Consider the following 144179-nt stretch of genomic DNA (forward strand, 5'->3'; position numbering starts at 1 on the left):
CATATCTTACTAACGTTCTCTTTATTCTTTGAATTTGTAGAACTCTTACAGACTGAACCACATTATTCTATTCTTAATTACAACCTATTCTAGATGATTTCGATCTGATTGTTGTACATATATGAGCATGCCTCACAAATAAAATAGAGTTTTTATAAGTGTTTTGCTTTCCTTTAATGCATTGTAGCATCTGCTTTTCTGAATGATGGGTAAGCCTGGAGAAAGATTTTAATTAGCTTGACAATTTACTCAGAAACTTTCAAGGTAAATGATAAGTCAGTTAATATTTATTTCAAATTATTCTTGTAAGAATAGCAAAATGTGATCTTGTATAATCGAGACAGATCTTCCTCATGTTGTTACCTTTGTTTGTGTAGTAAGATCGAATGCATGCATTCCTTATACGTTGGCCTGTTAGAATAGCCTGGAATCCAGTAAATAGATGAAAAATTGCGTTGCATCTGTTAAATAAGAGTTAATATATAATGATGATTCATACTGATGGTTTTTAATTTTAATGGCCTCAGCAATGATTTAAATACCCAAAGGAAACAGGTTTTATCAACACAAAGAGTTAGCTAACATGAAGAGTTAACCACTGCAATAACATACTACAACTGGAAAAGTGCTGTAGAAAATCTTTAGTGCAGTTTCCTCATAATATGTTGTATTATGTGAGTTTCCTATAATATTGGCAAATACGTGTGAAATTTTTATTTGGCCTTTATCACTGTACTTTTACTTATTTATTTTGTTATGCTTCTAATAAAATATTAAAATTTCTTTAAAAAGTAGCTCACTTTTTATGCTTTCTTGAAGGCAAATTTCATTCTATTCATTGTTGTTTTACTCAAATAACTCTTCAATGATAGAATCATCAATAAACTAAAGAATCATCAATAAACTAAGAGACTTTATGTTTCATAAATCATTAATTAATTTAATTTAAATTCATTTTTGTATGATGGGCCAAAAAGCCACATGTGTTGATTAAGGTTGAGCAAAATAGAGGGTGACTTGAAAGTTGAAGAAACATTTTCAGGGACGCTTTTGACCCCAAACACAACCCAGAAGGAGATAAATCCTTTGCTGTGGCTTTAAGTAGTGTGGCGCCTAAACAGCATGATAAATGTGCTGCCATTTACAGACGCCTCAATTAGAGCCAAGATATCTTAATGCACTCTTTGGCATCTCAGAGCACATATACTCTATATGAAGGACTTTTAGATTTATGGTGTGAAAGCAGCCTACCATATGGGCCACAGCTCTTTCTTATTTAGCACTTTTCCCCCGCATTTGTACAGACCTGCTCTTTTGTTTTGATCATTCCTTTCTTAACTATTTGTAGACCACATTTTTTTTCCTCAAAAAGTTTTAGTCTATTTTCTTCTCATTCTAATCTTCCAATATCTATTTGAAATAGAACATAAAAGGTATTTCCACCCTTTTCACTACTCATCATAGTGATTCTTACACGTGATATTGTCCCACTTAACACTGAGTGTAACTACTCACTCTTAAGTTTATTTTCAAGGGAGAGTGGGTTAGGAATGTGGGGAAACAGTTATGTGAAGTTTTTTTCTTACGTATTGGATTACACTTACTGTGTAGTAATTTTTTCTAAGGAAAATATTGCTTCAAGAAGAATCAAAATTGGATCACATAATTATTAATAATAACTTTTGATAACTACCAAATGTGTGATACCTATTTCAGTTCAATGACACTTTCAAATACCAAATGATTAAAACTCTAGAGATTATTTCAATATTGCACTGGAGTTTCAATGAGTTGAATCTGTTTATAATTTGATGTGGCAACCAATAATACTACATGCCAATCTCTATTAAATATTTTAGGTGTTAAAAATGTCATTAAGGCAGGAAAGCCAATTATTTCGATGATGTATGTATCTAAATGTTTTTGAAAGTTCTAACTGTTTTTAAAATGATTAAAATCATATTGAATTCAAGGTCGTTTTCCTTGAAGCTATCCATAATATGTTGAACTCATGTGGATTGGATTGGCTATCTCTTAAATTCAGATGGTCAGCATTCATTTAAATTTAACACATCAACATGATAGTTTGGAAAACCTCTTTGATGTGTGGGTTCACAAGTGCTCCTTGTATGACATTTTATGATTTCTCAAAGTTATATTTCTAATAAAAATTGCATTGGGAAATATTTTGCCATATTTATTAAGCCGTAAAATTCATGACCTCTTTGGAAGTAAAATATGAAATCAAATTTATGAAAATCACAGATGTAAGTAATATCACATAAGTAATTCAGTCTTATATTTGGTAATCTTAAATTTTATTCTTTCAATTATGTTGATATTTCATCACATCATAATAATTCTATATCTATATTTACTGTAATTTATTTTTATGTACATTATATGGTGTTAACTCTAGTGATAAAATCCAAATTATTACTTTAAAATGAGCATGCTGCCTGCAAAAAATAACTTAAGGAAACTGATTACACATTGTAAAATATTTTTGTAGATAAAACATAGAGTACCAAGTATTTTCATATAATACCAGTTATTTTAAGTCCCGTGTTTAACATACATTTAAAATACATTGTGTTTATTTGAACAGATATTCATGTTTGTTTGTAGAAGACAGTGTTTCACATTTTTTGAAGTAAATTAGGATATATGAATATTGCCACGCAATTTAAATATGGAAACCTCCTAGGTTTTAATTTTTCTCCAAGCCTTTTTACTTGTTCACACCTAAACTCAACAGCAATTCTTTTACAAACTCATTTTTATTTAGTTTTCCCAAATTATTCAATTGTTTTCAGTGAAATGACCTTTTTCTAAATATATTTAATCTGTTATGTATAAGATTAGAATAATAGGAATGAATAGAATAAGCAGATTTAAGGAAAACATAATTGATTTGGGAGCTAAAACTTAAATGGAGAGGGTAGCAGAGTGTGAGCAATCTAGCACAGAATGTGTTATAGAGTAAAAAAAAAAGAATTAAGCAAATTAGTTAAGTTGAGTTCCTTGAATTGAAAAAATATGAAGAGAGCCTCCATGAAATTGAAAAAAATATATATAAAGGACAAAATTAAAATGTTATTTTCCAAGAATAAATAATTAATGTTTTGGATAGTCTTTTTCAGATATAGACAGCTAATATTTATATATTGTATAGCTAATATTTATTGGGTTTATTCTGCCATGCAGTAGACAAATAATTTATCTTACTTAAATCTCAAGACAACTAGATACTGTTCAGGAATAGTGTAATTCAGTAGTAGTTGTAAACCATTCCAAAAATAGTTGAACTTGTTGTTGAATAATATTTATTCCCTAGAGCAAGTACACAATTGACAGGTATGAAAAATGTTTGCAGACCAGAATACTTCTTAGTAATCCTCGTATCTCTAAAACGGTCATTAAACTTAGACTTTACTAGATCAAGTAAAAAATATTTTTGTTTATATTGCAAGGATATATTTACATCATCATAAGATTACATCTGAAATTTATTAATATTAACAGTATAAGGAAAGATAATGACTTCAAGATGTCTGAGCTAATTAATAAAATTCTTATTAGAAAGAGTAAATATTAATGTAGAAAGTTGGAAACATAAAAAAGCATAATGAAGAAAAAGGGATACCCATAATCTCACTATTCAGTAATAATAATCATTACTATTTTGGTGTATAGTATCTTAGCCATTTTCCTGAGTGTGTGTGTGTGTGTGTGTGTGTGTGTGTGTGTGTGTGTGCGTATTTACAAAAGATGATTATCCCATGTAGACAGTTTTGTTACATCACAGTTACCACTGTTTAGTGTGGCAGGACGGCATGCTATTTAACGGCTCAAGCTCTGGAATCTGACTGCCTGATGGATGAAGTTCTGGTTCCATCTCTCACTAGCTGTGTGTCCTTGGCATGTCACAGGATCTCCTGAGCCTTAGACTCCTCATTGCCAACATGAGAATAATAGAATAATAGTAGTATCTAGTTTATAGATTTAAATGGGATAATCCCTGTATTTGATTTAAGAAATATTTTATTTTTTAATGGCAACTTAGTGAGCCATCATTTTTACATGCTCTATTTAAACAAAGACACTGTTGTTTCACAGAAAATGATTTTATATGATAGGGCAGAACATATACATGTTGATACTCTAATTTTCAAAAGACCGTGATTATTCATCTTTTGTTATAGTCGTTTACATAAGGTAATTAAATCATGAAATGAGGATCTTCACAGAAAACATAAAACAAATGTAACAACTGAAATATGAAAATGGTTTATGAAAATGGTTTATGAAAACGATTAAACTATAAATCCTCCATTACGTGATCTTACTTTCTTCTATGTTGCATTTATTCTTTTTAAAAGAATATATGATGCTTACTGTGACAAGAGATTATATCTTAAGTATATGTAATTGGAATGTCCAGAATGTGATCAACATTTTCCACTGGTTACTAAACTTGTGTCGATAAAAAATTTAACAAGTTAATGGGGCTTAAAATATTGTTTAAAATTGTCATTCCTGGTTTAACACAGTGGTTAATATTTTACTGACTTACATGTTTTTCCCGTTCACGCTTATTGAGTCCCCTAAATCCCACGATTCAAAGAAATTAATTAACTGAAAGAGTTCCTATTTGTAAACATGTCACTTCTGGGAATTAATATGTCTACAATAAAATTTATGCCTTTTTTAACACTGAGTAGTTAGTATTACTGCACAAAGTTGAGTCATACAAAACCCATTAAATTTTAACTGTCAGAATAATGTATTATAGAACCAGGAACTTCAGTTTTTCTCAAAGATCACCATGAAATCCCCTTGCTGGGTTATAGACTGAGTTTGCCAGCATCACAAAAAATGATGCTTTTTCAATTTCTTCTCCCTCTATATGATTGTAATTGAACATGTAGTTTCCAGAGGCATCTTTCTCTTTCCATTTTCATATCCTTCTGAATTTCTTCCATCCTGTGGGCCCATTGCTTCTTTCAAGTGTCCCTTTTCTCAAGCATTTTATAGAATAAGATCTGGAAGCCCCATTATAAAATATTGAAAACTTCAATTTCAATCATGCTGATTTAGAGTCAAGGGTCCAAACAATAGTCTTTCGTTTGTTTATAAAATTTTTGTTTTGGAAGGCTGATGTGGGATTACCAGATCAAAAATTTTGAGACTCTCAAAAGTAGTAATGGGCAGAGATGGGATCTCAGAAACCAAGAAGTTGATTACCAGCATGCCTCTATCTTTGATTAATCATATACTAAATTGTATGTCTCTTGAAAGCTGAGATATTTTATTTTTCTTTGTATTCCAATATGTTACCTGACCCTTAATATTAGCTTGATAAATATTTGTTGAATAAGATGAATAAGAAAATAAATTCATTTTCTGCTCCAATTTTCCCCTTGAATAAAGAGTCCTTTTGATATCTTTAAAAAATAGCATCCAGATTATATTTAAATTAATGTCATGAAAATCACCATTCCACAATTTGTCCATTCTGCCTCCAGATACTAGATCCTACTTCCTTCTTTATTATCTGGAAGATCTTGGTCAAAGGATTCAAATGCTTCAAGAGTCAACTGGCTTATGACTCAGCAATTTCCACTCTTAGGTATCTATCCAGAGAAATCCAAGATGCTAATTTGAAAACAATATACGCACCCCCTATGTTTATTGCAGTGCTATTTACAATATCCAAAACTTGGAAACAACCGAAATGCCCACTGGTAGACGACTGGATTAAGAAGCTGTGGCACATTTATACAATGGAGTATTACTCGGCTATAAAGAAGAAGGGAATCTTACCATTTGCAACGATATAGATGGACCTAGAGAATATTATGCTTAGTGAAATAAGTCAGTCGGAGAAAGACAAATACCATATGATCTCATTTATATGTGGAATCTAAAGAACTGAATAAATGAACAAAGTAAACAGACATAGTCTCAGAGATATAGAGGAAAAATTGATGGTTGCTAGAAGGGGGTGGGGTGGGGATGAGGGAGAAGGGGAAAGGATTAGACAGCGTAAACTGGTAACTACAATATTGCCACGGGGATACGAAAGACAGTTTGGGGAATATGATCAATAATGTTGTAAAGATTTCGTTGGGTGTCAGATGGGCACGTGTCTTATTAGGGAGACCACTTCATGGACGATGTAGATGCTTGACCACTGCACTGTACACCTGAAGCTGAAGCTGAATAATATTGTATGTCAACTATAGATTGGGGGTAGGGGCTTATCACTTTGTGAGGGGTGAAATGTCTAACTATTTCATTGTTTTGTGCACCTGAAACTAATAAAATAAAGAGTCAATTGGATTTTCTGTTCATTTATTATATGGGCATAATGCTTATTACAAGACTGTTAAGAGAATTAAATTATTTAATATATTGAAAAAATCTAGCAAAGTGTTGGGCTCACAGTTTTTGCTCAGTATATTGTAATTCAGTGTCAAATGGATTATCTTTTCTTTCACTCAATCAATTGCCTAAAACAAATGTTTTTTGTATTTGGATCATAAAACTCTTGTACAATTTATTTTTCCCATGGATCTTAAAAAAAGATTTTATATATATGCATAATCTTCAACTTTCTAGAACTAACAGGTGATTCTTAATCATACAATTTGGGTAATGAGATTTATTATCTTTCTGAAGAAATTTTTGGTGCCATATTAGTTCTTGTTCAAATCACCGTGTGATTTTCTTTCGTACACTTTTCAGTTTCATTTATTCTCTTAGATACATGACTTATTTCTTGTTTCCTTTTTTGTTTTTCTGGATTATAGCAGTAAATTTAAAAATATATATGTTTTTATTTTTAAGAAGCGACTCATGGACAGGAGTCTAAAATGTTTTCTTTTTAAAGTCCTTTTCATATTTAAATGAAAAATTCCCTGTACGTAGAATGCTATGTTAAATATATTTTCTAAGATATTTGATTTTTTTTCTCTCTGACATATAATGGTTCTAATGGGAAGTCTGGTGCTAATCTAATCCTCTTTCCTCTGTAGATTACTTTTTGTCTCCATGGGAAGAAATTTTATGGTTTTCGTTTTGTGTTTGGAATTGAAAAATTTCACAATTCTCTCTTTGAGCGTGTACCTCTTCATTTTTCCTGTAAATGAGGAGTCCTTCAATTTGAGTTTTTCGTTTGTTTGGTTTTTTTTTTTCCAGATTTGTTTTCTATTATCTCTGTGACTTTTTATATCCATCAATGTCTTCTTTCTTTCTGGTCCTCCAATAGGTATATGTCGGCCCTTGTGGGCATAACTGATTGGCATTTAAATTTTCTAATATTTTCCATTTCTTAGTGTTTTAAATTTTGTATTCTGGAAGATACCTTTGTGTTTATCTTTCAGATTGCTAATCCAGAATTGCCCATTTTGTTAAGTATTCTTACTTTTCAATTAATTTTGGAAAACATAATTTTAATTTCCAAAAATTCCTTTTTGTTCTTCTATTGTTGTTTTTTATGGTAACCCATTCTTGTTTTAGTCATGCAGCATCCCCTGATCTCTCTGAGGTTATTGACAGGGATTTCTAAAACTGCTTACATTTTTTACATTATCTCCATTTCTTCTCTAACTACTTGATTTTCTTTGAGGAGATTTTATAACTGGTGAATCTCAGTGTATCACTAATACTTAGGAAATTGCTGCTCAGCTGGTGAATCCCTTTGCCAGCAGGGTTTACTCTGCAGTTTTGTAGGTCTGTTGCCCTAAGGCCCTTTCTCATGCTGGAAGAGGCCTGATTGAGTCAGTCCTGTTGCCAGGCAGCCTCTCTTTAGATTAAAGGCAGGCTGGGCTGGCAGTGACCATAAGGGTGGGGTATTTGACTTCTTTTATTCTAGGCAGAACTGCTTCTTCTCTATTCCCAGCACCCAGCTCCATTGAACTGTTCCAGAGCCATCCACTGCCGTTTTCTGCCTCTATTCTCAGATACTGCAATCGCCATTGTGGGAACATTCAGGAAAATCTGCTCAAATTTCAGGTGAGATCCTCAACTGGGCAAAACACTATAGACAACTGCTCTGCACATACTGAGGAGGGGTTGTCAGCAGAATAACTCAGCAGTTCTGTAAATGAGCCTTTACTTAAATTCACTCCAGGCCACCTAGCGCTCTCTTCTGTTCTCTGTAATCCATAACTATAGATTTTGAGTCACTTGATTTTATTTTTACACCACTGAGAACACTTCCCATCACGTATAGCCTTCACCCATGCATATACTAAGATGTGATTTCTTCGATTTAGATTATACTTCTATATAACCTGATTTTCTTACTGTCTTCTAAAATTTTATTAACATTTGTTGTCTGCTCATGGCAGACAGTTTCACTTTTAGCATTCTTATGGGTTTATTTACTTATTTTCATAATATATCTTTACTCTTATTTGAATTGTATATTGGAAAAAGATTGTTCAGCATACTGTATTATAAAAGAAAATGGAGTATTTGATAAATATGATTTAGCTATAGACATGATTTCTGAATGTTAAAAACTGTATAGAAGTCAATTCTTTTGGCATAAAGAATTGTTAGTCAAAGACATTTTAATAAAAGCTAGGGGTGATTCCAACAGTGTGGACCAAGTTCAGGGAAATCAACTTAAGGTAGAATAACACCCTGGGGCTGGTAAAAATGGGGGGAAGGCTTACACCCCTAGCTTCAAAGGTCACTAAAGTGACAAGAGGAAAGAGTGGTTACTAGGATGAAGAAGAAAAACTGATGAAAGAGTTGCCTTACAGGAGCTGTGGCCTTTGATCAAAGGAGAGATTCAACCCACAGGAAAGAAATTAGGACATAGACGCTTCATCTCACTCTTCTCCCTTCTTCCAATCTGTTGTGGAGTCCTAGTAACTGATCCCATATGGTAGGCAGAAGGTGAGAGAGTTCACCGATGCCTTTTATACAGGTCAGCTTCCAAGGAGGCAGAGCAGCGTGGAGAAAGATGGAGAGTAGATCTGGACAAACAAGTGGGAAATATCCAGCAGGGCTCACCCTTCTGCATCCGATCTTGCACTTTGTTCAGATTAAATGTTATGTGCCTATCACAGGGGTCACACATATTCCCATTAGCCATGTTGGTGGCAATTCAATGATTTATCCACCTGAAACTTAAAACAGCAGGTATCACCAGTGTGCTCACATAAGGTAAGAAAGTGAGGGAGGAGGGGAGGTGAAAATAAACAAGTAATTAACATAATATTTTACTGCTGCGGTCCTCCTTTCTGATACTAATCAAGCCCTAATTTGGTATGTACAGCCACCTTTCTTCACTACTCAATACGTGTTTATTTTACCACTACCAGCACCTCAGCTGTATGCAGTTCTTTACCTGGTGAGATAATCTGGCATGATCTCAGTCCACGGTAGTCCTGTCTTTACTGTGTCACTATAGTTTCTATTGACCAGATTTCTTGGGAAAGGAAGTGCCAACAAGCGACCCAGTAAATCCCCTGAGCTCTACAGGTAGACCTCCGTGTCCCAACTGTGTAGCAGGAACTCAAATTTACCATTGTTATTGGGATCAAGGACTTCAGTCAATGTGAGCTCCTTCTCTATTAATGGGCTCAATGGTGTGAGGAGCCCTGAATGGCCAAGAGAAAAGTGTCAAGTTCTAAATAAATAGACCGTGACTGTGTTCCCCGCTGGAAGCATTTCTTCCTTAAGGAATACAACTCCAAACCCACATAACTTAAAGTTGTGGAGACTGGAAATAAAATTATTTAAGTGAGTTATTTTGGGAATAGAAGAAGAAGAAAATTACTTTTACCTCTATAGTTTAGTTCCCTTAGATCCCGTATTTTGGTTGTGAAAATGATGGCTCCATATAGTAGTCACTGATTTAAGTCATGTAACTTGTCTTGTAGGACAGAACTCCAACCTATGGATTGTTTTTTTCTGTTTGATGAGTGAACTGAGTCCTTAGTTGGCCATGACATTGTTGCAATAAGCCAGAAGCTCTTGGGTTATGGGCACATGGTAGATCAGTAAAATTTGTGGCTATGAGTCCATTGTTCCATCTCTTTCACTTAAAAATAGTTCTCCTTTTGGGAGATGATATTGTTTGGTATTTCATGGTGATGGACAAAGTTAATAATGAAGACCCTTTTGGGGAAGAGCAAAGTAGAAAAAAGAGTGGATCTATAGGAAAATATGGAACATAAGTAAAAATTACTGGTTGGAAAGAAGAAAGAGAAGGAGACAGAGAAGAAGAGGGAGAGGGAGACGAAGAGGGAGAGGAAGGAGGAAGATGAGGAAGAGAAGAAAGGAAGAGGAATGGAGATATGAATGGAAAATGGGGTAGGATACTGGATTAAAGAATGTCTGAAAAAAAATAATTTACTAGGGGGAAAAGCAGATAGGTTACCAGGAAGACCAATTCTTTCTTTTGACTTTGTTCTCTTAAACTTATCAGGCGAAAAAAAGACAATATGGATTCCAGTTAAAAAATTAGTCTTAATGGAGGAAAACTAATATTAGGTGAACTCTTCTGAACTAGAATATCATGGTGGTAACTCAAATTTAATGCAATAGTAATAGAGTCTTTGTAATCAGTTGTTCTCTTAGATTGTTGTGATTAAAGAAAGTAGTCCAAGAAGTTTTGCTCAACTAGCAAAAATATCTGTCACATTCAGTCAACTGAGTACCTACCATGTGCCATATACCACCCAAAGCACCAGGTATATGGGAATGAAAAACTCATGACCTGAAGAAGCCTGCAGTCTTAGTGGGTAAAGAGATATGCAAACCAACATATATAATACAAAATGAAATTTGCTATGTATATCTTCTAATGTGACCAAATAAAAAGTTGGCTCAGAGTGCCAGGATGGGAAGGGAGAGGGGTCAGGGTGAGTTCAGAGAAAGTTTCACAAACTATTTGACTCTTGAGTGGTGGGTGGGGGAGGTATTATCCCAATAAACAATAGAGGGAGAAAGATATTATAGGCGTAGATGAAAGCAAGTGCAATTATTGTGAAGTATGAAATATAGAGGCCAGTATTTCACTATGTGAGAAGTAAAGAAGCAGGGAACAAGGGTGGAGAGGAGGGAAGAGACAGGAAACTGATGTAAATTGTTTGTATTTCCTCTTTCATTATTCTATAAAATGACTAGTACCTAAACATTTTTAAACTCTCTATGCATGAGAATAAGACAAGCCACAGTAGAGTTTCTCTCTCATTACCTGTTCTAATAAGCAAAGAAAATTTGCATGTTGCAATAGTTATTAATTATGTTTATCATCAGAGATATGCTACTGAGAACCATTCACATCTTTGGAGCCCTAAAAATTGTGATAAATGAATCATTAAGTTTGCTACAAGTTTAATGGGATTATATTTCTAAATAATATAAATAGATGTGTTGCATATTTATTGCTGATTAAATAAGTTATTATTTCTCAAATGAATTTAAAACAATTACAAATATACAGAAAATACTGACATACCTAATATTAGATTGAGTTATTCTTTGTTAATCAGGACACCTGAAATAACATGTACAATAACAAAGATTTGCGGAAAAGAAAATTTGGAACACTGTATTTGAGGAAGAGAAAGCTGAGAACTCTGTATAAGAGTTTGAATCTCTTTCTTATTGATTTCTTTATCAAAATCCTTAATGATATATTGGTGTGGGCATGAAATCATGAGGGCAGTTTTAGTATTAGAAATGTCTAATACTATTGATGTTACAATTTACATATTTTATACTATGTGTTAAATCACAAATTATTGTACTTATGGTTATTTTTAATGCACTTGTTTTTAACTTTTAAACTAGAGTTACTCGTATAAGTAAATTTTAATTAATGTCTTGGCATAATTAATTTTCCACCTAACTTTTAAAAAGAGAGAAACACGCTTTTGTGATTAGAAAATAATTGGCTATGACAAAATCAACTAAGTAGTTAAAATTAAATAGTATTTGAAGTTCTTAATATTTGTATCAATGTATCTCTGGCATACCTAACTTATTCATCACATATATAACTTACCTATTATAAATTTTAGTTTTAATTAATAAATTATTAAGTTTAATGATACTTTCTGGCTTCTATATGTAAAATCATATTACATAGAAAAGTTGAACACTTGACAATCTACATGAAACACTTTATTAAGTTTTAAAGAATTCTGCAAGATTATTTCAAAACATCCACTCTTAGCTATTTTGTATCTCAAACATTTATGATCACTGAAGACAAAAATGTGTCATTTTTGGAGGGATATGTGAATATTGTCCTCAGTTTTTCACATTCTCATTACAAAAGAAAGTGATTAGTCTCTAGGGCTTGAAGATGGGACACTTAGCCATGCTTACATTCTTAAAGTAAGCTCAAGAACAAACAGTTCAAGAACACAGATGACATATTCCTAGATGTCTCTTGGCAAGGTTGCAGAAATGTTTTTAGCCACTGACATATGACTTCATTTTTATTTTTTCTAGCACCACTGGTGGCAAATATATGCCTACCTGGTTGTTGCTTCTTTCCTGTTTTGATTTTTTTACGTGTGAAAGTATATATTATACAGAGGGCAAGCTTTAATGGAAGGAAGGAAGGAAGGAAGGTAGGAAGGAAGGAAGGAAAGAAGACCCTGCCGCTTGAGGTTGCTGTTCTCTGCTTGGCGTGCTAGAGCCTGAACGGATAGAACTCAGCAACATTTTAATACACAGCACTTGTGTGCGTATTCACACACACACATACACACTCTCCCACAGATTTGTATGCATAGTTCATTAACTTCACTTTCAATGGCTGAGCAAAAACAAAGGAGGAGCAAACAGCATAACTATGAAATGAACATCAAGATTAATTCACAAGAAAAAGAATGATGTTTTTCTAACCAGTTCTCCATTCAACACCTTCAGAATTTGGATATATAATTTATGTAAGAAATTTCTGTTCTATTTCTGCTAATGTCTGGTGGTTGCTTTCTTTAGTGAAATTAACAGGGAAGCCGATATGACATTAGCTCGTTTTTATGAGGTTGTCTATACTGTTCCTTTCACTCTATACTATGTGTGTAACCCAATCCAGAATCCTTTCTGGAACAAGTTGAGATGTTTACTTTAAAAAGAAAAAGAAAAGTAGAAAGAAGGTTTCTCCAGAAAATATTTAACTATAATTTTTATCTTGGAAAAACGTATTATATAGTTTAAATATCCTCTTCTAATATATAGCAACATAGTATTACAGTTAGCAGAGTATTCATTCTCTATTGATAAGTTTTATCTACAAATGTTTGTATGTCCTATTAATATGCAAATAACATACCCCTAAAATTTATAATAATGGATCATTTTAAATTAAGTTCATGAATGCGTTCGTTTTATGGTTAAAATTACAAGTCTTTGGTCTATTTCTTCCCTAATTAGAAATTATTATGAAATATATCAGTTTCATGAAACCCCAAATAATATTAATTAAATAACCATACACATTAGCTGGGAAATACTCAGAACACTGGTGAGAGAAATATAGCTAAAATCAAATTAAGACATTTCCATTTAAAATTCTTTTGACATTCTGGATACTGCAATAATGTCAAGTTAAAACCTGAATATATTTCAATATCTTTAATAGTACTATAATGTAATAATAGAGTATAAGTAATATCAATGTAATTAATGGTAATTTAATGTAATATTTGCAATGACTGGTGAAAAAAAGAGACCTAAGAAATGACCTTCTCATATTCTTGCTGGGACCCTTTGAATTTCTACTCATTCTCAGGCCTGTCCGTTTGCTGCTCGTGTGTAATTTGCAAGTTCAATCTTAGTTTTATAGACACTTGTAAAGAGAGGCTTGACCAGATGGGTGAGAGGGAGTGTGTATGTATGATTGTGTGTGTGCATTATATTTTCTCATTGTATATGCTCTATTTTAGAGAAAGATAAGATAGTAAAAGGAGAACTGCTCTTCCCACTCCCATGTTGCTGCCTTATGGAATCATAGGAAGACTGGCAGCAATGAGAAGAAAAACTGGACGTGTTCCAGTGACTTCTGGAACGTTCAGCCTCAGTGCTCGCAGTTTCCAAGAGTGAAGCAAGGGCTTTCAGTGATATCTGGCAGGCCTTTGAAAAACTTATGTAACTTTTTTTTTTTCTCTGTTAAGCAAAACATTTTAATTGAGTTTATTGTCATTTATTGTGCGTGCAAGCTTTAGTAGTCACACAACACTTGGCTGCTAATTCTGCCCTGTGAATTGTATGAAACCATGCCATAGTGCATTGAGCGGTGTTCATCCACATTCAGTCTCAGGATATAAGAGATTCTGTCTCATAGGCGGGCAAAAGGAATACATATACCCCTACCACAGCACCTGGGATAAACCTTTACTTATTCTGATATAAATTGGACCTGGAGCCTAGCTCCCTAAGAAATAATCTGAGTATTTATTTTTAAAGGATCAACTTTTACAGCAACTACAAAGATCAAATAGAAGTCAAGGTCATGGTCACTAAAAAGTCGCTATTGTGACCAAAGTGTGGTTTGAAGATCATATGTGTTGTTTTCATACATTTTACATGTTTCACATAATGTAATTTATTTAAAAGACTAGTCAAAGTTATTTTCCTTTACAATTTCAGTAGCAATTGATTTAAGTTTGGAAGAATACCATTCTGTACATGAAATTATCCCAATTATCTTCAGTTATATTTTTTACATCTTATACATTTTATATATTTTATATTTTAAAATTTTGATAATGAATAAGTAGCAGATTAACTAATGTTTTGCTATTTCTAAATATGGCATTAAATATACAAATAAGAAAACTAATAAGAGCAAACAATGCATAGAATTTACTATGTGTTGGTTTATTTCTGAGATGATTTAACATATATACTAAGTTAGTTAATCTTCACAGCAATCATATGAGGAAGGCATGATTGTTTATCTATCTATAGTTTACACAGGAGTAGCTGAGGCTTCGAAATATTATGTAAATTTCCCAAGTTACACAGCTAATGAGCTGCAGAGCTGCAGTTCCAAGCCAGGTTGTCTGGCACCAGTATTCCTTAATGAGGGCTACAATGTCTCACTACAGGGTGAAGGTTAACAGAAAGCAGAGAATTCAATGCAAGTCCCTGGTAAAACAAAGCAAAACACATTAATATTGGTTTTGTCTAAATTTGGCCTTGGAATAATTTAATAGTTATGTAAAAAAAGAGTACACACTCAAGATTTATTCTGATGCTCTAAATATACAGGCAACATTAGCCAAGCATCACTAAATATATAGGAACATAAATTTAGAAAGCAAAACCCACCGGGAAATATTAGGCTGCTATTTGAAAAAGCTGGCTGATAACGTTTTAAAAGGTAGAAGTAAATTATGTGCTTTTTACATATTGGTTGATGAATGACTAAAACGGTCTAATTCGTAACTCTATACTAGTGTAGTTAGTTGAGTATATTTATTTTTGACTTTAAAAGTTGTTAAAACACAACATCAAGGGTTCGAAATGCCCTTGTCTACTAATGTTCATTCTTTTAAACTCTACTCCAGTCACCAACCAAAACTTAATTCACATTTTGTTTTGACAGAAAAATAAATAATTGCTAGTGGATAGGACTGCTGAGGTCCCTGCTCTCATAAAACCTACATTTTTTGAGGGAGGCAAACAACTAACTGTACAATTACGATGTGATTCATTGGGCTGGGGGAAATGGAACATACAGACAGACCTTAAACTGGCTCAGAGGAAGTGTGGATCAGACTAGCATGTGAGGGGGACTCCAGGGGTATGGATGGTTTTCCCTGCAGCTTTGAAAACGCCCCGAAGAATAGAGAACCAGGGTGTATCTGAAAATCTAAAGAAATTAAAGGGCAAGCCCCACAGTGCAATGGTAGGGAATTAGGGCTTTGGATTTAGACTTTTCTGAGTTCAAATCAGAACTTCCTCATTTTCAAACTGATATGACATTATGTGACTTCACCTTTCAAATTCTCAGCTTTTGAAACTAAAAAGAAATTAGTCCTATCTTGAAAATCTTCAGGGAGGATTAAAGGTGATTTGGTATGTAAAGCATTAAGGACAGTATTCAGTACGTAAGAAGCTCTTCATGAGTGCTCTCAAGTTCACTGTGGTTAGTCTGTAAAGAGCTGGTGGGAAGCTCCACGAGAGGGGAGGCTGGAGGATTCAGCCTAGAGTGGCAGAGTCGGCTTTGTGCAGAATCTGGGCTTTTCCAAAGAATAATGGGGAAAATCTGAAGGGCATTAAAATAAGAAGTTACACCATCAAATTTGCATTTTGAAAAATATTAATAGTGGGATGCAATACTATAAAAGTGAAAAATAATTTATTTTGTAAGGTATTATGAAGACAAGACTGAATAAAAAGAAATATGTGAATAGTGGCAGGAATAAGACCCAATACTCTTTAGAAATATACACCTTATATATTTTTTTTTTTATGTGTAGAAAAATCCTGGCAGCCAAATAGAGAACCACCTATACGCAGAGAATGTCTCTGGATCAAAAAACCATTACACAACAGGTTCATAATTATTAGAAAAAATGTATGGGCATTCCAGTTGTTGACGTATCCACATGTGCAGACAAATAAGTATCACATGCTTAGCAGATGGTCAGAAATTTTGATTACACTTAAATTCAGTATTGTAACATTTGTGATTTTTATGTACTTAGATGGTTGTTTCCTGTTACTTGTTATATATGTGATTGCATTCAATAATTGTTTGCTGAATCAATGTTTATGTGCAAATCACATTAATTTTATACTTATTGTCACATCTTATTGATTCCATTCATATGTTGCCTTACCACACAATGTAAAATTATATATTCCCTGTTGGATTGTTATTTTTAATCTTATATGTGGGATATGTATTCTATAAATATTGATGATATTGCAATTTGTATGTGCCCGCATCATATTTCTCTTGGTTGAAATTAGTACAGTTTCTCCCCCTTGAGAACAAATAACTGCCAGTATTTTTCAAAAGTATGGTCAGAGGACCAACTATGTAGGAGAAAAATCTAGGGAGGGGTAAGTCTTTATTACAATTGCAGATTCCTGAGCCGTAACCCAGATTTACTGAATCAAAATGTTCTTGGAACCTGCATTTAAAATATATATATATATTATTTAGGAGATTCTTATGTGAATTCAAGTTACAAAGCCTCTTCAAAATGTGTATGCAATTCTTTTCAGTTGAAGTGACTAGAGCTGAACCATCTCAGTGTGGTCATTTCTATAAGTATTACTTGACTGGTAAAACAATGTCTATGATAGAGTATCTTGATTTCTTCTATATTAATCAGAAAAATAATCTCATAAAGCATTGGAGAATAAGCTAGTGTTAGAGTCTGAATGTGTGTTACCCCATAATTCATATGTGGAAGCCCTAATGCCTAATGTGATAGTATTAGGAGGTAGGGTCTTTGGGGGTGAGTAGGTCATGAGGACAAAACCATCATGAATGGGATTAGTGCTCTTATAAAAGAGACTCCAAAGAACTCCCTTGGCCTTTCTGTCAAGTGAGGATACAACTAGAGGTCTGTCCTACAAGAGGGCCCCTCACCCAACCATTCAGACACCCTGATCTCAGACTTCCAGCCTCAAGAACTGTGAGATAAACTGGATTGTTTATAACCTACCCAGTCTGTGGTCTTTTGTTATAGCAAAACAGACAGCTTGTAACATGTACAATGATTAAATAACTTCCGAAAGGACAGAGAGATGATTATTTGAACATTATCATCTTGAAATGCATGCTCACATGATATATACTTGGCCCTATCTAACTTAATAGGTGTGTGTTTGATTTTTTTTAATGAATGACATAATATTTTCACGTGACCAAAGCTGGGTGGGAGAGGTAATTTTTAAAAATCAAGATTCAAAAGGATATACACTGACTAAAATATGATTGAATATATCACAATTAAACTTCAAATATAAAATCCCATCCTAGGACAAAACCATCCATTATATAAATCCAGGAAGTGTAAAGAGCTGGATTGAGGACAGTTTATTTGCAAAAGGCAGATGGCTTTTTAGTTGAATGCAAATTGCATATAAATCAATATTGTTAGTTGCCAAAAATGGTGAAATCGTTTTTACATTGTAATGTTTCAGCAACAACAAATGTAAGTATAAAATTAGTACATTTGTATACAATTTTAATTTTAATTGTTGCATATTCTCTTCCAGGCCTCGAGCACATATATACGTAATTCAAATAGTTTAATAATATACACATCATTGTTAAAATGTTGCTTTTTCTATCTGATATCATATCATAAAGCTAATGTGATCTTCATTAATTGTAGTATTATGCTGAAGGCAAGAAAAATGATAGCAGAGTCTTGTTCCATGCATGGCCCTGGCACACAGCACCACATCTGTAGATGAGCTCCCAGTGACATAGAGTCTGAAAACACTGGGCCAACTTCCTGTCAAGAAAAGAAGATTCTTAGGGAATCATACAATTTTTATGTACTTAAAGGCTGATTTCGTTTTTCTTGTTTGTCTCTAGAGAGCACAATTAGGATCAATTGAATTCAGTTCAACACGCTGTTATTGATCCTCTATTACATTCCAGGCACTGAGCTTGGAGTTTAAGGCTAAATGGACAAGGAAGATACAGTATCTGCCCTCTTAGGATCAAGTTGAGAAACACACATAAAAATCCTTGTCAACTCCTTTTAATGTTCTTGAGATGAATTTCCAAATTGCTCTTCTAAACAATTGCATCCAATTTGTCTTCCACCAGTATTATTTGAGAAAGCTATTTCAACACATTCTTATAGAAACATTGTGTATTAATTAACTTTTTTCTAGTTTTACATGGAAATGGTATATCATTCTTTTAATTTCCATTTTTATTAGTAGTGTGAAAATATTTTTCAAATATTTATTAATGATTATCTATGTGAATTAATTGATCATACTCTTTTCCTTCGAATTTATTGCAGAAAACTGTGAAAATTTTATATGTTAAGTGTAGTTATAATGTTTCTTAGTTTCTAATTATTAATAAAAGTTATTGAAGATTCCTTTAAAATAAACAGATTTTCAAACCAAAATATATTAACACGCTCTTTCTAAATTATCTGGAAAATAAAAGCAAGGACACATTTTTAAAAAATTAATAAAGAGAGAATTCTCTGGCTAGTTAGTAAAACAGCCATAACTCAGCGTAGAGCAATGAAACCAAATAAATAATTCAAAAACTAACTTTGTTACATATGAAAATTTTATTTGGAATAAGAGTGGTATTGGAAATCATTGGAGAAAAGGAAGGATTTTTTCATTAAGCATCACTGGGGAAACTGGTTGTCTATTTCAAACAAAAAAAACAATAATAATTTAGATCACCCCTTACATAATAAAAATGAATTCCAGATTGATTCAAGAATTAATTATTAAAATTCAACAAAAACTAATATAAAAAATGATCAATTCTTTGAATGAGAATGCATGTTCTGAATCAAAAGACAAAGACAAAATACTATGATAAAATCTGTTTTCACAATTTTTCCTCAAATATAAAATATTGATTTACCGAAAGAATACATGCAAGTCATAACGTAATGGGTCAAATATTTAACAATGCATGGAAGAAAATGACAATTTGAATAACTGTTTAAATTCTTGAATCACTGTGTGATTGGTAGTGATTTCATCAGTGTATTCCCATCTTCCTAGGAGAGAGCTGTTTTCCAACTTTAAATACAAATAAATCCAGTAACTTAACACATGTGAAAAGTTGTATGCAAGAGAGTGGATGGAATAAATGTATGGGAGAAAATGACAATTTACATATCTCTATTTAAATTCTTGAATCACTGTGTGATTTTTTTATTTCATCAGTGTATTCCTGTCTTCCTCAGAGAAAGCTGTTTTCCAGCTCTAAATACATACAAATAAGCCCAGCATCTTAGCACATTATTTTTTTATTTAAATGAGAAATCTGAGGCTAAGTACTATCCTTATGATCAGTGTCAAGCATTAGGAAGTGTGTCAACACATAGGTCTTTTTGACCCCAGAGACTTACCTCTGTGTTTGCTATTTTCTCATGAAATGGGCTAGACCACAACCAATTGGACACTAAGAGATGGCATGCAACTGTGTATTATGCACCAAACTAGGAGACCCTCCTCCTCCTCCTTTTCCTTTCTTCCCTTTGTCACCCCCATCCTCCATGAAACATAAGAATAATTTGGAAGAGAAAATTGTCGTGTCTTCTAAGCAGGAGATTCCCTCAAAGCCAAAATTTCCTTGAGCTATTTCATTGAATTCAACCTTTTGAAATAAAAATACTGTAGTTTTTGTGAGGAACGTGTTGTGCCAAAAGTAATGGAAAAACTGACTGTCATGGCTTAAACAAACAAAGATTTATTTTCCTCACATAACTGGAGGGAAGGAGCTATGGATTTGGTTCAGCTCTTCAACAATGCCATGGCCAGTGCCTCTCTCGTTCTCTTGGACACAGATGGCTGCTTTCAAGGAAAAACAAGGGAGAAGTAATGGTGACTTCAATGACTGTCGTCCCAATAGAAATAAAAAGTTTTCCCACAACGTCTCCACATATTTCTGTTGAGGTTTCATTGGTCAGAACTGGGTACTGTAGCAACAAGAGAGGCTGGGAAAATGGGGTATAGATTGCAATGTGACTCACACCAGTGTTTCTCAGTGGAAGTGTTTCTGTTGTTTGGCATAGGACAATTCTTCAGTGTGTTAGGTTGTTCCATGTCCTGCTCACCAAAAGTTAGTAGCTCTTCCCAGTCATTTTGAAAACCAAAAATACCTCCACAGTATTCTACCCACTCCCTAGGAGTGTGGAACTGTGCCATATGAAACTCACTAGAGTACATAAATTTTCATCTATCACCTAGGCCCCAAGCACTTTGCTAGCCTGAATCAAATAAGGATTTGTGAAAAAAGAAAAAGAAAAAAAAAAAACTATATATGGCAAAATTATCCACCACATGAATCATATTCACCAGATAATAAAGATTTTAAATTCAAGTTATTAAAATTGAAGTTATAGCATTTTAAAGCATTTTATATAGTTTAGATATTTAGTGTACTATGGAGCCCTCCCTTCATCTCATTTCTTTATCTTTCCACTTTCTTTCCCTTTCTTTCCTTTCCTGTTTTTACTTTTTTTCTACTATTTTTCTTCCTTCTTTGCTTTGCTTTCTTTCTTTTCTCTCTCTCTTTTTTCCCTTCCTTCTTTCTTTCCTTCCTCTTTGACTCCCTCCCTCCCTTCCTCCCTCCCTCCCTCCCTCCCTCCCTCCCTCCCTCTCTCTCTCTCTCTTTCTTTCTTTTTTCTTTTTTTCCTTCTTTTTTTTTTTGTAGAAAATTCACACAAATGTGATTTAAGTATTTGAAGGTAATGAAACATCAGATGGGTAACATACTTCAAAATATTTCTGGGGAAAAAAGTGACTTCTACTGTACTAGCAAGTTTTCTGTAGCTTTGTGATTGCTTCAAAATTAAAAAGTGTATTTTATAAAATGTATATTAAAATGCTTTAAATATTGATTGTTATGATGGTTGTTAAAAAGTCCTCGGATAGGTGGAGCACAGAGGACTTAGGACAGTAAAAATACTCTGTACGATGTAATAGTGATGCATACATATCATTATGCATTTATCAAACCCATAGAAGAATGAACCCTAATGTAAACTATGGACTTTGGGTGATGATGACATGTCAATAAAGGTTCATCAGTTATAACAAATGTACCACTGTGGTGGGGGTGGTTGATAATGAGGAAAGCTATGCATATGTAGGGGGCAGAGGGAATACAGGAAATCTCTGTATTTTCCCCTCAATTTTGCTGTGAACCATAAACTGCTCTAAAAAATAAAATCTTCATAAAAAATGTGCTTGGTATAGGAAAGTTGTATTAACTGGAATGCATGAGACATAGTGTTTTTATTAATTTGACTTAATGGTCAACCAAGTGAAAAATGAAAATTCCCTTCTCTTTCAATCTCCAGTTGGCATATTTCCAAATATATCAATATGCATCACTGCCTTCGGAAGTTGAGTAAAATGCACTTGCAATAAGTGTGTTTGATGATCTGTCTGCGTCATCGTCTGCCATCTATCAACGTCCTTTCTAAAGTCTTTCAGTGGAGATACTCAGGGTGGAACAGACTGAGTGAAATCTGTGATTTTGCAAAAAATATGCCTTCAAAAGTTGCTTTCAGGGATAAATTCTTGACATTGGCTATGGCAAGTGGAAAATATGGCGATAGTTGAAGGACTCAGAAAATCAGGTTTTCTTTTCAAAAGTGGTGTCCACATTTCCTCCCCATCTCAATTTGCTAAAACCTTCTGGCATTATAAGCATTAAGTCCTCTTCTAATTCCAGTGACGGAATATATAGGCCTTAGACTATTATGGTTTCTGTGCCTCAGGGTCTTGGTTGTAAAGTGAAAGCTGTGTTGATACTATGTATTTCACAGAGTTCTTATGTGGATCATGAGAACAAAGAATGTGGATGGAAAGAGCATTCATAAGAAGATTAGCTAAAGAAGATTAGTTGATGGAAATCACTGAAAGTAACTCTACTTTGTTTTCCCCATTGAGGACATCAGAATCTTGATTTTAAGGTCAGTCAGGATCCATCTAATATCTGAAAGGGATCTTTCTATAAAACTTGAAGAAAACAATGGAAATACTTTTTTTGGAATAACTGAACATACTCCACAGAATGAGAGCCTCATTTAGTTTTTACTGAATTCAAAATAAATGAATTATGGTTGTATAGAATAACATAAATCTAATATTCAATGGAGTTTTGAGTAAATTTCTTCTTTCTGTCCTTGGGTGAAACCCTTAAACAAGGAATCGCTAGGAAAAATGCATGAGCTCTCTTCTGGTTGAGCCTGGATGATTTTGTTACTTCCCCATCTGTGTTGTATTTCTCAGGGATTACACCAGTCTACACCGAACTGTCATGTTCTCCCGCCAGAGATATTAAAAATTACAGAACTATTTCTTGTTCTCTGTCTGCAATTGCTCAGTTTGATTTTAAGGTAACAAAGTCTATATTAATTATATTGTGATGGGAAAATTCGCTTTGCTTCTACTCTGACACACATTTACAATTAACCTGAGAAAGCATCAGATCCTCGCTTTGCTGAGGCTCTCCTGTTGCTCAATATCTCTCATTCATCGGAGGATCTGTGACCCTACAAATACCTGCACTATTTTGCACAGGTTCTTTGCTGTAATCTGGCCATGGGAAGAGTATTTTCATCCTTAAAGGCCAGGTGAAAATACATTTCACCCTGATGGAGTCATGCCACCCCCATCACACTCATGGCCATGCTTTTAAGGTATTTCCTAGGTTACCGTAGTGCAGAATTTAACTGCTACTTTTAAAAAAAAATAATCCATATTACGAAGGCACAGTTTCACATACACTAAGCCTTATTATTAAGTTCTTATAATATTATGGAGAATTTCATGGGAAAGGATAAGTAGAGCAGGACAGTATTAAATTCTGTCCAGGATTTAAGGCAGTGAGAATATGCAAGTCACTGTTATTACTGAATAACTAACATTTCTCATGCTGTCTGTTGGCACTGAACATGTTATGTTTTTAAGCATTTGAGTCACAAAGGCCATCATTATGAAGAGAGAGTTTTAAGATTACAAAATGACACGCTTCATATTTCCATGGTGCCTCACTGAATTTTTTGCTTATCACTCAGCCCTGTCACAAGGTGGTAGTCATCAGTGAATGATCACTTTCTCAATGAGGAAGTTTTATGCCATCCCCTCCCATCCCATCCTGCCCCCCAAAGAAAACATCCTCAGATACTAATGCCAATATTAATAAATTGCTTTAGAAAAGCAGAAGTTCTATGTAGATTTATAGTCATTGTTACATATTGAACAGCACACAATCTTTTTTGTTTTTCTTAAGACTTTATTGGGGAATATTGGGGAACAGTTTGTTTCTCCAGGGCCCATCAGCTTCAAGTCATTGTCCTTCAATCTAGTTGTGGAGGGCGCAGCTCAGCTCTAAGTCCTGTTGCCAATTTCAATCTTTAGCTGCAGGGGGCACAGCCCACCATCCCATGAGGGAGCTGAACCAACAATCTTGTTCTTAAGAGCTCATGCTCTGACCAACTGAGCCATCCGGCCGCCCCACAATCATTTTTCAAATTCAAGTTTTAAGAAAAGATAATATGAGCTTGAATGAATTCCATTGTGACTATTATAGTAATATAATGTCTGCAAAATTTACATGTTAAAATATTGAATTAAAGAAAGTAAGAGATTTTGTTTCATAGTTTATATAAATACTGATAAATCATAAAATGAGACAATTATTTTGAACAAACCGTTATAAAATGTTCTGTCCAGATTACATTTGTCATGTGGTAATAGATACTTGATTTGCAGGTACTGAACTGGAAAGCAATGTATTTGTCGTAGATACAAAAACCTGGAGGTGGGGCATCAGGGCTAGCATGGCAACGCTCGAAGCGATGCTGTCAGATACCTCTGCTCCTTCTAGTTTTCTGGTCAGCCCAGCTTAGCACATGGCCTATAATCTCAACCTTCTCTACCTCAGTGTATTTTGACTTTGTCCCCAGGGACTAGTGAAAGGCAAAAGGGCAAAGGCTGAAGGGTAACTGCCAACTGACTGCCTTTCTCACACTCAGTAACTGCCTTTCTCACACTCAGTAACTTCCTTTCAAATCTCATTGAAAGTAGCACGACACATGGCTACTCCAGTAGCATCAGATTCTGCCAAATTATATGGAACGGATATCCTTTCCTGTTTGGTAGTATAATGTCACAGACATATTGCATCTTCATTTCAGTAAAACATTTGATGAGCTCTCTTCTGATATTTTTGTCACAATCTTCAACATTACAACTTAGTGTTTTTATAATTTTTTGTGAACAAATTTTCCAATTATATTGGACTGATTTTAATTTTTGTGATAGCCAAGATTGGTTCCATCAGTTTCCCCACTACTCCTGAAACCATCTAGGACTTCCTAGATTAAAGTCAGCACTGGACTAGAATAAATGTTTAATCTAGTCTTAGTAGCTATTCATTTGAAGAATGAAGTACTGTCATATAGTGAACCCCAATAAAGTGTTTCTAGTTCGGTAGGCATCTTCCTGATGACATTTTAATATTCTAAGGCAATAATGCAGGAAGACAACTAATGATTCCAGCATTGAATCCTAGTGTAGGAAAGACTTTTAGCCACTTTCCCTCATGCATGGTCTACCTATACTCACTGACTTATTAGCAGCCCTCTCTCCCTATTGCAACCTCCCACCCAAGGAAAGAAATTAATCTGATTATTTAAACCCACAGATTCTGATTACACACACTTATTAATGGGCATTGCCGCTGGGTGTGCAACCACTGGTATGACTTCAAAGAGAGGAGCCCAGGCTCCAAGATTTCTCAGTTGTTTCCTTTTTTTTTATCACATTGCAAATTGGTAGGCAAAGTCAAGGATGCCTCTTAAATTTTGGTGGCCTTTCTCTGACTCTCATGCTGCGTCTGGGAGAGTAATACAGCCATATCTTTCTCTCTCATGCAGGTAGGTTCACCAGAGCCTACTGATCTTAATATTTAGAATTTAGAGGTCTTGGGGTGAGACAGGTATTTAGGGGGTTTCTTTCAGACTTAAAACCAAAGCCAAGGATTGAGATTCAAACAGAGGTCTTGGCCTAGCAACACTGTCACTAAGCTAGCTCAAGAGTAGAGGGCAATTTCAGTTCTTGTCCTTGGTTAGATTACATTATCTCATATAACTCAATATTGGTTCTCCTAGTTTTGGGCAGCTACTTGGCTATTCTTGGTGATGAGATATGTTGGTCTGGTGACTGTCATGAGGGCATAGTTAACTAAAACATATGCTTATAAATAATAAGTGTCTCCTCCATCATGTTGTTTATTTACAAAATATTTAGAGTAAGGTGAGAGAGGGAATGGGAATCAGGCAATCAAGAAGTCTAAAGGAGGCAAAGAAGAAGCACTTGTGAGGGAGAAACGGAATTCAAGCTTTCAATTAAGAATATGCTTTCAAATATATATTATATTAAATACATTATATAAAGGGCATGGAATATAATAATATATAATAAAATATTGTTATAACATATGACTTAAAGAAATCTTTGTATTGTTGGGCTGATCTTTTCTGTATGGGAGAGGTCAAAAGAATGGAAAATAGAGTTAGAAATACAAAGAAGGTATGAGAAAAAGTTTGTATAAGGATTAGCATGTTATAATTTCCCAGTTATTGAAATTAGGTCTACAGATTTAGCTCCAAGCTTTCTGGCAGGCAGAGAAAAATGAGATAAAAGATTAGTTTTAATTTCACATTGTACAGGCAGAGCAGCCATTTAGTTGTCCGTGTGACAACCATATCTAAGCGCTATTGTTTGTTCACTTAAAGTTTTCTCAACGAATGCTTTTGAGGTGCAATCTGAAGCCAGTTATACTTGTGTTCTCCCCTGGGTTTTATTCCCCTCTTTTATGAAGATTTCCCTGCACCCAGTGTTCACATCTCTGGGTATCATGGAAATGGGTTATGAGTTATAACCTGCCCCATCCTGCTGAAATTACAAATCCTGCCTATTGCTTTCCATCTTCAAATGCATGTCCTTGTGAATTGATAGTATTTCTGTTCCTTTTAGGGAACATTTTATATCTAAAATCTCTCTAGAGCTAGAAAACATAGCAAAAACCAATCTGGTCCTGGAATATACTACATTCTCCCAGGGGAGCAAGAAGAGGAGAGGAAAATATTGGCCAAAGCAAAACTCCATTGTCCTTGTCACAGACCAAAGAAAGCTATTTTGATTTACAGGTAGGTAGTTAGATTATCGGAATTCTAGGGCACCAGGAAGTGCCCCCAAATCCTTTTAGTTTTTGAATACTTCTGCTCAGTAGCTAAGGAAGGGTTTAGTTCTTTTTATTTACCTGATATCTCACTGGTGTTCTAATCACTAACAACTTAGTGTGACTATATTCTCTCCTGCCAGAGAATTTTCTCAGAAAATATCTTGGGTATAATCAGGGACAAATGACAAATTAAATATACTTCGGATTTGAAGAAGTTAGAAAAAGAGAGTTTAGAATTCAGTTTAGTGCCTGATGTTTGGACCCTTTATTACAGGACAGTTCTGCCAGGGGTATGATTAGTATCTGATTCAATGTCAGATGCATGAATAATGAAAACTGTTGGAATTACTTCATATCGCTTGTAAGGCCTGAGTTGTAAACAGATTTGGAAGTTTTGGGCCATGCCTAAACATTTCTAGATGTCCTTATAAAAACTATTTAAAAACAAAAAAAATAACTAGATGTACAGAAAACACAATTCTTTCCTAAAAACAAACAAACAAACAAACAAACAAAAAACTAGTGTTATATTACATTAATTTTATTTGATTTAAAAATTGCTCAGTCTAGCTTTCTGGTCAGGAACATCTAGTAAGTATAGTGAGTTACACATAGTAGATCCTGTGTGTGTGTGTGTGTGTGTGTGTGTGTGTGTGTGTGTGTGTGTGTGTATTTCAGTAAAAGTTTATTTATAAAAACAGGTAGGGCCCAGGGAGCATGGTTTGCTGACCTGTGATCTAGAGAAGTGGGAAAAGCTTGTGTGAAGGATGATGTTCTGAAAGATTTGGGTTTAAATTCCACTTACTGGTAGTATAACCCCAGGGAAGTCAATTAACATTTTTTAAAAATTTATTTACAGTTAGTGTACAATACTATATTCATTTCACATGTACAATATAGTGGTTCGACATTTACATGTCTTACATAGTCCTTTCCTATGAACTCAAAATAAAGATAGGCCTCCATATTTTTTTCTGTCTCCTTTAATAACAACTTATATGACAAAATATATCTTGTATGGAACATGGCTGACTATTGCAGTTCACAAAGAAAATTTTATTGAAATATTTAATTATTAGTAGGTTGCCTGTGTAATGCTTTCCAAATTATAGCATTATATGTGCATTGTAAATATTTGTTAAATACAGGCTTTAAAATAAGTAATATAGTCATCTGGCTTTTGTTAATAATTTTGATGAACACTGAAAGGAAGTAAAGTAAGATTTCACAAGTGCAAATGGTGTGCAATTTTGAGAGAAGGTAAGAAACATAATTGCTTTTTTCCTTTAGTAGGCCCACAGCCAAGCCACTGAGAGATGAACCCATGGGAGACAAATTACCTCATGCAGCTCATGTCCTCCTGGGACTTTCCCATAGTACCACTTGGCCAGTTCCTGGACAAGGTAATTTACCACATTTCTTAGTGTCCTGCTCCCAAAGGCACATTCATTTTTCCTTGTCAGAAGTAGGTTAAGGTCTGGAGTTTTGTGTTTATTATCATGAAGTATATTTTGGCTAGCAAAATAGGAGAAAAAGTTGTGTTTTCAGTAAATTCATCCATTACTTTGACTTCAGAGTTGTTAAATTGATACTACCTGAAGAAAATAACCAACTTCAAGTGAGAAGAATCTGAAATATGGTTATGCCATCAAAGGTTTACCTGTGACAAGAAATGAAAATCAAATCATCTAGGCGCTGCCAAGTAAAATGATAGTAAAAGATAAATATAATTTTAGAGTCATCATATAATGACATAATGGAATGGATATCCCTTTATTTAGGTTTGTTTTAATACCAACCAAACTGTTTTTCAAAGTCTGTGAATTTCATTAGTGGAAGGATGTAAGTAGACTGAAGGGCATTTATGGAAGATTGAAAAAGCTGGGATGGGGCTTGAAAAACTGATAGATACATATGGATATTTGGGAAAATATTGATCAAAAGCCTCTGAAATGTTAACCTCAATCAAAAAGAGAAATGAATAAAATTAGTTAAGAAATTTGGTTGTGAAGAAGGGAGGGAAAAATTAACTAGATAATATTTATTGATAAAATAAATTTTAAAGGTATAATCTATTTTAAATCATGTTCTGTCATAAATTTCTTAAAACTGGAAATATTTTAGAATATGAGAAACTTCACAAAATATTAATTATATATCACATCACCTTTTTTAGTATTAGAACTTTTTTTTTCCAGATTTACTCACTGTTTAGAAATATCATAACTACTTTTTTCTTCTAATTCATTATATGTATTTGAACTAAATATATCAAATCACAAATTTACAGAAGTGTTCACATTGTTGTAAAATAGAGAATTGGAATGGTATTATTATTATTTTTTCTGATATAACTACTTCATGATAGGTGCAATGATGTCTTCTTTCTTATTCCCCTGCTTTTTGCCTCACTGAATTATTCTTTCTTGTATTTCTGATGAAATTACATTCTCCTTTTAAATTATTGGATTATTATTATACCTGACTGTTCTGATTCATAGCAGAGATATGGCTGATTACAAAGAATCTCATAAAAGGGAAGTTACAATGGATTTTTGAGGTGCTAATGGCAGCTTCTGGAAAAACCACTAAGGGTATAGATGAGGTGGGGAAAATCATGAGTAAGGCAGGCTCTAGACTTATGACTTAGGTACATGTTTTAGAGATTATAATTCATGGGCAGAAAGGCAGTGAAATGCAAACGTTGGTCCTGATGGAGAAACAGAGAGGGAAGAAAGGACAGAAACAGAGAAAAAGCGCTCATGAATAATGATTCAAGGACAAATTAGAAAACAACAAATTTTGAATTTGAAGTAAAAATTCATTCATGTAATTTGAGCAAAATCAATCTAATAATTTGCTATTTTTAACTAGAATATTTACATTAAAATATTCTGTAATGATATGTTGAAACCCGTTTGTTTTCTTCAGTCAAGCAAATCTAGTAGTGCCTTAAAGGGACAAGAAATAAGGAGTGATACACTCAGAGAAGTGTATTTCCACTGAATTTGTATCTTGACCCTTCCAGGGTTCTATTACATTTCCTTCTAGTTTAAGACATTTACAACCACATGCTCCATGTTATTAAGAAGAGAGTATAGAAATATAAATATTTTCTCAACTCATTGGTGTAAGTGTATTTGTTGTTATTTACTCACCCTTTTGGCTTTTCTCACATTTGATTTAGTTTCAGAAAATTTATTTTAATATAAAACATGCCAAGTTATTCTTTGAATGGCATTTGGCAAAAAACTTGAATCGTGTTGAGTGTGGCACAGACCCATGCAGCAATCCATCCCTAAAGCAACAATCTCAGTTCTGGTCGTATGTCTTTCATGTCTTTTCCATTATAATAATGGAGCATTTTCCATCAAGCCATTCCCCAGCCACCATCCACCGGCTGCCATATTGATTTACTTTTGAAATGTAAATATAATTATGTCCCTTTCCTTCAAAAAGATTTTAAGTGATTGTTTGTAATCCAAAAGATAATAAAAAACTTAGATTGTCATACAGGGCTCTTTTGGCTACGACCCATACTCGTCTGCCTCCATTGCACTGTCTTGATTCTCTCTGCATTAGCTGTGCTGACAGAGTTGGCACCTCCCAAAGTCACCGTGTCATGCTTTCTTGGCTAGGACAGTTCTTTCCCCTTGCTATTCAGTGCACTCCTACTCTCCCTTCAAGTTCAAATGTTAAATTTCCTAATTTAATGAGAAATGCCATTAAGCACTCTGTTTTTTCTTCTCTGGAACCTTATATGTAACTATTAGAACACCAGTAATTATTGTTTTGAACTTTTTGTTAAAAAAAAAACCCACTTTCTCAAAGACATCTTTAATAATCACTTGTTTAAAAAAGAATGAATGAGAAACAAATAACTTCTTAGCAAACATCAGAGGAACATGACATCTTTTATTGCTGTCCTCCACCAAGCTACTAGAAACCTTAGCAATCACACACATAATTAATGTCCTCATATGGCCAGAAGTTCTAGCACCAGATCATTGTCCTACAATAGGAAGTTTTCTGAAGAACAGGTTATCTATGGTTGGTGCAGTTTAGTTTGAAAACATTTTAAAAAGTAATCTAACCCCTTTACTAGATACATCAAGCTCAGAGAGAAATGAAGCCCAGAGAGATGATAAAAGCTTCCAAGAATAACAGAAGAAATGAAAGTTGGGACAGAACTAAACCAAGCTATCCAGAGACCCAATCAGGTCATCTTTATAATAATAATAATAATTATATATATATATATATATATATATATATATATATATATATATATATATAATGAGATATATAGTATGCAAACAAAGAAAAAACACCCACAAATGGTATTTATTTTTATTCACTTTATTCATTTATTTGTTTATTTATAAATACTATTAAATTCCTACTATCGTTATGTTCAAGACACAACACTAGGTGCTATAGAAACAAAAACAAACAGTATATGGACTCTGCCCTTCAAGTATTCATGCTTCAGCTCTTCTCTGTCTCCCTTCTGTTTATCCCTCCTCTGTCCATAAGGAGGCGCTGTCAAATGCGCCTTCCGCTAGGTGCTCTGAGTGGTGGAGGGAAACAAGCACAGGGCTTGGGCATGCTTTCAGACGCTGCCTCTAAGCTCTGAGGCCTCACTGGACATTTCACCTTCTTGAGCTTTGGTTCATAGATCTAACTGGCAATAGTGGTCTCTCTCTACTCTGCCTGTCCACAAGCTCCTTTGAGAAGCAAATGACAGGCATACTGCATTTCAAGGTCATTGGCTTGAGAGGCAGGAGAGAAGGGTTTGACTCTCTGCTCTATTACTTTAGCTGTGTGGTCATATCTTGTCATGTTCATAGGGGCTTATATTATCCACCTGGTCTCTGTTAGGATTAGCACTATTGTTAAATAGGGATAAAGGTCTGACACTGAAGACAATATCAATTATTCACCCCAAACTTCTGTAGACACCTAAGGAATTATTTTTCTCAGACACATGCTATTTGAAGCCTGCCATTTATGAGATAACTGGCGAAGCCTCCTTAGCCTGTATACCAAAGGCACTAGGATTTCCTCTAATAATTTCACACCTTTGCTACAGACTTCAGCAAGGATGCTGGGTGCACAGCAATGACCAAGGAGTCTGAGGCTCTGTGAAATGAGGGCTACTCTGGAGTAAATTGTCATGTTCAAAAAATACAGAATGAGTCAGACCATGCCTAATTCCACAGGAAACAGATTAGTTGCAGCAGAAAACATGTGGAGTTAATTTGGTTAGTAAGGGACTATTAACATCTTGAATTCCACACTGAGACTCCTACCCGTGGAGCTTTTGGATGATTTACAGAACCCCATTATAGCTCTGTATAAATGTAGTGGGTACATTATAAAAGGACAAATCAAGGCTGGCTATTGTTACAGTGAATGCTTGTGTTTTGTATATACTCAAAACTTTAGTCAGCATAAGTAGACTGTACTGATAGGGAGCCTAGGGATTTTGAGGGAATTGAAACAAGAAGTGATATTTACATAACGTTCTTTTGAATACCATTTTGGCGACATTTTGAAATCTGATTTAGAATAATGTATACTTGGATTGAGTCAGAACAGTATGTTTCTACAACATGGAAGTCAGCAGTAGTTAGACTAAACGAATCTTTCATTAATTTAGGATCCCAATTGATTGGTTAATGTTTTGTCATTCAGAACTCAAATTTTGCTTTTTGTAATAATCCCTGAAAGTACTATAAATTTTCGTACTTAAGGAGATCCATGTCTTCATCATTTTTACTTTCTTTTTTGTTTGATGCAGGAAGAATTGAATTTGTTTCTGTCCAGTTCTCTCGCCCCCTTAAGCTTCTGTTTTATTCTGGTTTTTGCTTTGGACTTTTCTTTCTCTCCAGCCTTAGACAAAAGGATCCCTTCTTAGGTGCTATCTCTAGCATTGTTATTGTTTGCTTGCCTGTTAATTTGTTTGTTTTTAAGAGACTTCTGCTGAGGTTGTAAAATATTCCTTAAGGATACAATACTGGAACAGATTTAAAAATTAAAACTTTAGAGATAACCAAACTAGGAGCATTATACAGTAAATTAGCTGATCTCTAAAACTAATTACATAAAAAGAAAATTACCTAGTTTATTTTGCATTTTTCAAAGAGTTTTCTGCATATCTGAAGACCCTAGCATTCTTTTATGTAGATCCAAGGTAACAAAATCTTTTGCTGGAACTTTTTAAAAAACATATTTTTGGGGAATAGATTTTGCATTTGCAAAATGCTTCTTTGAAAACATTTTGAAATTAATTTTGTTATAATAAAAAATGTACCATTTTAAAGCATTGATCATATTATAAATTAATGTTTGTTTTTATGTTATTAAAGTTTAAAATATAAAGATCTTAGAAAAGTATACAGTATTTACATTGCATTATATAAGGGTATGTGTGTGTGTGTGTGTGTATATATATATATATATTATATATGGCTACTTATATATACACATACATAGAAATGATTTAGATATTCTCACAATTCAAAGTAAATAGTCTTAAATCTGCAATTATATCAACCTCAATAATCTTAGCTTTACTCTGAATTCTCACATCATATTTTAAAAATGGCTACTTTTTATGAGTGCTTATGAATTAGGCAATACACTGTGTCCTGTGTCCTCTGTCCTTCCCACATATTAACTCATTCATTCCTCACAAGAGTCCTAAGTTCAATGAATTATTATCCCTACTACTAAACCCAGGCTCAGGAACAAAGTAGCCAGGGTTATACAGCTCTTGAAAGGCAGAATAAGGATTACATTAATTCCTTGATCTTAACCACTACACTGGCCTTTTAAAAATTACATTAACTGTCTTACGTGAATCAAATGGATGCAATAGAAAACACTTTTAGGAACTCAAACAGACGAGCAATAAGCCCATATTGTTTACATCAATAATACATAATGTGTAGTAAAATATAACTTCCTCATTTTAAGCAAATGGTAGAATAATATTATTTCATGAAACAGAAAAATTGGATTGGGATTAATGATTTTACAGATGGAATCATTATTTGTATCTCTCAAGTAGCAATTAGGATCTAGGCAGAAAAATCAAACCTCGTTAGGTTAACTGACACAAGGACATGGTTAGAGGAACTGAGGGTGAGACCACCCAGAAATTAGCAAGAGCAGGAAGCTATAATAGGATTGGAAGGGCAGTGAGAACAGGTGGTGTTACAGGAGTCCAGAAATCATGGCTGACTCACAGCTGCTGGAATCATGACGAATGGGCTGTGGTCAGGGGTTGGAGCTACAGAGAAACCAACTACAACCAGAGCCACCAAAGAAACAGATAGATGAAGAAATACCGTGGTCTCTCCCTCCTGTAGCATTCTGATCATGATCATTGGTTTCAGCCTTCCAATGCAGATTCCGCCTGGAAGCTAAAGGGCAAGAGCGCCTTCAAAAAATGGGGTTTCCAATGCAGCAAAACCGAAGAAGGGTAGGCAACAGGTCGCAGAGAAGACAATTCAGCTATCCTTCCTCCTTGTCAACCCACCAAAATTAACCAGATGGTTTTGGATAAATCATTTAACTACTGTGAAATAGTTTCCTTATGTAGAAAATAAAAATATGACATGGTATTCCTGCCTCATAGGATGATTGAGAAAAGTAAATGCGATGGTGAGTATAAATTCTCCATTTATATAATAAGGCCCAATGAAAATATAAATATTTACTACATTTATATGCAACGAAGCATAAATATTTTTGCTGTATTCATAAATGAGCTGTAGCAACAATTTCTAATGCAAAGGTAAATATATACTAGAGGTAACTTACTAATCCATGTGATTGGGAAAAGCTTTTATTGCTGATTTTGTAGGAATTGTGGAAAGATACAATTATCTCTGATTAGTGTTGGAATTTGTTTGATATATTCATTTAAGTTTATGGACATGTAATCGCATGTATGTTAAAGTAATTAAACAAGGAGGTGATTAGACTGAAGTTATTGTAACGCTTTGGTAGCAAACAAATACCTAAGACAGAGCCAATGCACTGGAATCTACGAAATTGAAACTTAGAAAAATTAATTGTGGGGACAGAGTCCCAGAGGGCAGTTTCCAGGCTCTCTGCCTCATGTGGAAAGGTGCTGGCTCGGGTAGTAGATCGTCATCATCTGTAACTAGTTGGCCATCAGCTGTAACCAGTTAGCCATTGGTCCCTGATAAAACTGCCATGGCCGTGCTCAGCAAGCACGGATTGCAGTTAGCAAGGGGTTGGTTTGTTGGCAGAGAAGCGGACGGCGGATTGCTCACCATGTGGAAACTTCTTCCTGTATCTCCAACCCAGCCTCCAGCGAGACTATAGTGGTATGAACCCCTGATCCACAGTTCCATTGGTGTTCCTTTTTGGCCTCAGCATATCGTGTTCTTATGTGGGGAGCGGGACCAGAGACCCTGCATTACACCAGTCACAAAGAGCCAAATAGGATTTCCCAAATAAGGTAAATGCTTAAGCTACAGCCAATCAAATAATTTCCTTGCTTTGCTTCAGCTTCTTCTCTGTAAAAGACTTGCCCTTAACTCCTGTTAGTAGAGCACTCAGCTACCTTTGGTTTGGTGCTGGCTGGTTCAGATCGATATATACTCAAACTCTAAACTTCTTAATGTGCCTCAGTTTATCTTATATCATATATGTAAAGGAATATATATGATAAAAGATAAAGTAAAATATGTAATATACATTTTTTTACTTTGAGATCTAACATGATATGATGGTTTTATTTGATATAATACACTAATTTGATATTAATGTTTTGGGGGAGAAATTGTAATGACAGGTGAATTTTGATGTCCCAACTTGATTAAGTTAAACCATCTTTGATAACATCTGAATAACTGTAAAACTTTTTGAGTAATTTATACCGATACTATGCAGGCAACACTCCTAAATGTGTAAAAAATTGATAATGCCAATTTAGGATGTAATGAGAGCTTGAAATGCATTTAAATTTTTTTTATTAGTTTCATGTGTACAAAACACTTTAATAGCTAGATATTTATCATTTATGCCCCTCACAAAGTGATAACCTCCCTCCCCCAATCTACTACCCCTCTGACATTGCATACAGCCGTTATATTTCCACTGTCTCTATGCCTTATCTGTACTCTACTTCTTGTGAATATATGTGTGTGTGTATATATATGTATATATATATATATATATATATATATATATATATATATATATATGCATATGCTAAATAATAATGACTGTCAACTATAATTGCATATATATATATGCAATTATAGTTGACAGTCATTATTATTTAGCTTCTGCTTCAGGTGTACAGTGCAGTGATCAGGCATCTACACCATCCCTGAGGTGGTCTCCCTAATAAGACAAGTGTCCATTGGATACCCTACAAAATGTGAGGGGATTAAAAAGCATAATCGGTAACCACAAAATTGCCATGGGGATACAAAAGACAATTTGAGGAAATGCATTTTTTACAGAGTCACAAGACTTCCTAGTAATAACAAAATTTATCCACAATGAATTACAAATATTATTTGTCCTTATTTGAAATCAAATGTCATGAAGTAACTTTTCTCTTTTAAACATAGTTAAGTATATTTAAACAGAAAAAACACCTTTAAGCACTTTGAGCAAAACTCAGCTCAGAGTGCCCTTATAATGACTGATCTAGCACCAAAACCCTGACTCTTGTAGAATAGCTGAAATGTCAGGTTTTGTAGCTGACTCCAGCAGTAGCCAAAGAGATACTACAGTACATACAAGAGTTGTGTTGGCAGAACAAGTATGTTGGGGAGAGAAATTGCAGAGATGGGAAAGCCAGGTAAGGAGACCAAAACAAAAGGAGGAAATACGAGACGTTCAGGGATACTACCTATAACATCAGAGGAAAAAATGAGAGCAAGGTAAAGCATTCTTAGACAAAAACAATGAGAAGGAATTAGATAGCTCATTGAAAGATTGACAAGCGGGGAAAGAACCAAGGAAGATTAAGGATAGGGTGGAATCTTCCTGATGGCAGAAGCATTTATTATAGTGGTGACTGGGAGGAAAACAATTGACGTAAAGGAAGGAGAAATGAATGATGAGGAAAGTTTCTTCAAAGGAACTTAAAATAAGCAAACGTTTGCATGCAACCACCTTTGTACCTAAAATAGACTTATTTGTAGGGTTTATCTTCAGACAGGGGAATTTGGTGGTAATTTTTATGTCCTTCTTCATAGTTTATAGTTCATAGTTCAAAGTTTATTTGAAAACTTTTTTATAATGAATAAACATTACTTAACTAAGGTGAGAAACATTTACAAATTTTGAAGTTAATATATTATATATATATACATATATACATATATAATACACGTGTATAATATAGTGTAATTTAAAGTTACATATGCACTAAAAATGGCATCAAGTAGAACAAAGCATCCATCATAGTTATCTCTAATGTTGGGTGAATTTTCTTCTTTTAAGCTTTTTAAATAATGTTTAAAACATTTATTTTCTCCAAAGCCAACCAAAAGCATTACAGGTTTGTAAAAGAATGGGGTGCAATTCAAATAAAGGTATATCAGCATATTAAAATTGACCAAGTATTTTCACCGAGTCACTAATACACAATGAAAGATTAAAATCCTTACTCTAAGAAGTAGGTTTTTCTGAATAGTAGAACACGCCTTCTTTAGTCATGAAGGTTGCTGCATTATTACCACGTAGAAGAGTAGGCTTTTCTCAGACTAATTATCTCTCTTTTTATATGCATATATAAAATGTAAGTTTAAAAAATTCTCATTACTCAGAAATTAGCCCCTTTTCCTATGAGTAGTCACTCCCCATTCACCACACACTACATCTCCTGAATCATAGGCAACCATTAATCCCATTTCTATCTCTATAATGTCTATTCTAGGCATTTCATATAAATGAAATGATAAAATAATGTGGTCTTCTCTGACTGGCTACTTCCACTTGGTATGTTTTCAAAGTTCATCCATGTTGTAGCACGTATCCATCTATCAGTACTTTATTCCTTCGTATTGCTGAATAATCTTGTGGACATATCACATTTTCTTTACCCACTCATCAGTTGATGAATATTTGGGTCATTTCCACTTTTTGACTATTATGTATAATGCTACTATGTACCTTAGTACACAAGTTGTTGTATAAGAATGTATATCTGGATTCTCAATTCGTTTCTATTAATCTATTTGTTTATTCTTATGCCAGTACCACACTGTCTTGATTACTATAGCTTTGCAGTGAGTTTTAAAACTGAAAAGTGAACGTCCTTGAATTTTGTTCTAGTTTTTCAAGACTGTTTTGGCTTCTTGACTTTCCGTATGAATTTTAGGATGAGCTTGTCAATTTCTACAAAGAAGCCATTTGGGATTTTGATAGAGATTGTGTTGCATTTGTAGGCCAATTTGGAGAGTATTACCATTTTAAAAGTATTGTCTTCTGATCCATAAACATAAGTTGTCTTTCCAGTTATTTAGATTTTTCTTAGTTTCTTCAACAATGTTTAGTAGTTTTCAAAATATACATTTTTCATTTTTTCTGTTACATTTATTTCTAATTATTTTATTCTTTTTGATGTCATTAGAAATAAAAGTATTTTTGCAATTTCTTTTTTAATTATGCATTTCTGGTGTATATAAATATAATTGATTTTTGTACATTGATCTTTAAGTTATTTTATTAAGTTCATTCCTAAATATTTTATTATTTATGCGATTTTAGATAGAACTTTGTTAATTTCATTGTTTTGTTGTTCATTGCTAGTGTATAGAAATACAACTGATTTTTGTTTATCTTATGTAACCTTGCTGAACTCATTTCTTAGTTCTAATAGTTTTTGTTTGTTGTTTGTTTGCTTGTTTTCAGTGGATTCTTAAACATAAATTTTTAGGGAAGGAAGGATCATGCAGGCAGAAACTGCTAGCATATACCAATATCTATTTTCTTTTCTGTGTCTGGCTACATGCTTAAACTGGATTTTCCACTTCTTTAAACTAAGTGTGGCCAATAGGATGTGAGTAGAATTGATATATGCTATTTTCAGTTAAGATATAAATGTTTCCGACTCATCCCATAATACCCCTCCTTCCCTTGTCTACAACAAATGATTAAGATGCATTAAAACACTGAGGTCTGAAAAAAATGGCAGATGGTAGGAAGACACCAAACTCTAGACTAACTATATCACGTAATCCCTTGCATTTTGTTATGGACTGAATTGTAACCCCTCCAAATTGGATGTTGAAGCCCTAACCCTCAGGGTGACAGTATCTGGAGATAGGAAGTAATTAAGGTTAAATGAGGTCATCAGGATTGGATTCTAATCAGATAGGATTAGTGGCCTTACGGGAAGTAGAAGGGAGGGAGACCCCTTTCTCCCCTCTGCTAGGAGAGGACACAGAGAAAAGGGGGCAATCCATAAGCCAGAAAGCCAGCTCTCACCAGAACCCAAATCAGCCAGAAACTTGGTATTAGACTTGTAACCTCCAGAACTATGAGAAAATAAATTTCTGTGGCTTAAGTCATTCAGTCTGTCTTGGTCAGTTTGGACTGCAATAACTGAGGACCACACACTGGGTGAATTATAAACAACAAGTTTTTTTTTTTTTGCTTTTTTCTCACAGTTCTGGAGAATCTGAGATAAGGGTGTTAGCATCACCAGGTTCTGGTGAGAGCCCTCTTCTGGGTTGCAAGTTTCTTGTATCCTTCATGGTAGAAAGAGGGAGAGAGAGCACTGTGGGGTTCCTTGTCTGAGAATACTAATTTCATTCATGAGGACTCTACTTTCATGACCTATTTACTTCCCAAACACCCTACCTCCTATACCAATACATCGAGGGTTAGAATTTCAACACATGCATTTTGAGATGACACAAGCATTCTGTCCATTGCACAGTGTATTATACTTGTTATGGCAGCCCAAGATGACTACCGTGTGTCCCTGAAAATACGACCTAACCAGAAAATAAGCCCTAGCATGATTTTTCAGGATGACATCCCCTGAACATAAGCCCTAAGGCATCTTTTGGAGCAAAAATTAATACAAGACCCGGTCTTATTTTGGGGAGATACAGTAATACTGATTTGATACTGAGAAGTGGGTTTGCTGCTATAAGAAATGCCTAGAAACGTGAAAGTGTTTGGAACCTGGCAATGGGTAGCTGGAGAAGTTTTGAAGCACATACTAGAAAAAGCCTGGATTGCTGTGAACAGAATGTTGGTAGAAGTGTGGATGTTAAAGGCCATTCTTATGAGGTCTCAGACAAGGAGGAACGGTTTGTTAGAAATTACAGGAAGGGTGATTCTTGTTATAAATTGGCAAGTAACATGGCTGAATTGTGTTCTAGTGTTTTGTAGAAGGTAGAATTCGCAAGCAATGAAATTGGATATTTAGCAGAGGAGATTTCCCAGCACAGTGTTTAAGGTGCAGCTTGGATCTTCCTTATTGCCTGTAGTAAAATGTGAGAGGAGAGAGGTAAATTGAGGAGGAACTTGATAAGCAAAAAAGAATCAGAACGTGGAGATAGGAAAAATTCTCAGTCTATCCATATTCAAAAATGGAAAGCTTGCTCTGAAGAGCACAATCAGAGTGTGGCTGAATAACCATTTGATCATGTGTGTGACTGATGGGCTTAATCAACTCAGTAGAAGCCAGGAACAAAGATGTGTTATACCCAAAGAGCCACTGCCACCTGGAACTAAAGTGGATAAATAAACAAACAAACAAACAAACAAACAAATAAATAATGAAGGAATGTTGTCAGATTTCGCAGGTTCATAGCTGGAGATGGATTTTGCCTCAGGATGGTATATGGTATCATACCTTGAGTCTAACCTACACTTGATTTAGACGGGATTTTGGACTTTAGACTTTAGAATTGATACTGGAATGAGTTAAGACTTTTAGCACTGTTAAAGTGGAATGAATGTATTTTGCTTGTTAGAAGGCAATGAAGTTTGAGGGTCAGAGGTAGAATGCTATGGCATGATTTGTTTCCCCTCAAATTCATTTGTTAAAACCTGAGTTCACAATGTAATTGTAATTCACATTAAATGAGCTCATGAGTGGGAGCTCTAATCTAATAGGATTGATGGTCTTATAAGAAGAGGAAGAGACAAAGATCTTTCTCTTTTCACCATGTGAGGACACAGCAAGAAGGCAAGAAGTCACCAATCTGAAACCTAGGAAAAGAATGCTCACAAGAAACTGAATTAGTCAGACTCTTAACTTTGGATTTCTGAGTTCTAGAGCTTTGAAAAAAGAAATTTTTGTTTTTTTAAGCCATCCAATCTATGGTTCCTATTAAGGTAACCTAAGCTGACTAAGACATCCTTCCGTGGTTCTAACCTGCCTTGGATCATTACACGAACAGCCAAAAAATTATATTGTTTTAAGTAAGAATTGGAGTTGTTTGCTAAAGCAGTCAGACTGCTCTGACTAATATGGTAACAGATGAAAATATGTGAAAATATAATAATAATAAAAGGACACATGATCACTGCCAAGAACCCTAAGAAGCAACAGATTTACCACAGGACTTAAACACGCAGAATATTATCAGTCAGTTCTCTGACAACAGAGATAGTCATGTTACTTCACGTAACTCTTTGAGGAAAAAAAAATATTTTAACATATAAATTCCTCAAGAAGATTGTCTCCACCATGTGAGAAGCTGAACCAGATTTAGCAATTATGGGTACAGAAAAGTGCCAGCTTTGTGTGTTTTTTAATAGCTGTCAAAACAAAAAAAAAATCAGAGTAAACTATTAACAGAAGGACGTATCCTAGCAAGAATATTTCTGGGGAATAAAACAAAATCAGAAGAGAAACAATGAGCTGAGGCAGAGCACATAAATTCTTAAATTTGAGGTTCATGCCTGATAAGGAAAGTCCATTTAAACCATAGCTGCAGTCTTGAGTTGGAAATTTTGCTTTGTTTCTCAAGTAAAAGAATATGGTTTCAATAGTTTGTTTCAAAGAGAGGGACTATACATGCCATATTTGAGCCATTACATTTCTGTGGAAGTTTTCATGTTAACATTTTGTTAGAGAAAAACTCATTTTGTTTATTAGTCTTGATAGGCTAGGCTATACTGCAGTAACACATATGCCCCCATGTCTTAGTGGTTGTAGAAAGCCAAGTTTGATAGACAGACTAATGATATTCCGAGATGTCTATGTCCTAATTCCCAAAACCTGTGGAATATGTCACTATGGCACAAGGGAATTTGCAGATTTGATTGACTTATGACCTTAAGATGGGAGATTATCCCGGTCTCTCTGAATAGGCCCAATATAACCAGGGGGGTTCTTATAAGAGGGTCACAGGAGGGTCAGAGTCAGGAAGAGATGTGATGATGGAAGCAGAAGCTGGAATGATGTAGCCATGAGATAAAAACTATGATGGGCTCTAGAAGCTGTAAAAGGCAAGGGGCAGATTCTCCCTTAAAGTCTTCAGAAAGAATGCAGGTGGGCCAACATTTTAATTTTAATTCTCTGAGAACCATTGAGACTTTAGCCCTCCAGAACTGTTAGATAACAAATTTGTGTTTTGTTTTGTTTTAAAGAACTAAATTCATGGCAATTTGTTTTGGCAGCAATAGGAAACTAACACAGCAAATTTATTTGTATTAATATACAACACAAATGCAGGTCTGTTTTTTTTTTTCCTAGCAGTGATTCAGGAATTCTGAGTCACTTCCAGTCAGTATCTAAGCCAAATGAACAGATCCCTAGTTTGCAGCAGAAAGCAGGAGAGGACTGATAGACTCCATAGGACGTATTTATGAGTCAAAATTGCCTTATGTAAGTTTCTTCCACCTCTCACTGGCCAGAATTTAGTCAAATGGCACCAAACTAATTGTAAGAGAGTCTAGGAAACAAGTAGGTACACAGAAAGTGGAAACTAATCAATGAATACATAGAATTTTTCTACCAGAGTCATGTACAAGACACTTTCTTCTCAAAATCCTTCAATGATAGTCATGTATGTGTATATATATATATATATATATATATATATATATATATATATATATATATATAAAATTGTCTTTTGATATACTTTTTAAAAAAATTTTTCAGGTATACAAAACAATGTAATAGACATTTACACCTCTCACAAAGTGATAACCCCTAGCCCCCAATCTACTACCCCTCTGACATCGTATAAAGCTGTTACAATTCCATTGACTCTATTCCCTATGCTGTACTCCACATCCTGTGACTATATATATATATATATATATATATATATATATATACTTTAAATTATAGTTGACATTCATTGTTATTCAGCTTCAGCTTCAGGTGAACACTGCAGTGGTCAGGCATCTACACCGTCCATGAAGTGGTTTCCCTAATAAAACGTGACCATTTAACACCCAACAAAATCTTTACAATATTATTGATTACATTCTCCAAACTGTCTTTTGCATCCCTGTGTCAGTCTTGTGGTTTGTTACATATATTTTTAAATTTGATAGCTGATGCCAATAAGAACATTGTTCCTTTGGACAAAATTGGTATTTCCTCCCTAGGTTTTCACAGGACACTTTTTACACTTTCCTTTTACTTTTATCAAAGAATTATTGCAGAAAGGGTATATTTTATAGATATTTGCATAGAACACAGTAAATTCTTTAAATTGAATTGTATTGCTATTGATATGGTATGTATATTTAAATCAATTTATAGTTTTTAATCCAGAAAAAATTATTTAGTTATTCAGATTATTACCTCCTTTTTCTTTGTTTTTCTTTCTAAATCAGGATCACTTACATTTCTTAAAATCAATCTCTGTTCCCTTACCTTTTATATCACCTTTTGTCAATCAATCTTAGCCATGTTTTGGACTACATAGTTGTGTGAGAAGAAATGGCCATTTAAAGAAATAGTTACAGGACATAGAGTTTTTTGTTTTTTTTCCCCTACATATATTCATTACCTCAATAATCAATGTATTAGTGTTGAATTTATAGAAATATGACAAATGTACCCTGTGTTTTTCAAAGCTCTTTGGCCTGGAACCTTTATGAAAATCAGTCTCCAATAGCAGCTGAAGAGTTCCCATTTGAGTATGAACAGAACCCAATTTAAAATTCATTGTTACAATTTGAGAACCTTGTTCAATCTCCAGTTTTATTACGACATTTGTGGGTCTTTGGATTTCTTAAAACATGAAAGCAGATTGCTTGTTATTTTTTCTAATTATGATTTAATACAATTGGCAAATTATAAAAAGTCTTGATCAGCATATCTAAAATTAGGTGACCTTCTCCCACTAATTTTAATGAATGTCTCAAATTTTTCTCTGAAGCATGTGAATAAATATTGAAGCATGGTTTCAAAACAGAGTCATCTAACAATCACTTACTGAGAAGAATTTTATTTTTGACACATCCTGTTTTTTTTTCCATATGGTATATATTACAGAACTTGGAACTGGTATTATTAATACTTATTACCTCTCATAATTAAAGGGGCTATTTATATAATAAAAACATCAGGGTTTTAAAGAAAAAAGTTCTGAAGCAAATAAAGCAAAGTTTTAATAATCGTTGCAACTTTACCATAAAAAGAATTATTTTTCAGGATGACACAGTCAAAGCAAACATTTTCATAATCTTGTGAGTAACATCTATTCTCTTTTTATTCGTACGGATTGAATTATTTAGTCATTATGCTATCTATTACGTAATGATTTGTGATAATAAATGGCAGAACACAGGTTTAATCAGGTTTAATCATCTTAGAACTTTTAATAGCCCCAAATCCAATAAAATTGATTAAATTAATAGTTGAGCACAATAGTTTAAATTTGATCTGTGTTTTACATTTTTTCAAGCACTTACATATATCAATAAAATCATTTTATCTTTACAATTATCTTTATGAAGAAACAAAAAAAGGTGTTCATATTTCTATTTTACACAACAGCAAAATCTTGGCAAGAGTTAAGCAACCTAGCAAATATCATAAACGAGTTAGTTATACATGTGGGAGTAGAAGCACTTTTGTTTATTACAATAAATAAAATAAATCTCATTAGTCTTTGGCAGAAATATACATAGAGAAATATATAAAAACACATAAAGTAATTTTCTAAGCACATGTCAGTTCTACCATGGTTATCACCGAACAATATTCTCAATGTATTTAATCATTCTGATATTATTGTTACTTCCTCGTTTTAAGACGGAATCATCTTTCAACTGATCTCCTCATAACCAATATTTATATACAACAGCAAGAGGTTCAAATTAGCTCAGATTGAATTAAATGTTTTAGGTACCTGTATATTTAACTTTATAAGAAACTACCAAACTGTTTTTTCTACGTGGTTATATTCTTTTACATTCATATCAGCAGTGTATGAGAAATCCAGTTGTTTCACCATCTTACTCAGACTTGGTACTGTCAATCTGAAATTTTAGCCATTTTAGTAGGTTTTTAGTGTTATCTTATTTAAGTTTCAATTTGCATTTCCCAGATGAGTAATAATGTTAAGCATCTTTTCAGGTGCTCAGTTGTTCCTTGTATATTACCTTTTGTGATTTGTCTTAAAACCTTTTGCCCAGTTTTTAGAAACTGGGTTTGCTTTCCTATCATTGAATTTTAAAGACTTTCTACAATACAGATCAAATCTTAAATATATTTGGCTAATATTGAAAATATTTTATCCCAGGCTGTGACTTGACTTTTCATTTGTAATAGCATATAACAGAGAGAAAAGCTTTTTATTTTTGATTAAGTCTAATTTATCATTTTTGTTGTCTTCTTTTACGGTTTGTACTTTTTATGTCTTCCCTAAACAATCCATGCCTTAAATGATTTGACAAAAAAGAAAAACCTGCAAATATTATCAAACACTTAAATTGCCAAATACTTGAACCTGATTTATTTGTATAGATTAAAAGAAAACAAGACATGTAAAGTAGCAACAATTTAATTAGACAATAAATTCATCCTTTCCTTGTTTCTGCTCAAGTAAAAATGTTTTCATATAATTTGTATTACTATAAAGGCCTAATGTTTATTTATATGGGGAGTGTTTATTTTTCCAGTAAAGTGAACTTTTCCCTCTTTTCATATGTGCTATGAAGAACTTGAAGATTTCTTGAATGGTGAAAACATATTGGTGATTTTTAAATCAGTTCAGACTCAGACATTGTACTGTCTGCTGTGTGCATGCAAGCTAGTCCTCCAAAGGGAATGTGACAGTCAGTAGACAGCCACATCCAAGTCAGAATAATGCCAGGAAGACAACATGCTTCACGACTGTGCACATACAGACGCCTCTGATGGCTACTGAGCAGGATACTCAGTTGTAAATGCTTCAAGATTTTCATTCTTCATTAGAAAAGGATGGTAGTCATCCATATCCAGCAATAAAATTGTGCTTCCGTGGTATCTATCTTGTCCAAATCTCCAGACACTTGGCTACATTTCAGATATGTGAGTGTTTTTCTGAAGTGAGACCAACTCCAATTCTTTCCTGCTGAGGAGTGGTACAATGAATACAACTCCCTCTGAAATAATTAAAAATAACATTTCTTCAGTTATGCTGACTCCTCCCAGAGCACTTTTGTTTTTCTGTTTATTTGTTTTTGTAGAGAATAGTTGGACTACCAATATGGGAAATATTTATAAAACTGAAAATAATGTTTAACCACATTTCTATAAGTCAAAGGGAAATGAGTTTGCTAAGGGAATTTATTCTTACTGGTTTTGTCCTCTTCCGTGCATCAGAGAGGCAATGCATAGAAAGTTAAGGTCCCTCTTACCTCCAAGTGATGGGTAGAAATTTTATATGTGGAACCATATTGGATGGTTAGTATGAAATGTATTAGAAACTGGCATTTCCTAGGGGTATATGAATTTCACAATAATAATATTTTTGGGTGGCCATAGATTATCACATCAAACTGATGTTAAAGTTTGGCCTGTTTTTTACAAATAATTTTCTATAAATTTTTGGATCAACCATGGATTATGGGAGGACTTGAAGCAGGAATTTCATTGAAGTATCTAATGATTATTCTGGCTTAGCCAACAACTCACCTGGATTTAGATTGCTGGAAGAGGAAGACACTTTCTATATGAAGTGTTAAGGCCATATACTCGAAGTACAACATTTGTTTGCATAATAAAAGGTGGTCAGTAGTGGATCCATTCTGATTCCTGTGTTGCCTTATTGTTTCCCTTTTTTGTTGTTGTTGTTGTTGTTGCTATTGCCAAATGAAATCAGGATGTACTTTTTGTCATGGAGCCTGATTGTATCCCAGGGCATTCACACTGATGAAGAATGTTCTTCCTTTCCTGTCCAGAATCAAGAACCCACAGACAAAAAGCAGCTTTTAAAATTCTGCTCTAAATTTTCACTTTCAATAATTTCCTTTTTCACTCATAGATCACATGCACCACAGGGATTTTGCTCACTCTCTTTTTTCTGCCTTTAACCCTCCTATGAGCCTGAGCCATATAAGGAACTTACCAGCTTTGACCCTTGGATCTCGTGGCCCCTCTCAAGGAGGCATTTCTTTATCACCTTATCTTAAAAAGTCTCCTCCCCACCCCAATCAATCCATTGCTCTATAATCTGTTAACTTTTATATTTTTGAATTATGCATTTGTTTGTTTTCAGAAAGTGAAATTGTCTCCTAGGGAGCTGACTAGATGGGTCTGAACACCAGGAAAGAAACCTAAAATGTGAGTTGGGCTCAGAAAAGAAATAATGTCCAACATCCAAATGACACTTACATGAATAGTCATCCGTAAAGAAGACAGAGAAATCTGAGAGGATAAAGCAATATAATATAAACTTGTAGAATCCCCCCAAAGAGTCATTCACAGGGTGTTACATCATCTTAGAACATGCTGATCACACGAAGGTACTGTCAACCTTTAGGTAATTACCTTCCCTGGCTCAATGTCACTACCTCATCTCTTAGTATTGCTCTTATGATTGTATTTATCATGTTTGCCATCATTTTCCAAAAAATATTGCAGATTTCTCAATGTGAACACCATTTGTTCAGATACCAAACCCTTTTAGAATTATATGTTGCATTGTTGCCCTAACAGCAAAAATACACACAAGTATACAGGAAATTTTCTATTACTGATATTTTACCCTAGAGGTAAAATTTTGAAGGGCAAAATATTCTTGTATAAAAGTTCTAATTTTCATAAGAACATATATATACATTTGTTCATGAATTTAATAATAATAATAAGAAATTGTTGAAAGTGAATTACCTGAATCTAGTGGTGTCTTTTGAATATGTTCTATATTTATATCCTCCATGAAGTCAGTAAGAATCAATTTATTCTTTTATTTAATGAATTAGAATTTTGAAAATTTGATATTGAATAAAATGTTTATCATGATGAAACCAAAGGTGATAGCATTTTCTGCAACTCAAACTGAGCTGGTTTGGTTCTTGCCATAATCACTGACCTTCTTCCTTTGTTATTACATTCATGTTACAGCAGCAGTGATAGCCCCATATTTTAAGGGAAAGAAATTAATCTTAGAATCCCAAATGCAAATTTTGAAGTCAAATATCTTTGCATGGGCACTAAAACCACTTGGTAAATTAGATCTTAAAGCCTGTCATCAAAACTAACATTTCTATAACTTCTCAGAAATAAAATTGCAAATTATTTTTGGCTTTATGAAAGTTTTTGTGTGTGCTTATTACTAAAAATAAAGTTAGATTTAAGAGCTTGGGTTTCATTTTAAATGAGACTTAAACATAAGAAATACAATATCTTTACTAAACAGCTACAGAAACACAACCAGGCCATCACCATTAAATTAGTTTGAAAACTGGGTTTGAATTTATATATCGGGAAATCACAACTCATGGAAATAGTAACTATGCCAGGGTAAGCTGTGGCAGGTTTATGTTTCTCTCTCTCTCTTTCTTTTTTTTCCTCTTTCCACATAAACTTACACAGTAAGTACAAAGTAAAGGGCAGAAACATGGTAAATTAATAAAATTATATTAGAACATTCTTATGTGTTCATATCATAATAGGAAACTGTTTTGCTCCCTTGGAGCTTTAATCATGAATAATTTACTCCCTATGATGAGACTCCTTCATTTTTTTAATTGCCTATAGCAGAGTTTGATTGTAACTTTTCCATATGTTTTGTCTTTCTCTACATTTCATCTCATAGAAGTAATCAATATATCCTGAATGTTTGCATTCTGAGAATACTAATTTTGAAATGGAAATATGTTTAGTTAATCCTCTCAGCTCTGCTTAACCTGGGAGACAAAGAAACTTGAAACTTTCCAACTGTGATAACTTCTAGATCATTCTCTTCCAGACTTCTGAATGGACTCCAGGAAGAAGGGCCAAAGAGTTTCCTTGTGTTTTACATATCAGTATAATGAGCTTAGGTGATAAACTCTTTGGAAATACTTGAGGAGTCATTGTACCCACTGGATTTCCTAAGCATCCTGGCTTTGTAACATTCTTGGACAGTACATTTTCAATCCTGTGGATTTGTAGCACTGGCCAGTTAAGTCCATGATCATATTTTCTCCCTCGTTGTTGGAAAGACTGGAATGAGGTACACAATTAATGTGTACTTATCTGTTTTCTCCTAATATTGGAAGATGGTTGTAGAGTAATGTTAAGCTATTCACTGTCCATGGAGATTTGTGATTTTTAGAAAGTAGAATCATGGTTAACTAAGGCTTATTGTCCTGTAATTTATTTAAACTTACAAACATATTATTTAAGGATAGTTTGCATGCTTCATAGAATCAGTACCAATCCATTGGATAAAGGATGGCTTTATTCTCCATGCTTTCAAAAACAAAATAATGTTTATATATTCAGTCATAGCTAATTCTGAAAATGAATGGAAATCAAAATTCCAAAATATCAATGGTATTATATAGGTATATGTATATGTAATATCATATATGTATATATATTTATCATATGTATGGCATTAAAATTGTCTGAAATTAAAGAAATGCATTACATGTGTCCTGCTGCTGTTAGTAAATAGAAACGTGTCTTACTAGCATTTCCAGAACATTATAAAATGTGCCTGAATTTGTCCTCAGTTTTACAACATATGTCTTTTTGTTTTAGTTGTTTTTTCTGCATTCTCACCTACATATCTTCCAAAGCCGTTATAACAGTTTTGCATAATTGTATTTAAAGAACTGTAAAGGACTCCAGTGTTGAATAACTGCATAGAAACTTTAACTTGTACCTAAGGAAACACATTGAATAAAAACAATGAAAAAGTTTCTTTTTATATCCTCTCACAGGATAATTGGAAAGAAATTTTGTGTCATTATTACGTAAAGTTTAATGTTTACAATTTTTAACATCCATTGATTTTCCACTGTATTCATTAAATTCCATATGCTTTTAATGACTCAGCAGCTAGCTATGATATAATGCGTGCAAATTAAAAAAATCGTTTACTCCTTAAGTTGTGAAAGTCATTCATAGCTTCCAATTATACCACTCGCATCATTAACAGATAAAAATACACAAACACACTGCGTACTTTCCAAGCACTTGAACCCGTTTATTTTTTCATTAGTAAAATGCCAGTGTACATCATATCTGCCAACTCCCCATCTCTGGAAAATATCTGTGCTAGGCCAACCTCACCTCGCAAAACTTTAACAAGAAATTGCAGAACTTGGCTGCTTTGAAAGACGTCAGTGCTCTCCAGTGTCTTCTGTGGATTTTCTGCTTTTGACATTTTTCTTGAAGACAGAACACAGCTATAAATAATTACATTTCAAAACCATATTAGCAAATATTTAGTATGGTATTCATAACTTTCAGGAGATTGTCATATCTTACTATCAAATTATGGTTACAAGGGCCGCAAAAGAATTTAAAATCACATCTGATTTCTTGTAAGTAAAGGATATTAGAGGAGCAAACTATAAGAATTCCCCCCCGCCGTCGCATTTAAATGCCTGAAATCAGAGTAGCTGCTATCACCACCACAGGTCCAGAAGATCAAGGCACAGGATTTCTAAATAATGCAAGCAACGTAACAGGCTCTAATACCCTGTCCAGCTGAGATACTTTCGAAGGGAGATTTTTCAGTTTAACCATGAACTAAGGTAATCTGATCTTGACACCGTCAATATCATTCCTCCTAATGATATTAAGAGGTCTTTCTATTTCAATGCCTCCCAGATGCATATTTATGCTAAGGAGCACTGCTTTATTTAAACTAAGGATATTTACTTAGGAGAAGAGTTTCACCCACTTGCCTTAGTCCCCCTCCTCCTCAGGTAGTTTAGTGCTCAGGAATAAAATTCCTGTCTTAATTCATGAAATATCTTGATAGAAATAATCGTGCCTGACCCTCAAGCCCTTCAAAGGCTCTTTATTTTTTCATCATTAAAACTAAAACTCTCTCTCTCTCTCTCTCTCTCTCTCTCTCTCTCTATTTTGTAGGTAAAATTTACATAAGTATAAAGTCCTCCTGTTAAACTCCTGTGTTGCTAAAATATACTGACTTAGCAGCATAAAACTATACTCCCTCCAGGAAAAAAAAAAAAAAAAATTCTGAACAATCAATGATCCATTGCCCACACTTTTAGAAACACTGTGTTATTACTGGCTCTATAGAAATGTGTGCTTACGGTCTGGCAAACTTCATGCTTCTCTATTTCCACTTAGTAATAGAACCCCAAAGTATTAACCAGGATACATGTTCGCCCAGCTTAAGGTTATATTTACCCACCTCTCATCATATAGGTATGACCACATGACCAAGTTCTAGCTGGTGGCTTATAAATAGAAATGATGTGTGAAATTGAAGTGTCATGTCTTTAAAGATAGCTTCTTACTCTCTAATGTTTTCTTTACTCCTTCCTCCTGGTGGCAGGCCATCTTTGAAGAGGTCAACAAATACCATGCACTAAGGGAGTGACAGAACAACCAAAATAAAGAAACTATGATCCTTGGATGACCTAGGAACACCGATGGGTGTCTGAGGTACGTTAGGTTAGCATATATTCTAACTTACATAGTCAACCTTTTCAATTATGAAAAATTTCAAACTCGAAACATACAAAATATAATAAATATCCATGTATGTACCACCCAGAATTAACAAAATTAAGTCGCTATTAAATAAAATAGTACACTATAAATAATTTATTTTTTCCCTTCTTGGCCCGCAGCAAATTCCAAAAATATATTTAGTTTACTTAAATAAACCGGTGAGGCAATACGTACTTCATCTCTTAGAAATAACTGTTGTTTTTAATTTAGTGTATATCTTTCCCATTTGTGTTTTTGAAGTGTACTGCAAATGCATGAGTCCAAAAATTAGTATTTTGTTGCATTCAAAGTTTTATATGAAGAATATATTATCCACTGGATTGTACAACTTTCTTTTTTTTTCCCACCTACTATTGTGTTTAATTCATTTACTTTTATCATGCTTATGGATATATTTTGAACCTCTTTGCCATTCTTCTATTTGTGTGTGTTTTAACATGCCTTGATTTTCTTTGTTTTAACTAATCTTTCTGGCAATCTATTGATATGGTTGCGTTTTATTGTAGCATACATTTTTTCTTTACTGATTTGCAAGTTATACCTTCTATATCCATTCTTTCAGAGGTTACTTTAAAAACACATGCATTATTAATAAACTCCAAGACAAACACAAATTCTGTATTCTACTCTTGAATAATACGACAGTTAAAACAATTAATTATTTATTTTAGATATGCCTTATTTACTGTGTTTTTATAATTAATACTTATTTAGATTCATCCAAATGCTTCACTGATTTCTTTCTTTACCGATAATTCTGGTAGTCTACACCTTTCTAATTTAAATTCCCTTTTTGACTACGTATATGCTTTAGTACTTTTTTCAGGGGCCCAGTAGTAGTCCAAGTCCAGCCTCGGGAAGACAAGTAAAATGCTCAGTATGCAGTTTCTCCCCTAAAACACACACACACACACACACACACACACACACACACACACACACACACACGCCCCTATTAAAAGTACGATATTCCCTGTGTAGTATATAGCCTTTACCAATGTTTAAAATGGCCCTTGAAATAAAACATTTGCTAGGAAATCTAAATGACTAGTTTTCTTTATATAAATTTTTATTGAACAATCATAAGTCTTACGAAGAGGGTAAATTATAGAGGCTTGAATTCCTATGTAACAAATTCACTGTAAGTTATAAAAGAAACTGTTGTTAGGGTGTGTTTATAACAATAGAAGCATATCCCTAATAAAAGGTCAATGATGAAAGAATGGAGAAAGAAAGATTAAACAAATTAATTCAAAAGAACAGTTTTCTGTTTCTTATTTTCTTAAAGCAGGGGTGTCCAAACTTTTTTCAATGTTTTTTACCAAGCGCCAGATGCGGTAAAACACACAAACAGCTGGGCCACTCACTCAAGGTGAAGTACGTATTGCCTCACCTGGTTTTTTTAAGTAAACTAAATATATTTTTGGAATTTGCTGCAGGCCAATTAACAATGGATTGTGGGCCGCAGTTGGCCCGCGGGCCACAGTTTGAACACCCCTTGTCTTAAAGCATTGAACTAAAATAATATTAAACAGTAGTATGTAACCTAAATCTTCCACATGACAGTTTAATTTAATTTAATTCCTTTGACTACATCATAATTTCCTTTTTACATAAATTCTTTTTTCGAACTAAATCCCCACTCTACCTATGCCTGAAATGCAGAAATATGTGTCCTTGTGATGTCAAATTGATTATGTAGTTGTTTTTATTTAATTATTTATATCTTAAAGATCTTATTAATCTACTGCTTTGCTTTGAGTTGGATTGAAATTAATAAAGTTTCTAGTATAAATTATTCAAAAAATAACTTCCGCTTAGTGGCAGTCCATGCCATTTTCATCTTTATGATTGCAATCAAGAGAGAATAAGATTATATTCATAATTAGAATTAACAATATATTGTTGTAAATGAAAAAAACAAAAAAGGATAGCTTGTTCTCCAGGTGTCAATATCCACATTTTATAAAGCACATAGGTTGACCCATACTGTTATCTATGTCTGTTTGTATTATCAAGGCTGGTTAGTTCACTCATTTTTAAATTTATAAACATTCAAATCTTATTCCACCAAGGACTTTCAATTTCACCTTTCTTTAAATTAAATAACAGTTATCTAAGGCAGAAACCTGGGAATCATTCGACTCTGGTCAATAGGTGAGGTGCACTCTGGCATGCACATCAAAGCACGTCTGAAAAAAATAAATCTGATAGGGCCTGGACAGTATGCAGTATAATATGATTAACTGTATCATAGAATATTAAAATTTTTCATATGTGCCATGTCATGAAAAAAAAATTTATATTTTAAAATTTTCTATTAGCTGTTATTGTTTAAAAATATAAAAGAAAAGAACTTTATACATTAGTACATTAATAAAATGATGATTCTTTTATATTTATGTGTGTGTGTGTGTTTGTGTATGTGCGTGTGTGAGAGAGAGAGTTTTATTTTTCAATTTGTGGTAATTTATCCATGATATTTTTTATACGAAGTTAGAGCATGGTTAAGATACCATGTTTCCCCTATAATATAAGACCCGGTCTTATATAATATAATATACTATAAGACCGGGGTCTTATATTAATTTTTGCTACAAAAGACGCATTAGAGCTGATGGTTTGGCTAGGTCTTATTTTTGGGGAAACAGGGCAGAAAAGTACATGACTTATCACCATGGGGGAATGAACACTGGCTCTCAAACCTTTCTCATTTCTTGTCTTGATAACTATTTAGTAGAAACTGACAAAAATGATGCTCTGCCATGGAAACATAAACCTTTTTATCAGTTAAGACATATTTAGTTCTTAGAACAGGGAAGATGTAGAGATATCATGAAGAACTGCTTTCACTTGCTAAAAATAAAGATTTTCCTAAGAAATTCATCGTCATATTTATATCACTTTTAATTACTCCATGTCAGGAAAAAGGAAAAGGTCATTGCTGATACAGAAATAATGTATGTAAAAGTATACTGTAAAGAGCAACACAATTTTAAATTTTGAGGTATATTTTAGTTACCTTCCCACAAATACCTCTGACAAAGCAAGTAATCCATTTGAAGGGACTAGAATATTAATATAATCTTTCAGCAATGATTTGAGGCAGTTGACAACTTTGAAAGGAGATGAATTTACTAAAGAAAATTTCAGCAAATACATAATTTATACAGCTTCATTGTATTTCTCTCATTTCTTCTTTGTCTTTTTCCATATGTGTTAACATTTTGTATGACACTGTCCAAGTTGGTTAGTCCCTGAATGTATCAGTTCCTAATGATTAATAAAAGTTAAAAAAATAATCAAATATAGTTTGAGTTAAACTGCATTGTCCATGTAACAATAGAGTTTTTAGTATACTAGAACAGATGACAAAGATGTGTAAACTTTAAGAATATAAATAAAAGTACAGACGTTGAACACAAAGGAGGAGATTACTGACGGGAAGAGCATGAACTCTGGAGCCATAATTCCTCTGTTCAAATCCCAGATCTTCTATTTACTACTGTCTGGTACTTGGTAATTAAGCTCTACATGCCTCAGTTTCTTCCCCTGTAAGGAAAAAATTTTAAAGCACTGGATACTTCCCACATGGCGATCGCTGAAACCAGAAATATTGTATTTTTAGCCCTTAAAAGATGAATGAGAGAGGAGGAGGAGACACAGGTGGAGCAAAAGTGGTGGTAGTTAAATACATTCTGCCAGTGCATTTTTCTCCGACCCCAGATTACCCAGGAAAATCTGGAGTACTTTTTTTTTTTTCTTACAAGGAAAAAAAAATCTCTCTTAGAACGTTTTGGTGGTGGTTGTTTCAAAGTGGAAATAAATCAATGTAATAGGGAAATAGACAGCATAGGGACATTTATGTGGAACAGTATTTCTTGTTTTAACCTTCAAATATCAAATAAAGATGGATGAAGGAACATATTTTTTTAATTAGACATTCTCAGTCATATGGCAAAGATAGTACTATGTATTTATCATCCCATTTCCTTTTCCTGGACATAAAAAGATTACAATTCTCAGGTTCCCTTGAATATATGTTAGCATCATCTGACCACGTTCTGACCAATGGTGTATGAGAGATATAGACGATGTTTTCAGGCATAGATCTTAAAACAATCCCTCACGTGATGCTTTAATTCTCTTTTCCTACCCTATAGGAAGTGGCCTCCATAGGACTCTGGAGGCCACTTGCATCAAGTGCTATAACTATAAAATGGAAGCGGCCTGTTTCCTGAGTCACTGCTTGGAGAACTGCTGAATAAAGCTCAGAGACCCTCACACCCGTATTGGACTGTGACACAAACAAGAAATAAATTTTTATTACAGTAAGCCAGTGAGATGTTGAAAAATATTTTTATTGCAATATAGCTACCCTATTCTGATTGATACAGAAAATATAAAACAAAAACTGAAATATGTGGCAATAGTGAAGAGATCTGGGCAAATAGTGAAGACTCCAGTATTGGAGGCTAGAAAGATGATGATCAGTATTAAACAGTAAGGAAATACTTAGTAATACACGGATGATTAGTTACTTGAGGGGAAGTCTATAAAACTAGGAAACGTGGAAGGATAAAATGAAAGCATGAGTGTGTACAGTTATTATTGGCTGTACTTGACAAATTATTACAAGAGAAAGATAAGCTCAGAGATAAATTGGCAAGTTTCTGAGCATATAGGAAAGAAAACAAGGACAATAAGAGATTTTGCCCCTTGCAACATTAAATTTCAAACGGTGAGGGATGGGGTTAAAAAGACAGAATGACAAAGTCATGTTATGATTATCAGTTCGATAAACTCACAGAGAAACCTGTGGTGTTTAACACAACTCTCAATTGACTAGAGGAACTGAGGAAAAGAGAATTTAGGGGTGTTACCTTTGTACATATTGTAGCACTTAATCTTAAGTAAACACCATTCAGTTAAGAGATAGGCATGGTGTCAGGAACCAGGAAATTAATTAGTCTTGAGATTTAAATCAAGGAAAGAACTATGGATATGGTTCCTGGCATAGGGAACTGATTGGAAGTAAACAAAACAGAAGCCTACTCAGTTTTTGGCAGAAATACATTGCCAAAAAACAAACAAACAAACAAACAAACAAACAAACAAAAACCGACTGTTTAACACCAAAAAATAAGACTTCGGTTTTCATTATTAAGAGGAAAGCATCTCCTAAGGAATTCCCATTTCAGATACGGACAAGTAGATTCATGCGCAAGGAGTAACTTCCCAGAATGTGGAGTCTAGGAAGACAGGTTTAAAAGTTGTTTCCCCAGAGAAAGGAGGGAAAGGCCTAATCAAGAATCTCTCCCAGCTCCAGAGTAGATTACTTTCATTACAGCTGACCAGTGAGATTTCAGGATTTCTATCAACCAATGACTGCTGCCTGTCTACCATTTTTCTCACTTCTGATCGGAAGTGAGAAAGAGTTTACTGTGGACATTCTTTCCATATATCAGGCATGTGGGGAGAGGCAACTTGTCATTTCAGTTGACAAGTCATTGCATCTACAGGGGCCATATCCAGACCTATGAGAGACTATTACACATTCCTGATGATCCTGGTCATTAAATACATGAAATATTGTGATAGGACTGGATAGAACTGACTCCTTTGGGAGGTGGCAAATACGTTCAATACATGGAAATAATAAAATAGTTTGCTATTTTATTACTGCTAATGTCTGACCCCCCACAGGATGTGTCATTTGACTATCGTGTTTCCTACATTTTCACATTTAATAGTAAAAAGGAAAGTGGCATAAAAGAAAGTAACAGAATACACGTTCAATAGTTGGGACAGAAAGTGAGATTTTGTTTTACATTGACACTACTTGGGGGCTCCAACTCACTTGGTTCAAGTTTTGGGGCTCAGATATGTGTCAGGACAGAGTGGGTAAAAAGAGGCAGCAAAGTCGCAGGTCACAGACCTGCTACGGGTTGGCTGAGGACGTGCTCAGAAATCTAGTGCTTGCTCTCTATTGTATAATTAGGGAGTCTCCATGTTCCATATCTTAAAATATGAAACTGATGCAGACCCAAAGGTTTACAGGATGTAGTTATTTAGGAAAATTTCTGAGTCTGAGTCATTTGGTTGCTATCTTTTTATTATCTATTTCCCCCATTATTTTTCCTTCCTGATTTTCATTGTGCAGTCTTCCTTCAATTGCTTGGTTTTTGCTATCATTCTTATCATTTAAAATATTTAGCATTGAAAAATATTTCTTATAGTCAACTTTAATTAATCTGTTTGCAATATGCCACGTGAGTCCACAAATAGAATAAAAAATTCAAGAGGTTGAATTATACTGATTGAGAGAGATTTCCTTCTAACATTCATTCTGTAGATAAAAGGAAATTATTTAAGCCCACTTTTGAAAATAGGAGATATCAAACTCTTGCAAAACAATGTTTTTGTCAGCTAAGTGTAAGTGAATGAGGAACATATGGATTAAGTTTCCATCAAAAACACACACATTTATAAATTCAACAAAATTTGTCTGGCAAAAGTACTGTTTTTTTATTTTGCCAATATTAAAGTATTTGAAAACAATTTGAGTGTTTTTCTCAAGCATAAAAAGTCACAGGCTATTTATTATTTTACAAACTCAAACAAAAAAGGAAATTATAAAGTGACTTCTACAGAAATAATTACGTAAATAGGGTTGTAATCTTCATAGCCCCGTGGATTATTTCAAATCTAATTCCTTGAAGGGAAAGCACATCATGTTCTGAAAACTAGAAGCGTGTTGGAAAAGTCAGGAAAATATTAAGACTCCAAGATATGAAACTATGCTGCTTATTCGTAAATATAAAAAAGGCAGATTTTCTTTCAAATGATTTAAAATTATATTTCATAGTAATGTGAATCAGCATTTATTGACTGAATATAAGAAAATAAAATGTATTGTTTATTGTTGGTTTCAAAGAGTAATTACCCAATTTGACTTTAGGTCTTATAAAATTCAACAAAATTCTATTTTAACTTGATTGGAACTAGTGATAAAAATATAAGGTGATCCTATTAGTCAAGACTTTATGGTTTAATTGTAGAAAGCCAATTTAACCTAGCTTAGAGAAAAATATTTAAAAATGTTTTTAAAAGAAAAGAAGTGTGTTGGATTACATCAGCCCAGGTCACGGGCTGATTTTTGTCATGGCAGTGTCCAGGGGCTCACTTCCTGGCCCTTATTTCCCCTGTGTGTGTTGGCCTTTTTCTCAGGCAGTATTTCACAAAATGGCTGTGAAAAGCTCCAACTCCTAGGTTCCCAACATAATATCATCAGAGGAAAACAAACACCTCTTCTGCGACAGTTCTAGCAAAGAGCCTAAGATAGTGCAATGCTGCCATGTGATGTGTTTATCTCTTCAGACATGCTTCAGTCATCAGTGAAATCATAGCCACCTCTGGAAGAAGGAGCAGGATCAGAACCATCCAAACGAGATAGACTGAGGGTGGAGGCATTGGTTTCTCAGTAAATAGGGTTTATATCCCAAAAGAAATGAGAAGGGATACTGCACAGAGATCTGCAGTGACTCACAGGGAGGAGTATTTGATTTTCTTCCAGTGCTACCTACATCGTTGGCATTTTTCACTGTCCTAATGCACTGTACTATATCAGCTGTTCTTCTGAAATATGATAAAGCGGAATGATTTCATGTTCCTTGTCTGCTTAATTGCATTTTCCTTCAAAATGTCCTAGAGTGTTTAAATAAAACAGGGCTAGAAGAAGTGGACTCTTCACTGTTGGAATATTTTCTTAGATCCTTTTTGTTTTCCTTTAAGATTGATTAGTATTCTCTTCTCTCTTCTCTCCCCATCAATCTGTAGTGAGGCTGGAGTAGAAAGCTTGGCCCTGAGCCTCCTGCCTCAGAAAATTCAGGTCTGGGACTGACAGGCAGAGACATCAAAGAAGGAAGATACGAACATGGTGACTGATGCCAGTTTTACTTAGGCTTGAAGAGAAACCTCTCCATGAATTTCTTTTCTGAACTATTCTTCTAATATGAGTGATAAGATTCTCACAGCCAAGATCAGCCAGATGGGGTCAGCACGTGGGGAAAGGAGCCCAGGAAATAATCTGATCAGCCTTTAACATCTGTGAAATGAGTGGTAGAATCTCATGCTATGCAATAAGATAACAGAAAAATGACTGCATAGGATTTGGGACACAGCCCTGGTTAGTGGTAAAGTCTATTAGCTGTGTTTATCTTCCCCCACCACTTCTGTAATCAAAACAGGGCTGGTTGACGATTCTGAGATTATATTTGTCATTTTGTATCTTCTTTGATGACAGAAAGACTAGTCATAGAAGTTATCCTCTATGTGGTTTCACAAAGAAAAGAAGATCTCCATGGAATGAACTCTATATTTAGGGAGAGAGAGACAGAGAGAGAAAGATAGGAGGAGGAGGAGGAGGAGGAGGGGGAGGAGGAGGAGGGGGAGGAGGAGGGGGGGGAGAGAGAGAGAGGAGGAAGGAAGAGAAAAAAGGAAGATCGGGGTATATATTAACCATTCAATTTGCTTTGTGGCTTCTTAAACAACTTCAAAAAGAACAGCTTCCATGGAAGGAGAGAAATTAGGGATGATTAAAAAATAAATTGAAATCTAAATATTGTTTTCAGATATTTTTGTTATATTTTAAAAATTCTATTTGCGTAATATTCAGTAATTTCATCTTTTGTGCTGATATTACACCCCAATTTAATGAACGAGGCAAACAATGTCTTTGTTAGTGATACTTAATCCAAATATCCTGTTTATGTTTTCATTTGTGCCTCATAGAGTTAAGCAGTATTTCTGTAAGTACTATTTTATTTTATAAGTGACTCAGGAGGTATTTACTTTGCTTGAGCAGGTATATCATAGTAATATTTGTTAGTCATTAAATCATCAATTTCATCTTCATTTCATGAAAGTCTTGTTAGTAGAAATATATCAACACTGAAGCACTAAATTACTCAATAGTATAGCATTAATATTTCTTGATTAGTGTACAGATATTTATGGGGTAAACAATGACAGTCATATTTGCTAACATTTCTGCAACACTTTTTTTGTGTGATAGTCATTATTCTAAATATTTAAGATGTTTAAACACATTTACTTCTCAAGACAATATAATGAAGTAGTTATTATTATCCACGTTTTACCAGGAAGATAACTGAGCACAAAAAGGTTAGGTAATGGCTGAAGGTCTGGGAATTAAATAAAATCCCACCATTTTCTTTGCTATGTTTTATTTTTTAAAGCTGTTTTGAATATATATTAAAAGAATGCTTGAGTCTCTGAAATGAAACTTATTATTTAAACAATCTTTGTAATTAATGTATGTTAAGCAATCATATGACATAAAATATACTGAAATTGCTTTACAAATAACTTCTTAAAACTGAGAAAAAATGAGGTACAAAAAATAAATATTAAATATTTTCCAAATGTATACATGACTGTTTGTCAAACTTAGAATTATAACATCATTTGATTAAGAATCTGTAATCACTCAACAGACATTTATTAGGCATTTCCCTTCTGGCTGATTCTTTGTTTTCTCTAAAAGGAAAGGATAGCAGGCAATTAAGAGATAATTCAAAAACACACACATACAGAGTTTAGAATCTATTTTCTATTAAAACAAATCACTCATTATGAAGTTCTATCATTTTTTAGCTTTATTGAGGTATAATTGACAAAACTCTAAGATATTTAAACATCATTGTAATTTGATATTTGTACACATTGTAAAAGGATTCCCGCTATCTAGTTAATGAACATATTTTTCATTTGTTTGTTTATTTTTATATTTTTAGTAAGGAACTCTAACAATGTGTGTTTTCTTGAAACTTAACCACTTTACAATAAGTATATAATTCAAATATAATATGTAGTGGGTTTTTTTTAATTTAATATTATTATTTCCATGGACTTTACTTATTATTTATTATTGGAATATGGCTTTCCAAATCATACTCTTCAGAACAAAGTTCCTTCTGGAGCTGAAATAAATTCTCTGGTGCCAAAAGATATGCTCTCACAGCATGTTGCAATGTTCATCTTACTTCCAGATATTCATGTCATCCCTCCTTACACAGAACAGCCCCTAGAGAAGAACCATGTCAAGGATTTGAAAAGCATGTATCCAGGTCTGGTACTTTCTACCAATAGACTAACACAAATTGAAATGGATGCTCCAAACTTCCCTTTCTGCACCAAGGTTTTACAATTCTCTTTGTTTTAACTCCATAGTTAAAGTCTACACTATGCCTACGGTGTTTTCATCCCGTAATTTGTATCATCATTATGTCTGGGATTTGTCATTGTTACCCTCAAAAAGTCTGAGTTTAGCAGCTTAAATGCATCTAGACTTTCATTTTCTGGAATCACTTTTGTCATTTTAATCTGGAAGCTTATTGCATTGTACAAAATATAAAAGAGGCATAACCTACATACTTGGGGAAGACAAAATTAAAGATAGGAGATTAAGCCTGCCTCCGAAACATTTCATTAGTTTACTAAAAGTAATATATTAAAAACATATGAGCATAGAATTAACAGAAATCTGAGTACTGGATTCTAGCCACACTATCTTCTGGGGCATCTCATTTTGGGGGCAAGACAGCTAATATTTTACTGACAAGTTTTCCCTTTTATAAAATGGGAATTATAATCACTATTCACATTGGTATGGAAAAAATTATAAGCAATGGAAGAAGGATACCTGCCTTATAATAGGTTCCTAAATGTTCGCTTTCTTCCTTTTTATTTGCATTAGTAGAAAAAAGAAATATTATCCTAAAATAAAAATAATTTAACAAGTATGAAAACTCACTAGAGACGCTTGTATAGACTTCCATTTCCTCTATCAATCTAAATGATGCTTTGGCTTTTAATCACAACCACAGTCTTGCAGAACTCATACATATTATTGAAAAATGGGAAGTAGGCAATATGTAGGAAAAGAAAAAAAGAGTTGAAACCCTCAAGTCCACTGTATGTTGAAAGAACTTGAATTTAAAAGAAACATATTCACTGTAACATAAAATATAGTTTTGATATGATATGGTCCTATTCATATTAATCACTGATAAAGTATATGGCCTTGATCTGAATGTCAATAATATTCTCAATTTATTGTAGAAGAATCAACACAGATATTGACAAAATTTTGATACATTTTGTGTATATGTTCTTAATCTTTGGATTTACCCTTTAATATTCACAGTCTGCAAAATATTTTTCTGAAAAAACATTATAAAATATGTCTATATATCTTTATAAACATCAATTGTAGAAAATTTAAAGAAAAATTTAAAATATTACTTTGAAGAACTGTTGTTTTAATATTTTCTCAAACATGGAATACTAAATGATGAACAACTCATAATATTTCTATACTGATTATCTATTTAGCCTACATTACTAAATGTATAATTGTATTAAATACATTGTTTTTATACAAATAGTTCTCAGCTGCTTAATAATATGAACTTCTTTAAAAAAATAAATATTTATGTTGAAATATTTTTCCCCTACACTACTGATTTTGTGGGAAAATCTTCAAAAACATTATTAGGCTATGTCTATGCAAAAAGTACTTTGTGGTGAGAATCAAAACTTGCAGATATATCTTGGCAACTACAATATTCAAGGCATACAATTACTTAAGACATTTATTTTGGTATTTAATATCAGAAGAGATAACTAGAACAAAAACAATCTTCTTTCCCACTAATAATATCTATTCAATAACTGAAATTTACAGGCGAATAATTTTCCTCTGCTCAATATAACTGAGAATTTGTGAATCTCTTATTCTCTCTAAAGTGGAAGAAATCCTGAAAACTGATAAGAACCTCTAAAGAGTAGAAATTAATTTAATTATTTTGCTTGTAAAGATGGGAGTGTTGAAGACTGTAAAAAATGTGACATCACTCAGATTTAAGCAGTATCTTTGAAACACAAGTGCTATGTAACGGGTACCTAATGAAGAATGATTAAAAAATAAAATTGATTAGATTGCTGAATCCATATCAACTGTTATAATTTTTCTCCAAAAAGGAGAAAATCAATATGATTAAATTGTTAAAAATTCATTTCTGCATATAAGCATATACTTAATAATAGATTATCTGCTGAATACTTTACTCCTTCTGGTTTTAGCTAAAAAATAATTAATAATTTGTACAAGTTGCTATTTACAACCCAACCCCTATGAAGATTTCATAAGTTGCCATATTGAGTCAAGTTAATGGCTTGCATAACCAAATGTTTTGTTTCTGAATGACACCAAAGGACATTTTAATTAAGATGGGGAACAAAATTGGCTATATCACTTATCCCTGGAGAACCCTGTTTATATTCTTTCATCCAAATATGAATTCTCTCTTTAGTTTACAATTTCTTAAGCTAGTTACATAATTATGTAAAATATTTTTCATAACCTTGTGATTTTTCTGTAAAAAATACTTATGTATGCACACACACACACACACACACACACACACACACACACACGAGTTTTGACAATTAAGTTCATGAACTTGTTGCAACGATGTTGCTAACTTTTTCTGATATCATTATGAATTTGTACCAACTGGACAAAGAGTTAACTAAGTTTACTATTTAGAAGTGCTTGAAAAAGCTGTTTGAAAGTTAGACAACATGAACTTTCACCAACATTGCATCACAATGCACCAGCTCACACGGCACTGTCTGTGAGGGAGTTTTTAGCCAGTAAACAAATAACTGTATTGGAACACCCTCCCTACTCACCTGATCTGGCCCTCAATGACTTCTTTCTTTACCCGAAGATAAAGGAAATATTGAAAGGAAGACATTTTGATGACATTCAGGACATCAAGGATAATATGACGACAGCTCTAAAGGCCATTCCAGAAAAAGTTCCAAAATAGCTTTGAAGCGTGGACTAGGCACTGGTGTCAGTGCATAGCTTCCCGAGGGGAGTACTTTGAAGGTGACCGAAATGATATTCAGCAATGAGGTATGTAGCACTTTTTCTAGGGTGTGTTCACAACTTAGTTGTCAGACCTCGTATATATATATATATATATATATATATATATATATATATATATATATATATATATATATACAGGCTGGCTTGAGTTTTGCATGACTGACAATAATTTATATTAGCTTAACTTTTTCTTTTTTTAATTTTAGTTCCTTATTAGAGTTTCAATGGAGATTCTTGTAGCTCAACGGCTATCACACAGCAATTCCTACTAATTGAAAAGAAAAAAAGTTTGATTCTGTCTGAGTTCATTCAGGCTGCTATAACAAAACACCACAAACTGGGTAGCTTAGAAGCAACAGCAATTTAGTTGTGGAGGCTGGAAGTATGAGAAAATGATGCCAGCATGGTTAGGTGAGGGCTAAGCAGCTCTGTGGGAACCTTTTATAAGAGCATTAATCTCATTCATGGGAGCTCCACCCTCGTGACCTAATCACCTTCTGAAGGGTCTACCTCCTCACACCATCTTGGCCAAATGCATTAGGATTCCAGTATGTGAATTCTGGGGAGACACAACCATTCAGACTACAGTAGATAAATAGAGAGAGACACATAACTTTTTATATAGATGACAAGGGTGGGAAGAAGGAACTGACTCTTGAATGATGTGTTTAAGGATGAGTAGGGGATTGACCAGATAAATAAGGGTAGTAAAATCCAGCTGGAAAAAGCAATTTGAACAATGTCACAGAATCCAAGGTAGGCCCAGGAAAGCACTTTTTTTTTTTTTTTTTTTTTTAAGTGATTAGAATATAAGGATGTGTAACTGGAAATGTAAGCTAGATAATAAAGTTATTCAAATACTATATTTGCCAGTGTTGTTCAAACTTTTAAAATTGAGAATTGCATTTTAGTTTGTAACCCAGGATTCACATACATATGGCTATCTCTTTAGAGACATGCAGACTTTGCTTTGCATGCTCATTATGATTCTATGGGTCAGAATTCTGAGACAGGCCTCACTGGGCTAAAATCTAACCCCATCACTGGGTACTGGCGGTACTCTCTGGAAGTCCTGGAGGGTGAGGGAGAATCTCTTTCCTTGTCTTTTCCAGGTTCTAGAGACCACCTGCATTCCTTGGCTTATGGCACCTGCTTCCATCTTCAAAGTCATCAGTGGTGGTTCAAGCCCTTTTCATACTACTATCTCTCTGGTTCTGTGATGAAAGAAAACTAGGAAAGGTTTTGTGCTTATAAAGGCTCATATGATTAGATTGAGCCCACATAGATAATAAAATGCCTATCTTAGGTGTCTTATCCTTAATCACACCTGCAAAGTGCCTTTAGTCATGTAAGGTAATCTATTGATAAATTTTGGGAACTAGAACATGGCCATCAGTGGGGGGAAGGTCATTCAATCATTATTCAATCTAATATGGTCCTCATTCTGGTACTCTAAACTTCACATCAGTCCTACATGCAAACGTCATTCACTGAACCAAAGTTCCTCAAAAGTCTCACTCATTAACATATATATTAAGTGTCCAAAAATCTCATCAGCTCAAAAGTCCCAAAATATCATCATCTAAATGATCCAATTTAGCTATGGGTGAGACTCTGGGAATAATCTATCCTGGGACCCATTTTTTTCCCTTTTGTGAAGTTGTGAAAGTAAAAAAACCAAAAATCCCCAAAGCATATCATTTGTTCCTGAAATACAATGGTGGGACAGTCCTAGGATAACAGGTATAGTCCTTCTCAGTTTCCAGCTCCTGCTAGGCTCCTGGCTTCCTCCTCTGAATCATTCTTCCCTTTCCATGAAATATGACAGGTGTTTGCAGCTGAAGAGTTTTATCTGCTTGTTTCCTGCCAGTAGAATTTTATGGGTCCAACAGCTTCATACTTTATCGCTTTTACTCTGAACTGGCAGTGTTTCTTGTAGTATAAAATTTTCAAGGAACTTGTGGATCTCCCACATATGTCCCAGACATGTACTCCATTAGGTAAGAGACTCTTCCAGAGATATTTCTTAGATAGTTAGTTCTCTATTTTGGCTTCTGTTGAGATATCTGAGGGACAACACTCTTAAGTTTCCTAGATGTTCTCTGGAGTGATTGAGAGGATCTGAGTGTCCCACTCTCAGTTCATAGAGCTCTCCGTGTGACTGAGTATTCTCACCTTTTGATCCTTTCGAAGTATTGGAAAAAGGTTGTTACAACCACACCCTCAGCTTTTTCTTTATATCATACATTCCTGACAGTGTAGCTCTTAATTTCAACAACTTTTGCAATCTGGAAACGCTGAGAATTTCCCAAATCCTCCTCTTAGTTTCTTTTTGTTTAATATTCTTCTTTCAATTTATCTCCTTCTCCTTGCATTTTACTAAAAGCAGCAAAAAGAAACAAGGCTGCTTATTCATCCCTTTGCTCGGCAGTCTCCTCAGCTAAATATTCAATTTCATCACTTACAAGTTTGGCTTTTTACACAGCTGCAGGAGACTATTCTGCTAAGATTTCTGCCCCTACTTAATAAGGAACACCTTTCCTCTAGTTTTTGGTAATGTGTTGCTTGTTTCCTTCTGAACCCTCACCGACAACATCAATTATGTCCATAGTTCTATTAGCAGTTTGTTTGCAATGATTTAGGTATTTTTCTAAGGCAAGCTATGTTTTCTCTACCATGCTCTTCCCTTCCTTCTGAGTTTACTAGCAGAACCACTAACATTCACATTTCTACTAACAGCATGTTCAAAGCAACCTAGGGTTTTGGAACATGTGCCTCAAAATGGGTTTGGCCTTAGTTACTGCCCAATCCAAAGCCACTCTGAAGTCTTACTAGATATTTGTTAAAGCACCATCTCTCTGTTGTTGCCAAAAATAATTCCCACATTTGTAGTGGCTTTAAAATATATTATACAAACATAGTCTCTGACAGCCAGCAACATGCTCTTTGTAGTAATGCTTCCTATATAGAATGAAGGCTCTCTTTTTCCCTTAAGTTTCAGCTGATGCCACCTTCTTCTAAGGAATAGACACAACTGTGATTTTTCTCTCCTCAAAATTCATGTTTTGCTCATAGACTGCTGTGGGGACAGAGTCCCAGAGAGCAGTTTCCAGGCTCTTGACCTCACGTGGATAGGTGCAGGCTCAGGTAGTACATGGCCATCAGCTGTAACTAATCGACCATCAGCTGTAACCAGTTAGCTATTGGCCACTGATACAGCTGCCGTGGCTGAGCTAGCAAAGGCTGATTGCAGTTAGCAAGGGGTTTGTTGGTTGGCAGAGAAGTGGAAGGCGGATTACGGCTAGCAAGTGGGGTTAGCAAGCATGGATGGCAGATTGTGGATCATGTGGATCCTACTTTCTGTGTCTTGCCCAGCCCCAGCGAGAGTGGGGTGCAGGAAGACCCCTTGTTGGGGTACTGGCAGATGTTTGCTTTTGTGTCTCGACCAGCTGCCATCAAGAATATAGTGGTATGACGCCCCTATCTATGGCTCTGTTGGTGTTTCTTTTCGGCCTCACCGTATCCTGTGTTCTTGTGTGGGGAGCGGGAGCAGAGACCCCACATGACAACTGCACATTATTCAACACTACTTACTGTGTGTTCTAGTGTTTCATTATTTATCTTCACAATAAATGTCAACTTATCTTAAGACTACAATGAGCTGTTTGAAGACAGGAACTTCTGGCATTCCAGCATTTATTATAATGTTTTTATATGGTAGCCACTTTGATCACATTTGTGAATGATGATGCAAAGCATGATGGATAACAGGATAGTTAAAGAAGGAAAGTTTGGTTCCGGAAGTGAAACTTTTATAAAGCCAAAATATTTTAGTAACATTGAGAGACTATGCATGTTTCATGCAATAACATCATTATTCTGTAATTTATAAGTGTAGCTATCATTTCTAAAATGTTTTCATGTATAAATGCTTTTAATATACATCATCTCATTTGCTCTTCATACTTAAAAATACTCCTACATAAAAGAACAAAACAGAGTCACTTTAGATTCCACATGTGTTTGCCGACTTACGTAAGGTCAAGGAAGATGTTAGTAGCCAAACTGAAGCACAAACCCAAGACATATGATTCTAAAACCTGTGTTTTTCCCACTAGGCTATATATTCTTCTTTCTTGCAGCATTTAGAATAAATTGATAACTGATTCACATGCTATTTGTACAATTACATTACATTTCTTAAGAAATAAGATGGTACAAGAAGGAATAATTAATTTTAGAAGCCCCATTCTTGCTGTTACAGGTGGAAATATGGTAATATTGTATTTGTCAGAGAGAACAATTATTCTATTTGGAAAAGGGGTAACATCACTAACAGTTAAATCACTAAACCGACAGCACTGACAGTTTAAATTCCTTTTTCTAAACTATCAGAACATTGTGATAATTTATTATTACAATGCCTTAGGTTGAGTATTTTTTGAAGTTTTTTAAAAGCACATAATTGACAAATCGACCATAGGATGTGCCTAATGGATAGCAAGGGTAGTCCCAACACTTAGAAAGAAGTTGTGGTATTGAAAATTAAATTGGGGAAAATCAGTTATTAAATGGGTGACTAAGGCATCTTGGTTCATGTGCTTCATCATTACTTGAGAAGTGGCAGAGGGAAAAGGTTGACATTAAAGCGTACCAATCAGAATGCATTATCATGAAATGCTGAAAGCTAGGAATCAGAGAGGAAATAATTGATAATACCCATCCAAATACTTTATGTGCTTTAGAGAAACTCCCAATTTTTTTAACCTCAATAACAGAAGAGTCCTGCTAATGAGATTGAATATATATCAGGGTCTCATTATTTGGCCCTGTGATCAGTTGTAACCATGTGGGTAGTAAATCTCTCTCATGGATTCCATATTCCCCAAATCTTCTGATTAAAATGTAGGTTCCAATATATACTTCCCTTTTAATGAAATGTACTGGGTGGACCTAAGTCACCAATGCCAACCTCTTGAAGTTTTACCTCTTGGTAATTAATACATTCACACTGACTTCTATAAAATAACCTATCGTGAATTTTTTTGCTGAGTCAACTTATTGCCCACAAGGAACCGGAATTGTCTCTGGTTAACTTTTGCAGCTAAGATATTTCTTACAATCACACACAGAAACAAACCTAAGTGATGTGTGGGCTGGAGAACCAGATTCAGAAAATGATCAAGGGATTCCCAAATACTTCTGTTAGATTCTTCCTGGCACCACAAGTCTCTCAATGCTGCCAGCACTGCTGTGCTGAATAATTTCTTAACTGCTCATGGTGTTCTTAACTGCTCTGTGTTCCTCATTCCAGAGTCAAACATCTAGGCAGAAGCCTGTCAGGAGGTGAAGAGAGTATCTCAAAAGTAGGAAGTCTGTTTGGATGCTAAGCAGCCAAAAAATGACAATTGTCCATGAAACAAACGTAGAGCTTCCGCTATAGAGTGAGGGCAACTCTCAAGTGTCTGGACTTTTCTGAAAGTCTGGGGACCAACATTTTTTTCTTTTTTCATAAAACAATTAGTTCCCAGTGATGGGAAGGCTTCAAATATTATGTAGTCTGATACTTCTCCAGGCTTTCATTGAATATAGAAGGGTAATAACGACAAAGAATTTTCCTGAGATAGGCCATCTTATTTTATTTTTTTTTGGAGGTGATTGTCTAACAGACCCCTTTATGAGAAAAATATTTCTGGTACTGAGTTCTTATCCTTTAGTACTTCTTTTACCTGTTAGCGTTACAGAGGAAATAGATCCAATTATTCTAAACATACTCATTTCTTCTAAATTAAATATATGTGTGACTTTTTATCATTTTTCCAATTTAATTAGTCCAAGTTTGCTTAACAATTCTTCATATGACAGAGTCTTGACTTCTGCTTTTCCCTTTGGCACTCACACACACTCACACACACACACACACTCACTACCACAGGCACAGGTTCACACACACATACCACGATCCACACAAACACACCACCACCTACCACACACACACACACACACACACACACACACACACACACACACACGTATGATACTGAGAAATTAAAAATGTAAACTAGATAAGGCCTGGCAAGTGCATGGTGTGGAGGGTCTAGCATTCTATATGTTAGTATGCTGAGATTACTTAGGCTCTTTGGAGGTCACATACACTATTCACTCATATTGAGCTTTCCCCCACATTTGTTTTTAAAATGTTCTCTTGTGAAGTCCTGTGTCTCCTTTCATGGAATGATGTTTTTTATCTTAGTCCGTAATGTGGGTTAAACCTGTGATTTAGATTTTCAGCTTGGGTAATGGGCATGATTATTGGACCTGCAAACCAGCTTGGAGGCATTCTTTGCCCAAATGCTGTCATCCATAATTACGTTAAGCATACAATCCGGGGACATCCTTTAAAATCTCTATCGGATGATATTATGAAAGAATCTGATGGATACATATTGGAAACCAGATCCGTAATATTTGTGCAGGTGCTCTCAGCTAGTGGAGAGATCTCAGTATTCCTGAAAGGAGTTAAAATATATACGTTTCTTTCACACCCTAGTGGTCAGAGAACCTCCCTCAGAATCTGCATGATTTATTTGATATGAGAAATGGCACGGTTCTAGGTCTTTTTCTATTCAAATTCATTCATTCATGCTAAATCCTATCCCAAAGTCAATATTTTGTGGTTAGGAATAGGGTCATTTTGTCACCAAATTAAAATTTCTTTATCAAATACCAAACAGGAATGATGATTTTCTCTTAATTTAGGGGCAGGCAGATACTGTAAATAAAACAGAATTAAATTTGTGCATTTACTCTACCTCTAAAAGGAAATACTCTTATTTTTTGAAACCAGAGGACCTGTCATTCTATCTGTTTTATCCTGCTTTTGATAAAGACATAGTCCTCTACAGAGAAATATTTCTCTCGACTATAAAACTATTAAGTGTGATGATAAATGGCAATTGATACTCAGGTTTGGGATTGGAGATATTAGGGAATGCTGGGGACTGTGGTAAACAGAACAGTACTGTTTTTTTTTTTTTTTTTTTCTTGTTGGAGAGCCATTACATAGATCGAGCCAATTGTTGTCATGCAGGAGTCTAGTGTTGCCAGATCTTTTGATTTTTTTCAGGAGAAGCCAGAAATCTTTTTTTTTTTTTTTTTTACATGAAATTTCCCAGTTTTAAATGTTGGTAACATTTAAAAAAACAGCACAAGAGCCAAATAAAACATATCTATTGGCCAGGTTCAGCTTGCAAGTTGGCAGTTTGCAAACTCTATTCTAGAGACCTGGTGCTGGAGCCCAACACCAATAGTAACCTGTTCAGTAATTGTTGTTCCCTGGGGACCTGTGGCTCCTAACATAAATGGAATCTTGATACACCTTCCCTGGCAGACTGCCCTCATCCATCCAGATTCCAAAGGAGGTCGAGCCTATGAGACTCCCTGAGGGGCTCTCACCACATCACTTTATTAACTTTCCCACCGGACCATGAATTCCTTAAGAGCAGGCAAAGTCTTTGTCATAAGCAAAGTGTATGGTAACTGAGGCCTGTGAATTGCCTCAGTTAATTGCCATGAATAAGCCTCACTTTACCAACAATTCTATAATAGCATCTTCAACATTTCTTTCCTCATGGTCTAAGAAAGGACCCTCTCATTAACATTTACTTACTTTTTTTTTTTTTTTTTCGATTGATGAGAATGGGGAACTTTTCTATTTTCTTAAGAAGTTAAACATACAATTACTTTATGACTCAGTAATCCACTCGTGGTATTTACCCAGGAGAAATTAAGACAGAAAGCCTCTGTAATGATTATGATTATTATTATGATTATTATTAACTATTATTATATTGACGTAAAGAGTGAGAGATAATTTTTGGCCTTTTGGCCAACCAGTTCTTCTGACTAACTCTGAGACGAATGAATTCTTTTCTGTCAAAGGCGTAACATAGTGGAAAACAGAAATAAATTGATAAGATGTTTCAAGATCAGTTAATAGTTAGTGAGTATTTACTAAGTGCCCTAAAACTAAAGATGCAGAAGCAAGCCTTCATGATGTGAGGAACAAGTGTCTGATCAAAAAGCCGTGATGAATAAAGAATGAGTGTTTGTCAAAATTGACAAGAGGTGTCCACATAAAGGTCCCAGGACCCGATCCTCTGGGGTGGAAGGGCGTGTGAGCCCTCTCCGAAGTTGCATCCTGGGGCTGAGGCCACTGTCAAAGTGTCACAGCTGTGCCTCACTGGATCTCCTTTGAGGGTGCTCGAGAGACAGGCCAGAATGTGCACCCCTGTAATTCCCAGATTCTCAAATCTCTCGCTTCATGTCACTTTTTTAAATCCAGTGAGGACCTTGGACCAATATGCATTTTAAACTAACATTGAGAGAGGAAACTTAATGAATGCTAAAGAGTTACTTACATAGTATAAGCTTTTAGGAATTATAATTTTGGACTGGTGTCATTTCAGGAAAACAATTCTCAAGTTACTGTAATAGTAATAGCTGCTATTTATAAAGTGGGGCTATATATGTTAGCTATTATTCATGTGTTATTTTGTTGAATCCTCACACACACACAAAAAAGATCCAGGGATGATTATATGTGTTGGATGCTTTATATGTGTTACTATTTTACCATATATATATATATATATATATATATATATATATATATATATATATATATATAAACAGGTATTATTATTTTCCTTAACATTTGGGGAAAATAGAACTTAAAGAGGTTTTTTAAATATTTTACTTAAATTTACCTTCCTGGTTAAGTGACCAGGCCTGGATTTGAACCTTACCCTCATGAAAAGTCATGAGTTTTCCGTCACAGTAGAAGGTCTCTTATTGAAAATCTATAACAGTTTATAACAGTGGTTACTATTTGAGGAGCATTTCACCAGTCTCCAAATTGCCTCATAAAGTCATGTATAGATTAGGAATAATGTTGGCCACAAGTAACAGAAAAGCCTAACAGTGGATTCAACCATATTGTAATTTGGTTTTTGTCAGAAGTTAATTTGAGACAGAGAGTAACATCAGTTTTCATGGACAGTGTTTCTGAAAACATCACCTTAGGGGATGTGACGAAAGCAGGACTCTGGGTAGAGGGAGAGCTGGGTTGAGGTTTATTTGCAATAAGACCTCAACAGAGTTTGTGGGGAGCTCCAAGATGGATGGCTCTTCCGAGTTACCTTGTATTGAGGGAAGACACCCGGATCTTTACACCTCAGATAACCAGTCACCAGATACAGGCTTCCCCAGGAAGGGGCCATATCCTCAGTTGAGCAGGCATTCTTCAGCTGATATAATTCTGGAAGGGGGTTTGACAGCATCCATCAGCTCATAATCTTTCTAGAAGCTTAGAGAATAAATGCTGCAATCCTGAAAGGAGAGCTAGGCAGCCCAGCACTGCACTCCCCACAAACAAACATCCTGACTGTCTCTCATGTGACAAGAAGACTAGATATTAACAGCTGCCAAGGTTTGGGTTTAGCCATTCAATGATATCAGGACTTCTGCGTGTCTGTTTCTCTTGGTCTTTCTTTACGATTGAAAGATGGCCACTCCAATTCTAGGCATCGAGCTGAGAGTAAGGGAGAAGGGGTTGGTTCTGATAATCATGTTTCCCTTTATCAGGAAAGTGAAAGTCCTTCCCCCAGACTTACCTGTTCAATTCTTATAGTCCAGAATTGGTCTGAAGGCAAGGGACACTGGCAAGTTTAATAGCTCTCTAAAGGACATGTGAGTGTATTAATCGACTTAGATTAATTTTGTGAGGCTGGGAATTTGAGGTCTACTAATAAAGGAGAAGCAGAAAATGGATGTGTTGTAAACAACAACAAAAGGCCCCAGCATTTTTCCCACAGGCCGTTTTATTCTTAATTTGTAATCATGTAGATCCCTAAGAAGCATGTGCTTTGCAGCCATACACAGACTATATAAACATTTGGCTGAGGAGAGTGGGGAGATGAGGCTGGAAGAACAAATTGTACTCCCCTTAAATTAGTGCTTATCTCAACGCAATCCTGAGTCTGTAGAATACGATATAAGATGAAGAATCAAGTGAGGACAGAAAAAAATTGAGGATAATCACTGATTATGTGGGAATTCCAATAGGTTAAAAAAAAGAAAAACAAATCTAATTCTATCTAATAAGAACTAAACTGTGCTTTCATTTTTATCAATATCTGCTTGTACCATCAAAAACATTTAGCTTCGTATTAGCTATTTCTCAATGCGGATGTTTATTGGCATTGCTATTGGACAAGCGTACATCTGTGGTAAATTAGTTCAGTAAGGCTTGTAAATGGGGGTCATGGAGTCCTGGTAATTTAGGGCTTCAGGGACTTTGGAAATCATCTAATGCAAACTCATCACTTTACACACAGGAAACTGAGATCAGGAAGAGGCAAGTTGCCTCAAATAAATATAGGTATGAACTTTTGAAAAATCCCTTTTTGTTTTTTCTTCCCCATTAAACAACAGTTATATGTTTTTCTGGTCTTGAACTTCTCTGTGGGCAAATTTGAGCAGAGTATGGTTTTCGAGCGCATACACACACACACACACACACACACACACAAGTTGAAACAATTCATTCGTATTCAGGGAAAAGAATTGTAGATAGCTGAAGCAATTATCATAAGATTGAAGTTTACTTCATGAGCCAAAAAAATCAAACATTAGAAGTACCACCTTTAGACAAAGTAATTATTTAAAAATAATACTTGATGATTGTTACTTTATTCACAGAACAATTAACATGTTTCTGAATCAGCAAAATAAAACAGATATTTCAGCAAACATCTATTTAACTTGGTGATGTCCCAACAGCCCAAATCTAAACATAGATTTCAATGGCAAAAGTTTATTTAATGGGAAAACCTATCCAAAGAGAAACATTTGTTTCATCTGTAGTGGGGAAATATCCATCTGCTATTAGGTTGGTACAGAAAGCCAAGAGTTTTGCAAAAATTTCCACTGGCTGGTTGTTGCTTATGATCCAAGTGAAGGAACTGTTTGAAAAAAAAAATCGATGGGGATAGGTCAATCATTTTTTTAAAATGCTACTTTGGCAAAAATGTACATGGGGATTGGGTATCAATAAGTGAGTAACATTTTTCTGTTATTGGATGTGCTACATTGGGGAGTATAAATAGTTCCAGCATGATTGAATTGGCACAGGTGAATAGTGTAATCTAAACAATAAAATCATTTGCAATAGTGACTGTTGTTAGACGGACTCTTAAGATGTGTGATGCTTTTTCAGATTCATTTTTAGCTTATATTAATTAACAAACCACCCAAATTATTACTTTGCTTTTGTAGTCATTGTTTTAAAAATATGTATTCATTCTGATTAAAGTTTACATGATAAAAGTTGACATTTAAGAGGGGACTTTGGAGAAATTGTGGGTTAAACTTGCTCATTTTACAAAGGAACCAAGGCCAGATGGGTTAAATGACTTTTTGTCAAGGTTACAGAGCTAGTTAATGATAAAATTCCAGAGTTTTTCATCATATGGCATTAGTCTATAAAAAAAGACAGGCTCCCTCAGTCTCTACTGTCTTAACATTGTATATAAAATTAGACTATTCATTGAAGTATTAGGGCTTGTTTTTTAGAAACAGACTAAGGAATAATTATTAAAATTAACATTTATGAGAGGAAACAGAAATGCTACAACATGTAGAAGTTTGGTGTACTTATATCAGAGGAGCAAGTAACATATTTCAATGAACATGAAACACATTTTAATAGTTGAATTTCATATTGCCCATTTTGAAATATCAAGGCATTTCAATATATATACAGAGGGTGCCAAAAACTGTATACACGTTTTAAGAAAGAAACAAACGGTATTTAAATTGTAATACAACTAATGATACTAGCATTCATTTAATTAACACCATCTTTTGAGTGAGCGTCATACTACTCACTGCTACTGTAATTCAATTCAACTTCGAAAAGTCATACATAGATAACCTCTCTTAAAATGTGTACGTTTTTTCGGCACCCCCCGGGTATATTGTATATCAGACATACACCAAATCTTCAGGGAAAGAAAGACTACACAGGGGATCTAAAATCTGAATAAGACAAATTTTGCATACAATCGGTAGCACTTTGAAACAAAATGCAATTCAGTGATATGCAAAGATTTCTTGGGACTTCTGATAAAAAATGATGTATAATTAAAATTGGTGCATGATTAAGCATATAGTTGAATTATGTTTTATTAAAGTCATTTTAATATTCTGGCTCTTAGAAATTCAAATTGTGTTTCCTCCCTGTAACTACAGTTAGAAGTAGATTAGTCATAACAGTAATTAACTATTAATTCAAGTAAACTTGTTCTTTTCTCTTAAAATTGACAAGTAGAATTTGTTTTCAATCATAAAGTCATCATAGGCATCTTCTATTTCTTTGACTTAGGCATTTTCACTATAGGATATTTGTGATATTTGTTGTTAATAATAATCAATTATTATTTTATGGTGAAATATAAGGTAGGCTCTAGCCAATCTTGAAAAATAGGAAACATTAGCACCAAAATTATTTTAAATACACCATTTCATGATTTTTATCTAACTGATAGATAGAACTTTACGTAGTCACTGATTACAAAATAATAACTCCTCTAATCAAAAGAGAATTAAAAAGTTTTATTTATTATAATTTTCCTGCCTCTTGCCCTTCTCACCAAATTAGACAAAGTTTGGTGTGATTGATTTTTCTTCTGAGATAGAAGCTTAAAGAAACAAATAACCTTCCAATTGTAAATAATCACAATCCTAAAAATACACCTTCAAGTCAAATAAAACTGAGGTTTTCCAAGTTCAGAATATCAGTGTTTGAAAGAAGAATTCTTAGGATTAATCATAAATTTCTGGCTAGACAACAAATAATATTGTTGTGGGCATATATGTAATTATCATTTTTTCCCTTAGTGCAATCCAGTAATATGCACTCCTGAAATTGCATTTTTTTCCTTTTTTTCATTATAAAACAATTAAATCAAAACATTCTCATGTGATTCTCTGTTCTTTTCTGTTCAATCCCTCCCCTGATCATGTGTTTCACAGTGACATGAAGGATTATAATGGGGGGTAGGGGAGCTGCTTGTGTGTTACATTCCTTATGATTAGTCTCTGCTATCAGTTACATTAAGACACAGACATCTCAAACACCCACTCCTGTCATTAAAATAAATCCTTTTATGTTAAAATAGTTACAAGTTAATTATCTGATATTATAGTTAAAGCCTTGAGATTATTTTATCAAGGGTTACTCATTGAAACCGATGTTGCAAAAGACTTGAAGGGTAGCGGATAGTTCAAGAGCAACCGACCATGTGACAAATCCTGTGCCAACATCAAAGCAGGCCTAGATGTTAGATGGCTGCCACTTGGAAAATAGCGTCCAAGTTCTCTGCATACACCACCCAAAGACAAGTAAAGCAATAAAAACATGGAAAGGCAACAACAACAAAAGAAGCTGAATTAGTGTACCCGTTATGATTCACATGCCTGAAATGATTTATTTAAAAAGAACATGTAAATGCATTTCCATTGACGATCTTAAGATTCATTTTCAAAATTACTTGTTCATTGTAAGAACAACTTCTACACACTGTGTGTTTATACATTATTTTTTAGTACTATTCAGGGAAGTTACTCATTTTTGACCTTTCAGTAACTATTTTAAGAATCACTGGATTTACATTTCTCTGAAGAGATAAAATAATTAAAAATGGCTCTGTACTGTGAAGTTCTAGCCATGGAATAAAAGCTATGGGAATGATTTATCCCATATAAACAGATAATCTGGTAACTTCCTATAAAACAACTTAGATTCAAACATGGATGTGTGAAATCATTTATTCAACACCCTGGTGTATTTATGCTCTGTGCTTTCTATCTTTGTAGTCCTGGTAAAATTCAGACGCTGTTGGATGTTGCTGTTGAAATAACATGGCCACATCAGAGTAAAACAACGACAACACAACACTAACATGGAACTAATAAAATACCTATTTGTTGACAGAAATTTATGGTATCTTTAGTTTCATGGTTTTATTCTTGCTTTTTGGCTCACATTTCTTCTTAACTCTCCCTTTAAAAATCTTGCAAATTGATGGACGATAAGATTAAAAATATAAAGAAGAAAAAGTGAAGAGAAATGAGAGGAAGGAGAATAAATCCTAAGGTAAGCTTCACACTGTAAAATAAATTGAAAATTAAAAGTATGGAGGAAAATAACATTGCTATGCAAATCAGGGCAAAAGTTAATTAAATAGCCCCCTCCCCCCCCCCCCACACACACACATACTGTTCACTGTTGGTGCAGTATTCACTGGGGAAGACTCATGGGTTGCTCATTTATTCCAGACACACAAGGTCTGGCAGGGCAGGAAAGGCATGATATCGGTCCCTGGGAGATGAGTCCTGACCTTACGACTGTGATGCTTCTAAGCTGCCAGATTTCAGAAGAGCCTGCCCTCTCCAATAGTCATCTGACAGGACAGAAACTTTGCTCCATTGTACCTTGCCTAGCCTGTCCCCTGGCACGATCAGGCTTAGGATCCGTGCTTTTCAGATGACAGAACTGACGGACCGAATCATTAGGTTGATGCAAAAGTAATCGCGGTTTAAAAGGTTAAAAATAATTGCAAAAACCGCTGTTACTTTTGCACCAACCTAACACAATGCTGAAATTAGTTTACACGGAGCTTTGTGGGACTGCAATATATTTTTCCTGACAGACCATGGAAATGACTCAGTTTTGGGCAAGTCAAACGTTACCTATCAAACACTAATAACAATTATTCAACGTGAATATGGAGATTATCAATTATACACGATATTTCAGATAAATAATCATCCTGTAAAGTCTCTGTGTCTCTTATCATTTCACTGAATTAGTAATGGATCTATTTATTGCTATCTGGCTAATGTTTCTGGAAGGTATTAGTAAAGTAGCCTGACTTGTCATTTTTCCACTTACCATGTCCTTTGAATTCACGTGCTATTTTTTTTATTGTTAAGGCATAATTGTCATACAACATGTAATAGTTTTAAGTGTACAACACCTGTGTTTGATACAGGTGTACAACACCTGTATTTGGTACATGTTATTTGATACCTGCATCTATTGCAAAATCATTACCGTGATAGTTCAGGTAATATCCATCACCACACATGGTTATTTTTTTGTTTGTTTGTGATGAGCACTTTTAACATCTATTCTCTTACCATATTCAGTGTGCTTTTAATAGTCATCTGCCAAAGCTTTTATTCAGTGTGCCAGCTCTTATGCTTTGCATCTTTCCTGATAAAGGAGGGCTAACAATAACAGTTTGCCCCTTTTTTTGACCTCTTCAAAATTCAGTAAAAAAGTATTGATTGTAAACCCGGCGGCATTTTTATTTTATAAGACACGATTAATTCCTAGTCTAATAGATTCCAGTGGGAGAAAGTAACACTGGGACATCCTACTTAGTAATTTAAACTTGAAGAAAAATATCATTACCACAAATAGTATTTTCTTCACAAAAGGTTGCCAAGACCAAGTCAGTATTTCATCAGGTTAAAGAGTGGCCAGGACACAAGATTCTAGTTCAATTTTTTAAAAAATGACTGAACCTCATGGATTTCATTGTAAAATAATTTATTTAAATATGATGTAGACGTGCAAAACTGGATACCCTACAGTTCTAGTATACAGGAATTACACTGAAATTTCCAGGTTGACCAACAGAGAAGTAATAAGGAGGGAGAGGGAGGGAGGGACGGAGGGAAAAAGAGGGAGAGAGAGAGAGAGAGAGAGAGAGAGAGGAGAAATAATAGTATTATTTAGAAATAAGGGGAAATAAAGATGATAAATGTGAATGACCTCTATAAAGTCATGGGGTCCCACAGAAACAAGAAAAGACTGAATTTAAGAATTGTCAATAATTTAACCTCACTCATATCTAGTTATCTAGTGCTTCTTCTATTAAAGCAAAATACACCAATAATTTGAATTTCACTGTATTAATTTGTTTAATATAATTAACTTTATGCCTTAAAAAAGTATTTTCTAACCTTCAATTTATATATATATATATATATATATATATATATATATATATATATATATATATATATATTCTGGATTATTAAAAATTTGAGCCCATTCTTCAAATTATAATGTCAAAATATGTTTAATAGAAATACATACGTGTCATCTCAAATTTATGTTATTTAATTTTTATGTAAAATGCTCCGCAGACCATAGCAAATCATCTTAAAACTCAGTGTTTCAAAAAATAGGCATTCATTGAGTTCACTGTAGGTCAATTATTTGGTCTGGGTTCTGCTGGGAGAATCCTCTTATCTGTATTTCCTCACATGTAAGGGTGTTGGCTGGCTGGTAGATTATCTATGAATAAATTATCTAGACTGCCTGGGAAAAGGTAACAACATGTCCCTCTCCCATACATGCGACATTGTAAATTAAAGAAGTTTTCTTGTTAGGGCAGAGACTTAATGAGCAAACGCAGTCAAACGGAAGTATAAGAGCAAAAATGCACACATGCTTGGCAAACTTCAGCATGCAGCACAGTGACTATTTTACCGTTGCCAAACACAATCACATGACTCACCCCAGAATCAAATTGGAAGGGCATTATAAAGATATAGTTCAAAGAGCATGCATGAGGGGGGTGTCATTAATTGGGGTTGTTGATGCAACCAATCTGCTACAAACAGCTTGTGTACTTAATATTATTTTCCTTTCTATATATACCTTTTTCTCTAAGTCACCAACCTCTACTCAATGGCCCCTCTGTTGAAATACATTTTCAAAAATTATTTCTCATTAAGTTTATTGGAGTACAATTTACATATAATAACATTCACCTACTTTGAGTGTATAGTGTGGGAGTTTAGAAAAGTCCATTCATGTAACTACCACCCCAATCAAGTTAGAACATTTCCATCAATTCCAAAAAAAATCATTCACGACTCTACAGTAAAAGAACAATGCCCTAGATCAGGAAATTTTGATATAATCTTTTTTCCTTTTAAATAGACTTCGTTTTTAGAGAAGTTCTAGGTTCACAAAAAATTGAGCAGAAAGTATGAAGAGTTGCTATATCCTTCTTGCCCTCACACAGGCACTGATCTCCATTATCAACATCCCCATCATCGTGCTATGTTTGCCGCAATTGATGAAAATTGATGAACCTACCTTGATCATCACCCAGACTTTACATTAGGTTCGCTCTTGGCATTGGGCATTCTGTAGGTTTTGACAAATGTATAATGAGATGTACCCGTCATCATTGTACCATACATAGTTGTTTCACTGCCCTAAAAATCCTCTGTGCCCCACCTCTTCATTCCTCTGTCCCCACAGAACCCTGGAAACCACTGAAGTTTTTTACTGTCACTATAGTTTTACGTTTTCCTGAATGTCATGTAGTTCAAATCATACAATTTGTAGACTTTACAGATTGGCATCTTTTACTTAGTAATATGCATTTAAGATTCCCCCAAGTCATTTAATGGCTTCATAGCTCATTTCTTTTTTGCACAGTTTATTTACCATAGTTTATTTATCTACCTACGGAAGGGCATCTCGGGTACATCCAAGTTTTGGCAGTTATGAATAAAGCTGCTATAAACATTGTATACAGGTTTTTGTGTGTACTTGATATTTTTATTGCTAAATATTAGTTTTTCTGTTCTAGATATGTCATTAATTTTGTGTGCTTTTGTTTGTGTCTGACTCTTTCTCAGCATAGTGTTTTGAGATTCATCCACAAATCAGTTGCAAGTATCACCAGTTTGTTCTTTTTATAGTTGAGTAATATTCCATTGTATGAATATATGAAATATATACAATTTGTTTATTTCTTCAGCTGATGATAGACATTTGGTTGTTTCCAGTTTGGGAATATTATGAGTAAAGATGCTATAAATATTTTTGTACAGGTCTTACACTTTGGATGCATTTTATTTCTCTTAAGTAAATGCCTCAGAATGGCATTACTGAGTCGGATGGTATGTGTATTTTTAATTATTAAAAACTGTCAAACTGTTTTTCAAAATGAATGTTCCATTTTTCACTTCCAACAGAAATACATAAAATTTCCAGTTGCTAAACATCCTCTCCAACAGAAAGGACTTATGATCTACTGACTTATAGTTGATCTTTTAAAAATTTAGGCATTCTATTTGCTTATGGTATGTGTATGGCATCTTTTGGTGATTTTTTTAAAAACTCAACTTTACTACAGTATAATTTACATACAACATGCATCATGTTGAGTGTCATTTGATGTATTTTACTACATGTACGTATAGTATAATTACCACAATCAAAAAATAAAATATTTTTATCTTTCCCAATGTTCATTTGTTTTCTTTTGCAATAAAGATTCCCCATTCTTTAACCCAGACAACTGTTTATCTCACTTCAGCCACTGAAGATTGGTTTTGACTGTTCTAGATGTCATCTAAGTAGGATCATTTAATATACTTGTATGCTTTTTATTGCTTTTTTGTATCTAGCTCCCTTTGTTCAACATAATATTTTTGAGCTTTATCTATGTCATTTTGAGCATCAGTAATCCATTCCTTTTTATTTCCAACTAAGATTAATTGCATGATTGTGTACAATTTCTTTTTCCAAGTAGTTGTTGATTTTATATTTCCACTAGCACTGTATGACAGTTCCCATTGCTCTATAGTCTCCCTAACACTTGATTTTGTTAGTCTTTTTATTTTAAGCCACTTTGGTATTTGTGCAGTGATATCTCACTGTAGTTCTAATTTCTGTATGACCAGTGACATTGTGAATCTTTACATCTATTTATTGACCTCTGCGTATTTTCTTTGTGAAATATCTATTCAAATATTTTTCCCAATTTTTAAACTGCATTATTTGCCTTCTTATTATTAATTTATGAGTTCTTTATACATTATCTTTCTGTGTTTATTTCACAAGTAAAATTTCAGACTATATAATATAATTTATAGTAAAAACTAAACAAGATGAAACATACATAGAAAATAAAATAGTGAGATTAACGTGCCTGCGTTTCCTTTTTTAAATTTTCCATTGTTAATAATGACCATGTGGAATTAAAAAAAAAAAAGAAGACATTGCTCAAAAGAAAACACAATTGAAGATTTTTAGATTTCTTTAGCTTTATTGAGTTATAACTGATATACAAAAAATTGCATACTTTTTTTATATCTATGTCTCTCTATATACATATACACACATATATGTATATGTATATATATATATATATATATATATATATATATATATATATATATATATATAAAATGGGGTGCCAAAAATGTATACAAGTGGACACATTGGTCAACAATACTAAAACAGTAGTTTTCCATAATCAGAAGGTCTGGATGCTGATGGTAACCACTTTGAGCACCTCTAGTAATTGCAGAAGTCAAACATGAACTGTATTCATCTTTTGTTATTGGTATATATTGAGTATTAGAATTTTAATAGTTTTTTTCTTTTTTAAAATGTGTGTACAGTTTTGTGGTACCCTGTGTGTGTGTGTGTGTGTGTGTGTGTGTGTGTGTGTGTGTGTATTGATGAGTTTGGACATATGCATACATCTGTGATACAAACACCACAATCAACTTACTAACCATATCTATCACCTTCATAAATTAATACAAGATCTGTCCTCTTGACCTATGAGTATTTTAAAATGCACAAGACCATATTGTTAACTATAGGAGTGATGCTTACAGTACATCTCTAGAACTTGTCTTGCATAACAGAAAGTTTATACAGATTGAAAAACAATTCCCCATTTCCCCTTTCCCCAGCCCCTGAGAACCATCATTATACTCTGCATCTATGAGTTTGACTATTCTAGATTCTTAATATAAATGGAATTATGCAGTATTTGTATAATAATCCTTCTGTGTCTGGATTATTTTACTTAGTATAACATCCTCAAGGTACATCCATATTGTAGCAAATGACAAGATTTGTATATCAACTATGTATCCTGTAATCCTGTTAAATTTACTTATGAGCTGCAGGAGATAATTAGTAGATTATTTAGGATCTTTTATGTACACACTTATCATTTGCACATAAATTTGTATCGCATTCATTAATTGATTGGTTGAGTGAATTTTACCTTATTCCACTGGCCAGTTCTTTTAGGGAAGTGCTGAGTAACATGGTAAGAATGGACATCATTGCTTTCTTCCTGATTTTAAGCATGAAGTCAGTCTTTCATCATTAAGTATGATGTTACCTGTAGTTCTTTTTTTTTCTTTTGTAAATTAACTTCTTTATCAAGTTGACAAAATTATCTTCTCTTGTTGACTATCAATACTACTGGTCTTCACAGACAGCTTGCATTTTTCATATTTGTTTCTATTTTAACTTGTTTCTCTATTGGTTTCACGTGAGGTTTCTCACATAATTGCAGTCAGATAGTGCCTGTGGTGGAAGTCATGGAAGCCTCAATCGGAATGCCTAAACAACTTTGCATCTCTGCCTCATTGCACGATCTTATGGGATTTCCACATAGTTTCTCCAGGTGGGTAATGGGATACCTTGCAATGGTGGCTCAGGGTTCCCAAGAGCTCAAATTTAGAAATGAACAGCCCTTTTATAATGTATAGTTCCAGAACCGGCTCATCATTCTTTGTGGGCAAGGACTACACAACAGTTCAAATCCTGGGAGGCTGGTTCGTGGGGACCACGTTCGATACCAACCTTCTAGTAGTGTACATTTAGTTAATAGCATCTAAGTGCTTTTCTTAGATATTTTTGTAATGCTAATTTTAGATACCATTATTCAAATATGATCTAACAGCTCAAGATTGTAGCTCATAGTTAACTTTTCTACTTGTGTACATCCCACTGCTTTTTCTGACGTACTTAAAAGTAAATTACGGAAGATATGACAGCATAGCTCTGTGCTCTTACTAAATTCCGTTTTATATTGTGGGGACAGAACCCCAAAAAGCAGTTTCCAGGCTCTCGGCCTCACATAGAAAGGAGTTGGCTCAGGTAGTAAATGGCCATCAACTATGATTGGATGGCCATCAGCTGTGGCTAGTTGGCCATCAGCTGTAACCAGTGAGCCATTGGCCACTAATATAACTGCCGTGGCTACACTAGCAGGAAAAATGGGGGCTAACAAGAAGATAGTGGCTGGGCTAGCAAGAGCGGATTGCAGAGAGACGGATGCCTCCAGCGAGAATATAGTGAGCTAGCAAGAGCGGATTGCAGAAAGGCAGATGCCGCCAGCAAGAATATAGTGGTATGACTCCCCCATCTATGGCTCCGTGGGTGTTCCTTTTGGGCCTCACCATATCCTGCGTTCTTATGTGGGGAGCGGGACTAGAGACCCCGCAGGCTGCCCTGCATGACATATATATTGACATAAAATACTAAAACTATAATGATAAACCACTAGAAAAAATATCTGAAACAAATGTAAAATTAATTCACTTATATAAAAATCTACATGAATTTGAAAGATAAATACTAAGTTCCAAACAAAAATAAAAGAAAGACTGGATGAATTAATAAAAAATATTCAAGAGTTAATATGAGTGGATAATACCATGACTAAGATAGAAAAATATGTTTAATTTTTAAATAATGTGATGTTTATAAAAATTGAACAAACCAACTGACAAAAAAGACAAGTAAAATTTCTAAAGCAAAATTCTGGACTTAGCCTTGTGCTGCAGAAGCTTTCTGCAGGTGTTTGCTTTTAGGAAATCTGTGTAAAACAAACACAATGTGTCACCAAAGGAACGATTCCTAAGTATATAACTGATTTTATTGAAATAAATACAAGAAAATTGGATAGATAAACAAGCTAATATAATTGATGAATATCATATTTGGAGAAGTAAAATTTGCTACAGAATGTTGTAACTAAAGTCATCTCTTGATTATTTAAAGATGATTATTTAATTGTGACTTAGTTGGCCTGGGCCCATATTCACCACTCCATCTTTTAGCCCTTGCTATTCTGTTCAGATTCTCAGTGCTCCATTTTATTATGTTTTCTCTTCCCTTCTCTGGACATCCACATCGGACATTGGCAAGCACAAGTCATAACTCTCCAACAAAGTCTTCTTTGAGTATGTCAATCCATAGTCAGCTCTCTCTTCTTCCTGCTGTAGTAACTGTCAGCTGTATCAATCACCTTGGACTATCACTCCTCTTGTATTGTCCTTTCATTGTGATTTTACTACTGAAATTTTATCACTGAGATTCTTAACACCTGTATGACTAGATCAAGCCTTATATCTATTGTCTTCTACTTCAAACGTAAATAAATATTTTAAGACTAAATATTCATTAAATTAAACAGCATCCAATCTAAGCTTTAAAAAATTTCTGTTACTACAATTTTGATATATTTTTACTGACTTCTCAATTAAAAGTCAGTAATGCAAAAAATCATTTGCAGGAGATCCGAGATGGTGGAGTAGGTAAACGCTGTGCCTGTCTCCTTCTGTGAATGTATTAAAATCACAACTAAATTATAGGACAATCACCCTGGAGAACCATCTGAAGTCTAGCTGAACAGAAGTTTTGTAACTAAGGATATAAAGAAGAAGCCACACAGAGACTTGTAGGAGCTGTGGGATGTTAGAACAGGCCAGACCCCCACCTGCAAGTGGCAGCTGAGAACTGGGAGAAATATATTGTCCATGGACTTTCCCCTTTTCCAGAGGAATGACTGACCCCATCCCTACACCAGACTCTTCAGCCCAGAGTACCAGTGCTGTGAAGAGGAGCCCTACCCAACATGTGTCTGTGAAAAATAGAGTTGAATGGAGATTCTGACCATTCGAGTGGGATAGGAAGGCTACGGGAAACTCAGACATCCCCTTAAATGACCTGTGCACAGACTCATTCCCTCACAGGCACTTACTCTGGGCTCTGGTGGAAGGACAGTGACTCAGGGAACATTGAAGATATACAGGGAGTGACTGAGTAGTGTGGCTTCAGGGTGAGGAAAGGAGTGACAGTTGCCATTTTCACTGTGTGAGGTCCTCTTTCTATGCAGCCATCAGGTCAGAGCCATTTTCTTGTGTTGAGCCCTCCCCCCACAGACATGGCCAAATATGAATCTGAATTGGTCTGGTGAGCTCCACTTGCTCCACTCTAGTAACTCTCTGAGAAGCTGCCAGTCACAGGCACTGGGTGACCTGGGCCTGCATCAGAGCCCCTCCTAAGAAGCCCCAGAACCAACATACTTGGGGGTTGACTTCAGACGACAGCAGAGCACGACCCAATCAGCCTCACAAATGGCACTCACAAAGGGCGGTCTCAACAGGCATATGAGTCTGCTGGGGCAAATCCCAAGTAGTGGGGTAAGCCCTATGCACAGCAGCCTGTAAGCTGTGGACATGGCAAAACTCCATAGGCAGTCAGCCTGAGGGTCAATCCCACCAAATGATGTTCCGAAAGCACTCAAGACTCAACTATAAGAGCAGGGCACACACAACCCACACAAAGGACACCCCTGGAGCATCTGGCACAGGTGACCAGTGAGAATGTACCAGGGCCGCACAAGACACCTACTACTTAAGGCCACTGGGCCAACATTACATAGGGCTACATCCAGAGGAGTAGCAGATCTACAGAGTAATAGAAACAAAAACAGAGAGGTAGCCAAAATGGGGAAATAAAGAAGAACGGCCCAAATGAAAGAACAAGAGAAAACTCTAGAAGTAGAACTAAATGAAATGGAGGCAAGTGATCTACCAGATACAAAACTCAAAACAGTGTTTATAAGGATGCACAAGGAACTTAGAATGTCAACAAAGAGATAGCAAGCATTAAAAAGGACATAGAAACCATAAAAAAAAAGACAAGTCAAAAATAAATAATACAATAACTAAAATGAAGAATTCACTAGAAGGAATCACTAGCAGACTAGAAGCAGAGGATCGAATCAATGATTGGGAAAACAAGATAACAGGAAACACCCAAGCAGAATGGGAAAAGGAAAAAAAGAATAAAAGACAAGTAAATGAAGATAGTTTAAGAGACTTCTGGGACAACATCAACCATGACAACATTTGCGTCATAGGGGTTTCAGGAGGAGAAGAGAGAAACAAGGAATTGAGAACCTATTTGAAGAAATAATGACTGAAAACTGTCCTAATGTAATATTGCTTGGCCAGGGAAGAGAATGGGTCCTTGCCATCTGTGGTGCCATGGATGGGCGTGGAGTGTATTGTATTGAGTGGAGTATGTCAGACAGAGAAAGACAGATGCAATGTAATTTTGCTTATATATGAAATCTAAAGAAAAAAAATAAACAAACAAAACAGAAACAAAGTCTTAGATACAGAAAACATTTTGATGGTTGCCAGATGGGAAGGAGGTTAAAGTGAGGGGAAAGGGGAAGGGATTAAGTAGTACAAACTGGTAGTTACAAAATAGTCATGGGTATATAAAGTAAAGCATAGGGAATATAGTCAATGATATGGTAATAACTATGTTTGGTGCAAGGTGGGTACTAGACTAGTTAGGGGGATCATTTCTTTAATTATATAAATGTCTAACCATTATGCTATACACCTGGAATTAATATAAAATAATACTGAATGTCAATTTTAATTGAAAATTTTTAAAAAGGGGGGAAAAGGTGAAGGGGAATAACAGGTTCAAATTTCCAGATATGAAACAAATAAGTCATGGGGATGTAACATACAGCGTAGGGAATATAGTCAGTAATATTGTGCTAGCATAGTACAGTGTCAGATGGTGCTTGACTTACCACGGTGACCACTCTTTATATAAATGTTGAATAACTATGGTGTACACCTGAAACGAACATATATTTTGTTAGCTATGTTTTTTTATAAAATTCTTAAAAACATAAAAAAGGAAAAATCACATGTACAGGATAGGGAATATAGTTAATGATATCATAATAACTATGTACAGTGACAGATGGTTACTAGACTTATCCTGGTGATCACTTTGTAAACTATGTAAATGTCTAATCACTATGTTGTACACCGGAAACTAATATAATATAATTTTAAAATAAATAAAAAATAAATTTAATTAAAAAATAATTTGCGAAATAATTTGAAAATGTAATGTAATACTCTGATCTTCAAAGATTCAGATACTGGAGAATATACATGCACACACACACAAACACATGCACACACGTGCCACATCGCAGAATCTTTACAGTGAACAACATTGAAATGCTCTGTGTATCACTTACCCGAACCATAGGCTGTGTTCATTTTAAACTACCTTCTATAAAATGTACTGTGTTTAAATAATCATCAAAACAATAACATTTACTAATAGTTCTTAAAAACTCTGTCCCACTTGGCATCACTGTATCATTCAATTCTACAAAGTCCATACATTTAGAGGTTGAACTGGAGAGAGCCCTTACCTGACCTAGGCTTAACCGATTGCTTTGGGAGAGCAGGGAGTGTGACTGAGCATGACTGTATCCTTAGCAGTTAGCAGAAACTGAATGAGTACTATAGCAAACTGCAGGAACCAACCATCAGCTGCATTCATGGACCTGTTTGGGTATTTGTACACATTATTAAATCATTTTTCTCCACAATCTTCATACATTGTGACTTTCATTATAACTCAACAAATCGGTAAAATCTTTCTGGAAAAACCAAACAAAATGACTTCATTTTGATCACTTATGCAAAGAATTTCTTTCGACTTCAACTAACTTTTATCTTTGAGTGAAAAAATGAAAAATGAAACACCCCTACTAAAACACAAACATTCTTATTAACAATAAATTTTTCTTCAGAAAAATATAAGGAGGTGAGGCCAAAAATGTGAAGACCCCAAGTGAAGCAGAAAACACTTATAAGGCAAATAAACAGCTACGTTTTAACTTATGGCTATAACAAGCAGTTACATTTTGTGGCAGAGCAATGTCAAACCTACACAATCATGATCGTTTAATGATTCTAGAAGCAACTAAGAAGGTCAAAAAAGAAAATTGATGGCAAAGAGTAATGATTTGAATTTCAGTGACGAGATAGTTGCAGTACCTTACGTTTGGGCCACGTGAATAGAAACACCCAATAAAAACAAAATTTGGTTCACATGAAGCCAGAAAATTAGCATTATTAAATGTGGCTTTCCTCTTACTACAGAAAATTATTATTTGCTGTTGACCACTAACCTCCATTAGGACCTACAACTTATTATTCACCAGTAACCTGTGCTGAGTTTAAGTGTTGTCCTAGAAGGAAAAATCTGCAGTGTGTACTAACAAGTCTCTTTGGTTTCTGAGGGTGGTCAAACATTGTTGATTATGTGGTGGTAGGGTGTGTGTGTGTGTGTGTGTGTGTGTGTGTGTGTGTGTGTGTGTGTGTGTGTGTGTCTATGTGTGTGTGTATGATATGCTTTAACCAGACTTTTAAAATATTGTTTTTGGGGGAAATTCAGATTTGGGGGAATACAATATTTTTAAATATACGTTTAATCATGTCTTAGATAAATGCAGAGAGTAAGGAGTCTTCAAAATGTTGGCCTCTTTGGTTCTTCTCTCCCCTCCCTCCCACTGTATTGTTCTGAAACTCAGAGCATTTTAACCTTTCAATTTGATCTTATTTTCTTTTGAATGGATAGCATTGTACAGGTAAGCCATAAATTGCATTATTGCACACTGATTACTTTTTTAAAGCATGGTAGGAACTAGTTATTGCAAGAACTATTATTTATCCTAATTGATCCCAGCTGAGCTTGGAAGGGAGTCTGGCCCGAGAGCCTTCAAAGACTTGCCAAAAGACTGTCAGATTTGATAACTCACACCGCTCTGAACTTGGCTCAGAGAGGTCAGTTGCAGAGCGAACACTAAGCTCTCCCCGATATCCAAGCCTGCTGAAAAATGCAGATACACTGCCAGCTGAGTAAAGTCACTACGTTTTTAACTTTGTTTTAAGAGGCTCATGTGTTCTTGGAACTGGGCATGGGCTGCTTAGCAATGAGAAGATGTTCCCATGTGGAGCTACAGAGCAGATGTGACTGTCCTGTGTGCTGGGAGACATCTGTTTTTGTTAAAACACGGTTTATGCCTTGGCCTAAAGATTTAGGATGACCTGGAAATATAACAAACCCTTAAATTACGCTTCTTTGATTGGAATAACTGAATGCATCCATGAATTTGTGTATTACTGTTTTATATTACATTAATCTGTTTTACATAAAATTCCTCATTTATAGATTATACACATATAGTTGTTGTTTTATGTTATCAAAGCTCCAGCTGAATGATCTTTCCAGTTAATTTATAATGTTAAGTTGTAAGCACCACGAAGGAAAGAAAACAATATTTGTTTCTTCACTGTTGCAGCTTCTTTGCCTAACACAATCCCTGGGCTCATGATGAGCCCTCAAGAAGTATTTGTAGGACAAATGAATAAAGAAACAATTGTATGAATTCAGAAACTGGAAAATCGGCAATCTACTTGAAAGGTGTTTTTTTTTCCTCTTAGGTCAATAAACTTCTTCAATTGACAGGTGTGTTAACTAACCTTAATGTGGTAATCATTTTACAATATATACCATTATGTTATGCGCCTTAAACTGACACACTGTTACATGTCAATTATAACTCAATAAAGCAGGGAACAAATGAATACAATTTTAAAGAAATAAATAAGCTTCATCACTGGAGCCACTTTTAAAGAAAATTTGTGAGAAATATATCATGTAAATCATATGTTTCCAGCAGTCTATTCAAATTGTACCTACAGCTTTTTGAAATTTCATATTATTCATTGAGAAATTTTTAGTTGCTTGATATTCAGAAGGAAATTTTACATTGAAAGTGTCTCTTTTTTATTAGATCGATAGCTAGAACTTTAAATGTTATTCAGGTACAATTAATGTGCCACATTTGTGTAGTGTGTGGGTTAGTGGAGAAATTTGAGGAAGAAGAAGTGAGAATGAGGGCACATAGAGAGATGTTTACCAAAGATAAGTGTTACATTAGTATTCAGCTTCACCGTTTGGCTAGGATTGTCCACGAAGATAGAAAATGTCAGTTCTCTAGTGGATGGTCATGAAGGATTGAGTAAGTGATGAAAAATGTGACAAGAACGAGCTATCTCTAAATATCCATATTCCCATTTTCCCATGGCAATGAAAATTTTAGCTCAAGAAATACTCAAATTAAAGAATCTATTTCAAGCCTCCTTCATGTCGGTGTGGCCATGCAACTAACTTCGACGTATTGGGATTTAAGGGAAAGTCATTGGTTCACCTTCCTGGTAATGTCCTTAGAGGAAAGAGAGTGCCATCCACTTTCATCTTTCCTCTTCTCTTTATTATTCCTCTAATAAATCCTGAAGGTGAGTACGGCATCCTGGGAAGTAATAGAGTGCCACCCGCTTGGGTTCCTTTTGACTTTGTAGAATGGAGCTGTCAGATAGCTGCTTGGAATTTTACAAGAGAACAATAAAGCTTTATCACATTTAATTCATTCATGTTTGGGTTAAGGCTCATTCTCAAACTCAAATCCAAACTAATACAAAAAGAAAGAAAGCACAGTGAGCTATGACATTTTTATAGCTTTAGTTTAACCTATCTGACAGCTCCATTCTGCAAAGTCAAAAGGAACCCAAGTTCCCTCTAGTGGGTGGCACTCTATTACTTCCTACGATGCTGTATCGACCTTCAGGATTTATTAGAGACCACTGAGAAGAGGAAAGTTGGAAGTGGATGGCACTCTCTTTCCTCTAAGGACACTACCAGGAAGGTGAACCCACGACTTTGCCTTAAGTCCCAATATGTCTAAGTTAGTTGCATGGCCACACCGACATGAAGGAGGCTTGAAATACATTCTTGTATGAGTATTTCTCAAGCTAAAATTTTTTATTCCCATGGAAAAATGGGAGTTGGAGAGTTAGAGATAGCTAGTTTTTGTCATATTTTTCATCACTTACTCAATCCTTTGTGACTATCTACTTAGAGAAATGACATTTTCTAACTTTAAGGTCAACTCTAGTCAAATGGTGAAGCTGAATACTAATGTAACACTTATCTTTGGTAAACATCTCTCTTATTATTTTGTGCCCTCATTGTGATTTCTTCCTCAAATTTCTCCACTTACTGACACATTACATTACACAAATATGGCACATTGATTGTACCTGAACTATATTCTAAGCTCTATCCTCCTGCCCCCATCCTCAGATAAATTAAAACAAACAGATTAAAAAAAACAAAACACTTAACTTATCCTTTAATTGACTAAGGATGATGTACTCTGTTGGGTGATAATAGGTGGAAGCAGGTTAATCTCTTTTAAAAAAAAATTATTTCAAATTCCTTAAAGTCAAATGGTAAAGCTAACAGCAGAAACTCAGACACTATATTACACAAGTGGCAGAGAGTTTTCCATTAGAAATCATTTTTGCCTTTCTTCAATTACACCATGAAATGGATGTGTAAAACAAGTCCTGGCTGATAATCCTTTCCAGTGTTATCAGGAACTATTCATTTTATTTTGGACTAAATTTTCTAGTTCTCCTCTCATACAAGACTTGGGCAGAACTCTGACATCCACCTTACCCCTGGAAGAGGAGGCACACCTACATGGTGAAACCTGTGGATGGTTACTGCTATTCATCCCTGTCCTTTCCCAGTGGGGAGGTGCCCTTTCTCCATGGACATGTGGATGGAACTCTGAATTCCACCCTTCCCCTGTAGTAGTGAGGGGGTGTTTCGCCTTCTCCCTAACCATGCTGAGGGGACTGTGGAGAAGAGTCCCGTCACCTGAGTAACATAAAAGTTGGGGAGACCAGGCTCACTGCAGGGGATTTATAAAGTAAATTGATATTTGGTCAATAGACCACAAAGGTGAGCCAGAATATGCATTTTGAACCTAAACAGTTGATCACCAGCTTAAATAAAAGATATATCCAGGAAACTTAGTCTTATAAAATAATACTCAAATTTTCCAAAATAAAGTCCAAAGTTACTCAACATGCCAAACACTAGACACATTTCAAATGAGAAAAGACAATCAAGGGATCTTAGCACCAAGACGCTACACATGTTAGAATTATTGGACAAGGATTTTAAAGAAGAAATCATAAAATGTTTCAAATAGTAATTTTGTATACAGTTAAAAATGAAAACACAGACAATTCAATAAAGAAATAGATGCTATAAAAAGGCAAATAAAAATTTTGGAACTGAAAAATACACAATAATCAAAATAAAAATTTAACATGATGGCCTCAATAGAACAGTGGAAATGGCAGAGAAACGAATCAGTAATTTTGAAGCTACATTAGTAGAAATGATCTAATCTGAGCACAGAAAAAAACAAAATGACAACAAAAAGTAAATTGAAACTTAGGGACTTCAGACAATAAGAGAATATCTAACATTTGAATCACTAGAGTCGCAGAATGAGAGGAAAAATAATGTGAAGCTGAAAATTTATTTGAAGAAATAATGACTGAAAACATCCCAGACTTGGTGAAAGACAAATTCTACAGATTAAAGAAAGTGAATGAACTCCAAAAAGGATAAACTCAAAGAACTATATGTCGAAACGTACCATAGCCAAACCTATGAAAACTGAAATAGAAATTTTATTAATCATTAGTTTTATTTGGCCAGAAATCATGCTAGAAAGGCTATCATATAGTATTTAGTATGCTAGAATTCCAGCAGAAATACAAAATCAAAAGCAGCCTGCTTACACAACACATAGCAACTGGAAAAGCTTTATTTCGGGTTTTGTTGGTTTATGTTTGATCTAGCTGAACAGGGGACTCAATGAACAAAAAAAGTAATTCTTTTATTTTTAAAATCAGTTTGCTATCACAATTTTTTTGTATTTGCTTTATTTCTAAGAAATATTACCTTTATATTTCATACTTCAGTTTTACTCATTCTTGTTCATCTTGTTTCTTCAAATGTTATAAATATTACTTTTCTTTAAAATCCAAAACTCCTTCAACACTCTGGATTCAATTAATCCACATATTTTAATACTGGAGCTGTTGTCCTATCTTTATAATATTAATAATAGGAAATTTTTTACAAACTGTGGATCACTTTATCAGAAATATGTGTTCCTTTTTCAAACATATTTCAATTCATTAATACTAAAGATTGACAAACAATAAAACTAGGCATGATTTTTTTTTGAAATAAGATGATGAGTAAATGATGAATATCAAAGAAACAAAAAAACTTGAGACTTAATCAGTATGAATTTTAGAATTAAAAAAATTGTTTATAATAATTACCAAAAATAACCACACACTATATCAAAGGATTAGGTTTTATCCATTTTAACAGCTCTTTTTAATCCAATAGGTGTCTTCTTCTGGATTGAGAAATCTGAGTTAAAATGAAACATGTATCCTATTTTATATTATGTGTTCTCTTGAAGACATACAGAATGAAAATTTCAACATATGTTTGCACGTTTGTGTATTCATCAGTATCCTGTTTTCATCCAGTAAATCTAATAGCCCAAAATAACCCTATGATTTTAGTGTGTTTAAGAGAAAATATTTCCAGTTTTTACACGTATGACAACTTTCACATAGTCTGTTACCTATACTGTATTACCTATACTGTAATTTTTAGGGAGGTATATTCATTTCTATTCATTTGTTAACACTGTATGTTTTGATTACCTATTCCATGCCCAATGTGATTATGTTTTACATAATCTTGATTAACATGATGCATTCAATTAGAAAAGTGTAGGTATGAGGACTCCTTTTCTTAGCCATATTTTGTGCAAGAATTTCTTTCACATCTTTTCTGTAATTGAAAGTGAGTTTTCTCTGATAGCTAAAATTCTCACTACCTTTCTGATGGAGACAACCCCCCCCCCCCTTTTTTTATACCCAAGTAAAGGAGAAGTGCCAGAGATCAGTAACTCATGGCCATCATTTCAACAACAATTATTTCACCATTCTCAATTTTTGTAATTTTTGTCATAACAGGTAGTCTCTCCATCATGACAGTCACCAACTTATATCCTCCTAACATTTTCATCTATTGAGTACTTGCTCCACGATTTTTCTCTCCACTCTAGTCTGAGAATCAGATTTCAACCTCAAAGATTATCTAAGTAGATGATCATTTAAGAAGGATCATCTAAGAATGACCCTTCTAGAACTCTGGTTCAGAGTCCCTCAATCCTTATAAAACCAATGTCTCTTTGTTTTATTTGTTACCTACAAACATAAATGTAACCTTGATTGAAATCATCACATATCTGTTTCATCTCACTCTATAATTTTTGAATGTTGAAATTTCTCCTTGAAAATGAAGAATTACAAGAAAAGTAGTTCTTCTTAACATGCTTCATCTCTCCCACTCCCATAACCTGAGTAAGCCTGTTCTTTTTAAATCTTAATTCTAACTTCTACTACTACTTTATTCTCCAAATTCAAAGTCTACTTCTGATTTAACTTTCTTTCATTGCCAGAAAGGAAGCCAAAGGCAGCCATATTATCCACCACACATTGTCTTCAGGGCACTGGTATTTAGGAAACAACACTATTTAGGAGACAATCCTTTATTGCATGGACTGTTTAGTGTTTCTACATCTACTCTCCAAATTGCAGTTGTTGATTTAAAAATTAAAAAAAAAAACACAACAACAACAAATAAACGAAACTGTGCTGACCATATCCAGTTCAAGTTAGTGTTATTTTCATCATTCCTCACTACCTTTTTGTTTTTTAAATCATTATTATGTTCCTTTCAGCAGGTGTCCCAAATTCACTCAACTGCCAACTCCCCTATTCCCAGAGAAGCAAATTTCCTTCATCCTTAAGAATAGTGAAATCATATGACAAGAATTATTTTACCTCCATTGATCCATTCCATAAACATATATTGAGAAATTTGGTATGTGCCAGGTGCTAGAGATAGAAGAATATTAAACCAGGGTTCATTTATGACAAAGTTCATTTCTGGAATGAGAAACACATAAACAGTGATTTTAATTTAGTATGTTAAAGGTTACATCTGTGGTTCTTCTTTCTCTCTTTTCTAACCATACCCCTCCTCCGCTTTTTTATTATTCATCTACCTTTTGGTTCTCTCTTCTTTCCAGTGTTTGCTCCTTAAGCAGCGCATATATGTCATTGCCACACAAATGCTTGGCTATTTTGATTCACTCCTTATAAGGGCTTTCCTCCACCACTGTGTCCATTTTTTTTCCCAATCTACAAATATTATCAAGTATTAATTTGAAAGTTGTCTTCCTTGGATTTAATTATTTCTTGTCAATGTAAATATAATTTTCTCCACTCAGTATAATTTCATCATACCTTTAAAATATAGCTTCTATGTCCACCGCTTACTGAAGTTTGCTTTATAACTTTCCAATTCAGTTATCTTTATTCATTCTTTATCTGGCCAGAATATCTAACTTTCTGAAATTCTTTTCAACTCTTCTTTCAGTGATTGCTCCTAGAAGGAAAATTTACTCATCTTTCACACATTAGTTTTAGTATTTCTCTACTATGAAAATGTCTAACACTTCCAGCCTCTCAAAATTAATATGTCTAATTTCACTTACTGATTGATCATATGGCCGTCACAATTTATTCATAATTGTTTACATATTAGGAAAAAGCAATAGTATCAGCAAAGAAACGGAGAAGTAAGTTTTCAGACAATAATAAATCACCGAGTGTGATACATTTGAGTTACAAGATGTGAAAAGTGAACCTGGAAATTTAAGATAAGTGGTCAGTTACTGCTGAACTGTGAAGGTCCTCAAAAGCCTTCTGAGCTCTAATCCCATTAGCAGTTCTACACATTGAAGACACCAGCCCCATTCCTTATTTGACTTTTGGCAGAATATTTTTGGAAGATGCAAGGGTGGTCTGGACAGAGTTAATTGATCTAATGCTAAAGAAGCAGTTTGTGAGATACTTGATACTTGTAATAAATTTGCTATTTACTTCATTCTGATGCTTATTAAGATTTATTTGATGCTAATGCAATTTTCCAGTAACATTGAGCTGGATCGTCTAACATATTTATCTCTCCCCTATATAATATATACATCCTTAGATAGCTGGAACCAATTTTAATAGTCTTCAGAACTTTGTGCATGTATGGCTGCCACTAAGTGAAACTAATTTGATGCGAACAGTTTAATGTCAGGATTGACAGTGAATCCCCTGAAGCTTTATCCATAGGAAATCTGGATTGTGGAGATTGCTTCCCTATGGACTATTTCTCTAGGGGCAGATGAAAAAAAAATATCAATGTCTGATATTGTAACATGTAAACAGAAACACATAGCATTCTAAACAGACACATAACATATGCTTAGCGGGAATTTCAGTTACTTCATCATTAATTAAGCACTAGCTTTATTGAAAGATAATCAACACTCATTTTGTTTTCCGTATGTTAAAACATTTTAGAGCAGAGTTTTTTTAGACCAGGTTGAAAGTGATCTTTCCATACCCTATACCACAAATTTGATTATTAACCTAATTGGGGGAAGAGTTAAGATTATGGAAGTTATTTGCTGTCTTCAATTACATAAATAAATCTGCTGATGCCAAAGGAAATACCCTATTCTACTAAAATGGTCTTTTGAGTAGGGGGAAGCTTTAATATAATTACATACAATTGGATTTTTAAAATTTTAAATCAACCTTGACTACCACATGTCTGGACAACAGTCTACCCTGTATTCTGAATCACGAAAGACTGTTTGGGAAGAAAAATGAAAGTTTATCCTGGCAAAATTAGCAAAATAAAGCCATAAGATGTTCTCAGATGATGTCAGTATAAAGCTATTAAGTTTAAATTACCCTCATTTTAGCAATATCCTTTGGGAATGGGAATAAAGGGGGTCACAGGGATTCCCTTAGGAGGCTCTGAGCTGAGCTATCAGGACCTGAAATAAATACAGGTTTGGGGATATTATAAAATATGCCATGGCTTCTGTAACAATGTAAATAGTAGCATTTTTTTTTTTTATTGGGGACTGATAACAGCAGAGTTTACTTGAGTTTAAGTCTTAAAAAGTTCCATCTGTATTTTATATTGTCAAGAATTCTTTTTAAGGTTCTAAACTATCTCACAAATCACAGAAACAAACAAACAAACAAAAGAAAACAAAGCAAAAAAAAAAAAAGAAAGAAAGAAAGAAAGAAAGAAAGAAAGAAAGAAAGAAAGAAAGAGAATATGATCCAGTAGCTTCCACCACCAGAAACGTTCTTATACTGCTTGATTTAACGTACTCAGCTATTACTAAAATCTAACCCTCAGTTTATATGTAAAGTTCCATAAACATATAATATTAAGGCAAATGTTTCTGGGAAAAATGTATTGAAGATTAACAATTCCAAGTGCTATCTAGGATGTGGAGCAACGTGAAATTTCATATATTGCTTCTGAGACTATAAAAGATCTGACAATTAAGTTCACGAACTTGCCCCTGTGTGCTTACATTGACAGCATTGTACAAACAGCTCAGTAAGGTTTCATAAGCTTCGCATATCAGTGTCTCACAGTTGTGTTTGTGTCATTGTGTGGTGGTGTCTTGTTGAGTGGTGTTCATTATTGTTGTTACATGTTTTTGTGTCCCATTGTGAGAATGTCTGAACTTGAATTAGAGCAATGAACAAACATTAAATTTCTTACTAAACTTGGCAAGAGTGGAAGTGAAGTCAGGGACATGTTAGTCCAAGTTTATGGGGATAATGCCATGAAGAAAATGACAGTGTACAAATGGATTAAACGTTTTCTGAGAGGAGAGAACATATTACTGATGAAGAGAGGTCAGGACGGCCAGAAACAAGGAGAACTGATGAAAACATTGCAAAAATTCATCGAATTGTGTGTCAAAATCATCGGCTTACTGGGAGAAGTATAGCAAACCAAGTAAACATTGATAGAGAAACAGTTAGGAAAATCTTAATGGAAAATCTTGACGTGAGAAAGGTGTGTGCAAAAATGGTCCCGAAGGAGCAAAGGAGAGTCAAAGTTTACCAAAATCTCTTGGAGAGGCAAGATGATGTTTTGGCCATGTTATCACTGGTGATGAAACGTAGGTGTACCAGTATGACCCTGAAACAAAGCACCAAAGTACGCAATGGAAATCAGCCAATGTTCTACTACCAAACAAGTTCCATCAGTCCAAATCAAGAGTGAAAACGATGTTGCTAACATTTTTTGATATCAGAGGGATTATTCTTTATGAATTTGTACCAATTGGACAAACAATTAACCAGGTTTACTATTTGGAAGTGCTGAAAAGGCTGCGTGAAAAAGTTAGACAAAAACTACCTGAGCTTTTTGCCAACAATTCATGGCTCTTGCATCACGACAATGCACCAGGCACACGGCACTGTCTGTGAGGTAGTTTTTAGCCAGTAAACAAATAACTGTATTGGAATACCCTCCCTACTCGCCTGACCTGGACCACAATTACTTCTTTCTTTACCTGAAGATAAAGGAAATAGTGAAAGGAAGACATTTGGATGACATTCAGGACATCAAGGGTAATTACAACTCTGATGGCCATTCCAGAAAAAGAGTTCCAAAATTGCTTTGAAGGGTGGACTAGGCACTGGCATCGGTGCATAGCTTCCCAAGGGTAGTACTTTGAAGGTGAATGTAGTGATATTCAGCAATGAGTTATGTAGCAGTTTGTCTAGGATGAGTTCGTGAACTTAATTATCAGAATTCATAAAGTGGAGTAACTATCTTTGAAAGATTTATCCATTTCTTATAAACATACACCTATCCTACAACCATGTAATTTCACTCCTGGATATTTACCCAAGAGAAATGTAAATATATATCCACAAAAAATTTGAACAAGAATGTGCATGGTAACATCATGCAAAATAGCCAGAATGGTAATAATACAAATGTTTATCAACAGGAGAGTTATTAAACAGATTGTAGTATAATGACCCATATTTAAAGGAATGAAGTACTGATGCTTATAACAGCATAGAAGAATCTCATAAGCATTGTGCTGAGAAGAAGACCATCACAAAAGAGGACGTACAGTGTGATTCCATTTATACAACATTTTATAGTAGATTAGTGGTGTCTTGGTGCTGTGGGTGACAGAGTAGGGATGAATGCAAAGTTTTATTGTGTATTAGGTAAAATAGTATATACATTTGTCAAAATACATAAACTATGTAGTTAAACTGTCCATTTTATAACGTGTAAATAATGTATACTATGTATATAATGTACATAAATTGATTTATAATATTAAGGAATTAATTAATACTATAACACATCAATAATGCTAATAAGCAAACCCTTATGAAATGGGTTCAGTTAGGAGAACAAGAACAAATACAGAGAATGGTGAAGTTCCCTGTGTAAATGATAATTCAGAAGAAAATATCTACACAAACACCAAATACATAAAAAAAGTAAATCTTTATAGGACACATAAGACCTGTACCAAAAAAAAAAAAAAAAAAAAAAAAAGAATTGTAGAATATATATATAATTTTAGAAAATTGAAATATTTTGTTTAAGCAATTAATTGAAAATCTTAAATATTGTATCCCATTTTCCCCCTAGATTGATTTATACCTTTGTGGTAGACAAGCAGCTAGGACATGAGGATTTTAGTGCAACAGCTGCAAAGAACAGATTCTGCCAAGAAGAGAAATGAGCTTGGAAAAGGATCTCTAGCTTCAGATGAGAACACAGCTTGCCATCACCTTGACTTCAGCCTGAACAGACGGCCCAACCACAGTGTGCTGGACTTCTGACCTTCAGAACTATGAACCGCTAAGTTTCTGGTAATAAATTACACAGCAATAGAAAACTAATGCAACATTTAAATATTTCCAGTCAGAATCCTGAGGGAACATTTTTAATCTTAACATGATAAGGCTAGTAATGTGAAAGGATGAACTTTTGTTGTTTTGTTTTTTTAAGTTATGAACACATGAAAAACATGTTCAAATAAAAAATAAGTGCACCCTCTGGTGAATACACTATGTGATATATAGATGATGTATTACAGAATTGTACACCTGAAACCCAGGTAAGCTTACTAACCATTGTCACCCCAATAAACTTTAATTTAAAAAATATAAGTGCATCTTCAGATCCTGTAGCTATAACTAAATGTATTTTATTGTCTCAGGAATTTATAGGTGTATTGTGGAAAACATTAGAAAGCCCATAGACAACTTCTATTTTTCTAAAGTCTTAATGTATGATTTAAAAATAATCAAATCCATGAGACAGACATTTTTCACTAAAAAAAAATGTGATTGAAAAATTACTTAGAAAAAAAAAATTAGATCCTAACTATGCAAAGATAAATTACAGTTGGATTACATATTTACAACCACAATATTTAAACCACAATAATCTAAGAGAAAATAAGTATAGAATGTGCAATGACTTTCTATATGTAAAATAATGCAAGAAAACAAAGCTTTCTATATGACAAAAACATTAGCAAAATTAAAAAACAAAGAAAAATAAAAACATTTGCAAGGAATATATCTTTAGTATAAAAGGAGCTCTAAGAAATCATTGAGTTTTCTGTCTGATTTATTTCGCTTAGCATAATAATCTCAAGATGCATCCTGGTTGTTCCAAATGACAGTATTGCATCTTTTCTTATGGCCGAATAGTATTCCATTATTTACATGTAACACATCTTCTTTATCCAATTAACCCTCATAGGATACTTCGGTTGTTTCCACATGATTTCTCTCATTTGTGGGATATAAAACTGAAAGGAACAAATGAACAAGACAAACAAACAAACAAAAACTCATGGACACAGACAACAGTTTAGTGGTTACTAGAGGGAAAGGAAGAGTGGAGACATAAGAAGGTAAATATATGGTGATGGAAAGAGATTTGACTTTGAGTGGTGAATATGCAATGCAATATATATGTATTACACATTTATATATATATATATATATATATATATATATATATATATATATATATATATATATGATGTATTATAGAATTGTACACTTGAGACCTATATAATTTTATTAACCAGTGTTACCCCAATAAATTTAATGAAAAAAAGAAATCATTGAAATAAATGGAAAAATGTTGATGGACAGAGTAGAGTTCTAAGAGCAGTAGTAATAGAAATGTTTAGAAGAATGTTAATAAAATAAACTAAATCAAATATACTAGTTTTCATTTATGAATTGGTAAACAATTTTAAAAGTAATAATGCTGAGATCGGTACATTGCATGCAACTTGAATTGAGTGTTAAAATGTTTATTTCCTTTGATAAGTAATTTATCTTCTAGGAAACCTATCATAAGAAAATAAGCAGAATTATGGAAATTTACTTATCCACATAACACTTATACTAATAAGATACTAGAAAGAATCTAAACATTTCATAGTAGGGAAACTGGACTAATAAGTTATGGTATAACTACATGGCAGAATCTTCTATTAACTTTAATATATTTGAGGAAAAAAATTAATTACATGGGAAAAAATTTACATAGTTTGTTAAGTAACAAAGTAAGATATAAAACTGTATGTATTTGGCAACTATATCCAAACAAAAATAACTGGAAGGAAATGCTCCACATATGAATAATCATTTCATAATTTAAAGAATATAGGATTTTTATTTTAAAAGTTTTCTTCTTTAGAGTTTCCTTTCTTTCCTAAGTTTTCTACAGAAAAACACTTATTGACTTTTTAATAGGTAACAGATCTACATAAATTACTGTTTTAGGTGTTGCCTGTACCCTTGCTACTAAGAGTGTGATGTGGTCCATCAACATGGGTATCACCAAGGAGCTTTTCAGACATTCAATGCCTCCGGGAGGGAGGGGGTTGCTATTTAAAAAGGAGATGGTCTCCAGCAATCATGTTGAGATTTGTCTGTGGTCAAAGAAGCTATTTTTTCCCTTACTTCTTAACATTGCTCAATGTTCATTGGTTTCTTTCATGCATTTTACTTTAATATCTTTGTGTCTTAATTATTCCCATGTCTGAAGAGAGCAAAACACTTTTTTAAGAAAAAAATATGAGTATTTTGTCCTTGGCTTTTACATAAAAGTAGTCTTTGTGTAAGTCTCTTACAATACATTTTTTTATTAACAATGTTGATCATGTTATTAATGGGACTAATATTGTAGAAAATGATTTTGTTTTAAATGGAAATATAAAATATTGTCTTCATAGGCCCATATGCAGTTAATTTAGCAAGGAGTTAAATGAAATGTCATATTCTCCAAAACTTCATTTTCTGAATTGCAAAACAATTTCAAAAGTAGAAGGGCTCCATTAATTACTTATTACTAAGAATACATAATTTGATCTCTGTGTTAGAATTTATGACTTAAATTTTCCACTAATTTGCTGTGTCCTTGGTTTTTACAGAAGGATGTTAAAATGAATTAATTTAATGTCATTGACCATAATGTTATGCAATTTAACATCAATACAATTTCTCAAAATAAATTATTTTTTGTTAGGAAAAAAAAAAAGTCTGCATACATGAGGTTTCTACTTCTTTTTATGAAACTATGACCATTGTTGAAGATAATAATTGTTGTGTATTAAAATGTACTTTATTTTATGGTTTTTTAACTCAGCTAATTCAGTACTAAAAGCCCAATAATTGACTTATTCTGGATGACTTGTATACATACCTTTCTTCATCTCTGTGCCTTTTGATATTTTTAAAAATCAGAATCACTGTCTTGGCTGAAGAGGTCCCCCGTAAGGAGCAAGGAGTCCCAGCACCTCACCACACTCCCCAGCCCAGGGCTCCAGTGATGGGAAGAGAAGTCCTCATAAATTTTGGCTTGAAAAACCAGTGGAGACTGTGTTTGAGTGAGGCAGACAGCAGCTGTAGTCCCAGGCATTACCCTTAAAGGGCCTGCACACAGACTTGCTCACTGACAGCTCACTCACTCTGAGCTCCAATGCTGAGGCAACAGCTTGAAAGGTGCTGTTACATACAGAGAGGAATTGAATTGTCTGTCCTCAGGGAAAGGGCTAAAGATGCAGTTTTCTCCCAGATAGAAATGCTGGCAGAAGCCACTGTGCTTTTGCTGAGCCCTCTCCACACCCAGCGTGCAGATGCAGGCAGGCACCATTTCTGAATATCCACTGACCTGTTTGTTCCACTCTGGTGGTTCCCGGAGACCCTGCCTCACCCAACTTATAGGCCCAACCAAGCTGCTTCCAGAGGCTTTTCCATGCAAATGGCCTCTCTTGGCTCATGCTGCAGAATTTCCTAAAATCTCTCAAAAGTTCACAAACCTCAGACAAACAGCATCTGGCCTGGGTGTGCCCTATACCTCTTCCTTTTTCTTTTCTTTTTCTTTTTTTTCCAGGACTTTATTAGGGAACAGTGTGTACTTCCAGGGCTTTTTCCAAGTCAAGTTGTTGTCCTTTCGATCTTAGTTGTGGAGGGAGCAGCTCAGCTCCAGGTCCAGTTGCCGTTGTCAGTTGCAGGGGGCGCAGCCCACCATCCCTTGTGGGAGTCGAGGCATCGAACTGGCAACCTTGTGGTTGAGACCCCGTGCTCCAACCAACTGAGCCATCGGGAGCTCAGCGGCAGCTCAGGTCAAGGTGCCGTGTTCAATCTTAGTTGCAGGGGCCGGAGCCCACCATCCCTTGCAGGAGTCTAGGAATCAAACTGGCAACCTTGTGGTTGACAGTTCACTGGACCATGTGGGAATCAAACTGGCAGCCTTCAGAGTTAGGAGCATGGAGTTCCAACCACCTGAGCCACCAGGCTGTCCTCCCCTGTACCTATTCTTAAGTGACCCCAAGACCAGCACTAGCAGCCGCCAGCATTGGTTCACAGCTTACCCTCTCACAGTAACCTCCAAGCCAAGTACTAGTGGCAGCCATCTGCAGATCACTTTGTAGCTAATACCAAGTGGCCCTAGGCAGGGGGCAGGGCACAGGCAGTGGCTAACCTTAGCCTGCAACAGAGCCCCTGCCAAGAGGCCCCAGAAGCAACACACCCAGTGGCCAGCTTCGTACCACACCAGAGTACTACCCAACCATCTCCATAAATGACACATCCATAGGGCTGACCAGGCAGTCACCATAATCCTGCCTAAACAAATCCTGCTCTGTGAGGTCAACTTCACAGAACAGCTCCTCCACTGTAGTTATGGCCTGTCCTGACAAACAATTAGCCTGAGGGTCAATCTTTTCCACTGATGTACAAATAGCAACAAGGCCCAACTATAACAGGAGGTCACACAAAACCCACACAAGGGAAAAACCTGGAGCGCCCAGCTAAGGGCCAAGGATACTGCACCACTGGGTCTCACAAGACACCTACTACATAAGGCCACTCTACTAAGACTGGGAGACATAGCAACTCTCCCTAATACATTGAAACAAAAAACAGGGAAGCAGCCAAAATAGAGGCATAAACAAATATGTCCCAAATGAAAGAACAAAACAAAACTTCATAAAAGGAACTAAACAAAATTTAGACAAGCAATCAACCCGACTCAGAGTTAAAAACACTGTTCAGTGGTCTCAGTGAAAACTTTAGCAAAGAGATAGGAAACATGAAAATGGAAATAAAAAACATAAAAAGGAACTAGTCAGAAATAAAGAATACAATAACTGAAATAAAGAATACTTTAGAGGGAATTTACAGTAGATTAAATGAAGCAGAGGATCAAATCAGCAATTTAAAAATAAGGAATCAGAAAATACCCAATCAGAACATCAAAAAAGAAAAAATAATATCCCCAAATGAGGATAGTTTAGGAGGCCTCTGGGACAACATCAAGTGTACAAACATTCACATCATAGAGGTACCAGAAGGAGAAGACACAGAGAAATAATGGAAAACTTCCCTAACCTGGTGAAGGAAATAAGCATACAAGCCAAGGAAGTGCACAGAGTCCACAACAAGATAAACCCAAAGAGGCCCACACCAAGACACATCATAATTAAAATGCCAAAGCTTAAAGACAAAAGGAGAATCTTAAAAGCAGCAAGAGAAAAGTAGTTAGTTACCTACCAGGGAACTCCCATAAGACTATCAGCTGATTTCTCAACAGAAATTTTGCTGGCCAGAAAGGATTGGCACATGGAATATTCAAAGTGAGAAAAGTCAAGGACCTACAACCAATACTACTCAAACCAGCAAAGCTATCATTCAGACTCAAAGGACAGATAAAGAGTTTCCCAGACAAGAAAAAGCTAAAGGAGTTCATCACCACCAAACCATTATTACAAGAAATGTTAAAGGGATTTCTTGAAGAAGAAGAAAAAATTAAAAAAATATAAATAATAAAATGGTAATAATTACATCTGTCAACAGTTACTTTAAATGTAAATACTCCAATCAAAAGACATAGTGTGGCTGAAGGGATAAGAAAACAAGATCCTTACATATGCTGCCTACAAGAGACTCACTTCAGATTAAAAGACACATACAGACTAAATTTAAAGAGATGGAAAAATATATTTCAAGCAAAGTTTGAAAAGTTTTAGTTTTTAAAACAAAGACAATAACAAGAGACAAAGAAAGACCTAATGATCCCACTTCAGGATATATCCAAAGAAACCCAAAACACGACTTCAAGGGGACATGTGCATCCGTATGTTCATTACAGCTTTATTTACACTAGCCAAGATATGGCAGCAAACTGGGTGTTCATCAATGGATTAATGGATAAATAGGAGGTGGTACATATATAAAATGGAGTATTACTCAGCCATAAAAATGAATGAAATCTTGCCATGTGCAACAATATGCATGACCCCTGTGAGGGTATTGTGCTGAGTGGTGTACGTCAGGTAGAGAAAGACAAATGCCATATGATTTCACTGATATGTGGAATGTAAATGACAAAATCAATGAAGAAACAAAACAGAAACAAGCTCATAGATATAGAAAACATTTTGATGGTGGCCAGATGGGAGGAGGGGTGGAAGGATGGGAGAAAAACGGGAAGGGATTAAGAAGTATAAATTGCTAGTTACAAAATAGTCATGGGGATGTAAAGTATAGCATAGAGAATATGTCAATAATATTGTAATAACTATGTATGGCATCAAATGGGTACTAAATTCATTAGAGTGATCATTTGTAAGATATATGAATGTCTAATCATCACATTGGACACCTGAAGCTGTTTCATACAATGAAACATTGTATGTCAACTGTAACTTAAAAAGAAAAAAATTAAAATTTTTCAAAAAATCATTGTGGGGGCAGAGCCCCAGAAAGTAGTTTCCAGGCTCTCGGCCTCACATAGACAGGTGCTGGCTCAGGTAGTAAATGGCCAACTGTGATTGCATGGCCATCAGCTGTGGCTAGTTGGCCGTCAGCTGTAACCAGTGAACCATTGGCCACAATATAACTGCTGTGGCTACGCTAGCAGAAAGAGAGAAGAAAATGGGGGCTAGCAAGAAGATGGTGGCTGGCCTGGCAAGCGCGGATTGCAGTTAGGATGGCTGGTTGCGGACAGTGTGGATCCAGCCTCCAGTGAGAGTATAGTGCCGCCGGCGAGAATATACTAAGTATGACTCCCCTATCTATGGCTCCTTGTGTGTTCCTTTTTGGCCTCACCATATCCTGCATTCTTGTATGGGGAGCGGGAGTAGAGACCTCGCAGGCCTGCCTGCACGACAATCATTTATATTCTTCTATTCTGAATTTGTATCCTTATAGTCAAGACTGAGAAATTTTATTTCTTTTATAGTTATTCAAAACATATTGAAAGATTACAGAAACTTGCAATGTTTTCAAATTTTGGTCAGTATACTCAGACGTCTGTAGTTCATGTCTGTTCTTAGACTTGGTTTTTATTCAAGTATTTTGTTGTGTTGCTAGAAATATTGAGGCAATATGATTTCAATTGAAGGGTTTAGTCAAAAGCACAGAAATTCTTCAGCAGGAAGCTAGATTAAGTTCTCAATTAGAAGCCTGACTTCATCTTCAGCCACCGCTGATCTATCATTCATTCATATTCTATCTTTCTATCATCTATCTATCATCTATCTATCTGTCTGTCTGTCTGTCTGTCTGTCTGTCTATCTATCTATCATTTATCTAACTTATCGTCATCATCAACCTATCTTCACAAAGTACCTCATTTGCTATATAGCAGGAAAGTCATTGCATTCTGCAGAGAGAAATTATGTGCATGACAATAGCATACACTTCAGTTCACTTGAAATAAAAACATTGAGACTGATATTATGGCAAGGACACCAGATCTGTCTGTAAGGAGTATTTGTTGGAAATTGGGACTGGGATATGCTCATGCATAATAATGAATTTCTAACGGATACACTAATATTTCACTTTTTACTGAAATAAAAGGAACGTTTTGTATTGCTTTGTGAATGAATATATTTAGTATAAGCTGTAGAACACAGAATACATACTAGCAAGATGAGGATTATATTTGGACCAGATGGAATTTCTGGGTGGTCTTCAAAGTGAAGCCCAGTATAAGATCCATTGCAGCAAGGTAAACTCAGGAGTTCATAAAAGCCATGGATCAATGTTATATGGTCCATATTATGCTGAGAAAAAAAAAAAACCTTAAGATTTTTGTAGAGATATCTAATGCAAGTGTGTTTATTTGGCATGCAAAAGCCGTTTCTAAGATCACTGAATGGACTATTTTAAATATTTCAGACTATGAATTTAGTCTAATTAGGTTTAAAACTTGGAATAAAATCAACTTCAATTTGTATGAAAATCCAGTTTCCAAATCTAAGAATAAACTAGATGCTATATATCAGATTTATTCTTAGTTCTCTAAGAAAAGGCAGCAAAAATTCTTGCAACACTTTTTAAACAGATTTGCTCTATGCCTTTTCTCTTTAATACAACTTTTATAAGCTGATATTCATATGTAAGTAAAAATATGTGCAATCCTCATAGAAAATTTATAAGTATAAACTCATACCATAACCTTTTAATTTAAAGGATGTCTTAGTAAGGATATCAGTTTTGTGTATAAATGCTATTTGTGAAAATGTTTCAAACTATGAATAAGAGTGTCTAACACAGTGGCATATTGAGTTTTTTGGCTAAAATGCTCATTTCAATTGGCATTATCAGAAGACTTCTTGATGAGAAGATAAGGATGCTATTCAAATGCAGTTATAAAGTTTATTCTCCATTATTTACAACATGTACACATTAGACAGAGTTATAGCTAATATTTTGCAGATATAACTGTAGTTTCATAAACATTATTATTGAGAAGTAGAATGGAGTCTTTCGATCCCAAATTCCTGCTGTTTTCACCAAACTATAGGTTGTACTCTCAGGATCCTCTCACATTGGTGCAGTTCATTGAGAAATCAAAGTAATTTTCAATTTAATATCTTTCCCTGATTAATTTGCAAAAGAACTTCCAGTTTCAGACTGACTGGCAGCACCATTTTTTCTCAAGTTATCTGCTATAAAGTTATGCTGTTGCATTTTCACATATAAAATACATGATAATATTGTGGTATGTCTGTATTCAGTAACTGAACTTGAGTTACTCAAGTGTTTTTGAATGCTTTGTACTATGACTAATGTAAAGATAAGCCATTGGCTTTTGTCGGTTATATGCTTGTCAATACTTATTCTTTGTTTTAAAATTGTACAATACCTTCAGAGCTCCTGAAACTGCAAGATTTAGAGGGACAATAATCAAAATTATAATCTTACCATTTTTAATTGGATCGAACTTTTGGAAATTATTTTAATAATGACTTTAATTATAATTTAATAATGACTTTGCAGAAAAAATGTTTGAGATAATATTAGCTATACTCCTAAAAATCTTGACCCAACACATGATGAATGCTGTGTTAATGCCATATTGTTAATTTATGGTCTCTGCAAAGCAATCCACATTTTACAAGATGTGCTTTAAATTTCTGTGTTAGTACATTTCACTGCCAGTATATTTATTCTGTAGGATACGTTTCATTGCATATTTTATTTCTTAAATATATTATGCATAATGTACACAAGTGGAATAATGTAAGTGATCTGTCAGGACAGAAAGTCATTTTATCATCATCAACTAATCTAGGATGTCTGATTCATCATGCCAAAAACGTTCTGCCCGACAGGAGCTACTAGACCAAGCAGAATTTAAGGAGAACTAATTAGCTCCAGGATGAATCTATTAAATGTTGTCAAGTTATCAAAAGTCTGTCATTCTCCATGCATTTGTGCTGCTTATTCCATATTCCATTTTTGCCAAGAAACCTCGTCAGTATGAATTAACTTTTATACAATAACTTCAATAAAGACTTTGAAAAATGTAGTTATATAAAACAGACCGTTTAAACAAGCTCCCACCTTACGACATGATTCTTAATACAAATAACAGTATGAAATAGTTGGTCTTAAGCAAAAGTAGAGCAATTTACCAGTGAAACCACACTTATTTCACTTAGCTCATGGTGAATAGTTTAGTTCAGCTGAAACTAAAAACGTTTGGAAGCACATATACACAGAAAAGCAATGTTCATTAACAATGAAACAGTTCATTTTGAATATATTTTATTACTTTTTTCTATCTTAATCTTGAAATGGACCTAACCCACCAATTTAGGGCACAAAGTAAATACAATTTTAATATGTGTTTTAAAAAAATGAATTTGAGTAAACCCTTTATTTTTCATTCATAAAATATCTGTATTGAAACAAATATGGAAAAATTCATATCCAGCTATTAATTGTTTGCCTATGAGGACAGAAGTGACATTTTATGGAAGAGAAAAAGTTAAGGGGATTTCTGCGTCTTTTTTCTGGACATTTGTAATTGTTTGCTATTTTTAAGAAAGATAACATATTTATGTGTTACATAGTAATTTAATTACATGGTATTTTAAAACAATGAAAGTTAAATATAAAAATTACATCTTGCATTGACCTCTCACTGAGAAACCTCATCTATTAAACTGGGACAGAGCATTGTAATGAAAAACGGAATAATCTGGGTAGCTGCCATGGAAAATCCATCCTTGCTTTAATTCTTCGCAATGATGTGCTGGTGAATGAGGTGGTATTAGGGAAGAATCCCTGACTAGTGCTATTTGCTGAGTTTTGTGGTGTAATTATTACTGACATGATCAATTTCAAGCTACCAACATGAGATTGAATGTAAAAGTCAAAAGAATTGTACAGTGGCATATTTATAATAGACACAAGTAACCTCAAGAACATAGAAAATAATATTTAGTAAACATAATATTTAGTAAACATCACACTAGGAAGTGATGTTTTATATTCGTTACTTTTTTGTAGTAAAATTTACTTAGTTCTAAGTTTACATAATTTAATAATGCATTTAACAACCGACTTGCAAAATTTCTAGAAATGTAATAGCTTTTGTAAGCCAGTACCGGTGGCCTTCAGCACACTGTGGGTCCTTTGTCTCTTTGCCCCCCTTGGTGGCCATATTCCCTCAAGGGTCCATTTATCAGTCAGAGTTAGCACCCTGGCCCTGAGTTAGGCAGGAAACCAAACCAATCATACAAAAATGTATGGGTCAAGGCAGAAGGGGATTTATATTTTTCTCATCTAATTACTATCAATTGGATCTTTTGATGGCAGGAAAATCAAAAGTATAAATACTTCAAAATCATATGGTCATCATTAGCTGGGGAAAAGATTCATTATCTATCTATCTATCTATCTATCTATCTATCTATCTATCTATCTATCTATCATCTATCATCCGTCATCTATCTATCATCAACTATCATCTATCTACCAATTTATCTATCTAAAAATGTTGTTGATGTTGTTTTGTGTTGTCCTAGTTTGTTTTGTCTATCTGATCCTGTGTTCAGTCTGGAAAATCCAAACTAAACTTTTGAAACATGATGGAGACGTTAGCAGGTGATCTTCAGCTTACTGTGGGTTTTCTTTCAGAGCAGCATGCAAAGTGCAGGGGTTTTGCATCCAAGCGGGCTGTTTGGCAGCCTGCATGCTCCAAAAAGAAGACCATGTGAATTCATAAGAGTAGACAGATGTACCTGAGGCTTGTTTTTGGCCTAACAACGTCTGCTCAGAATTCTCTCAAATCTAATAAATACATGTCTTTTCTGTTTTGTTCTGAATGCAATCATTTTCCTTATAGAATTGTGCATTGAGATATTTGGGTCTAGATATAGTCCCTTTAAATGATTTAATCTATGTAATGGTATACATCAACCTTAAAAATGTGGTTGACTCAGCAGCATTTAATCAAGATTTCCATTAGTGTAGAAAAGTATCAGTAATATCATCAATGTGCATTGATATAAATCTTACTTTTTAAAAAAAGGATTTATCCATTCCAAAGTAAACTACATAGAATACATACAAATTATATATATAATATATAATATACTATATTGTATATTGTATAATATACTATATAATATAATATATATACTGTACTATACAATATTGTATATTATATATAACATGTATATATTATATATAACATATAATTTATTATAGAGAACTGTGGCAGTTACCTTCCTTTTCATTCATATTATTCTCTGCCCAGAGAGAGAATGCAAAGCATCAAAGGGCGAGAGTCATAAAAAATAACTCCTCTAAGCACAAAGTGGGGAATTCCATCCCTCTGTGTTTCTAGTTTAGGAGAGACATGAGAAAGGACATGACCAGCAAGAGAAAATGTGGGTTTGGGGAACTTCTGTGCTTTTGTTTTTTATACGATGTCCAAAATTTAACATGTCGACACTCCTGGGCAACTTGCTTGGCTCCATTCCTTTGCATATGAAATTATGAAATTATAAAAATATGGATTCTCATCTTTTTTTCCTAGTGAGAAGAGTTGGTCAAAGAGGTCCTTTAGAGAAATTTGTTTCCTCATCTCTTCAAGAAATCTGTGATATGATTCAAAGGTGACTTGTTTTTTCTACCATTATCATAGAAACGAAGATTAGAATGACCAAATTTGGAGACATTTTTAAGTGCTTGTTCGTTATACTGCAATTGAAGTCAGAGTAGATTGAATATTTTTCTAAGAAGAGTTTAACTTTGTTCATAGTAAAATGACAAACTAACCCTCCAAATTAAAAACTAAAGAAAAAAAAAGCTGCAAAGTAGTCCATTCTTTCTTTAATTATGAATCAATAAGTCCAGATATTAGTATTATTTCTGCCAGACCATAGACTTCGATGCTGGATTCAAAAGTATTGGTATAAACCAGTGGCTCTTGAACTTCATCAGGCATCAGAGTGACACAGGTGCTGGGCTCCAGTTCCAGCATTGCTGTTAGGTACATTTGCGAATGAGAATCTGCATTCCTAACTGACTCCTACATGATGCTGATGTTGCTGGATTGCAGGTCACAAGTTGAGAACCACAGCAGGGAACATTACCTTATATTGAAGAGAAATATGACCACATGATATAAAATTATAAGAAAACGCATGGACATGAAAATTGCCAGATTCAGAATAGTGTGTGTATATTGGAGAAGCTGATGTGGGAGGAGCACAGGAAACATGCAACTATGTTAGAAGAAAATATTTCCAACAATTAAACAGAGTGGGTAGATGGATATTTGCTGTATCACTGTCCATAGCTTTTGTATGTCTTGAACATTTCATAGTTCACTGTTTTTAAAAGAGAAAAAAAAGTTGTAATTACTACGTTAAGTTTTAAATTACTAAATTTGTATAAAGCGAAGTGCTACTGATCGTGTATATTCGATTTGACAAAATATATGGAACTGCTAGCTTTTATATTTCTTTATGTCTTATTTTCAGGGAAACAGTATTTCTTTACTGCTTCACTAATTTATTTACTCAACGAGTGTGTTTTGGACCTCTAACAGGCTACTATCATGGGGAACAGCACTGAAGATGGAAAGTTCCCTCAGATATGGTCTTGTTCTCAAATGGCTTTGAGGTGGATGGAGGAAATAGGAAAATAGACAAGTATGCTATGAGCAGAGAAGAACTCTCATACAATTATGTGGTGGAAAAAGTTTGACTCACACTGAACATACACTAAACAGAAGAGTCAAGGATTCACAGAAGAAATGTTGCTTTGGGCTGAGCTTTGGAGGATGAATAGAGTTAACTAAGCAAAGTAAGTAAGGGGAAATTGAAAGGGGACCATAGAAGTATAGAAATGGCAGCAGCATTTGCCTTGATCATGTTTGTGACCAAGAAACTTGAGAAAAAAATGTTCAGAATACTGATTTGATAAAATACTGTGTGTGTGTGTGTGTGTGTGTATGTGTGTGTGAGTGTGTGTTTGAAGTGCTCTTTCTGGTTTTCGCTAAGTGTCAGCAACCTAAGACTGAGTTCTCAGAGAACTAAATCCCCTACTGAAAGTCAGGCACTACCATTGTTGTCAGACATTCAAACATGCATGAGACTTGGTCTTCCTCTCAATAAATTTATACTCCCAAAGGAGATTTATCAAACTGCTCTTTGCTTTAGGGGCATTAAATGTATGAATTTCACTGGGTAAAAACTGTGAAATAGTCCTTAGCAGAACTCTACCTTGTGTTTAAATATAATGTTTGACAGTTCCATAACTATAAATGGCTGCAGATCCTCATTTGATTACTCCTTCCAACATAGTTTCCTTTCTACTTGATCTGGTTTGTGAGTGATATTCTCTGCATCAGCTTCCCCTTAAGACTGTTGACTATTACGTACTTCTTTCCTACGAGGTTCATCTTTAATTTTCAAATATTTTCTGTCTCTTACTGAAACTGCTAAATTGCATTCTTTCAGTGATTGTGAATTCCACACTGGGAGTCACAGTAACTCAACAAGAGACATTGATTAACAAAACAAAACAAAACAAAACAAAACAAATCTATCTCTACGCCCATTTCTAAATACGATTGCATAGGTTCTAAAATAAGCCAGTATATACTTCTACTCCTTTTTTTCTGGTTAATATTTAAAATGGGATCTGCCTTGGTTAATTGGAAACATTTGATAACATTGTTAAATTTATGTTTTGAAATTAATTTTTAATTTCCTAAAACAATAAAACAGATTACTGGAACCTACTTGAATTGCAAAAAATGTTTCACCCAGTCAAGATTCAAAGTAAGTGTTTAACATTTGCCTCTTAGAATGGGCCATTAAGACTTCTAGTTTAAGTGACTTTATTAATTGAAATTTTTAATTGATAAACTTGGTTGAAAATGCCCTTTGTCCTCTGATAGCCTAAATTAGAACCTCATGCCCTCCCTGCTCCCTCCCTAGTAGAGCTCATTGCTTTTCAGAAGGAGTTTCATTTCTTCACTCTTTAATATACCAACCTTTACTTGTTCTACCACTTTAGCCAAAGCCAGTGGAAATTAACTCATTCAAAACCAAATTCTTGAATATTTTGAAGATACAATTTTGCTTCTGAGGTTTGTTTTGGGCTCCAAATTTCAAATATCCAAAGCCCAGACAATGCTAGAATCTATGTACGTATGACTCAGGTGCCCTGGTACAAGATTACATATGGAAGTGGTAGATTTTAGGGTACGTATCTAAATCAATGATTTAATACTCTTTTGTATTTGTCTTGTTACCCTTTTCTCTTTTTAATCATTATGGGGACTTTGAAGTCCACATTCAGCTAGATAGCCCTATTAATAAGCATAGACAATACTTTGCAAATTTGCATTTTTGGCAAGATTAGTAGGTAGCAAGTTAGTTGCTTACATATTAGAGAAAAATGATACAAGTCTTCAACAATTTAGAATCTGGGTATCAAAATAAATTTTGGATTATTTTTAGAGCTATAGCTCTTCATATTTCATATATAACCCTCATTTGACACAATGAAGTTTACTTTTTAAGAAAGAAAACCATTTTAAACCCACAAAATATTTTGAGGTAATTACATGCTGTCATTGTATTTTGCCAGATTTCAAGCAGAAAAGCAATAATGTGAGAAATATATTTATTTTCACACTGACTCAATGTTTTGCTTTTATTGGGGTATAGGGCTAACCCAATTTTCAAGAACTTTAGATATTTATTTTGTGTGGTTTCCTAAGACCAAACTGTATCCTCTTTGAATTTTGGTCCTTTATAATGGGAAGTAATTTTGCAGGAAATTAAACTGGTTAGATTTTACAGTTCTTTAGAGCATCTTCTTCCCCACCCCCATCTTTTCTTTCATCAAATAGTAATTACCCACCGTCTCCACACTATATTACTTTATTTTTTTCTCTTTATGAGTCCTTCTAGTCACAGAGAAAAAAACAATAATTTTCCTCCTAACTGTTCTATTATAGAATTTTCCTTTCACAAAGCATCTATCTATGTTCCCTATTACGGTGATTAAAATCAGTTTCATGTAGTGCCAAGAGGAGGATCATTTCTCTCCCTCAAAGAACTATTGTAAACACATAATCTCTTATTTATATTACTCCTACTGTATAAGGCCTCTTTTATGATATCTCTGATTCGAGGGTCACATTGTCATGTCCCAGATCTTTATAGGTGCAGAAGGTCTTTCATCTTGCTCCAACATTTGCTTTAGAAATAGATGAGATTTGATTTTGACTTGGGTAGTCCACACTGCAGACAGCAGCAACTGACTTATCAGGATCCAAACACCCTCCCTGCCATCTGTGGGGAGTTGGCACGTACAAATTAGACAGCAGATCAGATTATAAGGTCTTCTCTGACCACATGGACTCAAAATAAAATCTGAGTTTCTTCACAGCCTTCATCACATTAGAAATGTTCCAGGTTATACTATCTTTTAGTCCTTTCTACCTACTCCCTATAACTAGTATTTAAACATATGCTTTAAAAATATTTTTAAATATACTTCATTAAACATCCTTCTTGGGAAGAATGCTACAAATAGTCCCCTTCATGGCACTGAATTTGCCAGCTTACCAGTGGGAAGTCTCCTCAGAGAACACCATCTCCCACCATCCTCTCCAACGAAATCTATTCTTTAGAGGCTAATGCTTCTGTATCCGAGATTGTCTTCTAACAAGGTAGAGACAGGTTTGTGTTGTTATATTTAACAACAGCAAGTAGGCCTAAAAGGACAGGACTACTCTAACAAAAGTGGACTCTCCTCCTCCAATAGTTAGGATTTCTGAAGGGTTAAGTGAGAACATGTCAGAATCAGAGTTAAAATCCAGGTTTTACGATGTAAGATCTATGTGACTTGGGGCAGCATCGTTACTTAAATCATCTGAGTTTCCTCATCTTTAAAATAAGGCTAATGTGTTACTTATGACATGGAGTTGATATAAGAAGTAAATGTAGAATAAGACAAGACTTAGTGAAAAATAAGCAACAAACGATTATTAGCAATTATTATCTTTTTAACATCAATATTCTGAGTTTCATCATCTTTCTTTCTATGGGAACCAGGTTGAATAATAATAGAGCTGTCTGCAAAAATGATGATTGTGACATATATCTTGATAAAGATCCAATTTAGACGTATATTTTAGATATTTTCAATTCTTACTTACATAATAGAAGTACAATATAATCAGTATCCAATATTGTTCAGTACTTTTGTATGGTACTCAAACATACCTACTTATAAGTTCATTACATGGTAAATAATTAATTAATAGGAACTTAATTATTTTACATAATGGATGGAAGTATTTTTGCTAGATTATTATATTGTTGAAATATGCATTTGGAGCCATTGGCTGGAGTTATTGTAAGGCTAGAATGTGATGTTTTTTGTTTGTTTGTTTTTTCCAAATAAAATAATGGAATCTGAGCTTGTGCTACTTGAATATTCACTATCCTAAACAATTTTTGGAATGGATGACAGATAGCAAGGATTGCATTTTCTACCTCATTTAGTCTCCCTTAACCTATCATACTCTCTGTCTACTTTGTTTCACCTTCAAGTCCCCAAGGAATAAAGTACCTCTTTTCACTTATTCACTAAGAATAAGTGTCAGCAATGTTCTTTCCTTGGTTTGTTTCTTCCAGTGGGCCTCCACTTCTCATAATTGTAACCATTGCTTTCCAGCTGGTTACCCCTTAAAACTAGTTCTAAAGTTCTCATTCAAGTTTGTTATATATTTCCAGGATGTTATATGTTTCCAGGATGTCTCATGGGCATCTTAAAATTTAAAATAACCAAACTGATCTAATGTAGCCCATACTCCACCTCTTATTTTGATATTCCTATTTGTATTCATGGCATTATCATTCTCTAAGTCACTCAGGTTTGAAAGCTCAATCATCACAAACACCTGATTTCCCCTTTTTTCCTCACAAATAATCAATCTTCACATCTTATTTTTAAAGATATACTAGTATCTGTTGAATCTATCCTTTAATTTTTATCTCAATTTCCATTACCCTAGATCAAGTCTCAGTAACACTGTCCTGACTTACTACAATAATATCCAAACTGCTTTTATCACATCTGAAGATTGGTCAGACTTTAATGGTTAAAGATGAAGGGAGGTGTTATATACAAAGGACATATATTTTTCAAAAATTTAGTCTCATTTTGGAAAATATAAACAGTGGTAGCTAGGTTTATACAGGTAGAATAACAAGATATGAGAGGTAGCTGATAGTAAAAATCTGAAATCATAGACCATTGAAAAATATTAGTGAATATGTTTTATCTCCCATGTTTATGTTTTTATTCAGTATCAAAATGTTTTGCATATTTGCATATTTTAGACAGTGAGATGAAAAGGGGAAAGGATGGTGATGAAGACGAAGAGGTAGGCAACACATAGGGTCTGTGGCCATTGTTAGTTTATTCCTATGCCACGGGAAGACAATGAATTATTTAAGTTTTTATAAAATTTCTCTGGAGTTCCAGGCAAGATGGCAAAGTAGGTAAATGCTGTGCTTGCCACGTCCCATGACCACATTAAGATTACCACTAAATTAAAGAACAATCAACCTGGAGAACCATCTAGAGACGAGCTGAAGAGAATTCCTATAACTATGGATATAAAGAAGAGACCACGTTGAGACTGGTAGGAGCAGTGTGGATACAAAATGGGTTGGCTTGATACCCACGTGTAATGTTTAAGCATCGGGAGGGATACCTTGGCAGCAGAGGGGCCCCCTGAGGAATAAGGGGTCCCAGCCACACCCTGGGCTCCCCAGCCCAGAGTACCAGTACCAGGATAGGAGTCCCCACAACAGTTGGCTGTGAAAATCAGCAGAGATTCCACCCATCTGGGTGAGATGAAAGGCTGCTGGAACCCTCAACATCCTCTTAAAGGGCCTGTGCACAGACTCACTGGCTTGCAGGCATTCACCCTGGGCTCCAGTGGACAGACAGAAGCGTGAGAGGTGCCAGAGACATACAGGGAAGAACTGAGTTGTGTGGCATCAGGGAGAAGACTGGAGGGACAGACTCCATTATCTTTGTGTTGAGCCCTCCTCCTGTGAAGCCGACAGGTGGACATCATCTTTACTGTGTTGAGACCTCCTCCCATGTGGCCAAATCTGAAACTGCATTGGCCTGGTGAACTTGGCTTTCTCTACTCCAGTGACTCCCTGGGACCTTGCTCTACCTAATTTTCTCATAGCCAGAGGTACTTTTGGTGCCCAGACAACTAGCACCACCCGACACACCTCAGGAGGTTCTTTCAGCAGCAAACAGTACACCTTGGTTCACACTCTGCTTTCAGTGGTGGGCAAACAGCCCTAACCCATGCTGAAATCTTTCTGGACAACTCTTGGCAGTCTGTGGGCATGAGGCAGGAGGTGGTTGGCCACAGTGTGTTCTGGAACTTTTGCAAAAGGCCCAAGGCTCAGTGCTGATACTAAGCCTGAATCTGCATTAACATGCTGAACACGACTCACCCCACCCTCCTAATTTGCTGGGACCCCCACCTCATCCAACTCATATAGCAACTGAGGCTCTTTCAACAGCTGAGCCTTATGGGTAGCTGGCAGGTGGCATCAGGCTTCAGGTTGATCTGGGCATTTTGCTAAGCTGCCCAGGCCCAGTACTGGTGCCAGCTGGCCTTGGTTCACAGCATGGACCCTCCCACAAACCTTCAGGTACAGCAAAGGAAATGACTAACCATGGATAGTTTTGTAGATCTTACCAGGTAGCCCTGGGCCAGTCACAGGCAGCAGCTGACCTTGACCTGTTTGGGAGCCCCTTCCAAGAGGCCTCAGGTCAACACACCCAGAGTCCAGCTTCAGATCACAACGGAGCATTACCTGATTAGACTCACAATCAGTGCACCCTACAAGTAGTCTCAACAGGCATACAAGCCTCTGGGGCAAATCTCCCTTTGTGGGGTCAGCTCCCATATATTTATTCATATGCTGTGGGAGTGATCAATCCTCATAGCCAGTTATCTGAGAGTCAATCCTCATCCTCTGATGTGCCAAAAGCAATCAAGACTCCACTACAACAAGAGGACACACACAAGAGACACTCCTGGAACACATGGCACTGATGATTAGAGAGACTGTGTCACAGGGCCATACAGGACACCTACTATATAAGGACCTGGCAAAGACTGAGAGATGTAGGAGATTTATCTAATACATAGAAACACAGACAGGCAGCCAAATGAAGAAACAAAGAAACATGTCCCATATGAAAGAACAGAGGAACATTGAGAAAAAAAAAAAAGCCACAACAATAAAATTAAATGAAATGGAGGCAAGCAACCTATCAACTCAGATACAGAGTTCAAAACACTGGTTATAAGGATGTTCAAGAAATTTAGTGAAAACTTCATCAAAGAGCTAGCAAGCATCAAAAAAGACATAAAAACCATAAAAAAGAATGAGCCAGAAATAAAGACTACAATAACTGAAATGAAGAATGCACTAGAATGCATCAATACCAGATTAGATGAAGCAGAGGATCACATTTAGCCATTTGGAAGGCAAGGTATCATGAAACCCTCAATTGGAACAACAAAAAGAAAAATAATAAATAAACAAAAAAATGAGGCTAATTTAAGGGAACTCTGGGACAACATCAAGCATAACAGCATTCACATCATAGGAGTACCAGGAGAAGAGAAAGACCAAGGGATCAAGAACCTATTTGAAGAAATAATGACAAAGAATTTCCCTAACCTGGCAAAGGAAACAGACATACAAGTCCATGAAGTGCAGACAGTCCCAAACAAGATGAACCCAAACAGGTCCACAACAAGACACATTGTAATTAGAATGGCAAACGTTAAAAACAGAGAGAATCCTAAAAGCAACAAGAGAAAGGCAACTAGTTACTTACAAGGGAGCTCCCATTAGACTGTCAGCTGATTTCTCAACAGAAACTTTGCAGGCCAGAAGGAATTGTCATGCAATATTTAAAGCAATGAAAAGCAAGGACCTACAACTAAGACTAATCTACACATCCAGGCTATCACTTATAATTGAAGGAGACATAAAGATCTTTCCAGATAAGAAAAAAGCAAAATGAATTCATCATCACCAATCCAGTATTACAAGAAAAGTTAAAGGGGCTTCTTTAAGAAGAAGAAGGGAGGAGGGGAAACAACATCAATCTGAATAATAATCTGGCTATAACTATGTACCTATCAATAATCACTTTAAAGGTAAATGAATTAAATACTCCAATCAAAAGACAGAGGGTAGCTGAATGGATAAGAAAACAAGACTCATACATATACAGTCTATAACAGACCCACTTAAGATCGAAAGACACACATAGACTGAAAGTAAAGAGATGGAAAAATATATGTCATGCGAATGAAAACAAAAACAAAAAGCTGAGGTGCAATGCTTATATCAGACAAAATAGCCTTCAAAACAAAGATTATAATAAGAGACAAAGAAGGACATCACATGATGATAAAGGGATCAAGCCAACAAGAAGCTATAACCCTAGCAAATACCTAAACACCCAAAACAGGAGCACCTAAATATATAAAGCTATTGACTGACACTAAAGGGGAGGGTAACAGTAATACAGTCATAGTAGGAACTTTAACACCCCATTAACACCAATGGAAATATCTTCCAGAGAGAAAATCAACAAGAAAACAGTGGGCTTAAATGAGAAAAAACCCAGATGGATTTAATTGATATTTTTACAGCATTCCACCCCAAAGCAGCAGAATATGCATTCTTTTCAAGTGCACATGGAACATTTTCCAAGATAGACCACATGTTTGGCCACACAACAAGTCTCAAAAAGTTTAAGAAGACTGAAATCATATCAAGCATCTTTTCTGACCATAGTGGTATGAAACTAGAAAGTAGTTACAAGAAAAAACTGAAAAACATACAAACACATGGAGGATAAATAATGTGCTATGAAACAACAAATGAGTTAACAATGAGAGCAAAGAAGAAATCAAAAGATACCTTGAAGCAAATGAAAACAAAAACACAATGACCCCAAGTCTATGGGACACAGAGAAAGCAGTCTAAGAGGGAAATTCATAGCAACACAGGTCTACCTCAAGAAACAGAAAAAAAATTCAGATAAACAATCTAACCTTATACTTAAAGGAACTAGAAAAAGAACAACAAACAAAGCCTAAAGTGAGTAGAAGGTAGGAAATAATAAAGATCAGAGCAGAAATAAGTGAAATAGAGACTAAAAACACAATATAAAAGATAAACAAAATCTAGAGTTGGTTCTTGAAAAAGATAAACAAAATTGACAAACCTTTAACCAAACTCATCAAGAAAAAAAGAGAGAGGAGCCAAATAAATAAAATCATAATTAAAAAGGAGAAATTACAATGGACACCATAGAAGTACAAAGAGTTTTAAGAAAATACTATCAGCAATTATACCAACAAATTGGAGAAACTGGAAGAAATGGATAAATTCCTAGAAACATAAAATCTTTAAGACTGAATGAAGGAGAAACAGAAAATCTGCACAGATTACTACTAACTAAATTAAATCACTAATCAAAAACTTCCAACAAACAAAACACTTAGACTAAATGGCTTCAAAGGTGAATTTTACCAAATATTAAAAGAAGAATCAACACCTATTCTTCTCAAATTATTCCAAAAATTTCAAGAGAAGGGAAGGTTCTCAAGTTCATTCTACAATGCCACCATTACCCTTATTCCAAAACCAGACAAAGACATTACCAAAAAAGAAAATTATAGGCCAATATCCCTGATGAACATAGATGCAAACATCCTCAACAAATTAATAGCAAAATGAATTCAGCAATACATTGAAAAGATTGTACACTACGATCAAGTGGGATTTATTCCTGGGATGCAAGTTTGGTTCAATATCCATAAATCAATGAATATGATATACCACTTACAATGAAAGCTAAGAACTATATGATCATATCAATAGATGCAGCAAAAGCATTTGACAAAATCCAACATCCATTTATGATAAAAATTCTCAGCAAAGTGCGAATAGAAGAAGCATATCTTAACATAGTAAAGGCCATATATGACAAACCCACTGCTAACATAACCAAAGGGGAAAAGCTAAAAGTGTTTTTTTCCTTAAGATCAGGAACAAAACAAGGCTGTCCACTTTCACCACTTTTCATTCAACCTGGTAATGGAAGTCCTAGCCACAGCAATCAGAAAAAAAAAAAAAAAAAAAAAAAATAGTAAAAGAAATAAAAGGCATCCAAATTGGAAAGGAAGAAGTAAAACCATCATTATTTGCAGGTGACATGATATTATATAGAGAGATCACCACAGATCCCACCGAAAACTGATTATCCCTGTTGAATGAATTCAGTAAAGTAGCAGGAAGAACAATTCATATTCAGAAATTGGTTGCCTTTTTATACACCAATAATGAGCTATAAGAAAGAGAAACTAAGAAAACAATCCCATTTATAATTGCATCAAACCATATATAAAATACCTAGGAATAAATTTTATCAAGGAAATTAAAGATCTGTACGTGAAAAATTATAAGACATAGAAGCAAGTATTATGGAAGATACAAATAAATAGAAGCATATACCTTGCTCATGGATAGGAAGAATTAACCTTGTTAAAATATCCATACTACCTGAAGCAATCTACAGATTCAATGCAATCCCTTTGAAAATACCAAAAGGATTTTTCACAAAACTAAAACAAATAATCCTAAAATTTATATGGAACCATAAAAGACCTAGATAGCCATGACAAACAATCTTGAGCAAGAAGAACAAAATTGGAGGTATCACACTACCTGATATCAAGCAAGGCCATAGTAATTAAAATAGCATAGTACTGGCATAAAAATAAACAGATAGATCAATAGAATAAAATAGAAAGCCCAGAATTCAACCAATGCTTATATGGTAATTTAATCTATAACAAAGAAGGCAAGAATATACAATGGGGTAAAAACAGTCTATTCAATAAATGGTGTTGGGAAAAGTGAACAGATACATACAATAAATAAAACTGGACCACCTACTTACTCCATATATAAGGATAAACTCAAAATGGATTAAAGATTTAAATGTAAGACTTGAAACCATAAAATTCATAGAAGAAAACAGGCAGTAAACTCTCTGACATTGATCTTAGTAGTGTTTTTTTCTGATATATCTCCTCGGGCAAGGGAAACCAAAGAAAAAGTAAACATATGGGAGTACATCAAACCAAAAATTTTTACACAGCAAAGGAAACCATCAACAAAATGAAAAGATAACCTACTGAATGGAAGGAAACATTCACCAATGATACATCCGATAAAAGGTTAATATCTAAAATGTATAAAAAACTCATACAACTCAGCACCAAAAAAGCAAATAACCCAATTCAAAAATGGACAGAGGACTTGAATAGACATTTTTTCCAAGCAAGGTACACAGATGGCTAATAGACATATGAAAAGATGCTCAGTATCACTAATCATCAAATAAATATAAATTAAAACCACAATGAGAAATCATCTCACACTGTCAGAATGGCAACAAGTACTGGTAACCATGTGGAGAAAAGGGAACCCTTGTGCACTGTTGGTGGGATTGCAAATTGGTGCAGCCACTATGGATAACAGTTTGGCGGTTTCTCAAAAAATTAAAAATAGCACTACCTTATGATCCAGCAATCCCACTTCTGGGTATTTATCCAAAGAAATTCAAAACACTAATTTGAAAAGATCTACGCACCATTTGTTCACTACAGCACTATTTACAATAATAAAGATATGGAAGCAACCTAAGTGCCCATAAATAGATGATTGGATAAAGAAGATATGGTACATATATACAATGGAATATTACTCAGACATAAAGAAGAATGAAATCTTACCAGCTGTGACAACATGAATGGACCCAGACTGTATTATGCTAAATGAAATAAGTCAAAGAGAGACAAATGCCATCTGATCTCACTTGTATGTGAAGTCTAAAGAACAAAGTAAACAAACAAATAAAAACAGAAATAGACTCATAGATACAGAGAACAAACTGGTTACCAGATGAAAGGGGGTTGGGGAAGCTGGGTGAAAAAGGTGAAGGGAATAAGAAGTACAAATTGGTAGTTACAAAATAGTCACAGGTATGTAAAGCATAGGAAATACAGCCAATAATATTGCAATAATCATTTATAGTGCCAGGTGGGTACTAGACTAAATGGGAGGATAACTTCATAAATTACATAAATGTTTAACCACTATGTTGTACACCTGAAACTAATATAAAATTATATTGAATGTCAAAAAAAGAAATCCTTACTTCATTAAACAAAGGGAAATTTTACAAGTATATTAAATTACTAAAAGGCACATTGATTTACATCTTTTAAAAGTATCTAGGATACAGGAAATGTCTTTTTTATTTTGCTCCTATAGTTTATTTTTATATATTTAAACAATAATATACATTTTAATATGTTCTTAATTATCATTGAAATAATATCAAATATTTCATAATTATATATATGTAGATATGCACATATACCTATGTTTTTTCTAAATATATTACAAGCACACACATATGTCTGTGTACTACACTGTAAGGTAAATTAATGATTAAGTTGAGTTTTGCTTTGCTTTGGAGTTCTTATTTTTGTTCTACCCCACTTACAGAATCTCCTGAGCTAAAAATAGTGACTTCTGGAGTAGGACTCAGTCTCGATCCTTCGCCATATTATTCATCTTATATGGCTGATACATTTATAATGCAGTGATTCAACTACATGTGGCTTTTTACATTTTTTCACAAAATATGAGATCATACATCATAGATTAGTGTTCTTCTCATGCTCTCCCCCACATTCATACACAAATGTCTCTTGTGGTTAGTGATATTAATCCATTCCTGTGGTTTTGCAGTCCAGGAGAATATAGTGCAGCCAGCGTGCCTCCCAGTTTAAAACAAAAAGGCGAATGGTGTTCTTTGGCTTTCTGTTCCATTGGTTTTCTGTAAAGGCCAGCATCCACGGGATGGATTTGCTTTGTTTTCCTAATTATCAGCAGCTGGGTAAAGCAGCATCCAAAATGGGGGGGAAGTGACAGAGAGAACTTCAAGCCATGCAAATAACAAGGATCAAGTTCTAAAACAACTCTAGTAGTCAGGTGAGATGCACTATGCAGCTGAACCGTCCCTGATGATAGATAAAAGCATCAGGAATTTGCATACAATAGCTGATTTGGTTCTGTTCCCAGTATATGAAATGAATTTAACAATTGTTCAGAAAGCAATTGTGGGTAGAGTGAAAAGTGTCATAACAAGGAATGCCTACACTGAATCATTTGATTTTGGCTTGGTTTGTTACTCTTCCTCTCTTTGTCATGTCTCCACCCTCAGCACACAGACACGCATGTCTACACATTGATGTGCATGCATACATAATCACTGACAACTTTGCTAAACTGTTGCTGTACAGGGTCATCCATTGTAATTAAATAGATTTCAAAAGAGCACAAGAACACATTGTAAAATAGCTCCCTGGGCTGCAATACTCATTAATTATTTAGAAAATTATCCTGAGTTTATAAAAGCTGATATAAATATTAGCATGAGAGATTTAGGCAAAGAGAGGTAGAAACTATTAAGTATCTCCTCATGAAAATATTCTTAAACAAATATAAGCATACATGAAATTTATAGCACAATCATGATCCCAGGGATGTGATTCCTCATATAAGGAGCCAATGTCACAATTCAAGCAACCTATATATTCTACCAGAGCTTTTATTAAAAGGTGCGTGAACAGGCCCTGAAGCTTCAGACAGCAGCTGGGTTCTTTCATTAACATGTGAAAAACTGCCATCTTATAGTGACCCATGATGTATCAAAAGCAGTGAGAATAATAGAGAGAATCCCAAGAGCAGACAGTTAAATAAAGATACTCATCCTTTGGCTCGTGTTTCTCCCCACTCTAGCACACTGAAGAGAGCACAGAAGAGACAGTGCAGAGCCAGACCTTGTCTTACCCAGCACAGCTTCCTGCAAACATCTGGGTCTCAGTTCAGACCCAGATGGTTTAAGAGTTCATTTTTACATTGCGTTTGATTTTAAACTTTAAAGGGTATATATCTCAATAATTAAAAGTTGTCAAACATTTTGGAATCTGCTCAGCTATCACTAAAGGATGAGAAAGGATGATTGATTGACAGCAGAGTTGAAGATAGTGATTATAAAAAAATAAAATAAAATCACTACCTTGAAGCTGTGCACCACTCCACTCTAATATGAATGAGACTGAACTACTCTCTACTGAAGAAACTGGGTAGAGTCTTGAAAAAATCCTGAAATAATCTTGTGCTTTCTCTTTTATCTCCTTAAATACATGTAAAAGAAAGAATAGGGAACATCCTACATTTCTGAGCAAAAATGAAAAGTCTGTATTTGAGACTGTTATTACTCAGTGACTAGATTCGAGTTCCATTTGTCATGTCATTTTTAATATCTTCAATTGTGTCTTGGGCAAACAAGTTTTCTACAAGTTTGTGTCATGTGTAAATTTCTTTTCTGTATGAACTTTGACTTTTTTTCTGTTACTTTTATTTTCAATAACAAGGTATAAAAGCAAAATAGAGTTTATTCTTCTCACAGTATATGCTAACTTATGATGACGATGATGATGATGATTTTTACCAATTTTTCCTATTTAGAATTGTTTTATGGGGAAGGGTTGTTACTGGTGGCAGGCAAAATATTACAGTACAGTTTCTACTAAGATCTCCATGTTTACATTTTAACTAAAATCTACGCTTACACAACTATTGTTAAATAGTAAGATCAACTTTCTCAAATACCTTTTCTATATAATCTGAATAATGTCTCGGTCTACAGGTGATATCAATAGGTAATACTTATATTACCTATATAATATCAATGAAGTTTTTAATTAGTAACATTTCCCAGGAAGAAAAATCATTTTTATAAAGAGTTTCACCAGACTTAACTCTGATTCACAAAAGGAAGTTGTTTTTTAATATAAAAGTCGGGAGAAAATGTGTATGAAAAAGCTAAATGTTTACCTTGGTTGACCTAAAACACCTGTAACTAGAACATGTTGTACCCTCAGTGGGAGAAATTCTGACCCTACCAACCTTTTTTTACTGTGTGATATCTATCTTCAAATTACAACTTTTTCTTTCATCAAATTACAGATTTTTCTGTGTCAGGAGTCGCCATCTTCTGGACTATCTCAATTCATATTCTTTACTCCACCAAGATCCTGAGTACAATATACCTGAATATAATGTATCTGTGAAAATAAAGCATACACTACATAATCTTGAGTGCATTCATGTATTTTAATACACGCTAACTTCAGCAGTTGATGGGTAAAATTGCAGGGGTATGGCATCTACTCGGTAGAAAGTTGGTAAGGCCACAATCTCACGTTTATACTCATACTAAAATTTGTATTCACAATACTGCTCTGGGTTTTCTTATTTGCTCTTATTTCCCTGTCCTAGAAGTTTTCCAGTGCCTATGCCTCTGTGGCATTTTGGCCACTTGTACCTGCCACCCAAGATTTTTCAGTCCTTGCAATTTTTATTTTTCTTCCGTCAGCCATTTCCTTGTATCCCAGTTCTTCCGCTCAGTACACAATTTTTCCACTTATTCAAGCTTTCCTTATCTTCTTGCGTCTGGTCCTCGAATGACTCTGTTTTTCTAGTCTTCTGTTTATTGGTTAGCTAACCAGGCCCCTCACTCCCTTGTATTTAGGCTCCTCTTGGTCAGTGAACTGAATGAGCACTGTGTTTTCTTTACCTCAGCTCTAATGAACTTAATTTGAACTGCAGTTTTTAGTTCTTCGTCTGACTGTAACTTCTGCCCTTGCAAAAAAAAAGACAACCATGACTTGAAGGTAATGGTTAATCAACGTGTTGCTGTACTTGAAAAATAGTCTAACATAAATGAATCTGGCACCCGACAAGAAACATAATTGTACCTTCAATATGACTTTTGTAGAATTAAATAAATACATAAATAAAGAGTACAGCACTGATTTTTTATTCCATCAACCAAATCAAGGCTGCTTTCCTTTTCTTTCTTGCTTGCTTCTTTTTTATTTTTTTCCCCAAAAGTCTTGAGCTCAAGGAAATGTACATGATCCTTTGCCAAGCATTTATTTTATTTTATTTTTTTAGATTTTTAATCCCATGAGTATTTCAAGGGAAATTCAACCCACATGTTTTTCATTCATTTACACTTAATTCATTAAAATGTTGTTTTGTGAGAACTATTTGATGTCCAAGTACCTTATGAGTCTCTTAATATGACTCTTTATGCCTTTTTTCCCCTCAAAAACAGGAAGTGGTATTTTGCTAGGACCTCAAACTAAGAATGAGTTGCATTTCATATGAATCACATAAAGCACATGAGATAATTGTATCTCTCCTGGGTCATCCTTGCTATGGGAGAGCACCTAACACAGTAATCTGAATAGACTGTCTTGCTAGTGAAACTCACAGAAAACTAACTCATAATCAAATGTCCTGATTTATCCAGGGCTGAAACTATTCCCACATAATATGTGAGATCCCGAAAGACTCCTAGTGTTCACGTTATCCTACAAATGCCTTTCAAGGTAGTTCTTTCATTTCAATTTTGAATAGTCTAAAGTAGTTATTAAATGATAATAAAACAAAGTCATTTACACACAACCTTTAAAAACATGAAAAAAATATGATTCTTATCCTAGACTATTCACTAGAAACTTAGAAAATTAACAGGCTCTAATTCTGAGATCCAATTAAAGACTATTAAGGCCATATTTAACATATGAACTGAAAGAAAAAACTCATACTTCTCATTGGAAAAGAAGTTAAATTAAGTGCCCTTTGTAGAACTCATTAAGTGACACTGACATCTAAAAGTAAGTGGTGACTTGGTTAAAGAATACTACCAGATTTCATTCATTCAATAAGGAAGCTTATTAAAAAGACATGGATGCTTTTCTGCCAGTACCATGTTGTTTTGATTATTGTTGCTCTGTAGTATAAATTGAAGCAAGGGAGGATGATAGCAACAGACTTGTTCTTTTCTCTTAAGATGATTTTTTCTATTTCTTTAAAAAGTAACATTGAGGTTTTCATGGGGAATGCATTAAATATGTATATTGCTTGGGGTAATATGGGCACTTTAACTATATTGATTCTTCCAAACTATGAACATGGAATATCTTTCCATCTTTTTTGTGTCTTCTTCAATTTCTTTTAGTAATGTCTTATAGTTTTCAGTGTATAGATCCTTCATATACTTTGTTAAGTTTATTCTTAAGTATTGGCAGAAAAATAGACACACAGACCATGGAATAGAATTGAGAACCCAGAAATAAACCCACATATAGTATATGGGCAGAGGATTTTCCACAAAGGAGCTGAAAACATAGAATGGAGAAAAGAAAGCCTCTTCTATAAATGGTGCTGGGAAAATTGGAAAGCATTCGCAAAAGAATTAAACTAGACTGCTATCTGTCACCCTATATCAAAATCAACTTAAAATGGATCAAAGACCTAAACATAAGACCTGAAGCAATAAATTGTATAGAAGGAAGCATAGGTACTAAACTTGTGGACCTTGGGTTCAGAGACGCTTTTATGAATTTGACATCAAAGACAAGGGAAGTAAAAGAAAAAAAAAGATATGAATGGGACTATATCACACTAAAAAGCTTTTGCATGGCAAAAGAAACCATCAACAAAACAAAGAGGCAACTAACCAAATCGGAGAAGATATCAGCAAACAACACCTCCAAAAAGGGGCTAATATCCAAAAATACATAAAGAACTTATATAATTTAACAAAATTACAATTAAAAAATGGGCAGAGGACCTGAATAGACACTTCTCCCAAGAAGAAAAACAAACAATGAACAGATATATGAAAAAATGTTCAACTTCACTAGTTATTAGAGAAATGCAAATCAAAACCATAATGCAATGCCATCTCCCCCAAGTTAGAATGGCTATCTATCATCAATAAGACAAGTAATAATAAGTGTTGGAGAGGCTGTGGAGAAAAAGGAATGCTTGTACACTGCTGGTGGGAATGTAAATTGGTACAGCGACTATGGAAAACAGTATGGAGGCTCCTTAAAAATTTAAGAATACAATTATCATATGACCCAGAATCCTTCTTCTGGGTATCGACACATTTATCCATAAAGATATGTGCACCCTTATGTCCACTGCAGCATTATTTATGGTGGCCAAGACATGGAAACAACCAAAGTGTCTGTGAGGACAGAGCCAGGAGTGCAGTTTCCAGGCTCTCAGCCTCACGTGGAAATGTGCTCACTTGGGTAGTAAATGGCCATAAACTGGGATTGGATGGCCATCAGCTGTGGCTAGTTGGCCGTCAGCTGTAACCAGTGAGCGATTGGCCACTAATATAACTGCTGTGGCTACGTTAGCAGAAAATGGGGGCTAGCAAGAAGATGGTGGCTGAGCTAGCAAGAGCGGATTGCAGTTAGCAAGTGCGGTTGATTGCCAGAGAGAAGTGGACGGCAGGTTGCGGATAGTGTGGCTCCTGCGTCCTGTGTCTCCAACCCAGACGCCAGCGAGAATATAATGGTATGACTCCCCTATCTATGGTTCTGTGGGTATTCCTTTTTGGCCTCACCGTATCCTGCATTCTTAGGTGGGGAACAGGACTAGAGACCCTGCCTAACACCCTGCATGACAGTGTCCATCGATAGATAATAAAAGTGTTGTGGTATATATACATAATGGAATATTACTAAGTTTAAGAAAAGATGAACATGAATGGATCTTTAGGTTATCATGCTCAGCAAAATAAGTCAGACAGGAAAGGTTGAGAACCATATAACTTCACTTACATGTGGAATAGAAAACTAAAGAAATACAAGACAAACAAACAAACAAAACTTATAGACACAGACAAAAGTTTAGTGGTTTACCAGAGAGTAAGGGGAGAGAAGGGTGGTAGAGAGGGTAAAGGAGGTCAAATATATGGTGATGGAAGGAGAACTGACTCTGAGTGGTGAACACAATGCAGTACATAGATGATGTATTATAGAAATGTGCACCTGAAACCGATCTAATTTTACTAATGAATGTCATCCCAATGCTGTGTACACCCAATGCTGTGTAATAAACAATACTAGTTAGTATTTAGGGGTTAAAAAAATATCTCTTTCCCATTTATTTCACAAATTGGAAGTTGGCTAGGTGGTATTGTTAATCTGTGCCAGCCTTAACGCATCTCTGCTGGGTTTGCTCATGCGTTGAGGTCAGCTGGCAGATGGGCTCTGAGCTGGCTGGTCTGGAAGGACTTCTGCTAGCATGAACAGGATCTCAGCCTCGTGATTGCTCAGCTTCCAAAAAGCTAACCTGGGCTTGGTCTCCTGGCAATAGCAGAAGTCCAAGCAAGAGCACAGAGTCCCCAGAGGGCTTTTTCAAGGCTCTGCTTAAATCATATTTACAAATATCCTATTGAAACTCTCATGGCAAAGCCTGGAGTCAGAATGGGAGGAATCTACAAAAGTTAAAACAAAAATGGATGGATTCAGAGATGGTGTTAATTTGTGCCAGTGATACCATTGATCTATCATGATTATCTAGACCAGGGGTGTCCAAACTTTTTTCAACATTTTTCACCAAGGGCCATATTCGGTAAAATATACAAACAGCCAGGCCACTCACTCGAGGTGAAGTACGTATTGCCTCACCTGGTTTATTTAAGTAACTAAATATATTTTTGGAATTTGCTGCAGGCTAATAAAAAATGGATCGCGGGGCGCAGTTTGGACACCCCTGATCTAGACCAATCCTTGAAGTATTTTTGACAAGGAAATTCTTTCTCGAACTTTTCCATGCAAGTTAGCGTGGTAGGTGATATGCCTGATTAACATGAATACATCATATTTTCCACTTCACTGTCAATTTTAACATTTTTGTCTAATGTTTCCCCCAAGTCTTACACTGAAATTATCCCAAATCTATACAGTAAAATTGCAGTAAAATTATTATGCCACTTTTCTTCCTTATGGAGATTTTCTCTGCTTCTCTAGATTAGTGCATGTTTCTACATGCTCTCTCACTTTTTCTTCCATTTCCCCAAATCTTATCTCTTCATTAGAACTTTATTAAGCAGATCTCTTTATTAGACTGCTACTACTCTGTAACAAGGAACGCAGCTTTCATTTTTTTTTTTTTAATTCATGATTCCTTACCATTTAGCTAAATTTCTGGCATATGTCAGGCATTCAATATAGAGCTAAATCAACATTAGAAAACATGGTAGAAATAAGAAAGGTATGGAGACCAAAAAAGGAAAATTACAAAAAACATCTAGAGCTAGGATAGAAAGGAATGAGGTTTGATATAAAATTCCAATATAAAGACATAATGATGTGGAAGATTAAAAAAATAAAAAAGGGAGATAAAATACTAAAAGAATGGGTAGAAGACAACATTGTAAAAAAGAAAAATACAATAAACTGGTAGAGGGGTAACAAAAGCAAATAATAAAACTGCAGTTGCATTTATTTAAATCCAAAACATGTGATTTACTTATTGAAAATATTAGAATTTCTAAGTAAAGCAAATTCATGGATTGCAGTAATTAGAGCAGCCACAAGGTTCTGTATTCACTTTAGCATTCACTGCTAGGCCACTAGGTGGTTATCTATGGGAAAACTTTCAGGTAGCATCATGTAACAAACAATGAAACTAATGTTTCCTAAAGTGCCCAAGCTCAGCATTTGTATAGAAATATACTAACCATGGTGCAGATTGCCTTTAAATGGAAATGGGTAGTCTTTCTACACCAACACTGCTTATTGTATCAGCATAGTTCCCATTGCCCCCAAACCATAAATACACGGTAGAAACATGAGCATTCAAGTTTGTTCTCATCCTCTACAATATCTCATGATGTGTGACTTTAACAGAGATCCATGATTCTGATTTTTTTTTTTAAAGGTAGATCTTGAGAGAAAATGATTTTCATGCCATTGGTATAGTCTCACTAATTTTTATAATACCTTAGGAACTTTTATTAATCATTAACTGTGGCCAAATTACCATTCTAAGCTCTTCAAAAGATATGACTACATGTAGGAGAAGACTCATTTCTTCAAGAGGATTTCAATTTATAAGAGGGGAGAGGCATGAAAGGAACTGCAATTCAGGACAGTATATTAAATTTTATAGAAGGAATGCAAACATTTCAATATTTATGTCAAAAAATTATGACATTATTTTAATTACAGCCATTAGAGATGGTTTCATGTGAGTTAGCATGTGAATTACGAATAATTTTAACAGTGACAAGTGACAAATAAAAAAAAGTTGAATAAAAGCAGGTAAGTAGAGAATAAGGTGAACTAGGATGGCTAGAAAAGCAGCTCTACTGGGAAATTATATTGGAAAGTTGAATTGAGCCATGCTGTTGAAGGCCATGGATGCCAAACCAGGTAATCTGAATTGGTACATAATTCACTAGACTAGGGGAAAACAGCAAATCCTTTGGAAAACAGAAGGAATAGAGGATTTTAGATCTCTGTCTTCAGTACAATGTAGGCAATACATTGATGTTTTCGATTTCTACTGTGGAAAATGTAGACATTCTAAAACTAGAACCTTGGGGTGAGTTTCAGAATTTCAAGAACCTCCTGGGATTGTATAAAAACAGTTGGTGTAAACATTTGTATCTTTCATCATTCTCTCTAAAGAACCATGGTGATTCAACAGCCTAAGAATCAGTGGAATCTATTAGGAGATAAATCTTGAATAATTTCACGTTTCTCCATGGTCTGAGCTTTCTCAACAAAGAGTACTGGCGATAACTGAAGGATAAATTAAAGGATAATTGAATGGCAAAAAGCCTTGGGAGTTAAAGTAGATACTTCTGGAGAAATACAGAGACACTGTTTGTTTTATTTCAGGGTGGTAAAGTAGTACACTTCTTCTCCTCTCCTAGAGAGAATTTGTTTACATTCTAGATCAAAGATTATTTATTCCTTTCTTCCTCCTTCCCTCTCTTCTTCTTTACTCCTTCTCTCCCTCGTTTCTTTCCTCCCTCCCTCCCTCCCTCCCTTCCTTCCTTCCTTCCTTCCTTCTTTCCTTCCTCTCTCTTGGCTGATCGGACAATATCTCCATATAAATACAAATTTTCATTACTTTGGGGATCCTTCTCATGTGGTACAAACCCCATGGCATGAACAGGCAACATCTGGCTTTTACCACATTTCCCTGTGATGGCACTGGGAACAAACACCAGCTGTTCTGTGAGATAATATTTTCTTCAAACTGCAGGGCTTGAAATCATATGTATATAAAACTGTAGCATATGTCTAACTTGTTAACTTAAAGTAAGGTAACATTTAAAATTCTTCACATTTTTGGATTGCACAGAATCTCGCATAAATCAGATACCAGAATAATATTAAGAATGTTAGGCTGCTTCAGATTGCTTCCATTAATACAAAGATGGCTCTACATTATAATACCTATTAATGTAATTATCTTATTAAACTCTGAAATAATCTGTATCTATTCTTTTTTTTTTTTAACTAAAATGTATTGAGGTCACAATGGTTAGTAAAATTGCATAAGTTTCAAGTGTACAATTTTGTAATACATCATCTATATTATCACATTGTGTGTTCACCATCCAGAGTCAGTTCTCCTTCCATCACCATATATTTGACCCCATTTACCCTCATCTGCCACCTCCCTCCACCTTTACCCTCTGGTAATCACTAAACTATTGTCTGTGTCTATGAATATTTGTTTCTTTATTTGTTTGTCTTATTTCTTTGTTGCTTTCAGTTTTATATCCCACATATCAATGAAGTCATATGGTTCTTGACTTTTTTGTGTGAGACTCATTTATTTTGCTTAGTTAGCATAATAATCTCAAGATCCATCCATGTTGTTGCAAATGGTACTATTTCATCTTTTCTTATGGCAGAATAGTATTCCATTGTGTATATATACAACATCTTCTTTATCCAATCATCTATTGAAGGACACTTTGGTTGTTTTCATGTCTTGGCCACTGTGAATAAAGCTGCAGTGAACATCAGAACATATATCTTTACATATAAATGTATTTTTAATAAAATAAACCTTTTAGTAAATTAAAAAATAAGACATTTTAACTCTTAATATAAGCCACTAGTACAAACCCACTACAAAAATTATGTTTAATAGAGACAAAAACAAACATTTTAGTACGCTAAAGAGAGAAGGAAGATTAACTAAAACCAGTGGAATCTTACTGCAAACATACATAATAATAAAATGTTAGAACAGTAGAAAATTATCTATTATAGTGAATAATAAAACATGAATACTGCTATCATGACCATTCACTTAATTTAATTTTTTATTTTAAAGACAATATTTTTTAGAGCAGTTTTAGGTTCACAGCAAAACAGAGGAAGGTACAGAGATTTCCCGTATGTCCCTACCCCACACAGGTATAACCTCCCTCATTATTTATATCCCCACAGAAGTAGTGCATTTGTTACAATTGATGAATTGTCAAAATTGTCATGTACACAACATTGTACACTGACACAACATTATCAGCCAAAGTCCATAATTTAAATTAGGTTTAATATTGGTGATTTACATTCTATGGGTGTGGACAAATGTGTAAAGATGTGTACTCACCATTACAATATCATACAGAGTATTTTTATGCCTTAAAATTCATCATCATCTGTGCTCTGCCTTTTCAATCCTCTCTACCCCCTAACTCCTGGTAACTACTGATCTTTTTATCATCTCCATAGTTTTGCCTTTTTCTGAATGTCATATATTTGAAATCATAAAAGTTGTAGACTTTTAAGATTGGCTTATCTTACTTAGTAACATACAATTAAGTTTCCTCCATGTCTTTTTACGGCTTGATAGCTTGTGTCTTTTTAGTGTTGAATAATATCCCATTGTTTGGATGTACCAGAGTTTATCTACTGAATGACATCTTGGTTACTTCCAAGTTTTGGAATTATGAATAAAGCTGCTATAAACGTCATGGCAGGTTTTTGTGTGAATATAAATTTTCAACTCCTTTGAGTAAATTCCAAGGAGCACTATTACTCTATTATATGGTAAGACTATGTTTACTTTTGAAACTGCTAAATGCCCTTCCAAACTGTCTGTACTATTTTGCATTCCTACCTGCAATGAGTAAGTTTCTGTTGCTTCCCCTTCTCATGAGCATTTGATGTTGTCAGTGTTCTGTATTTTAGCAATTCTAATAGGTGTGCAGCAGTATCTTATTGTTATTTTAATTTGCTTTTCTCTAAAGACATATGATGTGGAGCATTGTTTCACATGCTTACTTGCCATGTATATAGTACCTTTTTGTTGAAGTGTCTTTTATGGTCTTTGGACCTTTTTCGAGTCAACTTGTTTGTTTTCTTATTGTTGAATTTTAAGAGTGTGTTTTGGATACTAGTCCTTTATCAGATATATATTTTGAAAATATGTTTCTCCCAGTCTGTGATTTGTCTTTTCATTCTTTTGACAATGTTTTTTGTAAAGCAGAAGTGTTTAATTTTGATAAAGCTCAGCTGAACAATTCTTTCTTTCATGGCTTATACCTTCGGTGTTGTATCTAAAAGATCATTGCTAAATCCAAGGTCATCTAGGTTTTCTCCTATGTGATCTACGAGTTTTATACTTTTATGTTTTACATATTACATATAAGTCTGTGTTGCATTTTGAGTTATTTATTTATTTATTTATTTATTTATTTATTTATTTATTTATTTTGTGAAGGTTGTAAGGTCTGTGTCTAGATTATTTTTATTTTTATTTATTTATTTATTTTTTTGCCTAGAGATATTCAGGTATTCCAATACTCTTTGTTGACGAGATTATCTATCTTTGCTCCATTGCATTGCCTTTGCTTCTCTGTCAAAATCAGTTGACTCTATTTATGTGGATCTATTTCTGGGATGTCATTAGATTCCATTGATTTATTTGTGTATTCTTTTGCCTAAACCACACTCTCTTGATTACTTTAGCTTTATAGTAAGATTCATGTTAGATAGTCCTCCAACTTTGCTATTTTCCTTCATTATTGCGTTGGATATTCTATGTCCTTTGCTTCACCAAATAAACTTTATCGTAGGTTTGTTAATATCCACAGCGTTGCTTTGTGGGATTTTGTTAGGGATGGCATTGAATGTATAAGTCAAGTTGGGAAGAACTGACATCTTGAAAATACTGCTCTTCTTATCCATGAACATGGAATATCTTTCCATTTTACTTAGTGTTTTGATTTCATTCATCAGAGTTTTGTAGGAGTTTGCTACTTTAACTTGTTAATGTGGTAAATTAAACTACCAGTGATTAAGTGTTCTTGATTTTCCTAGATTAAAAGTAATTTTGTAGTTTTCCTCTTAAAGACTTTGTACATATTCTGTTTTGAAATTTATACTTATGTATTTCATTTGGGGGAGGTGTTAATATAAGTGGTATTGTATTTTTAATTTCAAATTTCACTTATTTATTGCTGGTGCCCAGTAACACAAATGCCTTTGGTATATTAACTTTGTATCCTGCAACCTTGCTATAATCATTTAATAGTTCCGTAAGGTTTTTGTTGTTGTCAGTTCTTTCAGATTTTCTACATAAATAATGATGTCATCCAAGAACAAAGACAGTTTTATTTCTCCTTCCCAACCATTATACCGTTTATTTCATATCCTTGTATCATTGCTATAGTCAGGACTTTCAGTATGATGTTGAAAAGGAGTGATGAGAAGGACACCTTTGCCTTATTCTAATCTTAGTAGGGAAGCTTCTAGTTTCTCACAATTAAGTATGATGTCAGCTGTACATTTTTGGTAGATATGCTTTACCAAGTTAAGGAAGTTCCCCTCTATTCTTAGTTTACAGATAAATTTACTTTTCAATAATATATTGTGGTTTTAGCTACTTCTCAAGTAAAGACTCATTACTTGAAGATTAAATACTCACATAAAACAGTGATTTTCAAACTGTGGTGTCCAGACCAGAAGAATCAACCTGTTCTGGAAACTTATCAGAAATTCAACTTCTTGGGATCTATCAGAGACCTATTGTATCAGCCAAACAACCTGTAATTTAACAGGCCCTCTGGGAGATTCTTCTGTCATAAAGTTTAAACAGCCACTGATACAAAAATCTTAATGTTTTAATAAATTTTACAAATTCAAGAAAATTAAAGAAAATAAACTGAGAAACCCTTAGAACAGTAAAAGAAATCAACAAAGCAATTGACCATACAGTTAAAATTTTATGAAACTTTCTTATGAATTAACAATAACTTATTTGGAAATGAAACCCATAATACAAATCCTAAAGTAGCCTTTATGAATAAAAATATTGAAGTCTTACTGAATATCAAAAAGATGCAAGGCTATTTTAATAGTTCATGTCAGGCAGCTGTGACCTGAGGCTATTTTCTATGGATGCCAGTAATGACTACCCTGCCCTTTCCCCTTAGACCCATGGGTAAGTCATGGCTTCTTGCTCTTCCTGGCCCCACATGAACCATTGATCATTTCATTTTCCCCTACCCATACAACTTTTCCTTCCTTAACTCTTTTTCTGAGTTATACACTTAGTGTATTAAAATGTGTAAGGATCTAAAAATAATATAAAATAATAAAATATTTTACATTGTTTAATATTATCCTACCGTTTCCAATGTTAAATATCTGAAGTACTAAATTCTCAACTACTGCTAATTTACCATTCTTTCAAGGATTCAGTGATATTAATGCAAAGCAAAATAAAACAATATGTAATATTCTGCATTGTACCAGGAATCAGTATTTTGAATTTTTTTTAGCATTAATATAGATGGAAATTCAGAGTCTATTAAAACATCATGAGTAATTTTGCATTCATCTTTCTTTTCTTCTTTTCTTTTTTTACGAGTATGTACTTATCTTTATTTTTATATACACAAAAAAGTCTAGAAATGTCCATATCATACTAATAATAAGTGTTTATTGCAAGGATGAGCATGGGGGTCAAAGGTACAGGTGAAACATTATATGCATTGGTATTGTTTGAATTCTAAATTTTATTAAAAAAGAATGCACCCATTCCCATCTTATTCTCTAAAGATAAATTCTTTATTCTTTTTTTTTTAATTTATTGGGGTGACAATTGTTAGTAAAATTACATAGATTTGAGGTGTACAATTCTGTATCACATCATCTATAAATCCCATTGTGTGTTCATCACCCCGAGTCAGTTCTCATTCCGCATTCATCTTTCAATATTTAGTTATATATGTGAGGCAGATACAATAATTGGCTTTGTAGTAATAAACTGTTTCTGAAAATTGCATATGAGCTGCAATTCAAATTAATCCATATGACATGGTTTCATTTGAGAAAAGAAAATGCAGTGATTGAATAAGTACCAATGAGTGATATGTAAAAGCGTTCACATTAAAGTATTGGTTATACTTTGAAATCCCCAATATACCAGTCAACTTGACAATAGCTTGTGTTGAAAGGTATCCTAATTTTCAAAGAAAATCAGATGTAGAACAATTATTCTTTCCTTATCATTGTGTTTAGTGTCTCATACATAAGCCAGTTACTGAGTGACACAGATTTGGGGGAAAAAAAGAATTCATTGTACAGCAACTTTTTAGGAGGGAGAATCATAGATTTTAATTTCAAAATATTGTGATTGCACAGTAAGCATAATATTTTAATTGATTTTATTTTCCACTTTTATTTAAACTTTTCAATTTTATTTAAAATTTTAACAGTATTAGATGTTAACTATAAAGCATTTGAGGATATAGGATTTTGCCTTTGGGAACTATACAAATTTTACTAGTTTCAAACCCAGAATCAAGATATTTTTCCATACAAAGCAAATCTATTCCCTTCTTCTGTTGCTTCAGTGCTATTGCATACAAGAAGCTCAGAACTCTCTAGCACTGTTTTATGCAATTTACTATATTTTTCCTCTATTGAATACTGAGACAGTATTCTTTCCTTTTACTCACCTCCTCTCCATAATTCAACCTGCAAAGATGTGTTACTGGCCTGTGGAATTTCTCCATCCACATATGCAAGAGTTGTGTAGGGGTCTGTATCCCTGTTGCTTTGAACTTTCCAAGCTAAAGGAATGCAAGTGTCATTATCGGGGATCACTTTGGAAAGATCTTAAATCATGGGTAATTCCATCTCATTGCCTGAAGAATGATTATCTACAGAAACCAGGAAGGTGAGGAGAATGCATAAAATTCCTGGGCCCATGTGTGCTCGTCACAAGAAGATTGCAGGAGTTTATACCCACAGGATTTATGTCTATAGATAATGATAATAAATGTAGATCACTTTATAGCTTCCAAAATATGTTCCAGAAACATATTTTATATAATATCTATACTCCCCTTTTAAAGAAGAAAACAATGGTTATAAAACTTTTCCCCAAACTCAAACATTCCTTCACTGTCACCATTCTAAAAGCAATTGCTAGACCATTCATTCAAGACTTGTGGTGGAATGCCCAAAATCTATTCTGCAGATTAGTGCATTGCCTGTTATAGAAAACAAAGGATGGACGAGAGCAATAGAGAGTGTGTTTATGTTGAGGAACTGGTACTTAACTCATCCATCACCATCCATGGGGGAACAGAAGAAGACATTTCTTCTTTAACTTAGTCAACTGACAAGGGGACTTTCAGGGGAAAAATGCAAAAAACTCTGAGAACTTGATTTGACTTTTGGACTTCAGGAGACATCGTGAATGTTATCACACACTGAACAAAGTGAGCTATATTTTTTAAAA

General features: G+C 34.6%; 2 long non-coding RNA genes across 5 annotated transcripts; both read left to right on the forward strand.

The window, feature by feature from the left end:
• Positions 1–7829: 7829 nt before the first annotated feature.
• Positions 7830–63196, forward strand: LOC141572066 (uncharacterized). Of its 2 annotated transcripts, none has more exons than XR_016019739.1 (3): positions 7830–8019; positions 51868–51977; positions 62120–63196. It is a non-coding gene; the product is annotated as an uncharacterized LOC141572066 (long non-coding RNA). The 2 variants fall into 2 exon arrangements; XR_016019740.1 differs by lacking the exon at positions 7830–8019 and adding an exon at positions 35248–35423.
• A 1616-nt stretch (positions 63197–64812) lies between these two features.
• LOC109446497 (uncharacterized) lies at positions 64813–119692 on the forward strand. 3 transcript variants are annotated; one of them, XR_016019626.1, is made up of 7 exons: positions 64813–65055; positions 85496–85625; positions 92427–92593; positions 102644–102867; positions 103769–103922; positions 114872–114950; positions 115889–119692. It is a non-coding gene; the product is annotated as an uncharacterized LOC109446497 (long non-coding RNA). The 3 variants fall into 3 exon arrangements; XR_016019628.1 differs by having other exon boundaries at positions 85515–85625; XR_016019627.1 differs by lacking the exons at positions 114872–114950; positions 115889–119692 and adding an exon at positions 104809–105553.
• Positions 119693–144179: the final 24487 nt, after the last annotated feature.

Source organism: Rhinolophus sinicus, chromosome 17, assembly GCF_057876585.1.
Source record: "Rhinolophus sinicus isolate RSI-liver-muscle chromosome 17, RSI-T2T, whole genome shotgun sequence".
NCBI lineage: Eukaryota > Metazoa > Chordata > Mammalia > Chiroptera > Rhinolophidae > Rhinolophus > Rhinolophus sinicus.